Raw genomic sequence first — 144,179 nt, 5'->3', positions numbered from 1 at the left:
TACATCCTTTAAAATGTTGCGCATCAGAGATGGATGTTATTATAGCACCTCGACACACATTAGGGCATTTCTGCTTAGGGCATTTTATGCAAATGCCACTGGAGTTCATAAATCCTTTAAAACATATAATAAGACTTAGAAAAAAAAAATAGACAAAGACTGCTAAACGTACAACTGATTAGGAACAAACCTGCCGGACATTCTAATAAGCAAGAGTTTTCGTAAATTACTTTATCATTCACACATTTTGCCGGATTTGAACATCGCATAGTATCCAGAAAAACTAATCTAATGAAAACATCAGTACTTTTATTTTATAAAGAAGTTAATTTATTTATACATATCAGAAGTCGTCTACCTTTCTTACCTCTCCGGCGGGCATCTATCTACGCATATACTTCCATTGCGCAATGTTCTGCAGACATTGCACTGAGCAGGTCCTGGTCCAGTACAGGCTCCTAAACATTGTTCGTCACATTCGGGGTGGTAAACAGCAAATTTTTGGCATTTGCTGCAATTCAAAACTTGAATTTTTTTAAACGTTACATCGATCGGCAAATAATTTTTGGCAATAGAAAAAAGATATGAACAATACCACTTACTCTTTAGTCCAACAATTATTATTGGTGCAGCTATTACAATTTTCAATTAATGAACATTCATTAGGCAATTGATTGTTCAAGAAAAAGTTACTACCCGTTGCAGTAATGTTTTTCCATAAAATAGTATTGACATAGCAGAGCTTAGGATTTCGTTCAGCTCGGACTGCGCCATGCTGGATTGAATAAAGACCTGGTAGACCAATCTAAATGAGCAATTGAAAATATAAATTATTAAATATATAAAACTATATATTTGTTGAAAATTTAGCAGCAGAGATATTGTTTTTCGAAATGTTAAATTTATTTAATTCACTTTCTGAAGTAAAAGTTTATTATTATTTATTAAGAAAAGTGAAACATTTTTCGTTCACATTTGTACCAAAAATCATAAACCAATTTTGTAAATTTAAAAACTGCATTCAGTTGGTATTATTTGGTTAGGTTTTTCATAATTAATTGTTGATTTTTGAAGTAAAACTTCTTTAGAGGCGACTAGGGGGTAAATCTGTGAAAATGCAACGGAAGAGCGTTACGCTCGAGTCGAGTGCCAATGATTCGTCATTCGCTGTCGATGATATCATTTCTATACGGTCAATTGTGATTGGTCGTCGTGTCGCGTGAGTATGATTATGCTTTAATTGTCTGCTTGATTTGAAAAAAAAATGGCTGGATTGGAAGAATATTTTATCCCGTCTTCAGTAAACCATTATGGTGAAAATAATAAAGCAAATAAAAAATCTGACGTGTAAGATTTGACGTGACGTAAGTTTTTTTTTAATAATTTCTATATTATACGTAGTTTCTATAATTTTTTAAGTTATTAAAATGGAAAATATTTTTATAGGCAAAATAGATATCACAGCTGCTCAGAGAATGAGATCAGCGAAATAGTAAAAAAAAACATGAGTGAAATTCATGATAAGTGAGATTGTGAAAACAATATTTTTTTAGGCGTCGTTTAACATAATCCACTGCGTGAAAGAATATTATAGAATTCATTAATACTTCATTTCTCTAATAAAGGTTTAAGTCCTAAATGCAATTACTTCATTTCTCTAATGAAGGTTCAAGTCCTGAATGCTAATTACAATGACAAACCGACCATGTTATATTTGAAGTATGACTTTAATTTTAAAATTGTTTTCAAATACTATAAATATTTTTAATGCTATTATAAATATATAATTTATAATTTATTATTATATGTGTAACGGTTGACTAAATGTGTACGTCACGAGTGTTACCATATGTATTTATTTTTAACTTAAATGCCATCTTGTACAATAGCAAAAAAGTTTTACTTCAATCGCGTGTTAACCTTACGCGCATTCATTTTTTTTTATTTATCATGGTCTTCTCTTCTTTTATCTATGGTCTGAATAAACATTCTATTAACATGATAGGCTGAATCTGAAGTTTGTTGTAATAATAATAACAACATTGTAATAATGTTGTAATAATAGACATAATGCGTATAATATCAAAAAGAAATTGCAATGATTAGTTTTTAATATGTTTTATAAAAAGCGAGTACTTTATTTTTGAAATAAACGGTAAAAAAGTGCTAAATCACAATTCTTTTTGATTAGGTCGAATCTTTGCACATATCAAACTTCAAGTCTACCAATTTATTTAAATGCCCTGTCAAATTTTATTTGGAAATAGAAGCGTTGTGGACGTAGTTTGAACTTATCAAATTAAATATTTTTATATATCAAGTAAAATGTCTGAAAGTAAATCAAGGTACAATACATCACTCAGACAATTGGCTGTTCGTTTTGCTTCGTTATTACAAAATGCACAGGGTAGAGTTTTAGACTTAAAATTGGCCGCGGATGTATTAAAAGTTCGCAAGATGAGAAGAATATACGATATAACAAGTGTTTTAGAAGGAGTAGGTCTGATCGAAAAACTAACTAATTTTGTTATATGGAAAGGACCAGGCTCTGCATCTGCAGAGGCTGCAGAAAGGTCAAGTGAGTTAAAAAATGAAATTAGTCAACTTGAAGAACTTGAAAAACAACTCGATGCGCAAGTAAGATGGGCCATAGATAGTGTTATGAACATTTTGGAATGCAATGAAAATATACCATATATTTATGTCACTGCAAAAGACATACTACAATTGTTTGACGATTCAACGGTTATCGTGCTGCAGGGAGGTAATGACGCCATTGTTAATGCTCATTTTGCAGGTTATGTTGAACAAGGAGATGATAATATAGTACATGTATTAGCCGGAACCGAACCTGTTGCTGCACTGCTTTTGACTTCCGAAAAACTTATGGACGATGAAGCTTCAGAAAATGAAGTCTCTGCAGTACAACATAATGGAACCGCAATTAAAAGTGATGGTGTTAAAGCAGAGCAAACTGAAACAAAAATGGAGGCAGAAGTATTTTTCGTTGAGGACTCGGAATTTAATGCTGAGGAATTAATTATTGATACCGACGCGCCTTCTTTAATGAATTTGAGCCCACCACCCAACAGAAGTGACTACCTATTTTCTTTGGACAGCAACGAAGGTGTTTGCGATTTATTCGACATAGATGATGCATAAATTACGTACTAGTCAATAGAAACCTAAATATCATGAGAGAAATTATCACTTGTACTACATGTTAAAATGTAAATATTTTATTAAATAAAATTTTATGTATATTGGTATTGGTAATGTTGTATGCCACTTGCACCTTTACAAAACCTTTTTACTATAGTAGACAATATAGTTTACTATAGTAGACAATATATTAATATTAACAAATAGAAAATCGTCACAATATATTTGTCATAATACAGATTAATAATTTATAAATCAGATAAAAAAGTGCTTTTTAAAATTGAAAAAAATAGCGTTAAAAATCTGTTTTATGACAAATATATTGTGACGATTTTCTATTTGTTAATATTGATATTGTTTTAAGCGGTATTTTAAAAGATTTTTTATATAAAAACTATTTAATAATAAAATACTAAATAGCATAATTACTTCTAAAAATACCGCGTCTTATGCGTTTGCTTGTTTATGATAATTTTTATAATTGAATATTTTTTTAATAACGTTAATATTTATTATAGCCTTCACAGAGTTTATTAGCCATGTAGCAACTTCATAATTTTCTGGTTTTAAATATTTTATTTTATTGTTTTGTTTTTTTGATGTGGTTTAATATTTTGTTTTGTGTTTTTCCTGGTGTGATATATTTAAAAAACAGGTATTCCCCGTTTTACACGGAAGATAGATTCTATAAAAAACCGTGTAAGGGGGCGTCCATTATAATCACGTGAGGTTTTTAAGGGGAGGGGAGTTTGGCAAAAAATTACGAAATATCACGTGGATATTGAATTTTTTAAAAATCCAAACGTAAATGCAAAATTAATAAATAATAATTTCACGTAAATGCAAAATTAATAAATTTAGTGAAAAAAGATTATTTCCAAAAACCGTGTAAGATCGAAATCGTGCAAAACGGGGGATAGGTGTATGCTAAATGGTGACACAAGATACATAGTTCAATTATACCAGTTTACCTCTATAAGTTCTCTAATTCTCCTTATTTATTTATGCTTTATAAAAAAATTTAAGTTCAAATTGATTCTACGTTTTAGTTAGAAAACATTTGTATGTGAAAAAGAAAAGGGCTGTTCTTAGGGTTTTCCGGGCAATTATTCGATTTTTTCGCCGTAAGAACCATCCTTGGACTTCAACGAACATTTTAAAAAAAGAATTGGCCAAATTGGTCCAGGCGTTGTTGAGTTATGCGCTTACCAACACATTTTGCTATTCATTTTTATTTATAAGAAGATATATATATATATATATATATCTTATATATAAAATTCTTCTGTAACAATGTAAGTTTCATATTTCCTCCTAAACTATAATTCGGATTTTCATGAATCTTCCTGAAGTTTGTTCGGGAAATTTTTTAGAATGTTTTGATTCATAGAAATATAGTTAAATTGTAGAAATAAATAGAAAAAATTACAAAAAACCGCTTATCATTGTTTGCCCTTGAAAATATTTGAAGCTTAGTTTGACATTAAAAACAATTGAGGACTGTCATTTGCCAAACATTTCTATTCACTTATAGGCTAAGGCAATATTAGAATATAATAAATTCATAATTATGAATAAGGAAAATGTAATGTCCACATTATTAATGCCGAAAAGCAGCTGAGATGTGCCAAAAATTAAATTAATATAAGATGCAAATAATATAACATGCATTTGACAAGTGATGCAGTCTGCGCATGCGTCTGACGTGCGCGTGGTTTGCTTTTGCTTGCAATAATTTTGTTTGCGCACTTTGCGAACAGATTCGCCGTACGAATTCGCGCAAAGAAGCGAGCCATAAGTGATTGCGCTCAAACATATTCAATTTGCAGTCGTTTTGCCTTACTATACTAAGTCACAATACAAAAAAAATTATTTAGAAGTTTCATTGTGTCAAAAATTCATATGTTTGTCATTGGGTACGGAATATTTACTCAATGGAGCGTTTTGGGTCTGAAATTTTTACTATTTTCCAATTCGTTTGGAATGTTGGAACTAGGTTCATCTTACTCTTCAGAAGTGAAAACAATTTAGACTCCTTTACCACTTCTCGGGTGGATGACATTTCTTTTCAGTGGTGTAATTTTACTTTTTTCAAAATAACGTTGGGTATCGATAAAAGAACTAATTATACGAGAAAAATATTTAATAATGTTTTTCAAAAAAGGAAATACTTTTCAAGTTACTGACTACTGAATATTTGTTTCTTTTTTGCGTTTTTCATCATTTGTTGCTAACACCTTCAAAAATATACATTTTAACGAAAATTATGTAATGAACAGAATTATATCAATTAAAATCCTAATAAATCGTTATTTTATAGTGTTTTAGAAACATTATTAGGCTAGATATGAAAATGGGTTTTTATAGTGCTCAAAATAAGCTTTAAAATGAGTACTTCTGCGTGTAAAATGAGTGAGCTATCATGCAGATAAAGGACGCATGCAATGTTTTTTTTTTTCATTTAAATCAAATACTTTGAGTGCCATATCCACCAAAATTAAAAATAGTCATATTCAATCTAGAATTAACTTGGTTTAAGAGATCTTGATGGATTCTAGAAAATACCACAACTTTAGTGCAAATGATTTTTAAAAAAATCATGATTTCATGAAAAAAAAAACATTTTAAAAAAAAACAACCAATTTCTCATCATAATACCTCTGAAAGAATACGTATAAAAGTATATATATAAGAAAATTCGAGGTATTTTTCTGACTAATTATTATTGTTTATTATTTTTTCGTTACACAAATATTGATAGATGTATGATTAATTAAGGAGCTGTCCAACCAGAGGTCTTTCGAGCCCTTTAACCCTTCGCCGTTTTACAATAAGAGAAGTTACGGTAAAATTAATGATAGAGAAAGTTGTAGCTCATTTAATCACCTTTAAAATAGTGTATTACAAGTTCTGATAAAATCAGAATTAAAAGAGTAATAATCCAATTAATGCTGTGGATGGTGACGGAGTGCAAATTGTTAAAAACATTGAAATTAAGATAAAGATTAGCCTATTTCCAAAATATCAAGTAAATTGGAGCACAGTAAAAAAATTTACAGAGCAATAATTTTGTTGATCGTAAGTTGAATAGAGCACATGTGGACAGGATTTGACGAATTAATTCACTTCAAATATAAACTTAAGCAATAATGTATATTGATTTATTAGAGAAAAAAATGCAATTTAGATATTAAAATTACTTAAAGCCAGTTAAAATATGGTACAAAATTATAAAAATTATAGGCAACATTATTGAAGCAATTATTTTGGGTAGAAAAATAAAAGGTGATATTGCACCTTTGCCGCGAATGCTATATATTAATTCTTTCTGAATTTGTTGTACTTTTTAAAAGATTTCAATTGTCAACATGAGTATCTTATGCTATGACCATAAATCAAAAAGGCAGACGATCATTTTTAGTGTGATAAATTTGGAAAATCTATGTTTTAGTCGTGAATAAACAAAAAAATTTCATTATACATCCACATCTACAGGTATGGCTAAAAATACTATATAACCCTTAAATGCAATAAAATAAATTGAGCTATTGGAAATAAATTTGTTCTATAAATCGCAGTGTATAATTTTTAATATACAATTTTATTGAACAATTTTTAATATTTGTTAAATAAATAATTAAAGTGTTAACTGTGGGAATTGAGAATAATCATTTTATTTGAAACAGTTCTACATTCAACATCACTTATATATTGGTGTAAATAGTAATTCAAAAAACAGTAATTATTATTTTTAACTAAGCAGTAAATATTAGTATAAAATATTGAAAAATTGTAGACGTAGGTACAGAACAACGTCTGTCGGGTCAGCTAGTATATATATATATATATCCAGCAGTTTTCAAATCGATTACTCACAAGTGAGAATCAATTACGACTTTAATAACTCAATTGAACGGAGAACCTTTCGGCGATAAAATTAGATTAACTACTTCACTCTTATAATGATATCACTATTATGAAATTGCAAACGTTAATGTGCTGAGATTATTAATTAGCATGATTATTAGTTTTTTAACCACTCAAACGATTTCAAAATATTGATGAAATTATGTTAAGTAGTAAAATATTAAAACAACCTGATCATAAATGGTATGTGCGTTAAATTGTGCATTTATGTTTTGCAGAAGGTGTTAGATATAGTTATCAATTGTTATTAATTAGATAGGATTTTATCTTAAGATACCTCAATCATGTCGGGCATTTCGTAGATGATAAGAGCGTAGTTGGCAAGCAGCTTCTGGCCTCTGATCACCTGCAGGTTCGGAAACATCTCGGCAAGGCTGGTCAGGCCTTTAACTCGGTACAGCAGCACAAAATGAGTGACTTCCACCAGGTCTGGGTACACGTGATGTTTAAAGTCTGCAGAAGTCGCGTTGTCCATCAACACGATCTGAAGATACCCTAGGACGGCTGTACAATTTCTTAGAGCGAACAGACTGTTTGGCGTATTCCGCGCGTCGATGTTGTCGCACAAACGCTCGGAACGGACATCAATTACAATTATAATTATAAAGAAATGTATCACATAGTTAAACATTTTTTACATCGACTTTGATTAGTTTTATCTAGATGGCTAGGTGCATGTGCACGTAAGTCTGCAGCCCGTTGGTAAATGATTCGAGCCATCAATGAATCGGTTTTACAATGATGAACCCTGAGAACTCTGCAAGTGACACCAAAGCTGCGATGATTCAATTATATTTCAAAAATGTTACTTGAGGTCAATAAATTGATTCGATCGAGCGATTGGGTTTTAAGTGCGTCACCGCCTTTTCAAGCCGCGCAATGTCTTGATACGTCGTAAATTAGTTGAAACAGACCGAGCTCTGGCGAAACTAATATGGAAAACAGAAAACTATTTTCTTCTGTGAGATTAATATTTAGTTAAACAAACAGTCTATAGCTGGTTAGACACAATAAATAATTATAAGAAAATAGTTGAATTACATATTTAAAATGCAATGCAAATATTCATATTATGCAGATACAGAAAGATCATAGATAAACACTATGGAGAAAGATGTAAATGGGACAAGAAAATCTCATTTATTGTGATGTTTTTTCATGTGATATTAAAACAAAATACATTTGCTAAAAAATCTTCTATGAGAATACTTTATCATGCTGTTGCGCAAGTCTTTATCAAAATGAACAATTTCAATATATGAGTTACGTTTAAATAATTTTGTCGTTCATAATAATTTGTCATTTATAAAAATATGTCATATTTGTTGAATAATCAATGATAAGTCTCACTAATTTGGAGATCTTACATTTATTATTGCTTGTTATTATTACCTTTTAATTTATATTTTAACATATTGTTGAATTGCCAATTACGCAAATTGTTTTTATAGTATCTGAATTTTATGCAGTTGTATAGAATACATATTGTATCATAAACAATATACTATTATTTTATATTTTCATACATTTGATCATTATTTAGTCATTACTTTAAAATTTATAGTTTATATATTTGAAATTGGCGCTACTAACAGTGCTGCCACGCGGCCATATTGAAATTAACGGATGAAGGTTGTTTTAACGGATTATTCTTGGATATGGCAACACTTTATCTTACTGCTGTCACTTTTTAATATTAAAAAATTATATTTATGTAAGGTTATGTATTGTTAATAATAAAAAGTGAAGTATTAACAAATGTTTGTTCTGTGTATATAGTTTTATTAATCTTTGAACTTGCTGTAAGCGTAAATTTTATTAAGAACAGAAATAAAATTAACCTGTAAAGAATTGAGTTTATTTCTGATATTTTTAGGTTAGAAGCTGCTCTTAGAATTTAAAATAATGAATTTTATAAGACGAGGACTATCTTGCATTGCAAATATTAATGGGGCCCTCACACAAGGTAATTTTTTTTTATTAAATATCAGAATTCTAATGTTATACACATTTGCTGACAATTTTCGTCATTCCTATAAAACATACCAATGGATATTAAAGTTTTATCTGCAATGTGATAGACTATATTATTTATAACAATTCATGCTAAGAACTTATGCATCGGTACTTGAAATTTTCCTAGTATGCATTATGCATATTGCAATTTGCGCAATAATCCTTTGAGGGCTCCGATGGTTGTGGTTTCATATAATTGTTTCACGTATTTGTTGAATCTAAAATTTAAAATAGTTATCTAGAACAAATAATGATTAGATGGCATTATGCTTACTTGCATAGACTCACACATATTGTCATTTATAATACTTTAACTCTAACGGAATAAATTTACAATCATTGGAGTAGATGTGCAACCTTTGTAGTAGACACTAATGGCTGTAAAATTACATTCTTGGTTCTATAATAAAATTATTGTAGTAGATTTACAATCATTGAAGTGGATTTGCATTCATTGGAGTAGATTTACAATCATTGTACTAGCTTTACACATATTGTAGTAGATCTACAGTCATTCCAGTAGATTTACAATCATTGGAGTAGATTTACAATCATCAAAGTAGATTTACAATTATTGCAATACATTAGAGTCAATCATTAGAGTCACTTGCATTCATTAGAGTAAATTTACAATCATAGGAGTAGATTTAGAATCATCAGAATAGATTTACAATCATTGGAGTAACTTTACAATCATTGTACAAGTTTTACACTCATTGTAATAGATTGACACTCAATTGGGTAGATTTAGAATCATATGAGAAGATTTTTAATCATTAGAAAAGATTTACACTCTTTATAGTAAATCTACACTCATTTTGCAGGATTTACAATTATCAAAGTAGATTTACAATTATTGTAGTACATGTGCATTCATTAGAGTAGATTTACAATTATCGAAGTAGATTTACAATCATCGAAGTAGATTTAAAATCATTGCAGTTGATCTATACTTATTTTGGTAGATTTACAACCATCCGAGTAGATTTAGATTCATCAGAGTAGAATCAGTACATTACAATCATTGAAGTAATTTTACTATCATTGGGAGCAGATGAGTGTAAACTCATTGTAGATATTTAACACTCATTGTAATAGATTGACACTCAATTGGGCAGATTTAGAATCTTTGGAGTAGGTTTACAAGCATTGTAAAAGATTTACACTCAATGCAGTGAATTTACACTCATTTTGGAGGATTTACAATCATCAAAGTAGATTTACAATAATTGTAATACATTTGCATTCATTAGAGTAGATTCACAATTATCGAAGTAGATTTACAATCATCGAAGTAGATTCACAATTATCAAAGTAGATTTGCAATCATTGCAGTAGATTTACAATCATTGAGTAGATTTGCAATCACCGAAGTAGATTTACAGTTACTGTATATTTACAATTAGTCTATATTTACTGTAATCGGAGTATATTTACAATAATTTACAATAAATATTACACTGATTTACAATTATTGTATATTTACAATAATTGGAGTATATTTACAAATCACTGGAGTAGATTTACATTAATTGGAGAAAATTAACACAAACTGTAGTAAATTTACACTCATTTTGGAGGATTTATAATCATGGAATTATTGTAGTGCCTTTGCATTCATTAGAGTAGATTTACAATTATTGAAGTAGACTTATAGTCATCGAAGTAGATTTTCAATGATCTGCAGTCGATCTACACTCATTTTGGTAGATTTACAATCATCCGAGTAGATTTACTATTTTGGAAGTAGATTTACAATCATTATATATTTACAATCATTGGAGCAGATTTACACTCAATGTAGAAGTTTTACATTCATTGTAATACATTGACACTCAATTGGATGGATTTAGAATCATTGGAGTAGATTTACAATGATTGGAGAAGATTTATTTCTTTGTGGGAGATTACATATATTATTTACATTGTGTTTTAGAGTCTAATGTAATAGTTAATTAATTATTCGGAGAACTACATATTATATAAAAATATGATATAATTATTTTTAGTTTAACTCTGGAGGTATTATCTACAAAATTGAGTAGTAAAACATATTTCATTATAAGTTCCTAAGCCTTTTCTTTTGCAATGTTCTTTCAAAAAGGCACTCGAATATATGTATATATATATATATATATATATATATATTATAAACATATCCCAAATGACGCATCTAGCCCATAGCTAATATCCTTTCCCACAATACAATGAATACAAAATCTCGAAATTTACATCTTATTTATTTTTTTGCAAATCATGCGTGGCTTACGGTTTTCTAATGGCACCTGGTAGTTTACGAAAATATGAATTTAACTGTGATGTGAACTGTTATTTCTGTTCCATTGTTGGCCTTCGGAGTTATATAGGAAGTGTTCAACCCTTGCGGACTGGGCAGGTGCAGGTGTACCGTATCCCGGTATAATGCCGAGAGTGATGTCCGTTCCCATGCAAATAATAGTCTTCTGATTTGAATTTTCCGTGAAAGTTTTGAAGGCGGATATTCCGACAAGTTTGCTCTTCTAGGGACATAATAATTAATTATCAATTTAAGTGAAAATTAATTGTAAATATACAAGCGTTATCAGATTTGTTTCAACTTGATGAAAATTTGTTGTTTCGAATACTTACGACTTTTCAAACAGATATTTTATACTTATTCATCTATGGATATTACGTTTTATTCAAGTCGACAATTTTTTTATAAAATATAACATTTATGGTATAATATTTATTTATATATTTATATTTATATTTATACAACAGAATTATACAATTATAGATATTACTGGTACATAACTTAAATTAATATATAATTAAATTCTTTAAATATAATTCACATAATGCATAAGAAAAATAATTCACATAATGCATAAAATCACTATTTCGCTTACTTACCAAATATAAAATTAAATAATAAATTTTCAGTCTATAAATCAATTTTGCTAAATACAATATTTTTTCAATTTTTTTTATTTTTGCTTTTATTTCACAATATTAAAGGCAAATGAATCGATTTGAAAAGCATTTAATATATGAAACTGCATTTCCTGAACTTTCGTTTTCAATTTAATAGAGGATCAGTTCTAAAATTGAAAGATGTGAATAGTATTTATTAGCTATTATCACTCTGCTTCTCTTTTTTTTTTTTAAATTGGAACTGTGTAAACTCTAAACATAATGCTTACTCTATTTTCTGAAATAATAGTGTTATCTTAATTATAATTATATAAATTATATTATTAGGTAAAAGCATAAGCCGTTAAAAAAATAACTCGAACGGTGGTAGGTAAGGACGCGAATTTAAGGATATTCAGTTTATATCGATTTGTGTCTATCAATAATCAATAATTAATTTTTAATTAGATAGACTCTTTGTGTAAAAAATTGTACTATGATTGTCCGAGTATATGACATTATAGAATAATACAATGAACGTAAAAATTGCAAGAACTGCTTCAGACGTATTTACTAATATCTGCTTGTGTTCTCTTACAATCAGATCGTCTGCTTCAGACGTTCAAGTTAGAATCATACTTTCAAAAATATTTGTTCCAACCTTATGAGAAATATAACATCTATTTTGAACAAGATTGTGATCTGAATAGGAATATCATAATCTCTAGTAAATTTTTTGCATTATTTTTAATTCTAAGCAATATTATTTTTAAATATGAGAAAATAATATGAATTGTATAGTTTGTCTCCCTTAGACCACTTGAAAAATCCTCGAGTATTTTGGGCAAAAAGTCTAATATTTTTGTTTGCTGCATCCAATGATAGTATTATAAATGATATATATTTGATGATATATATTTAAAGTGAGTAAAAATTATACAAATTTAACTTTTAATTACAGCATCAGATTAAAGACATTATAAAAATTAAAGACATAGATTATATCACTTTATGTAGCTGTATGCTCAGTGCTCAAATTGGAATCGCACTTTAGGAATTGCTTTTTGTACACTATAGGAATTAAAATTTGTCTATTCTTGCATAAGCTTTCTTGTTATTTTGCTATAAAAAGAGAATAAAAGAGTCCAAGTAAAAATAGATCTTCCAGAGCATAGCGGCAATTTCTTACTTATTGAAATTTAAATTTATTTTTTAATTAAATAAAATGTAATTAATAATTATTTTTAAAATTATTACATTTGATCATTATTAATTATCAAATGTTAAATACATTTACTTTTTGGTTTGTCAGCGAAATAAAAAACTTCAAGCAGCTCATAGGGCTATTAAGTCTGATTCTTGTTTAAAAATGAGTATAAAATAATTTAAAAAATTAGGTATCTAATGTTTTTCGCAATTGCAGACCCTTGAAATATTTGTCGGCAGATTGATTTTCATGCATTTTCACTCAAGACTATTTATATGTGCCATTTTATGAAATCAAAGCAATTTATTTATTTTACTATAAGCAAAAAGTAAATCAAAATATAAATCTTATCCTAAATTGGCCCGTTATATTGAAAAAAAAAAATCCGAATAGGAATGTTAAAATTTTTGAGCGACGGTTTCAAATTAAATCTGAACAATGTTATTTTAAACATGAGAAAATAATTTGAATCGCGTATTTAGTCCAATATAAAGACCTCGCCGCCGCCGCGTATTTTTGGCAAAAGAGTTTAATATTTTTGTTTGCACGGTCCAGTAGTCCAGCGTCCGTCCGATTCATATACAATTCCTTCACAATGATCCCACGCAAATCCGCAGGTGAAAGAGGTGTGACATTCATAATGAGTTGTATACATTTCGGTCTAGCTATTATAAGGAAGTGTTTATTCCGTGGGATTATCGAGTTGACAAGTAAAGGAGTTGAAAAATTCTCATGAAACGACTCATTTCGAAGGTATTGATTGTGGGAGAACTTAAATAGGTTTTTTAGTAGAATTATTCGGAGGTGTTCTTGTGAGAAAATTGGTGCCTTTTGTTAGGAGTTATTAGTTTTTTTTAGATTCTTTGTCGATGTACTGAGAATTTTTCATACCCATGATTTGTACTTAAAATTTAAGTTCCGATTTGATATCACATTCTAGTTGGATTGTACTAGCAAATTTTATTAGATATTTCTAAAATTCCAAAAACTTAGAATCATTATATGAACTTATATTTTAATCCAATTCTTACGTTACTAGATTTTGTTAATTAATTGTTCGTTTGTTATCGTTTTAATAATTTTTTACTTATTTTTGAAAACAGTAGTTTTAAAAGCTAAAATCTCTTACTAAATTAAACAACATGATTCCCATGCCTATTGAGAAAATTAACTAAAGGGACAGAATTACTATTTCTCCAGTAATATGTAAAAGGATAGATATTTAATTATTGATTCTTCAGCGATTGATTTTTTGTATTAAGGTGACTATATTTTTTCAAGTCAAAACCGGGACGGTAAGACAGTCAAGAAGTTCATTTTTATAATTGTTGTTAATTTTCGTAAAATTGAAAATAAAAGAATAAATTATGAATGTGAGTGGCTAATTTAATCCGCCTTTTTCACATAAGCATACCCGTTGTACAAATATTTTTCAGATACTTGATGAGTAGTTGTAATTTTATTATGAAGTAAGAGCGAAGATTCAATTTAGACCTTTATTTTCGAAAATCCCGGGACAATTTGGGATAAAAGATCTAAATCCAGGACAAATATTGCTTTTACGAAAAACCGGGACACAAAGTGAAAATCCGGAACTGTCCCGGCCAATCCGAGACGTATGGTCACCGTATTTTTATATATACTCAATAGATACGATTTTCCAACTGATAAATAAGAATTATAAATAGTATTTTACAATCGATTTAGATTTTTGATGAAATAAAAGTCTTGAATGAAGATAGAGAATCATAGATATGTTTTCTCTACTTCATGTGCTATCTAATTCTAGCTGGTGGGTAAAAAGCTCAATTAATTCTCTCTAGTAAATTTTGTTAATCTTTTTGACATGGAAAACAAGAAGCAACTCATTGTCAAATTTTAATTGATGCTGTAGAAAAAATAAAATTTCTCTTCAAACCTAAAATAATTATCTGATTTCTTTAGAAGAATTGTGCTGATGGATAGTAATGCCAGTAAACTTCCGTAGAATATTGGTCTTTTAATTTTGATGTTGAGGATAAATTTTGAAGACTTTGTGGGACAGAATTACTATTGGTCAAGTAATATGTAATATGTTGTGAAATCCCTGAAAGGCATTAATTGATGCATTTCAAGAATAACAGCATGCTAAGTCAGTAAATTAATCAAATTCAACGTTTAGTATTGGTTAATCATAATCTCCAGTTAGCCAAAATTTCGTAGAAAACGAAGAAACCTAATACATTTTTCATGAAGTCGTTAAGATTAATTAGTGAATAATTTAATGAATATATAATAATTAATTCTCAGGTGCTCCTTGGTCATCTATACCTGTAACCAACAACTGGCTATCACGATCTATGGCTTCTTTAGCACAGATGCATCGTTCTGGTCCCCACAAGAAAACCAGGCCTCCTAGGCAGCCTTTGGATGGCAAACCATTCGCCAAGGGACTTATTCTTAAAACTTTAATAAAGAAACCTAAAAAACCTAATTCTGCTAACAGAAAATGTGTGCTAGTACGACTATCTACTGGAAAAGAAATGGTTGCTTATGTTCCGGGAATTGGACATAATTTGCAAGTAAGAAAAGAAATAATTTTGGGTAATTTTATCTTTTAACGAAATGGAAAGCAGTGCTATTGAATTTTTAAATATATAAGCGTCGAAAAGCATGCTTTTAAAAGATTATATAAATTAATCAACTATGTTTAGCAGAAGTATGTACTAAAAAATTTAAAAATATTAAACACTTGTTATTGAATTATCTTAACACAATTGTGAAGGCAATTTAAGAAAATCAGACATGTTGGCATAATTACTTTTTTGTTCTTCTGACAAAGTACTAAAAATTCTTTAAACAATAATGATACTTTTAAAGTATATGTACACTTAATATACATGTATGAATCATATAGATTAATTCTATTATTTGAAACAAAAAATATAAGTATTATTTAATCATAATATCCAAAAAATCTACTTACAGTATCTATATCTCTATTAAAGCGCCATTATCATATGGGTAAATTACTTAAGTGATTGATGATGATTTATAGAAACCTTTTATACTATTTTCAGTCTTTATATTTATATATTGAAGTCCTTTAAATCTTATAAAACCGCATCAGTATATCAACCCATATTGCTCATAATAATTAATAAAATTTATATGGTATATGATTTATTTTACCATTATGAATTTATGATCTATTCTGGTTAATTATTATTGAAGTTAATCTTATATAGTACTTTATTTTTAATCACCTCTTTCAAACTGGGTTAAAGTAAGTTTGAAAAAAAATTTAGTGTGCTTTTAATCATTTTAAAATTTCAATTTAAATTGATTACGAAAAAATGGGAATGAGATATGGTTCAAATAAGTATAAGATAAATTACAATAATTTTTTGGCAAATTCAAGGAGTTGAATGAGAAAATAGATGATGATCCTCATTAAGGCAATGCATGATAATGGCTAATGAAGGATAAATAATTCTTCTTTGTAAATATTTTTTTCGGATAGTTTTGCTGTTTTCTAATTTTGAAAAATTGTTATGTGGTAAGAAATTTATTTTGCGTTGCAGGAACACAACATCGTTTTATGTCGCGTTGGACGTTGCCAGGATTTGCCCGGTGTAAAAATAAAATGTGTACGTGGAAAATATGACTTACCTCATGTCATTAAAAAAGATACATCATGAGATGTATAGTGACAATTTGTATATATGGTGTTATATAGTTATGATAATTTATAGACAATTTGAATTAAAGAATAATAATTTTATTTGATATAGAAAAGAATATGTTTTGATTGCAGTTTTCAGCACCTTTTCCAGAACTTACGTCGATTTTTAACCTACTAACGCTTTAAAATTTTGTGTATTTTCGATGTTTCAAGTCATTCTGAATCAGATGAAACCAAATTAGAAAAACGCTCGTGTCATACCAGTCGTGTGTGTATGTGAGCCAATTAATGACCTTTAGTCGACGTTTTCTCAAAAATGGCTGAACCGATTTCAAAAATTTAAAAGCGATTTTATGAAATTTGAAGTAAGCTAACTTAGCTAATCTAAACTCGCTGAGACGTTTCTGATTCGATTTTTAAAATTCAAATACTATTCGAGAGACATTACTTAGTTTTGCTTGGGAATTGTACTTTGTTTTGGACTTGGTCAAATATTGACCAGGCCGTTTCTTCGTAATATATTGTTGAAGAAGCATTCTCGAATATTTTGATGATACTTGGTATTTGGCTATTGAGTATCCGGTCTTAAAGAACATACTGAAATATTATAGTCCTACTAAAAGTGGATATAAAACTTAATTAAAATTTGGATTAATAGGCCGCACTTTTAAGAAATACTCTATGTGTATTTTAGGCACGTATTCGATTTTCAATGATGTGTAATAAAAAAAAATGGCATAAAATTGAATAATCTGCAATAGTTTTTCACATTATGAGTCCTTACTGCAACTCGGCATACGCATAAATCACTAACAAATTAATATATTGAGTTGTTATTGATTAAGTCGATTATGTACATATGTCGGGAAGTTCATGTATCTTGCCTTAAGGCAAAATGCCACTTACAAGTAGTTACTTTTAGAATTCATAATCGACCTATTAGACGAGCCTATAATTGTTTTTTATATTCCTTTACATCTTCGGTAGTTTTTTCTAACAAAAGGAAATAACGTTCACAATATTTGTTCTATGAAACATACTTCAATGATAATTGAATATATAGATTAGTTTCGCACAGTTTTTTAAACATGCAAAAATAAATTAAAATTTAATTTGTTTAGCAAATTTTGTATTTTAGTGCAATAATAATGTAGTAAATAAAAAATGCATCATTTAACGATTTGCACAAAGCTATTTATATTACAAAATTATAAATTTGGCAATTTAGTAATTTTTATAGCTAAATAGAACTATCTATGCACATGAAGCTAATAAATTTGATTGATTTTATAGGTCTATATATTCATTAAGTAACAAACAAATAAATCGATATTTTTTAGTATAATGTTATATATTTGCTATAATATGAGCACTTATAGTCAGGTTTCGTCATTAATTTCACAAACAGAGCTTAATTTATTATCGTAAAAAAATATTTTACTAGTTTATATGAAACTTTCGATGCGAATACCATGTAAAACTTGCGAATACTCTCAAACTTATTTCTTCCAACCTCCTCCTTTGGAGATCATAAAAATTTTAGCGCTTCCAACCAATTTTTTTATACCTATATAATCTCTAAAAAAACATTTTTTTTTAAATTTTAATAATATAGTTATAGTATGCTGTATTAGTTGATGTAACCTTACATTCTAAATTAGAAAATTTTATTAGTGAGAGCAAATAAAACGCCACTTAAAACAACATGTAAAAAAAATTATTTAGAGGCTTCTCATCGCCACTCCTGGATATTACAATCGCACTTTGAGAAAGACTGATGTAAAATGTCGCTTAACAAATGAGTCTGGGCTCGCTCGTAGGTAAGCGGTTAAGAGCGACGGGACTTGTTTCAGAGAACCCGGGTTCGATACCCACTTCGAGACAACGATTTTCACTTGGAAATATAAATAGCAATATGTTTCCAAGTGAAAATAGCCCTCAGCCTGCATTGTTGCACCATACTTGCCCTATTACAGAGATTGTAATAAAAATTTATCATACAGAGATGTGACAACTGTTTGGGTTGCCATCTGTAATAAAACAAACGTAGTTTGTAAGATATTAATTACAACAGCTCATAGAACACATAAGTTCTGATCGCTGTTCAAATAAAATTATAAAAAAAAAACAAATGAGTCTGTATTTAAAACGCATGAGATTTGGTATCCATGCAACCACCTCTTTCCCGCGACAACTGATGAAAATACCACCTAACAACTGCAATTTCATTTTATAAATAACTAAATAAGAAATGACCAGCAAATAGTAGTACCATTGTGCTAGTGTTTACGTCCGATCGCCTCTAATAAATGTCCTTTATTATTGGCTCCATCAAATTTTCCTGTCGCTGTCCGGAAGGGTTGACACTTCGCACACCGGCACACCTACAACTTTGAAGATATTAGAAAATAAATACATTTGACAAAGCCAGGTGGCACGCGCTCCCAGCGGTTACTGTTTGGACGAGTCACTTGAACGCTGTACCGTTGGACCGTTGTTGGACTACCGATTCTATTGTTGGCTTGGGACGCATGTGGATAGCGGATATTTTAATAGTTGGAGGGCTTGTGAAGACTTTATTAACCGACATTAGATTGTTTTTTTTTACTTTATTTTTCATGATGCAACTAGTGAGGCGCATGGCATTGTGCCTTAAGGCAAATTGCTGGAACTTCTCCTATCAAAAATTTAATTTTTAAAAAATGATTAGGTATGTATGTTTTAAACTTTGACAAAATTAGATTTTTGAGAAACTATGAATTTTTGAAAAGAAACTTTTTTGGAAAAAAAACTTTTGGAAAAAAATCTTTTTTTTAGTTGTAATATTTTCGAAATTTTGAACTTTTTTTCGAAGCTATCGCACTGCTTTAGCTGCATAAAGACTCAATATCAAAGCGCGTAAGCACCGTGTCGCCATTTAACGTACAAAAGATGTTACGTAATCCATAGAAATGTAAACAAAATTGATACACATTATTAAAATCTCAATGAAATATCTGATAATTTGATGTACAAATATGTAATAATCATTTTTGACCTCAAAATGGCATTTTTTACTTTTTTTACTCCGAAACCGCTAGACCTGCCTTCGCAAAAATTTAATCAGTTCTTCATCTTGACAATACAGGTAAAATGTTTTTTGAATTCTTAAAATCGGACGCTCCGTTCTCTTAAAAACTGAGTTACCGTTTTTGGCACTTTTTGCCCCATATCTTTGAAACGGCTAGACCTGCATATGCCAAAAACTAATGAGCACGTCTCCTTATTAATAGGGATCGAATGTTTTTTGAATTATTGAATTCGGTTGAGTCGTGTTCCCGAAATCGTTGACGAAAATTGTGTGTGAAAAGTGTGTTTGTATCCGCACACAAACACACACATACATCAATTTTTTCTAAAGTATGCCAAAATGTTCAGAAACTTCTAAAACGTAAAGATATATAAAAATTTTCATTTTAGATTTTTTTGTGATTACTATAACTTGCCCTACGGAAAGTTAATTACAATATGTTTTTATAATACCAAAAACATTAGCAAATATTCAAAGTTTGTGATATCAGATTAACATTTTGATTGTTATCAACTTCAATTTCAATTCAATATTAATTAGCGTTCTGTAAAACTGTTTCTGAATTACATCTCACTCCCTGCAACACTACTATAGAAAGCATGAAAAGTCTATTTATTAACTAGCCGAGGAAGAAGTTTGTTTTTGTCAAAAAATTCGATTTGCTAATTTTATGTTTACTCGACGTTTCAAGCCATCCTGAATAGAATGAGACCAAGTTTGGAAAACAAGGTAGCGTTTTTTGATGTTTGTTAAAATTAGACCTTTCTTTTAAACGGTTGAGTCGACTTCAAAAATTTTAAAACCATTCGATGGAACTTGATGGTTAGATTAATGATACGATCGGCTGAGCCGTTTTTTTTTGTAATTAACAAAAAAGTGAAAAAAAAATCCTCCAGGTTTTATCCAAAAATTCCGAATCGATTTTAAACATTCGAAAGATATTATTTGGGAGTCATGATGGTTAGTTTTGGACAAAGATCGGCCGAGCCATTTCTTCGTAATTAACTGTTGAAAAAAAATCGTTGAAACTTTTCATGTGGATAGATATCAGATATCATATCATACTAAAATTTCACGACCGTGCTGCAAGTAGTTTAATTTGAAAACAATTATCAAAGTTTGACAAAATATAACCAAAGTTTGTGTCAAAAGTTGCTTTTGTGATGTGACGTGTTGAACATTGTCAATTCCTTTAAATTTGGTATAATAAGCTACAATTTTTTGACATATAAGCACGTGTCTGAGCAATATAATTAATATAATTACAGATAATTTAGGTTTGAAAAAATTCAATTGGAAATCGCAAAGTTCAGATTGAATTGAAAGTAAAAACTTTATTTTGTTGAAAATTTTATCCAAATATCTAAATCTCAATTTCAGTTGATTAAGTCAACTATTATACACTTTACATTACATTTCGAGAAGTTCATGCAACTTGCCTTAAGGCAAAATGCTATTTTCAACTAGTTGTCATTTTTTGTTCGGTAGAAATTCTACCTATGTTAAACAACTACATGCTTAATACAATTTTATTACCTTTATCTAGGTAGGATTAAATTATAATATCGGTAGAAGTCTTTTAATACAGAAAAATGTTAGAAAATGCCAATCTAGAAAAACGCCTAACATCTATTGTTTATATATAGAGAAATTCGTAGATTTTAAAATTTTGATTTTTGTATGATTATGAATATTTATATCTATCTTTCCTATAATTATAGGATTGAATTAAACAGAGTTTTTTTAGTCATCTTAACTTAGTTATATGAAAATAACTATCATAAATACTAAGCTTAACTTAGTATACATAAAAATCTTGTTGGAACTGAATAATTAACCACTATCAAACAATATTTACTATACATGAAAAATATAAAATACAATTTTTGAGTCTTTGAGTTCTGTACTGAATATTGTTTAGGATCTTATTGTTATTGTGGAGTACTAGTACGCCGTACAATCCAATAAAAATTAAAAATATATAAAAGTGGAAAAATTCAAAATTTTGGGAAAATATTTTTTCAAATGATACCATCTATTTAATGACGATATTTATTAATTGCAGAGAGTCAAGTAATAGATCGTACTTGATTTTCCTAGTGTAAAATGACATACGAAATCACGTTCGTAAATAAATATTGCTCTTTTTTCATAACTTATTTAAAGAATATTGAAAAAATATAGATGTGGTGTATTTTAACTATATATTTTTCGTTTATATAGAATATCTATAAAGGATTTATTATTAAAAATTCAATAATGAAAAATTGAGGTAATTAGCTATTGGTACCATAGTTAGTTTAGAGTTCAAAATTTAAAAATTAACTGTTTAAATTTTTACCTAATTAAATTATGCATTTGATCATTATTGATCAATAAACTACAATTCATACTCTGAAAATTTGTATTTCTAATGCGCAGCGTCGCTCCACCATTTTGTTATCGCTTTTAATGTTCACATTGTTAGAATGAATAATCGTGGTCTGTATCTTTCTCAATATTTTCTTGAATATGATATTATGATATATTTTATATTGATTAAAAACACTAATGGCAAATTATGAAAACTTATGATTTTATGACTTATAAAAATAAGAAAAATTATTTCGATGTTTTATAATAATAATTTAATATATTATAATTTTATAATATAGATAATTTTTTCCTTCAAAATTTTGGTTTCTTATTTGAAACAACATTTCATTTATTACAATGTTTGAATATTTAAAATATAATATATTTGAAAAAAAAAAACAGATCCACTTATAGAGCACATTGCAGAATTCTGCATGTAAAAATATGTTTAATAATATGCATTTACTGTGAAGTAATCATATTCAATAATAAAATAAATAATCAATCATTTCACTTCACAAAGTTTTACTGGGGCTCAACTGTGATTTAATTACATAATTTGCATATTGTAAATTAACAATATGAAATTTTGATTTTCGGAAGCATTAATATATATATAAGCAGATTATTTTTCAATTCCACTTATATTGCAATATGCTTATTTTACTTATATTGATATTTTATGCTTATTTTAAAGACAGCACTGATAATTGCAAATTAGTATTACAACACAACCCTAGTCAGATGACATAAGAGATATTAATTTATGAAATTGAAAATAATATACAATCAACTTCACCAAAAAAATTTTTAGTTACATTTATACGAATTTAAATAATGTAATTGTCAAATTATAATTCAATAAAAATTGTTTTATAAAAATATAGAGACAAACCTTCTTTGTAACGTTAATTCACTGAAGTACTTCACTTTTAAAATGTACACTAAAATCACTCACTGATTATTTATTGTAACATATATATTGTAATATATTCTAATAATTTCAATGAAGCTGTAGTTGGCTGTAGTATTAAGATTAATTTAAATGTATGATTATGGTGAACATTTGTTTTTATTTGATTTAAATGTTAGAAAGTCACAAAATATGCTAAGATAATAGTTGGAGATTAACAATCGCACCTTCAATTGAATAATTTTCCAAATCTTTTTAAATTATTATATTGTGAAGTTATTTTAAGAACTCTTTCAAATATTTCAAAGTAATTTTCTCGACATAATGCGCCTAACAACTTTTTAAAATAAAAATAGTATCGTTATTTTTTTTAATCATAGCATTTGATAATATTGAAAATAATATATTTATTATTAATATAAATAAGTTAGAAAAGTTACGATTTTATTTAACCAACACTGAAACAGAAATTGTCTACACCTCACATTATATACTTTATTTTTAAGTTATTGCTTTCTCAATTGTATGAGAAATTTACAAAAGTTGTGTTAGTAACAATATAGCATTTAAATTGCCCACTCAAACAAATTTTTCAATTTTTAGCACAAAAAACTTATACTGTTGTAGAAAAGAACGAAGAAATTATAGAAAAAAATTTTATACAACTCTATTTCGCGCGTGGTGACTTATTTTACTAGTCTTTTTTGTGGGTCTTGATTATGTAAAAGTTCCATTCGCGGGGTACCTGAAAAAATGGGTATGTTGTGAGTATGGAAAGTTTCCGCTAAATATTGACATGACGTCATTGGAGCAAAATTTTTAATCAATTGCAAGTTATCCAAGGAAAGTTCCTGGGGTTTGTGTTTCTTGATAATGGCTTAAGTATGAAAACAAACAATGGTTTTCTAGAATTTATATGAGTAACATTATTACAAAATTGAGGAAAAATATTTGCGTATTCGAGGGATTATACAACCTAATCCAATATTCGGTCTTTGCAATAAAATTAAGATTAAGATATAGTGGATTAAAATGTTTAAACATTTGAAGTTTAAATTTTAAACAGTAATAAAAGTACATAGTTATAGCAAATATAGATAAATGTTTCAACAGTGCGTATTGGAAAGACATCAACTAGATCATAACCATGTGTCATTGCTTTATAGTAGATTTTTTTTGCTCTTTTCAAGTTTATACTTTTCCTTTCACTTAAAATATTTTTTTTAAGTCATTACGAGTTATGATCTTAAAGCTTTGTTTGAAGAAATACTGAGCGAAAAATTTTTACCACAAAACAATGCTTTATTTTATTTGTTAAGTACGTTTTGAAAACAAAAATCATCATCTAAGAAGAATCTCGATATACCTTGTTAAGAAAGGTTCATCTGGGTTAATCAGAAAATATGAACAAATTGCTAAAATCATCAATTAAATACATTAACTTATATTTATTTTACTAAAATTATTCGAATATCGTACAATATTTGTAGAACACGAAGATTTATAATTTTGAAATATTGGTCATAGTAAATTATAACGCTATATAAGAGGCAGATTAAATGATTGAAGTTTTTTAAAAATTAATTAATTCTTAATAATATCCATTTTATCTTCTGACAGCTTATTTGATTCATCATTATAAGGGTTAAAAAAAACATTTGTTTGAATTTACATTTATTTTCAATTACTAGCTTATTTATCGAGTACTTCAGTTCTTTTTAGATATTACTTAAACTATCTAAGCCATATTGATATTAAGGTGGCGATTCTGCCGTAAAATAGACCAATGTTGTAGAAGGTTTCATACAAAATGTTACTAATAACTGTCAAAATTCTATGTGGTTGCTGTGCAGTCGGGCGTTTAGATAGTAAACCTAACCTAGAAAACACTCAAATGTCTAAAAAACAATCTTATCATAACTGGTTCTTTGAGATATGGCTTGATAACATATAAGTGAAGTTTCATTTATGTCTAAAACATCTGATCGCATAGCAAATACATGGATTTTTGATAGTATTTAGCAGTGGTATTGTGCTAATATTTTTTTTGCCGGAACGCTAAAATTAAAAAACCGGTTCAAAAATCGGTTCTTATGTTTGTTCCGGTTCCGTTCAAAAAGGACATAAACAAAAATCATTACAAAACCCATTTTGTGCATATGTATGAATGTTTATTACAATAATAGGAAGGTTTGATAAAAATTAGTTAAAATAAAAATTATATAATTCACGTATCAAATCATTTTCTGTATGTAGCGTTTTTTTTTTATTTTTTTGCCGGAACGCGTTCCGGTCCTAAAATGATTTGCTGGAACGACGGCGCGTTCCGGCTTGACTGGTATTTAGTATCATTTTGTATGAAAACTTGAACGTAACATAGTTTTGCCATAACATTGGTCTATTTTATTCCAGAATCGGCCCATTAGTAGAGTATCTTTTTATCTCTGAGATTTTTAAAACTTTGTTTCTTATGCTTAATTCTAGAAAATTTGCAAAAAATCATTTGGGAATTAATAGTAACACAATCAAATTCTGCAATAAAGTGCAACCTTTATTTCGGAAAGTCAACAGTGACAACGCGCAAATTATTTCATTTTTTTCCATAGATATGCAAATGCACCCAATTCCAAGCATCATTAGCATGCATATATTTTTCATGGTTATCCTTTTCTAATATACCTTTGAAATAATTTCGTCTATTATATCCTATTATTCAGATTATAACAAATGAGTTCGATTGTTCGCTAACGTGACGACGCAACCGTGCGCGCGTAATGCATTCCGCAAACGCAAACGCATATTTCCAAATTACCAAAAATATTTTTGCATCAAGTCATATTTAAAAATTCATTGTCCTCTAAGCATAGGAAGAATTAGAATCCTTTCACGAAAGAGTCGTGTCATAAGATTTTCTGAATCCTAATCTCCCAGATCTGAAAACTTAATCCGTTTCTCTGAAAGAGGAGACTTGTGCAAACAATGCGCTCGTCCGAAACCCTTTTCTAGTGTCCGTTCTGCAACGTTATGCATATGCCCAGTGCTCACCTCTTTTGTGGGCAGATGGTCACTCGACAATAGGAAACGATTTTTTTCTCTCAAAAAAATAAAAATACATATTCATATTTTAATACATTTCATGTAAAAATCTAAAATGGCATAAGTAGCATGATAATAATGGCGAAAAAATGCATGAATAACGAGTTATTTCTTATTTTTTTGTCACAACTCTTTCTTCGAATTTGCATTGTGCTTTGATTGACACAACAAAAAATTCGAGCTTTGAAGCATTTTTGTTTTTCATGCTAAGTTTTGAAGCATTAAATATAATATATATCTATATTTAATACATTTATCATACTGAGTAAGATTTTGAGAAACTAATCAGATATGCAAGTAATAGGTATAGTTAATACATAATTTATATGGAGTTGAATATTAATAATTTAAAAAAAATAGAATTTCAGTAAAATTAACAAAAATGATGAATTATCCATTTTTTCTAATATTTTGTAGATTCATTAAAGAATACTAGTGGTGTATGCAGTGCTGGATTTACAGTAGGGGCAATCGGGGCTACTGCCCAGGGCGGCAAATTTTGGGGGGCGGCAAAATTTGGATAGTGAAAAAAAAAATTCTATACAATATAATCAAATTTGTTTCTTATCAAACTGGTTAATAAGTTATCCATTTTGGCAATTTGGCTAATATAAAGGTCCGTAAACAAGCTGAAAGTTCAAGAAAAATACGTTCTTCAGTTCTCGAGCCCTCTTAAAATGGCGAATTTGTGCATTTCCAAGCTTATAGCGTCGAAAAAAATTTAAACTAGTGACTCATGGCATTGTGCCTTAAGACAAATTACTGAAACATCCCGTACTGAAAATAATATTTTATAAAGAGCTTTAAATTTTTTGAAAAATGCAAAAAAGACTTTTAAAACACATTTTTTGTATTTTGAAATATTTCGAAAACCATGAACTTTTTGCAAAGCAATCGCGCTGCGTAGCTGTTTCAGAGAAGAAATGTCGAATTTCAATCATTATTTTTAGTAATTGCCCGTGCCAAAAGATAATCAGCACGTCTCGCCATCAATACAAATCTAATATTTTTTAATGATTCAAGTCGATTTTGAGAACACGGATCAATCGATTTAAATGATTCAGTTCCTATTGATAAGGAGACGTGCTGATTAGTTATTGGCCATGGCAGGTCCAACTGTTTTGAAGATACGGGCCAAATTGCCAAAAATGATAATTCAGTTATTGAGAAAAAAGCGTCCAATATCATTCAAAAAAATTTACAGAATAAATAACTGCTTAAATTTGTGGGGGCAGGTTTAGCGGTTTCGATGATCCAATAAAAAAATTTGAAAAAGAAACATTTGGCGGACCAAAGTGATCATAAGGCATATGCACATTAAGTTATCAGATACTTTAAAGATATTGTAATAATAAGTATAAATTTTGTTTACATTTATATGAGTTCTGTAACATTGTTTATCCGTAGGACTGCGACGCGGCGCTTACGCGCTTCTATATTTTGTCCCTACGCAGCTGCAGCGCGATTGCTTTAAAAAAAAGTTCGAAATTTCGTAAAATTTCAGGGATGGGGCGGCATTTTTGTCAGTGCCCCAGGGCGCCAAATTTCTAAATCCGGCCCTGGGTGTATGGCATCATGCCCTATGGCAAATTGCTGGAAGTTACCGTACCTTAATGAAGTATTCGAGAAATATTAGATGTTTTAGAATAGATCATTATAAATAATGAAACTCTCATTATTCTTATTTTATAAAAAGTAAATAAACTTCATTTAAAATGAAGAACATAGTCTAATATTTCTAAATATTATATAAACTGAATTGCAAAGTTAAAATTATTTATTTGAAGTATATAAGTGATGTTTAGAACTTCAGCTAGAATTAGAATCAAAATCCGATTGATTTTTCGATATTCAAAATAATTTAAAAAAAAAATGAAAAAAGTAATTTTTTTCCCCCAAATGCAATCGTTTCGTCAACACAAGCAGTAAGTTTTTTAAATCATTCAAATTGTATGCTTAGTTTGCTGAAAAAATGCCATATTTGCACATTTAGCTCTATATCTCCAAAACGGCTGGACCTGCCTTTGCCAAAAAGAAATCACAACTTCCTATCATTACGAATCGAATGTTTTTAGATCATTCAAATCGATTGATCCGTTTTCTTAAAAACTGTCATTTTTATCACTTTTTGCTCCATATATCCAAAGCCGCTGAACCTGCCTTCGCCAAGAACAAATCAGCACGTCTCCCCATCAATATGAATCACACACACACATCCATTGTTTGAGGTATGCCAAAATGTTCAGAAACTTCTAAAACGTAAAGATATGCAAAAAAATTCATTTTTGATTTTTGGCCCATTACTATAACTTATCCTACGGAAAGTTAATAATAATATTATTTTATAGCATAACAATTGAGTACAAATATGCTTTATTAAATAAAAATTCAAAATAATAAATTGAAAGATAACCGAAAAATTGATCCATTTTAACAAAAAAATATTTTACTTCAAAATTCATTTTAATTTTTCCAATGTTTTGTAGATACCTTGAAATATTAGATTACTATATTATATTCAACACAACTAATACATAATTGTGTTTAATAAAATTGGAAAATAGCTATAAAGTTATGTATATTTTATAGCATATATAGATAAAATAGTAAATAATAATAATGATGTGGTTAACTCAAAGTCATTTTGTAACTCAGTTCTAAAAAATTAAATATATAAATTTATTTCGAAATTTTTTTCTAGCGTCATTTCCTAATCCTAATAATGCTTCTAGCCAAAACCTTGAGAATATTGTTATAGTTTCAAAATATTTATTTACATTTTTTAATTAACTAATAATTGAAATCTCGTCATTTTGATAACAAAAAGACAAAATTATTTATATTGAAGTCAACATATGTTGACTTTAAAATTGTTTATATACATACTACACGTCGAATATTAAAATATTATTTTAATTAGGTTCTGACAATTTAAACAAATCTAAAAAGATAAAGCAAGAATGAAAATTACGAGACTTCATGCATTAGTTAATTTGAAATTTTAAATAAATATTTCGAAACTTTAACAATTTTCTCAAGCTTTTGGCTCCTTGCATTCGGTTACCAGATACTTTAGGATGAATTAAATTTTTTAAAACAATACCACTTAGAGACAAATGTATTCGACTAACAAACTAAGCCCAAAAGCAAATCTTTTACCTCGGTTACGAAAGGGATAATTCAAATATGCACTAATCCCTTTTTAAAAACTAAAGGATTAAGAAAATCCTGTGCTCGTTTCCTGACATTTTTGGTTTTCAGGAACAGTCGACATGCGTCAAAATCGAAATGTGTTCCTTAAGAAAAGGTCTGCATAATAACTGATAACATTATTCAATAATATGAAAGTAAATAAGTTTCTTTAATCGTGTTGCGCAATCTACAGGTTCTTTGAAAAAAGGTTGGTTTATTTTTTAAAGACCGAATAGTATTTTTGGAAGCAAATACCATGGGACATTTAGATAGTTTTGGTAATGTATGTTGCTGAATGAGCAGTGGTGTGTACTTTTTCAGTTTGAAAAGAAAGATAGCATTTTTTTTAGTTTTATACAATTTCCTTCTTCAAGTAGTTAAAAATAATATTTGCACAAATAGCATTTTTTTATGTTATTACATATATTTCTATATAAGATGTCCATTTTTCGGATGAATTTTGTCTCATTAACTATAAATAATGTTGTTTTCTCGACGTTTCAAGTCGCTCTGAATCGTTTGAGACCAAATGTGAAATAAGTGCTGAATATGAGCCCATTTTTATTCTTTGTCGACGGTTTTTCAAAAACTGCTGCTCCAATTTCAAAAATTTAAAAGTCATACGTTCACGTTCTGTAGATATATTCTGAATCGATTTTGAAAATTCGAAAGTTCTTTGAAAAATATTATTTGGGAATTGCGTTGATTAGATTCTGGTAAAGATTGGTCTGATTGTTTCTTTCTTCTTAATTCATTTTAAAAACATTTGGCAAAGAAAAATGAACATTAGACATATGCACATCAAATTATCAGATATTTTATAGAGATTTTAACAATAAGTATAAATTTTGTTTACATTCCTATGGGTTCCCTACCAATGTTTATCCGTTAGACGGCGACGCGGCGCTTGCGCGCTGCAATATTTCGTCTCTAAGCAGTTAAAGCAGTACGATTGCTTTGAAAAAAGGTTCAAAATTTCCAAAATATTTCAAAATAGATTTTTCTTCAAAAAGTTTTTTTTTTTCAAAAAAAGTAAATTTTTGTAAAAAATTATAGGTTCTCAAAAATCTATTTTTTCCAGAGTAAGCTTGTTTCAAAAATGTTAATCTTTTTTTAAAAAAAATAATTTTTGGTACGGGAAGTTCCAGCAATTTGTAGTTTTTTTTATTTATTGGCTTTTGATATACATCATAAGGCCAGATGCCATTCATATAATTGTTTACTACAAATTCTTATTGAATAATTGCGTTTTTAGAAAATACTTTGTTTATTTATTAGGCGCAAGTTCGTATTCCAATAATATGTAACATTTAAACGATTTGGCTAACTAACTTGTTCTTTTTGGAAATGGTTAACTTTTTCTTTTTTGTTCACATATTATTTATACTGTTCTCTATTATAAAATGTATTACAAACATTGTAAGAGTATAAAACCCTTGCGCAATAAACTCATATATTTTAAATTATAATGTATGCAATGTATTTTCAAGTAGCAATTTTTTTTACAAACTAACTTGTTACAAACAATTGTTTGATAAATTTAGACAAATCTGCATCATCTGCAATACTTTCTCACATTATAACGCTGTACAGCAACTCAGTATACTTATAAATCATTCTACAAAAAAATATATTGCTCTCTTATTGATTATTCACACATTTCTTGAAGTTCATGCAACTTTCCTTAAGGTCAAATGCCACTTACTCTTAGATTTTTAATTATCGAATGTTTTTAAAAATCTTACTTACTATTCGTTCGGCTGAAAAAAAATTTGTTAAAATGTTTAGTAAAAATCCATTAACTTAAAGTTAGACAAATAATAAGCAAAGGAGTTTGATTTCAGAGCCTCTCTAGTCTCTACCCAAATTGTGGAATTATTAATGATATGAGTATTATGTTAAAAGTTGACCACCGGAAACGAATATCCTATTACTTTCTCTAAACGGATATTGAAAAAGTATTTAATGAAAATTTCTTTAACTCAGCAAGGAGGAACCGTTACCACCGAGATTTTATTTTCCAGTAATAACATGCAACTTCATACAACGGCATTGTGCTTCTTCATTGTCAATGATTAATAGTTTATTTCTACTAAAAGACGAAGATGATATTAATTCTTGATCCTGTTCTTTTTGTATGTAAAGTGTAAGGATATATCTCACTTTTAATCCAGACAGACGCTTAACAGGATAATTAGCAACGCAACGGGATACTTTCCAGATGATTTCAAGTTCCTTCTGTATAACTGTTCCTTTTAACTGACCAAATTGTGCAAAAGTACTAGTATACTTTATTTACTATTGGTTGTACTTATTGATTCAACTAAAAAAATAAAGCTAGAATTTTTTTGAAAAAAATGCAAATGTTTGTCAATTCATAACATTTTTTATAATCGATATATGTGGGTAATTAATATCATCATAATTCAAGGCTCAAATAACTTTATTTGTATGAGCTTCCAAAGTCATGTCTTTTCTATAATCAGCAATAGCATTTTTTCTATTCTCATTTTTCTATTATTGCAAAAAAATTATATGCAATATGCAACTTTAATGTGAAATGCAATTTTATGACCTATGATTATTATATATGTAAATTAGATAACTAGGGTATAAAAACTTGTACAAAAATGTACGATTTTTTTTTTTATTACAAATGATCGCAAACGAAAAATCAGCTAAAACTCATACCCTCTAAATGTATGTTTATTTGTTGCATGTCGAATAAATTGCTTCTATATTGTTTTTTTATTTTAATAGATATATAATAGTTAATTAATAATATAAAAATATTTTCAAGTCATAAAAGTATTTGACTAACAAGGAAAAGCCTTTGTAATTAAAATTATATGCTTAACTAGTAGTGTATAGCATCGTGCCTTGAGGCAAATTGCTGGAACCTCCGGTGCCGAAATAAAATTTTGAAAATCCGTGCGCCCGAAAACTTTGACGAAAAATTGTATCCATCTATACATACACACACATCTATTTTTTCTTAGTTAAGCCTTAAATTAATAATATGTTTGTGTGATGTGAATCGGAATTAAGCTAAACAAATTTAATAATTCGTTAATGTGATTTTTTTTATATTAAACCACTTATAAAGGCTTACAATATTTAAGGTGTTCGATTTGACTATCACCATGCGAAGTTTCATCAAAATCCTAGAAGAGTAAATCTGAGGTTCTCCTTGTAAGGTAAATTATATGTGAATCATAATTGTGAGTCCTATAATTTTTTCCTTAAAAGCCTCAAATTTCATTTTTAAAATAATTATGTAAATTACGTTTAAAATGATGTGTATATTAATATGAGTGTACATATAATTTTTTTCAGAATTTTTCAATTTAATCAAAAATATAGGAGTTGTACTTGCGAAGCGTTCATATCTCTGAAGTACTGATCAATATACGTATTGCGAAACAAAACTAAAGGTACTTAAAATTAAAACTGTACTTGAAAATTATAAGAAAAATTGAGCATTCTGAAACTGACAACATAATGTAGTTGGGCTTAGCCAGTAATTGTTTCTGATTCTGAGATGTAATATTCATCCTGAATATTATTCGATTATATCTCTATATTTGCGGTAAATCTTGCAGTATAGACCTCGTATAACGTGAATTTTGTTAACTGTGAATGATAACAGCATCGTCATCGGGCATAGCTTCCGCATTTCGGTATTTTCACCCTTTCTGGTGCAGATGTGCATAAATCCTCACACATTTGCAGAATAAATAAATTACAGGGACGGAAGAGATTTCCATACAAAGTTAATGACAATTTGAAACAAATTTCCTCAAACTTTAAAATTTATCAATTAATAATAATTTCAATTTTATCAATTCATATGCCTTAAATCTGAAGTGCATATAAATTTCGTATCCTAATTGCAGATACTTTTTTTTTTTAAATATTATTTAAAGATTTAATATTCTCAATATTAATTGTACTCACAGTTTGCTACTATGATTACAATTTTGATTGATTATTATTTTAACCATTATACTAATAGTTCAAGGGTAATTACTACTTCAAATAAATACTAACAATATAATTAATAACAATTTGATCAATAATAAAATTGTAGAAGATAAAAAAATTATGATTGAAATATATAATTGAATTCTGAAATGCAAATCTATCACAAAATTTAGTGCGAAATTTTCCAATTTACAACCGATTATACAGTTTCGCAAATTTTATATATTTCATTAATAAAAATTAAAAATATGCAAAATTACAAATTAATTTACTTGTAATTTAGGAACTAAAGAAAATTCGAAGAAACTATTAAATTTCATTGTTTCTATTGTTAGTATTGATTTAGATACTTGAGCCATTTCTTTATAACTAGATTTGTTAGAGCTTTAGGATTATTATTTAAGGGAACACTAAATACTTTAGTACATACAATGTTAAATATAATTTCTAAATTTTTGTTTTTGTATGCAAATACTTTTTCTCTCTTTTATTGGAATTTGTATTATAACGGCTAACTTCGGAATAAAATCCCAACAAATTAATTGTGTATTTAAAAATTATAAAAAAGCAAAGAAATCCATTGATATATAACATTATGTAATAGTAAAACTAGAAGATCTAAATAAATAAAAAAACTACATCAAAATAATAAATATAAGAAGTATAAGTTGGTATACAGTTCCAAAACTCCTGATGTGTTTAAAATAATGAATAGATTAAATGAAATATTTTATGAAAATATACTTTTAACTTCTCTATTTGGTTAAAATTAAAAAAAAAATGGGAATGAATGAATCGTTAAATGATCAAATCAAATCTAGGTTAATCGATCTGTTATTAATTGGCTGAAAAATTATGTTTGAAATAATCACGTAATATTACACTAATATTTATTATTTTTTTTATTTATTTATTTATTCATAAGCAAGCCGTAATCAATAATAATAGATATTATTTCAGGCTCTTGTCAAGAAATAAAGTACACAGTACATACTATAGTATAGTATAATACTATAGATCAGCGATCGGGGTACTTTTTGAATCATTACCCCAAATACAATGAACATCAATTAAAAATAATTACTTTTTACCCCCAAAAATTTCATTTTTACCACATTTGGGGTTATTTACCCCGGTTTTCCGACCACTGCTTTAGATGCTAAACCTTTGCTATAAACATGTTTATAGCAAAGTTTCTGCATTTTATACCATTGTTTATTCTATTCATAATGTTTAACTAATAAATGTTATTAACAACTTTCATTTTTAATTTTTTTTTACTGAAAACCTTGAACAAAACGGCTCTGCAAAGCTTCTCTACGGTTTGTTATAATTAACTAACTTTGCGTTTCCGCCATTTTGCGCGAAAATTGTACAAATATATATATATATATATATATATATATATATATATCCACCCCATGAATTGGGGCCCTCCGGCGGTCGTTGACCAATAACGCGTCTCGCAATAATAAGGGGGCGCTTATGGTGCAGAACTGTTATGCATTGTGCGACGATATTATAGAGATATCTCGCCCACACCCTTCCCGTCATTGTGTTATTGTATGCGCAATTGACGCGAGCTTTCTGCGGGAGTTTGGAGCTTTTAAGCTCTGACATGGCTTCCGTGATGAAGGGTTGATTTGTTCAATTTCACACATACTGTCCTTTGTCGAATTTTACTATTTATTGAATATTCTTTGTGGTTTGTTCCAATTTACATCTATTTTCTCACACTGTGCACTTTGCATCTGCTCGAGTTTCGGGAAATTAACGGTTCTTGGAGAAAAGGAGTTTTAGTTCAATGTAGAAGAAATGATCAAATCGGATTTAAAATATGCATAATTCTGAATTTTTATTAGAAACGTGGAAGAACATTAAATTAAATCACAGAGTGCAAGGACTTTGCGAAACTGATGTATCTTTTTACTTTTTAAGTATTTGAACACTAAGCTAATATAACAATATAAGATAACATTTACAAAAACTTGAGGATATCATTTGATTTTTTATTATATATCAATTTTCCGCATAACTAAATGTTTTAATTAAATTAGGTTCACTTTACTTATTAGAAAACACTCAATTTTAATATATAACGATTAGGAAACCTTGTAGCCACATAACTATTAATTCATTATTTAATTCTGCATTATTTAACTTCAAGTTTCAGAAAAAACATTTTTTATTAGTTTTACATTTTTATTACATAGATAACATTTAGGAAAGCAAGAGAATACTTTAAAACTTAATCATCTATTATTTAATTTTGCAAAAATTTGTTAATTTTTTAAAATAACAGATTATTTGATTAAATTAGATTACTTCGTTATTACTTCAATTTAAAATGTAGGCTAATATTTAGGAAAACTTATGTGATTACTTTAAATCTTAATTAACCATGTATTATTTATTTTTACATTTGTTTTCCGTTTTTCGCAAAGAGATGTACGATAATGTTTAAAAAATTTGATAAATTAGATTATATCCGTTTACTTTCAAAGTACAAAAATGTTGAAAATATATCAGAAAATATTTTGCAACTTTTCTTATAAAGGTACATCAAGGTATATGAAAGATATATATTCCAGGTCATTTAACGTTTATTACACAAATATTAAATAGTTTTAAATAAAATGTATTAAGTTGTTTTGTTTTAGCGGAAATACGAATTTATAATATAAATTAAATCAACTCTATTTTTTTATTGATGGGTGAACTCTATTTTCTTATGATGGATGAAAAAGAAAGACTGACTTAAAATAGACTATCACTTTATTCAGATTTTTCAAAGCTCTGAATTGAATACTATCTTATCATTTTTATATCAATGTTATATAAATTACTATTTTCTCTTTTATACTTTTATTATTACTTTTTATTAATTTTTGCATTTATGTTGTGTTAAGATATTTAAATCGTTTGGCTTGGCTGCAAAAAAGTATATCTTACAATACATTTTATTATTATTTATGATCATCAATGTTATCATTTAAAAAAAAAAAAATACATATATGCTTTCATGTTTTGTTCGATATAGTTTCAAGATTTTTTAAATTCCAAAACTACTCATTATATAACAATATTGCAACAACTATGCAATTTTCAATTAACTTTTATCATTAACGGACACAGTTGTTCTATAAACATCGTTCTATTATTTACTTGTTTATTGATTAACAGTTCATAACCGCTCGTGACGCTACACAATTCCAAATTAGATCAAAATATAGATATTTTTGTATATAAAACCATTGATAATTTTTGACACTTTCTATAGAAAGCGTCTTTCAGCCCTGGGCGAATGTTTCGATCGCGATTCAGATACAGAAATCGAAAGCGAAATTGTAACAGTTTGAACTAATGCAACTCACTTTTCAAAATGCTTTTGTAATAATTACATTTGACACAATTTTAAGTGACAATGCATAAGGTAGAACTAGTTACTGATTCAGTTTCGAAAAAAACCCTGATTAAAATATTTATATTTGCGGTTTAAAATGTTATAATCCCTTATTCATTCATTGAAATCCTACCGAGTCGGTAGGAAAATAACTTTAAAATTATTAGAAGTAAGTTGTATATTTACATGCATTTCTATTATGTAGTACACAATATTAAAAAAGGTTCAGGGCAATAAATGTCGCTTTTTTTAATTTTTGTTATTTATAAGATAGATAGAGTAAATTATCCATGCCAATCTTGAGGCAAAGAGATTTTTTTTTACATTATTATATATTATATATATATACATTAATATCGAACAAATTATTTTTGCTTGTATTTGCTATTGTTCATCGAAGAAAAATAGTGCAATCGGTTCTATTTAGCCTCAAATAACTGTTTTATCGATTAACCAACTTAGTACGGGCGAAATTTCAACTTTACCTTTAGCATTCTGAAATAAAATTCTTTTCTTGATTCGATATTAGTAATAATGTGCTTTTACACGATTGATATAAATAATTTTTTTAATTTCCCGTAGAGCAAGTTATAGTAATCGCAAAAAAATCGAAAATGAAATTTTTTATATATCTTTACATTTCAAAACCTTCTGAACATTTTGGCATACCTCAGAAAAAATTGATGTATCTCTGTGTCTGTGTGGGTGTGTGCGGATACAAATTTTCGTCGACGATTTTGGGAACACGGATCAACCGATTTGAATAACTCAAAGAACATTCGATTCGTATTGATAAGGAGACGTGCTGATTAGTTTTTGGCAAAGTCAGGTCTAGCCGTTCCGAAGATACGGGGCAAAATACTGATTAAATTTTTAGGAAGGCAGGTCTAGCGGTTATGGACTCTCAATAAAAATAAGTTAAAAAAACGCCTTTTGGCGGTCAAAAATGATCATTAGACATATGCACATCTAATTATCAGATATTTTATAGAGATTTTCATAATGTGTATACATTTTGTGTAAATTTTCTTAGGTTCCGTTCCATGATTTTTAATTCTGAAGTTTGTTTATATAGTTCAAACAAATTTTCTCAACATTTTCGACAGTATGGAATAACCGATTTGTATAATTTAAAAAACATTCGCTTTGTATTCATAAGGAGACGTGCTGATTAGTTCTTGACGGAGGCAGGTCTAGCCGTTCTAAAGATACGGGGCAAAAAATGCCAAAAACGGTAACTCAGAATTTAAGAGAACGGAGCGTCCGATTTTAATAATTTAAAAAACATTTTACTTGTACAAGATGAAGAACTGACTTTGGGAAGGCAGGTCTAGCGGTTATGGACTCTCAATATAATCAAATAAGTTAAAAAAATGTCATTTGGCGGTCAAAAATGTTTATTGGACTTATGCACATCAAATTATCAGATATTTTATAGAGATTTTCATAATGTGTACACATTTTGTGTAATTTTTTTGGGTTTCGTACAGAGATTTTTAATTATGGTACGGGAAGTTCTAGCAATTTGCTTTAAGTTAGTAATATACTATAATGTACTAGTTAATAATATACATCATGTACCTGATTTGTGGTTATTCCATTGGCAGTCCGTGATTTTGAAAGTTTTCAGCTTTAAAAAATTGTTTCTAAATTGTCTAGACAATTACTAAGCGAAATTGCAGATATGTAAGTAAATTTAGCAGATTAATATATAAATCAATATTTTAATTTTAACTATATTTCAATTAATTTTAGGGACAGATGATAAAACATAACCAAAATGAAATGGATGTTTTATTAGAGATTGGTTTAAAATTCAGAGGTAAGTGAAGTAGTTCATCTTTTTAGAATATTTGTTTTTATTAGATTAGATTAATTATTCTATTTGCGACAACATTTTACTTTTTGTAATATTCAACAAATTGGAACTGAATTCATCAATACTGACTAAATTTACTAAGAAATGGTAATTACAAAAAAAATCATTTTAGCTGAATGTCAATACTATATTTACACTAATCGTTTACACTAATAATTACTAAAGTTAGTAAATTTAGTCTCAAAACCTAAGCATCTGAACTTTTTTATTGCCTGATCTATGCTGATTATGCATTTTATTATTTAACGTCGTGATTTGCAACATTAACTAAGCAATGAACATGTGATAATGACAAGTCCATAAACTTTTAAATCTTGTGAAATTTGAGAGTAAGTGACTCAAATAGTATTACTAAGTGACTCAGATTTTATTACCAATAATAAACTTTAGGGGTAGTACAGTTTTTGACATTCTATGTAACTGTAAATTTATCAAGACTCAATCTGATAAAAACTATATTTGGAGATTTATTTTCTTCGAATTAATGCAAAAGTTACAAATTTATAAATTTTGAACGTCATATCTCCTTAAATAAATATGAGTTTGCTAATTAAATTGCAATCCATTTCTTGTAAACACTTAGAATTTCATTATTTGGTAGTAGTCAATAGCGTTCAAGTTGGCATTAAAATAGAATCCACATGGTATATTATCGTATATTAGTCGTAATCTTAACAAATATATTGCTCCTTAGCAATTGTGATTATTTACCAAACTCTGATAATATATGCCCGTTGGAATGATTTTGCTTCTTTCATGATAACCAGAATGTCCAACCAGATCTCGTTTCGCAGACCATTCCTTCTGAATTTTGGATCCAGAGCGCCAATGAGGCGCTGGTAAACCGTAGTTCAACAATCGTAAACAATAATTTTAGTAAAGATTGGCTTTTTCAGTATAATTCCATTAATTCTGATTAAGAGATTAGACTTAATACAATTGTGTTGTTATGTTTGGCCATGTCTCATTGTTCAATATTGACGGATTTTACAATATTTATATAAGTGGAACTGTGTGAATCACGATAAGAAAGGGCATTACGAAAATATTACATAAATTTTGATGGCACTAAAACTTGTGAGTCATGACATAATGATTAAAAATAGTTCGAGGGCACAAAATTACCAGAAATTCGAGCGTGGTGAAGTTTTGGACGACAGATCGTGTCAACCTTTTTCTATCCTGGAAAATTTTTGAACAATGGTATCTCGTTTGCATACAATACCTTGAGAATTGCAAAAACTTTCCTCTGGTCTATAAACAACCAGCGACCCTATATGACCCACGGAGAACCCTTTGGCTTCAATGTCCAAAACCCTAGATTTGTTTGAAATCTTAGGTACTTTTATGCAGCACATAAATGAACACAGATTTAAAATTTGAATTTTTAAAAGGAAAATAAAATTGAAATAAAATTTTCTAAAATAATAATCAACAGTAATTTGATTATTTCTGAAAACAACTGACAACTAGACTCAAATATGTTTTTGCTTTTATTGATTAGTATTGATGGCAATTGTTATGGTTTTAATTTTCTAATATATATTCTTTAAGTAAATTCCTAAAGCTTTTGTTGCAACTTTTATCCCATTTTCGCAAGAATGGATATCTGAAAACGATGTCTAATGAAAATACCAACATGCGTGAATTTTCTCAGCTATATTTTTGCTATAAAGCTATAATAAATCGGTTTCGCCAGAAGAACTCACTTCTTTTCTAAATTCTAAATGCAAATTTTTATGTTGCAAGAAATATTTTTTCTTTTCCTTTTCCCCAAGGGACGTTTAGCGGAAAACGGGCATCTAAAGATAATGTAATATGCGTAAATTTTCTTAAGAAATAATTTTACGTATATTTTTCGGTATTCCCCGAAGAATATAAATATGTGAACAGATGAAACAAACCAAAACAAACCCACCAAGACGACTTTTAGCTTTTGTGACAAACTGTCAAATTCTTACAAAAGGACAAAATGATGTACGAGATTTTCTTGGAGATAAAATTACATATACCTCTATTTTATTAAATTTTTCATTTCTGAAAGTTGATCATAAAATGATGATGTTCAACCCAATGAACGATGATGATGAACAAAGAGTATTGATAATTTTTTAAATTATAATTTAGTGGAGATATTATGGCACTTTTTTGAATTCTAAATATACAGTTGAATAAAGTAGATAAAAAAAAATACCCATTTTGCCAAGAGATTGCCCAATTTAGTGGAATAACACGTGAGAATTGTGTTGATTAATTTTTGGTAAAGTTTCAAGTTTCAAGACGTTTTCTCTGTAATTAACAGTTAAAAAAGTCATTATTCAATTATATTATTTAACTCAATAAGATCTAATTCTGTTGACCAACTTTCCACGATCATCTTCAGAAATCGAAAATTTTCTACAACTTACTTTAGGGCAAAGTGACATTCACATCAAGTTAGTTTCAATTAGATTTTTTTTAATATTGCGTATTTTCAATGTTAGTATTTCCAAAGCTCAATCGAAGTACATAGATTCGCTTTATCATGTTGCTTTTTGTATATTTCTGACTTTGGCCAAAATTTCTCGAAATTGATGTTCTGACAGACTCCGTTAATATCATACCTCCCCTCGAGCAAAATCGCCATTGCACATTACTTGTTGCGATAGAGGGTGAAATTGTGACTCATGTTTGCAACCCTTTTACGTACAGTTCCGGGGTGGTCTATCGGGAATGCGGAATATTCCGCATTGATATTAGGAATTCGGTGTTACTTCTGGTTATAATGTTATTCAAGATACAAAATAAACTAGTTAGTTTGTATATATTATTATCGATTACTAATTGAGTTAGTTAAAATTAATATATTAATTATTGGACATAAAAGTAGATGAGAAACGCATCTCGTCGATTTATTTTTTTATTTTACGTGCTGACACAGCATAGAAATGTTTGAAATTGAAATATGTTATTTTTTAATACAATAGTTTTGCTAGTAAAAATTAAATCCTATTATAGCATTCTTGAAAGATCTTTTTCTTGTTTTCTTTCATATGGTTACAATCTGCATAATATGGGTTTTAGTAATTTCAGTGAATGTTTAAATGTTAATTTAAACGTTTTGGTAACATTTATCCAAAATCTTAACTGATTTTGGATATTACATTAAAAATACATAAAATATTCAAATCAGGTTACATTAATTTAACTTTAGATCTAGAACTTTATAGAACATCTTAAACGATACCATTAAATTAGAAATTAAAAATCTTTTGCTTCATCTATATATGTTCTTACTATATAAATATATTTAAATCTTCGATAAATAAGTGTTTTGCTAGTAATATAACAATAAGAGCTAATTCTACGTTTTATTGATATTTTAATAAAATCATCTAATTGTATTCTTTTTGAAAGACAATAAGAATAATGTGAGTGCCATCGCATTTATTTCTTATATTTAAATAATTTTATATTCAAAAATAACACTTCACAATTTCACCTTTATAAATAAACTTATTACAGGAAGAAATATTAATAGAAATGTCTCTCTGTAGAAGCTCCTTTGCAATAAAAGAAGAGTTTCAAAAGATATTTTTGTAAAATTAATAATTAAACCGTTGTATACCATACATATAGTTATACATAATACAGAAAAGGATATATTTTTATATAGAATTTTTTGGAGTTTTTGTTTACCAAGACATACTATCACGTAATTTTTTAAATATACATATTTTTTTACTTTGCAATATATTTTTATATAGATTTTTGTTTTAACTGCAGATGCATATATAATGAATATATACATACTGCATTGAATTGCATTAAGGAAATGATATAAAACATGTCCAAACTGAATGAAAAAACAATCACATATCCAATGCAATGAATGATTAATAAAGTGTCATATAGAAATAATAAAATTAAATAGTTAATATACATCTATAACCATTAATTTTGAGGGGATCAAACAAATCAATTTCAAAGGCATATAAAAATTATTTTTTGGGAAATATCACGCACTAACATAATTTGTTATTTGAAGTAAACCCAAATTATTATACGTATTACTAAAACGAATTATAAATATCAATTTGAATGTTGACGAGAAATTATTCTATTAAACTAAATTGTTAATTCGGTTAAACCCAATATTTTTCCATTCTCATTATGTTATCAGAGTTATAAATTTTTCCTTTTAGATTACTATTTTAAATTATATCACATTTTCAATTGGCATAAATATTCTTTCGATTTTTTAATTTGAATAAATATAAAACAAACAAATTTACAGTATAGTCCGAATATTTACGTACCTACCCAGTCTAGCAACTTTAAGTATTATGAATGAATTGAATTTGAAGCTGTCGAAACGTTATCAAATGCTTCCTCAGACATTATTAATTGAAATAAATTTATAAGTATAATTTGCAATTAATCTTTCAACAAATACCAGCATAAATAATATATTAAAATTGTTTTTGTAATAATATAATATTTTGATTTCAATGGAAACTTGCACAAATAGTAGCGCGTGCGGGTTTTGCGATGATACCCATAGGGCGTAGGGTGTGTCCTATGAAAATAATTCGAAAGACCGGCCCATTGATAGAGTCGCAATATTGCAACTCTCAGGGCGTTGAATCTTTTGATATAAACTCACAGTAATAATAGTTATTGAAATATTTATCAAAATATTTATTTTATTATGATTTATGTGAATAAGATTTAATATTTAAAAACTAATACACGTGATATCTTACCATACCCCTCCCTCTTTGCATTGCATTGATTGAATAATATAGCTATTATTCTATAAAATTTCTTTAAAATTAAAAATAAAATTGTGGATCTATTTGGCGTCTGGCTGTTCTTTTTTGCTCCGCCTATGGGGTAAAAAGGACTAGGTGACTATGTTCTACGGAAAATAGCATAGTTCTACAAAGTTGAATTAGCTGGGAGTTTTACTAAACATAAATGGATAGTTGTTTATTTAAAATGTATTATTTGTTTTGATGTAGTTAGCTTGATTTTCATCAATTACATAAAGTCAAATAACATCTAGTTGGATCTTTGTGGCTCGTCCTACCCTATATATTTAAGCGCAAAATAAAAACAAATACAAATAATATGTATAATATAGCTATTATTCTATAAAATTTCTTTAAAATTAAAAATAAAATTGTGGATCTATTTGGCGTCTGGCTGTTCTTTTTTGCTCCGCCTATGGGGTAAAAAGGACTAGGTGACTATGTTCTACGGAAAATAGCATAGTTCTACAAAGTTGAATTAGCTGGGAGTTTTACTAAACATAAATGGATAGTTGTTTATTTAAAATGTATTATTTGTTTTGATGTAGTTAGCTTGATTTTCATCAATTACATAAAGTCAAATAACATCTAGTTGGATCTTTGTGGCTCGTCCTACCCTATATATTTAAGCGCAAAATAAAAACAAATACAAATAATATGTATAATATAGCTATTATTCTATAAAATTTCTTTAAAATTAAAATAAAACTGTGGATCTTTTGTTAGCTTCTGTCCTTTTTTTAATCCGCCTATGGGGTAAAAGGGTCCAGGTGATATAGTTCTACGAAAAATAACATAGTTCTACATAGTTAAATTAGCTAGAAATTTTACTAAACATAAATAGATAGTTGTTTATTTAATATGTGTTATTTATTTTCATGTAGTTTTTTTTTATTTAATTTATTCTGCAATCTGTTTTACATGCACATTAACATTAAGCAGATATTGCTAACAATAATTATTTTACAATATAAAGAAGATAGTAGCAACACCCAGTGGCGAGTCTACTAGGTATATTTTGATATAGTTGGCTTGATTTTCATCCATTGCATAAAGTCAAATTGGACCTTTGTGTCTCGTCCTACCCTATATATTTAAGCGCAAAATAAAAATAGATACGAATAATATGCAATTAACTATATTTTTATTTGAACTTTCTAAGCAAACCTTCGGCCCTTATCTATTGATTTACTAAAGTTCACAGAATTTGTCAACATAATTAAATAAATATATACAGTAGATAGCCCATATATGCTCAAAGTAAAAATCTATTAGCGCAGTTATTTCATTAAATCTAGATCAATCTATAATCTACGAAGCAATACATCAAATGTAAACATTTTTTTACAAAGCGTATAAAAGAAACAGCAACAATGTCATCAAAATGCATAACATCCGTTTTACAACGCAAGATCCTGTCGACTCTTAAAACATATTATGAATTTTTCTCTATACTTGCGCAGGTCAGTACCACAAGAGTGAATACTTATTGCAATCCGTCAAATAGCGTGTGTATGGAAATGCTTAAGTATTTTGAATGAATACAATAACAAATCTAATGTTATTACCGAAAAAAGCAAGAGACGAACGAAATCTCCCACTGCGCCCGCCCGCGTGCCTAATTCCAAAATTTACCCAAAATTCTTGCGTTGCAGTGTTGAGTTTAAGTTGTTTACCCTTTGCCAAAAATGCACCGTTGCGATTGGCTAGAAATTCGCACAGGGCCAAAACTTTTGACATATATAAAGATGGGCATTCGCCGTGCGAACGGTCAGTATGCAATTTGATGTTGGTGCGTGTTTGTGGTGCTAAGTTGTCTAGTTTTGCAACATTATAGACGCTGTTGATAATATTTGGTTCGCCGTCATCCTGTTGAGATACATTGGATTGGATTTTGAATTAGCTTTCATATCTGCGGTATGTTTTGTTTAATTTTCAAAAACTAATCTGTCTTTTTTAATTTTGTAGATACAATGTTTTAAAAATATTAATGATATAGTGGGATACGACATTTGATTTCGAGATTCCGTTGATGCATTAGTTGTCAGTGTAGTTAGAAGTGTGAAGTGTGCATGGGATGATTAAATTGGCGAATTAATTTTGATCTTATATTTTAACATTAAATCTAAAGTGTGTATAATAGCTTGTTTTGATATTATATAAGCACTCGATGTGAGATTTTTATATATTTATGTATAATTAATTATTTCTTGAATATTTGTTTTATTCTCATGTTTTGACATCAATCTGAAACTTTAGATGGTAACCCAATGGTTGATCCATCCATTTTTGATTATTTTATTATTGGAATTTATCGGGCTGACTAATTATTAACTTCCCGTAGGGTAAGTTATAGTAATCACAAAAAACTATAAAATGAAAATTTTTATATATCTCTACATTTCAAATGTTTCTAAACATTTTGGCATACTTTAAAAGAAATTGATGTATGTGTGTGTATGTGCGTATGCAATTTTTGACGACAATTTCGAGAACACGAATCAACCGATTTGAATGATTCAAAAAACATAAGATTCCTATTGACAAGGAGACGTGCTAATTAGTTTTAATATCTATAATTTAAAATCTATATTTCCAAGTCAAAATTGATATCTCTATTTTTTTTAACAATATCGATATTAGGTTGTTTTTTTTTAATAATATCTTGCTCTAGCAATAAATATATTTAACAAAAATTACTATAATTCGCAATTAAAAGCTTATCATAATCCATTCATAATTATTTAACCGCTTTCTTAATTTAAATTTAATTTTTTTTTTTAATCATAAATATTAAAATTAAGTTCAACAATGATATTATCATCATATCATATCTGTTTACTCAGAACTTCCGAAATTTTGTAATAAATACTAAATATTTTATAAATCCCGTTTGATCTAATACTAATCTGTGACTTAACTTAAGTTGATAATTAAATTTAATAGTCAAAAATTTAATTAAGTTTATAATTATAATGGACAGATTTGATGGACGTTTAAGATTATTATCATGCTTATTATTTTTGTTCTATATTAATTGAAAAAGTTAACAGAATTCATTTTCTTAATATATTGTTTATTTTTAGGTTCTTTATAATTTGCCATGTCGATGCACCCTTTGTACGGCATGTACCCTGATAAATATCGCTTTCTATATTATATTTTATGCCGATCCATTCATAATTATTTAATCGCTTTCTTAATTTAAATTTAATTTTTAATATTTTTTCTTTTTTAATCATAAATCTTAGAATTAAGTTCATCAAAGATATTATCGACATATTGTATCTGTTTACACAGAACTTCAAAAACTTTGTAATTAAAACTAAATATTTTATAGATCTCGTTTCATCTAACACAAATTCTCGACTTAACTATAGTTGAAAATTAAATTTAATAGTTAATTTTTTTTTATTTATTTATATATTATATTTATATCTCATTCAGACAGGTGTGTCTGGTATGAGAGATTATGAAATAATTTTCATATTTTATATATACATATCATTTGTCTATTTCATTATACAACAATATAATATTTATTATAAATAAAATATATTTAAATCTTCTATCTATAGATAGAATATTCATTATGCTAATAATTTAAATTAATTGAATATTCAAATTCTATTAATATTTCTATTCATTATTCTATTAATTTAAATTAATTAAATATTTAGATCTTCTATCTATAGATATATTTAATCTTCAATTTCTTTATAATATATTTAATTATATTTATAATTATAATTATAAAGATTAACATAAATATAATAATGGACATATTTGATGGAGTTTAACATTATTATCATGCTTGTCATTATTCTTTTATATTAATTTAAAAAATAACAGAATCCATTTTCTCAATATATTGTTTATTTTTAGGTCCTTTATAATTTGCCATGTCGATGCACCCTTTGTACGGCATGTACCCTGATGAATATCCGAGCGTTCTGGATCTGTCCAGGTCCAGGCGTGGCGATTCGGTCGAGACCAGGAAAACTCCATCACCGGCATATTCAGCCACGTCGTCCAGAGAAGCTGGATCTCCACAGACTTCACAAAGTTATATGAAATATAATGGGAATATGGATTTAGATTTGCGAAGAAGCGATAGTATTAAGACAGAAGACTATATGGCTAATAATTATAGGTAAGGTTTAACTTATTATAGATGTTTTGTGAAGTTTAATTGAAATAATAGTATTATACATTTACTAGAAATTTTGTTGATCGATTAGACTATACGATGGATAATTTTTCTAGCATTTACAGGGCATTTAGATTGATAATTGGTTATTTTATATTTTTGTGGATTACTTTTTTTATTATTGGATCATTGATAAAAAATATCTGTATTATTCGTATAACAAAATAATTAAAGTAAAACTGAATAATTAATAACTTAATTAACATAGTTTGAACAAATTATAAAACTAGTTGGTATTAGTATTTTGTCTTGAGACAAGTTACATGAACTTCCCGATATGTGTAAATAATCGACTTAATCAATAAAATATAAATTAATTTATGAATGATTAAAAGTATTCCGAGTGGATTTATAACACATAATTGAAAACGAACAAACTCGTTAATTTGGAGTATTTTCTGAAAGCAAATTTTCAAAAATCAATTATTTTTATAATTGAACCAGTTTCCATAGGACTTTAATGGTATAGTATGTTTATTAAGACCAAGCACTCTATCGTTATACCAAGTAAATTGTCTAATTTTAATTTCAACAAACATCAAAAAAACAACTCATTTTCTCAAACTTTGATGAATTTTTAAAATTAAATTACTTATCGTAAGGCCGCAATATTTCAGTAAGTTCTATAAGACCATGATTTATTTCTCCAAAAAAAGTTCTATAAAAATCGGCTTCATTTTTTTTCCAACAATTAATTACAAGAAAACGGCTCGGTGGATTTTTATCTAAAACTAATCACTATCTTTCCCATCTAATGTCTTTCAAACAGTTTTTGATTTTTCAAAATCGGTTCGGTAGTTTGAGGTTAAATGTGGACGAAAATTTTAACACTTTTTTTCAAATTACAAAGAAACGGTTTGGCAGATCGTATCACAAAACTGACAGACGATAGTCCTCATGGAGATACATCAAATGGCTTTTAAATTTCTGAAATCGGTTCAGGCGTTTTTGAGAAAACGTCGATCAAAAGTCTAATTTTGACAAATGCCAAAAAAACGATACTAATTTTTGCAAACTTTGAAGAATTTTCAAAATTAAACGGCTTGTCGTAGGGTCGTAATTTTTAGTATGATCTAGAAAACTATGGTATCTACCGTCAAAATAATAATAATAAAAATCGTCGATTTTTTTTTTAAAAAAACTTTATTACAAGAAAACGGCCCGGCCGATCTTTAACAAAAACTAATCAGCATGATTCCCAACCAATATCTATCGAATGGTTTTTGAATTTTCAAAATCGCTTCAGAATTGCGGCCTATAACGTGGACGAAATAATTTTCACTTTTCTGCAATTTACAAAGAAAGGCTTTGCCGATCGTCGCACAAACTTTTAAATATTTTTTTATACAAATTTCAATACCATACGTTATTATATATTAATTGATTTTTTTATTTGCAGAACTGAAATTAGAGAAGATAGTGTATCGCCATTCATGTTGAAAGCTGCGGCATATCAGCAACCACAGATTTTACTTACTCCAGCCCAACTAACGCCTTTGACATCCCCGGAGCTGAGAAGTCCAGAGCCCGTAAGCTTCGACAACAAGTCCGTTCGCCCATTCAAAGCATATCCTAGAGATCCATTAGCTTTAGCCGCTGGTTTCACAGCAACTGCAGACTCCACAATAGATATGAATTCTACTGAAAAATATTGCGCTTTTCGCGAAAGAATGTTACAACAGATCAGGGCATCAAATGGTGGTCGGGCCACAATTTCGAATCCTAAAATGAGACGTTGCCCTACAGTCACATCTAGTGCTGGTTCACCAAATCCTAACGAACAATCTGATTCCACGAAGGATTCAGCTTATTATGAACGCCGGAAAAAGAATAACGCCGCCGCTAAAAAGTCGAGGGATAGACGAAGAGTTAAAGAAGATGAAATAGCCATTCGTGCTGCGTTTTTGGAACGCGAAAATATTGAATTGAAATTTGAATTAGCTGCTATTAGAAAACAATTAGCCATGTCGGCATCGAAAGTGCAACATGTTCAATGCTGATGGAAACTTAGAAATTTAAATCTAATATCGGGCTGGGTCCTTACGAAGTGCTATAATATTAATTATACATATTTTCGTACTCAAATTTTTATAAAATATTTTATGCGCCATGTACGAAATTTATAGGAAATACATATATAATATATACCTATACAATATCATAATATATTATATATACACAGAAATAAAAATATTTCCGTTATTTTGTATAATTATTTACCTAAGTCCCATGATTCCATTCATCAGACTTTCATCTAATTATATATATTATAGCACTTTATATGGAAATACTCAAAAGCCAAACCAAATATTTAAAATTTTTGTATGATGCTTGCTGATATAGTTGCTGGTCCAAAAGATGAAATCAGTAAAGTAGTTTAGAGTAAAGTCCCTCGATAGTGTACTCAAATCGAAACATATATTTATTAATTAAATTATATAAACATAGTAATAATAGAGAATATAGAAAATATGTATAAATATATATTTTTTAACATTACTGGTATTATTCTTACATGAAAATATTCCATTGGATATCATTTCAAGAAATATATTTCAGGTTTAATGTCAAATTTTTAACATTGGCTTTTTGATTAATATATCGTATTCCATATTTTTATAGATATATTGAGCATATATTCAAACAAAATTCAATTTATAATTAATATTAATTAATGAAAAGTCAAAATACTATTATTTTTTTATGAAATTTATATTATCATTATATAATTTTTTTTCAGAAATATAATTCTACGTGCTGCCTTAAAATTTTCAGTTAAACTAAAATAATTCGTGTTTTTTTTAGTTCTCCTTGACGGCTTTGATCAGTGCATCTGTGGACATTGATTTTGGTCGTTCAATTGGCAAATTCATGGCGCGATCCCAAACCAAAGAGGCCAAAACACCAAGAGCACGTGATACTCCAAATAAGACGGTGTAGAAGTTCATTTCCTTCATGCCGTAATGCTAGAATGATAATAGTTTAGGACCTTAAATGAATAAATTTCGAGGTATCACATTCTTGTTAATAATATAAAAAACGAATCTCAAACCTAATAAACTTCTTTATCCTATAAAACTACTTTTTTATGGAGAAAACAAGCAGCCTTATGGACATTTACTTTGAATTCCAAAAATTGTCAATTTAAATGGAGTAAGTATAAAAAGTTTTCATAAAATATTTTTTATGATTTATTACATAAGTTTTTTTTATACCTGTAACAGAACACCACTATGAGCGTCCACATTTGGCCAAGGGTTCTTGACTTTCCCTAATTCTGTGAGAATAGGTGGTACCACTTTATACGCTGTAGATGTTAATTTAAATAGTGGATCATCCGGTAAATGTTTAAGAGCAAATTCCCTTTGGCATATATAACGCGGATCAGTCTTTCGGAGAACAGCATGCCCATAACCAGGTATAACCTAATTTATTACATTAATTTCAATATTTAAGTAATAAAATTACTTAAATATTATGACAATAATAAACCTGTCCGCTCTTGAGAGTTTTCCAAATAAATTCTTTCATTTTTTCTTCAGATACATCGTCTCCGAGTTCTTTCTGCATTTTCATAAACCAGACAAGGACTTCCTGGTTTGCGAGTCCATGCAGAGGTCCTGCTAATCCATTCAAACCTGCAGCGAGCGACAGGTACGGATCACTCAGAGCTGATCCAACCAGGTGGGTTGTGTGAGCAGACACATTGCCACCTTCGTGATCGCTTAAAAAATACAGGTAAGATTCATTTTTTGCATATAAAATTTATCTATATTACTGATAGTTTGGATGTTTTTCCTACCTATGAATAGTGAGGTATAACCGTATCAACTCTGTAAACTTTTCATCTTCGTAACCAAGCATTTTTGTGAAATTGGCAGACCAGTCCAGTTTTGTACAAATAGCGTCAATCCCTTTACCATCTCTGTAGGTGTTCCGGTAAATTGTAGCAGCTACTACCGGAAGTTTTGCTATTAAGTTCATGCTGTCTTCAAATACATACTATAAAAAATATGAAAAAGTCTATTTTTATTTTGCGTAGGTTATACATTTTTTTAATATAAATTATTTACGAAACATAGGTTTTTGTAAACATATATGAAGTTAATAAAACCCAATAAAAATGCATTATATTTTTTGCCATAAGTTTTGCCACTAACTATGAAATTTTGATAAAGCATATAATAAAAAATTAAACATTTCAAAATAATTAAATGAGGACGTGAAAAGATTTTTTACCATGAATATTTGTTATAATACTTGGTTATGTTATGTTATTATATTTAATATCATTGGCTATGGTATTTTATGAAACTTTTCTATGTTAGAGTTACAAAAAATACGCAAAAGGATGAGGATGAAGCAATAAAATTTCAACTCGCTATGAAATTAATCGACAGAAAAATTTTAGAGCAATTTTTCTCGCGAGTCTAATAGAAGCTATTTCCAGAATATTCCCTAATATTCAGCAAAGTTGCAATATAACAGATAGAGAATTAATTCCAATCCATGTTAAGATTATTTTTAGATTAATGCTGAAACGTATTTCTATGAAAAAGGGCATTTCGATAAATTTTGAATCACTTTTTTCTAGAATTTATAGACTTTAGTTTATAATTTGGATGTTTTTAAGTATGTATATAAATTGCCCATCGAATATCATATAATTTACCTCCCAATACTGGCTCTTTTTAACTCCTTGATTATACGCCTTCACAAATTTGCTCTCACTATTCAAAGCAGTAACTGCACATGAAAATTGTGACATTGGATGTTGTTTTCGAGGCATGTTGTTCAATAAACAAACAACATGGGCTGGTAACGTAGCCCGTTCTGCCCATTCCTTAGATAAAGCTTTGACTTGTTCCTCAGTCGGTACTTTACCAGTAATTAACAACCAAAAAAGACCTTCAGGTAAAGGCTCTTCACCATTTTCTGCTTTAGGTAAGAGCTTTTGGCATTCTGGTATAGATAAACCACGGAAACGAATACCCTCGTCGGGGTCCAAAACGGAAGTTTGGCAGACTAATCCTTTCATACCGCGCATACCACCGTATATCTTTAAGTAATTTGTAATAAATAAATAATAATATCTGATCTTTAATATACCGCAGAAGTAGTATAATCAATACCATGTCGACAGTAACGTCGCAGATTTTTTTATTTCCATGTGCCTTACGAAATTCTTGCACCTTGTTTTGTTCTATGGGAACTATTTTGGATAAAACTGTCTTAAGGTTTGTTGATTCAGCAATTCCATGGTTTAAAGATGTAGCTATAACTGGGGCAACTTTCTGTATGAAATTTAAAAAATTAACTTGAATTAATTAGTAAATTTTTTTGATAGCAGTAATGTTTATGTTGAGTTTTAATTTAATCTCTAATTCATTTGAAATATTTAGCCTTAGATGGGCCAAAACACCAACCAATCTATATAAAAAACTCATTTGAATCATAAAAACACTTAATTTTAAGGCTTTTTCATTTTGTTTAAGTATATTTGGGTGTGAAACTATTGTATTCTATAATAGCATGTAATCCTAACATCGTTAAACGATAACGAAGGTTTTATATTTTGCTCTCGCTAATTATGTACTAATATTTTTTTACTGTTTTCACGTTTTATAGAAATGAACATAGGTCATATAAAATATTTCAACGCTAATTACCTTATACTACTTACATGGCATGCCTCTGATAACTTATTTGCATTTAGCGGCATTATGATTGATTGTTAAAATTGTAAATATGAAATATATCTTGTTCAGATTACTAGATTATGTGGATTGACATCTATATCATACATTCAAAACATCAAAATAACAATATGTGCATTTGATACAAAATTTATATTTATTTTATATCATAGCGAGAGCGAATTGTTGACGTATTGATTTGTGAAATAAATATTAAAAAAAACGCATATAGAGGATGTTGTAAAAATCCCAGAGACAAGTTTATTGTCAGAATATTATAATAATGCACAAATTTACAAACATATATGTAATTATACAAACTATACAAGTGTGTTTAATGATACTTTTAAATACATATTTCACAATAAATATTAGCCTATATTCTATAACAATGGTAAATTTACATACATTACTAATTGCATAATTTCAAATTAAATATAATGGAAATATTTTAATAAAAAATGTAAGTTTTTTGACCATACTTAAAAAATGTTTTCACAGAAATAAAATAACTTTCTATTATTGTCTTATGCTTTAAGTGCTTTCATTAATCCATCTGTAGACATAGATTTCGGGCGTTCAATTGGTAAACCTAAGGCACGGTCCCAAACCAAAGAAGCCAAAACACCAAGAGCACGTGAAACTCCAAACAGAACTGTGTAGTAGTTCATTTCTTTCAAGCCGTAGTACTAAAATACAAAATCAGTTATAGATCTTGTGCATGATTTTTATTTTCAATGCAATTCAAATAATTTTACCTGTAATAAAACTCCACTGTGAGCATCTACATTTGGCCATGGGTTCTTTACTTTTCCTGTTTCTTGCAAAATGGATGGAACTACTTTGTATACAGTAGATACCAAGTGGAAGAGTGGGTCGTTCGGTAAATGTTTCAGAGCAAATTCTCTTTGGCATGTATATCTGGGGTCTGTCTTACGAAGTACAGCATGGCCATATCCGGGCACAACCTGGAAATAAAATAATAGTAATAATTAATCATTTTTAAATAATTTATTTAATAATCTTGCAATTTTAGGTATATGAATAAAACGTTTCAGTTGTGCCAACATTGGTTGCTAATGGCGAAAAAGAGGTTAGATATTGTGACCAACTAATGCAAGTTAATTAAATTGTTAAAGATTTTCTAAATGTGTACGAAGTCTCAATTCATTGACATTTATAACTTTCAAATCATAGATAAGGAAAATGTTTCAAATATTAATGTCCATTAATTTATTTTTTGCAGTTGGTATTATGAGAATCCTAACTTCACTAGAAAAGCATTTTAATAGTTTTGACAGCTTCAGTTTAAAAAAGGCAGTTGGTGTGTGTAGATGTGAAGAACTGTTGTCAAATTTTATTAAAAATAAAAATTGAAGAAGTGAGCTACAGTTTCAATTCCTTAAAAAACATGAATTTTATTAAACTATCTTAAAAAAGATTACTTTCGCATCTTTCAGTTTTGACAGGTTTCGTTTAAAAGTGTCAGTTGCTGTGTAGTGTTGTACAATTTTAGTTTTTGTTATAATTAAATTAAATGTTTGTGCAAGAATTATGCTGAATTTTGTTCTTACATAAGAACTAAAAAGGTAAGTTATAGTTTTAATTCCATACAGAATTTGATTTTTATGAATCTTCAACAAAAGTTATTACTTTATCCATATCAAAAGAGCTCATGAACCATATTTTTGGCAAATACTTTCTAAATTATTAGATTTTTGGTGGTTTTATCTATCTATCCATTGGCTATTATATTATTTACATTATGTCAATTAGTTTAACTTGTGTACTTATTATATTATCTACAAACCTGTCCACTCTTGAGCGTCTTCCAGATAAATTCTTTCATTTGTTCTTCAGTAACATTGTCACCAAGTTCTTTGCGCATCTTTTGCAGCCAAATAAGTACTTCTTGGTTAGCAAGACCGTGCAATGGGCCAGCTAAACCGTTCATACCTGCAGCAAATGAGAGGTAGGGATCGCTGAGGGCTGATCCTACTAAATGAACTGTATGCGCTGATACATTGCCACCTTCGTGATCACTAGAAGCATAAAAATGTCAGGTAAGATAACTTTATATTAAAATATTCATAGAATATCATTTCATTTCTAAAATTTTATTAATTAATAAATAATATCAAATGTAATGATGGAAAACCTGTTTCCAATTTTCTAAGTTATAACAAACTTGTTATAATTTACCTGTGAATGGTGAGGTATAGACGCATTAATTCAGTGAATTTTTCATCCTCATAACCCAACATTTTTGTGAAATTAGCAGACCAATCTTTGTTTGTATCAATGGCACTAATTCCTTTACTATCCCTGTATGTGTTGCGGTATATTGTTGCTGCTACTACAGGCAGTTTAGCAATTAAGTTCATACTGTCTTCAAATACATACTGGAAAAAATAATATTCGAATTAACACATTTATGCAGAAAAATATTTAAAACAAATTGATTTATAAAAGAAATTAGGTGCAGGCATTAAGTTTTACATAAGAAAACTAGTAACCTTTCAATTACCTCCCAGTATTTAGCTTTGTTGACTCCTTCACTGTAGGCTTTTGCAAATTTGCTCTCACTGTTTAATGCTGTGACGGCACATGATAACTGTGACATAGGGTGAAGGTTGCTAGGCATATTATTTAATAAACTGACTACATGAGCTGGTAATGTGGCACGGTTAGCCCATTCCTTTGACAGTGCTTTAACTTGAGCCTCGGTTGGTACTTCACCGGTGATTAATAACCAGAAAAGACCCTCAGGTAAAGGTTCTTCGCCACCTGGTGCTTTGGGTAAAACTTTTTGGCATTCTGGGATAGATAAGCCTCGGAAACGGATGCCCTCTTCAGGGTCTAATACTGAAGTTTCACAGACTAATCCCTTAATACCACGCATACCACCATACATCTGTGAAAGTATTGATACTTAAATTATAACTTTTTTTCATATTCGTTAGCATATAAAAATTGCTTTTGATTTAATTCAAAGAATGATTTGAAACAAATTGATTAAGGCCTTTTGAAGTCAATACATACCATATCAACGGTGACTTCTCCCACTTTGGTGGCTCCATGAGATTTACGGAATTCTTTGACTCTTTGTTGTTCTCTAGGTATAATTTTTTCTAAAACTGCTTTGAGATCAGTAGATTCTGCTGATAAGTGTCTAATAGCGGTGGCGATGATGGGGATCACTTTCTGAAATGGAAAATGAGATGGATGAGAACATTTATCATTCGATATATATATTTGTCATGATTTTGTATCTTTGTATTATGCAGGCATATTTCTCTTGAAATTAGGTGGTGTAAAATATGTATATTTCAAGTCAAATGTTTATAAATTCCTATAAAATTCTTAAAATGTAAATAACCAAGTTTCATTTACTAATATCTTTTATTTAACGTTATTGTAAGTATGATATACCTCTTATTTTATTGCAGTGGTATTTTTATAGCAATTTACATATATGATTGAAATAACGTGATTGATTTCTAGAAATACGTAATTAAATATAATCGTGTTAACATATTACTTCTCTGAAAACATGTCAATAAGCTAACTTTTCTCAGTTAAATGCCTATGAAATGCAAACAAAACATTGCATAATAAGATTATAGCATTGGTTCCACATGAGATGAGTTTCGGGACCTTGACGATAATAATAATAATAATAATGAGCTAACGATATGTATATATATATATATATATATATATATATGTATATATATATATATATATAGCAGAATATATAAGCACGCAATTATATACAAAATCGGCATTTTTCATCCAATATTCTATATTGAAAGTTTAGCAAGTCGAGTGAAGAAGTTTTAAGTCACGGTTACAGTCGTATATTATACATCAATTACTACCTCATTCTGGATTTTTTTGGTTTCAAATTTGCTAGAAAATATCATTTGAAAAAAAATTCTCAGTATATAAATGCACACGATGAAACACATGGAATGTTTTAACTAATTTTAGGCAGATCATAAAATAAGTAATAATTTATGACTACTTTAGTCTTCTGTCTCCACGTGGGCTTTATTGTAATAAGACTAATTTCGGTATATTCGCGTTAGATAATATATAGTAACTGGATGACAATTTAAAATTATTAAAGAGAGGACACGCAATTATTAGGAATGAGTTTCGGAAGCGCGTATTTTACACAAGAGAAATAAGAATGATCGCGTGCGCTTCTAAGGCCACTAAAACGATTAGAATAAAAAATATTTGTATTACGTATGTATTTTTCAGCTGTTTTTGTAATAGACTCCCAACTTGATAATTATCTAAGTTTATAGAATTTGTGCTAACTTCTGAAAATTATTTTATTTCTTTAAATACAAATAATTTTGGCAAAAATGGTTGAATTGGGTTGATGATCTGATGGTTGGCTCCCGTAGTCGATATGTCATACAAATATGTATGTAGTTGAAATAATTCAACTAAAGGTACTCTTTGAGTATTGACATTTGTGACTCTTATTTGTCACAATTAAATAAATAATTTCAATCTTCGATCTGTTTTCAAATGATTTGAATGGAACATTCTGTTTTTTTATCATCATATTAACAATAAGACGTGGCACTCAAAATTATGGCAAAAATAGTTTAACTAGGATGATCTGATGGCTCTCATAGTCAAAAAATATGTAGTTGAAATAATTCATGTAGTAAGGGCACTATTTGAGAAATTGCATTTCTCTAATTATAAATAATTTTATATTATTTGTCAGAATCGATAATAAATTTCTTAGGTTTATGAGTTCTGAGAAATATAATTGAAATAATTCATTTAAGGGCACTGTTTGAGTAATGACATTTCTCTAAATATATTTGATATTATTTGTCATAATTCAATAAATATTTTCAATCTTTAATCTGTTTCCAAATGAGTTGAATGGAACGTTCTATTTTTCTATCATGATACTAAGACTTGACACTAAAATTTTGTTAAAAATAATTCAATTATATTGATGATCTCATTGTCGAGAAATATGTAGTTGAAATAATTGATTTAAGAGCACTATCAGAACATTAAATTATGTATTTCAATAAATGGATTTCCCTGAATAATTATAATTTCAATCAAGAAATATGAAGTTGAAATAATTTATGTACGACACTGTTACAATAAAATTCTGTATTTCAGTGAACGGATTTCTTTGAATAATTATAAGTTCAATAAAAAAAAATGTAGTTGAAATAATTTGTTTAAAGCACTGTTGTAACAAATTGCTGTATTTTAGTAAACATATTTCATACATTATTATTATAATTTCTTTCAAGAAATATGTAGTTGAATTTTTGTGTAGTTAGGGCATTGTTAAAACAGATTTTGCATTTCAGTAAAGAGATTTCATTAATAATTGTGACTTCATTCGGTCTTATCTGTTGCTATGTGCGTCTGTCCAGGAATATTCTATTCGGTCGGTTAAAACAAAACCGAATGGATTCAAAAATAATAGGAACTGGTTTTGACTAATCGCTCACGTCAGCAATACTACATATGAGGTGACACTTCAAACCACGTGCGATGTGTATTGTACGGTTGCTCATTGTCAGTACATTCGAAATCAGGTGCTACGTAATCAATAATTATAAAATGTGATAAAATAGTATTTGTTGCTCTTTAATGGAAGATTTTGTAATTTTGACTTTGGAGAATTTGAAGATACATTAATAATAAAAAAAATGTTTATGTACAGAATCATATTTACATATGCATACAGTGTGTGTGTATGACTATTAATTATGATTATTTTATGAACGTGTATGTGTGCATATTCATATGCACCTTCTAAATATTTCTAATCTAATTGTAAGGAAAATGAGGTAAAATGATCTTTTATACTAATGTAACGAGTAGTTGACGCTAAAGCTGGAAATGATTGCGCAATATGTAGAATGTAATTAATTCTCTCGCTACTTATCTCGACAACTTCAATATTTCTACCTTTACTCACGTGCATTTAATAAGGGTAAGGACGAATTTTTGCGCAATAACATAAATACTCGGAAATCGCATTATATAAATGTATCTATAATCAATATTAATTTAATAACACTTAACGGATGGGCCACGTAGATTTACATGTTTTTTGCCTAGTACAACTTAACATGCTTTTAGGGCTTTCTTACATATACACAGTTTTATCTGTAATAACAACATTAGCAACCCATAAGTATAATCATAATTGTACAAGTATCAATGTATCATATATAACGTCAACAATTGTATAGCTAAATTATATAGGTATAACTGTATAGGTAATGGCCAAATGATGCAAATCAAGAGCCAAAAATACCAATATTTATATTATAATCTGTTTGTTATTATTGATTTATAAAGATTTATTGTAGTTGCGATACTTTAAATCCGCGTTCATCTAAATCGCCTGAAAAATGTCCAAAAATTAGGCTGGGCAAAACAGATTCGACCTGCCCGTTAAGTGTTAATGTTTTTTGTATTATAATTTAATAATTTAAATAAAATATTTCTCCTGAACCTTTCTTTCTTTGAGACTAAGGGGCCAATTCTCGGATAAAATAGAAATGTTATGGTAGTGCTATGTTACTGGTCTATATTTGTAGGAGTTAATAGTAACAGTTAATAGTAATTTGACAGTTATAACTGTCAAAAAGCTATGTATTTGCTCAAACATTTCATACATAAAACCTAACCTACAAAATGCACAAACATCAAATAACAATTGATAACACATACTTAAAGTTAGATTTTATGTGTAAAACACCTGCTCGCACAGCAAACACATGTGGCAGTTTGTTACTACGAACTCATACGAATATAGACCCATAACAGCATTACCACAACATTTCCATTTTATCTGAAATTAAGCTGTTTCATGAACTTCCGAGGCTTTTAAAAGATTCTCCAATTTGACTTTTTTATGTTCTTTCATGGAAATTCACATTGGCAATTTTTCTCTAATTATTAACTTCCCGTAGGGTAAGTTATAATAATCGCAAAAAATCGAAAATGAAAATGTGTAATATATCTTTATGTTTCAAAGATTTTTGAATATTTTGGCGTACCCTAGAAAAAATGGATGTATGTGTGTGTGTGTGTGCGGATACAAATTTTCGTCGACGATTTCGGTAACACCGACCAACCGATTTGAATAATTCGAAAAACATTCGATTCGTATTGATAATGAAACGTGCTGATTAGTTTTTGGCGAAGGCAGGTATAACCTTCCCGTTCCGAAGATACGGGGCAAAAAGTGCCAAAAACGGTAACTCAGTTTTTAAGAGCAAACAAAATTTTCCTTTCATGTTGTAGGGCTATCTTCGATTAATTTTCCGTTCTATTTGATCTTGAAACGTCGGTTATTTTTATAGATATATTAAATCAAACCGCATTTTTTCAATAACATGTGTGGCATCTTGACAAATATTGCTGAACAAGGTCTATATATTTTTATAAAACTGCTTGCGTAACTATTTATTTTAATCATTACTGAAAAAATCGACGCAAATTCAGCATTAACATTCATTTTCAAAGTAATTTAATTTATTTTCGCTTTGTAGTGTTTTGTTTGTGTATAACAAAATTTGTTGCTTGTCTTACATTAGAATGAAAGAAAAATACGTCTCAAATATATTATCATAACAGAAAAATTACCACAATATTGTTAATGAATGTGAATTTTGTTCAGTTTGTTTTAAAATAACAATATGACTTCTATGACGACATTCACTGAAACTAATTTGTATATTTGCAAACATAGACGTTTAATTTATAAGTATTAGAAAACGAAAGGCGAAATTGGAACATTGGCGGTCAAATGGTAGCATTAATTCAATGAAATAGACCTTGATTAAACAAGTAAGATTTTGAGGAAAACTGTTTAGAAGTACAATAAAATCAAATTTCCAGGCAAGTTTTTGGGAGAATGCTAATATGAACTCAATAGCGTATTCTAAAAATTTAGACTTCAAAATATTTATCAACAAATTTTGTTCTATAAAAATAGAAAACTTGGCTTGATATTCGGCACGGGATCTATTTTGATACTGACGAAGACTATTTTAGAACCCGATTGCTTGTAGCTTCGTTATCTGGCGCCCTCGCTAAAGGTCTTGTGATGCGCAATGAATGGAATTATTTATTATTTTGCGCTAAAATATAATCCACCAAACTCACGTGTGTATACATAAATATACACTAGTAATAATTCAACTTTGTCATTAACCTTTTCTTAAAAAATTTCCATAACTTTCAAAAAAATTTTCTATTATGTTTAATATCCTGTTCTGATAATCCACTCATTTATTTTTATCATTTTTATTTTGAACATATTATCATATTTCTGTACATTATTATATTTTTTACAATTTAATTCATTATTTAAGAAAAATCTATTTTCTTTTCCTAAACATATTGTTTGCTAAAATCTCATCAAGATCATGTTTCTTGACAGATGTCCTGAAGATGGAACGTACCTAGTTCCGAAACGTCGACAATAAACAAATAATTAAATAAAGAAATTGTTTTTTTTAAAAACTTTTCTTGTTTTTTATTTTGTATTATTTTTGGATTCTTGTTCGAAACTCTACAAAATAAATATACAGTTATATATTCGACTTGATAAATTCTACATGAACAACTCGCTTGAATTATGCAATATGGTTTCGAATGTGCAGATTTTTGACGTCAATGCTTTTATCCGAAAGACAACAATGAGTACATCGAAACCTATTTTTATACGAGCATTTCGGTATAAGTTCTTACAAAAATAAATGAAACAAGAATTATTAACTGGCTGAAAGAAAGTCAAGATTATCGTTTGACCACTTGGGAATTAAAATATTTTAATTCTCCTTATATCTGTTTACTTGTTCATAAGCAAGCAATAGTCAACGTTACTTCAGGCTCTTGTGATCAAGATGATTTATTTTCAAGTATTTTTGTTTCTAGGAAAAGTTCTCAAACCTATTAATACATTTAATATAATATAATTTAAAGCTTATTCTATCAAAGTCAGATATCACTTATGTCGAGGAGTGTTTTTGTCTCAATGACTTTATGATAAACATTTATTTATATGCTTGACCGACAATTTAAAAGGACTATTGATCACCCGGCATTAGTACCTTTATTGGAACCATCGGCTATGAGAAGATTTAAGAACCCTTTCGTACTAATGCATCTAATCCATCACGAATTCTAATAACCAGCACAATAGCTTATAGAATTTTTAACTTCCCGTAGGGCAAGTTATATGGTAATCGCAAAAAAATCGAAAATGAAAATTTTTATATTTTTTTACGTTTCAAAACCTTCTGATCATTTTGGCATACCTTAGAAAAAATAGATGTATGTGTTTGTGTGCGCGCGTTTATGTATGTGTGTGCGGATTCAAATTTCGGGAACATGGATGAAGCGATTTGAATAATTCAAAAATCGTTTGATTCATATTGATAAGGAGACGTGCTGATTAGTTTTTGGCGAAGGCAGGTCTAGCCGTTCCGAAGATATGGGGCAAAAAGTGCCAGAAACGGTAACTCAGTTTTTAAGAGAACGGAGCGTCCCATTTGAATAATTCAAAAAACATTCATCTTATTTTAACAAGATGAAGAACTGATCCAATTTTTATGAAGGCAGGTCTAGCGGTTTCGAAGATCTAGTAAAAAAAGTAAAAAAAATGCCGTCTGGCGATCAAAAATGACCATTATACATATGCACATCAAATTATCAGATATTTTATAGCGATTTTAACAATAAGTATAAATTTTGTTTACATTCCTATGGGTTCCGTACCAACGTTTATCCGTTATACGCGCTTCGATATTTCGCCTCTATTTAAAATCTTTCGTCTCTAGTTAAAGCAGTACGATTGCTTTGAAAAAAAGTTCAGAATTTCCAAAATATTTCTTCAAAAAGACTTTTATTCAAACAAAAGTAAATTTTTGTCAAAAATTTATAGTTTCTCAAAAATCTAATTTTTCAGAGTAATTTTTTTTCAAAAATGTTAAAAAAAAAATTTGGTGCGGGAAGTTCCAGCAATTTGCCTTAAGGCTCGATGCCATGCGCCCCACTAGTTTATTCTCTGATTGCCATGTAATTATTGATTTAACCCTAGAACAATATTGTGCTTAACAGTCTTTTGCCATCGTATACTTTGTGATATCATCAAATGTAATTTCAGAAAATATAAAACTCTGGTTTAGTAACAAATAGTCTATTTTTTCAAAATTTCCATAACAAAAGTACCATCACATCATTCTTTTCTGCATATGTACGCCTTGGAGGCGTGCAGATACTGTTGTTCTAAGGTTAAAAAAAGGTTCTATTGATATCTTAATGCATTATCCAAATTTGAGTCATATTTATATTTTGCATTATTTTTTTTCAAAGAAAGCTAAATTAACTATAAATATGAATATATAAAACGTGTTGATATCAGCAAATAGAGGATTCAGTGAAATAGAAATCAGAATTTTTCACAAATTTTAATGAAATAGAATCTCATTTAACAAAATGTGTTATGTATCACTGTCAAAGGAACAAAATTTCTCTCAGAGACACACCTGTTGAGAGCAATTGCATCGTGGGTGTGGTTCGTGGTTCCACGTATCGATAAACGTCCTAATTAGAAGACACGTCCGACCTCGGAATGCAGGCAAATTCGCAAGCAAATGCAAAACTTTTCGATGTTAAAGAAATCTTTGAATGCATATTATTTAACGGGATTCCCAACACATACTGGAAATTCAATATTCGAATGAAGTAACTCTTGTTACACCTGCACTGATTCGCTAATGATAAGATGTTTGTTTTTCGTTCTGTGTTAATAAATTGATCATAAATTGGTCAGAATTGATATTATTAGTGCGAAAGCAATCTCATACTAATTGATATTAGATCATATTTTAATTCAATTTCGTTGATTTTTCTAGCCTTATACTAAAAAAAAATACTCTCAGTGCTACTTCCTTGAATTATTCACAAGCATTCACATATGAAACAAAATAATTGCACTCGGAAAAATTGTATCAAATTTGCAGTACCTATATGCTAAGAGATAAATGTATGGTTGAAACCTTTGCATATTTTTTGAGGAATTGGGTAGAAATTATATTCTCTGAGTTCTAATAGTTGCCAATTACTCTGTCATGATACAAAATTATATTAAACATAACTCATCAAGTTCTTCATTTCATTATTCCATTCCATTTTTAAAACACCGGTTGTTATTCTAGTCATGGTGTATTCGGCTTTTGTACACGTGGGAAAAAATATAAACTGGATATTCAACTATTTAAGAAGTTCAGATATGAGAGACCAATGAACTATTTCTTGAATAAATTTGGAACTCGAGAAGTTTTGCGATAAGGTGACTCTTTTCTGTTAATTGGGAATCGCTATCAATAAGTTGACACAGTCACTAAAGATATAATACATTGCTCTTGGATGACAGAAAAGCACTCTAACTAATTTTTTTCACTAAAAGTTTATTTCGAAAATTTGAATGCACATCCGAATATATGTTATCTAATGCAGCACTGAAAAAAATACTCTTAAAAAATCTTAAATTTAAACAATCATATATATTAGTTTGAATAATTTCAAAATGGATTACACGAGTAAGTGATCATCAATATAGTAGAATATAACCAAGCTTTGTAAAACCGGTTATGAATTGCTGAGAAATCGTAATGCAAATGGTTTATTATAATTTCAATATCTTCATTAATAATAGAAATGAAAATTATAGATTTAACAGTGAGTATCTGTACAACTTTTTGCAAAAATATTCTCAAATATTAAAATACACAAATACTAAACACCCGAAAACTTGATAACAAATAGTAGCTAAATTGCAGCTCTATCACAATCGAGACAATGCGAATTTTATTTCAAGATGGTTGTAAGAAACTTTTTTTTTTATTTTTCTTTTAAAAATGATGAATCTGAATGTAGCAAATGTTGCACTTAAAGCCATGAAAAATGTGAAAAATCCGTTATATATAAATTTTGATCTAAATTTTAATCAAATTGGTCACGTTCAATTACATGTATTATTGGTTACGTAAATGATAACACCAGCACTTTAAGTAGGATCAATTAAGAAAGCGTTCCATCATTTGTTATCTTTATAAGTTTATTATCTCAATGACTCTAGACATCTTTATAATTTACCTTGAATAGCTCATAAAATTAAAATAAGTGCATTTGAAATAAAAATTTTGAACAGAAATATACACATGGAACGTATGGGATGATCAATCTTTTTTGAAGTAGTTTGTGATGCAAAATTTTCGTTCGAGATATGAGCAGAAATATGCTGCTTTTGAATATTGTTCTGAGCACTAAAATTCGGTACGCGAAAAAAACCTCATTAGTTATTCGAAGGGATATTTTAACCCTTTCCACCCGGCTGCCGCCACTCCGGCGGCAAAATTCATATGAATCTCGGAATTCGCGAGTGGAAAGGATTAAAATTTCTGTACCTTTGGAACAGATTTTTAACTATTATTAAAGTTATATAATTTTGAAAAATAATATCATTGTGGAACATGATTTTATTAAACATTTTTTTTGTTTGTTTTATATTTGTTTGATATTAAATAATCCGAAGTGGCTGCTTGACTCTGCAATTAAGTAATTATATAAAACGTAGTTATATATACCCTTGGTAAATACGAGCAAACATACTTCACCAAATATGTATGTATATATTAAATATATTCATTAATTTATGTGTGTCTGTACGCATGTTTAATCTGACAATTAGCGATAAAATTCTGTTATCAACGTATATTGAATTAATACGAGTTATTGTCCGCAATAGATAATTTGTTGTTCCAATTTTACTAGAAAAAAATGTTCAGCCTTATCGCAATTCGGTCTAATACGAAAATACAGCGGTTTCGACAGCCGCCGAAAAAAATTCGGAACACACTATCGTGATAAGCATCATTGTCAAGGTCAAGGATAGATATGAATATATTCTCGTTTTTGACTTCATAGTCGTCTATTACATAATTATTATTATAATAAGTGCAAAAAAAACTATCGAGTTTCCTATAAAAAATATCCAGTCACGTGATTGAACGACATTCACATATTGAATGAAATTGATTTGGATGCAAAAAATCAAGATTATTGCAAATTATTTAAGCATTTCAACCCATCATTAAAGAAACTTGTTTCATGATTCATAAATTAACGTGAACTTTATCTTACAAGTGGTATGAAAATTATGTACAACTATAAAATTTCATAATAGTATTAGTTATTGGAATCAAATGGCGTTTCTTTAATTTTAATATTTTTGCCCAGTTATTTATTACATTGTGCTCTATTAATCTAACACTGTAGTAAAATATTTTGCGATAATTAAAAATTTTAGAACTAATTATTATTTTGGTCACTGTAATAAAAATTAGATACTGTAATTTAAAAAAGCATTTTAACACGTTAATCGCCATATCAATCATATTAGTTTACGCTAAGAAGTTCTACATGAGCCATGTGAGACATATATGTCTGATTTGGTAGAATAATAGTCTTCTTCTTTTGAATAAGAAAAGTGTCAAAACAGGGCCATGTTAGTAATATATGTGTGACATAGAAAATGGTGTTTTTCCAGAAATTTAGACAAAAAAAATTCTTTGGCGCCTTAAGTTTCCTTGATACGTTTTCAACTAAATTATCTAGTAAAGTTATCATTATCGTGGCGATTAACGTGTTAAAAATCCTCAAAATTACTATAAAACATAATTGCTAATTATAAAATCAAAATTATTGAAACACTCAAGTGGTTCCTAATTTAATACCGAATTTAAATATTAAAATGCAAAAAATCAATTCAAACGATTATTATTTTTTAACTAATGCAGTCGTGCCATTTCCACCAAAATTAAAAATAATTGTATTCCATCTAGAATTAACTTAGTCCAAGAGATTTTGATGGATTCTAGAAAATACCACAACTTTAGTACAAACGATATTCAAAAAGCTCATGATTTCATGAAAAAAAATCTATTTAAAAATACAACCAATTTCTCATTATTATATCTCTGACAGAATAAAAGATATAAACGTACATAGATGAAAATTCAAGGTCTTCAGGATGAGGCTGTGATATGAGAAGCGTACTGTTACAAAATACTATTTTCAAAAATAAATCGAAATTTTGGAAAAAATAAAAAAATGAATGAAATGAGGCGCAACATTATAAGTAAGAATGGTGGCGCGCGGTGCGAATAGTTGAAAACCACTGCATCAACATGTCAATTTTCAAAATCTGACAATAGTCAGAATTTTATTATTTTTGAAGACATTTTTTAGCTTACAAGTTGTATATTTCAGGACAGGTGGAAAAATTACTATACGTATAATGAAATAAAAACTGTAATGATGCTTAGTTTTGTTGTTACAAGTATTCTTGTAATTTTGGCTCCATATGGACCCAGACTACAATATAAAATATTTTATTATAAAAAAAACTATTTTGTTCAAATTTCATTACCTTTTGTCAATCGAAAAAAAGGTTACTGAAGGTAATATCAATTTTATTGCTATGTAATCATCATTGGTTTCGTAAATGAATTTTAAATTATACGATAGCGATCGAAATCAAATTCTACGCAAACACATATGGACTTACGACTGACATATGACACCGATATCTTGCTTGATCAAATTATAATTTACTTAAATGCTCTAGTGGCTCTAGACTAAAGTTCCGCGATACGATGATGTTAATATTCGACTTATCTATGAAACGATTTATTGTTTCACAAATACCATGAACATGGACAGACATTTTGTGATATCTTATTATGAATCAATCAATTAGACTGCATATGTCTGGCGAAATGAAATTATTCGTAGAATGGATAAAAACGAGACAATTGTGAAACAATATGCTTGTGGTACAAAATCATGTATATAATAATGATCTTAAAAGATACAAATGAGTATGTAAGTTATTCAGGATATTTTAAGAAAATTTCCGTAACGTGTTGTATTTGGAAATTAATAAACTGGAAGACGTTTTATAGATAAGGTTATAAAATATTTAAAACCAGAAAGTGCGTTCTAAAGTATGACGAATTTCAGAAATTATTCAAATTATAAAATGCAACACACATATATGTATGTATGTAATAGAGCAGGCAAACATGTGCTAAATTGATAACAAAATAGTTCATTACAGCTTACTGAGTCACATTGTATATTACGCCTCTAAACAATTAACTGTGATACAGTAATAAATAATAAGTTCGGTCACCCGATCGTAAAATTCTTTAAAATAATTGCGTGTATACAATTATTTAAGATTTATTGATTTCGTTAGCCAATAAATTAATATATTTTATTGATATAGTAAATATAAATTTATTATAACAAAGCAAAGAAATAATTAAGAGGCTAGTCGAATTTGAGTAATCTAAAAGGAGGAGATTCCATATAAAAACTTATTTTCTGAAATAAAAATGTATTTTTAAAATAGAATATGATACAGTTTCCATCGTTTTATAGCCAAAGAAGAATAATTAAGATCTTTTTTATACATATTTATGATAAATATTCAAAGTCAAAGAATTGGACAAGAAGATTTGAATTACATTTATTTATTAGGAGCAAAGCTTCAATACATAGGCGAAAGATTCTCGGCATTTAAAAACAATAATTTTATAGTTTATAGGCGAAAGTAACATATTCAATATTTTTATGTTGAGTTAAAGATTACATTAGATTGTAGATAAATTTTATTTTTTGTATTAATTTTATATTTTTTAGATTATTTAAAAAAAGAATTATAGTACGCAACATAAAAATAGTACTATTTACTACGTAGCATCCAGCCTTTTCCAATTTATATTTATCACTCAAAACACTTGAAAATGTTTACTTTAAGAAGTATGAATCCATGTGAGGATATATTTCTCACGATAAGAACAACGCAAATGAAATATATACAGTTTTAAACTGAATTGTAAATTTAAAATTTATATTTGAAGTAAAAAATGATGTAAAACTCTACCGGATATATTTTATTTTCCCGGATTTTTTACTCTCAAATTTAATTGAATAATAAAGAGGTATGCATTTTCATAAAAATTTCATATCTTTCGAAATTATTTTAAAATTTTCAAGCTCCAAAATAGCATTATGATTAGCAATGGGATGGATGTGATAATAGATAGATATTAATTACTTAAAATCGGTCAGCCATGGGTTATATGTAATAGTAGAAACACTATAATAATTATAATATGAGCAATTTTAACATCGTTTTTATTGCAAGAAAAATTTTGCCCACAGTAAGTAAGGGGGCATCCATTAATCACGTGAGGTTTTTAGAGAGGGAGGGGGGGTTTGAAAAAAATTCACGAAACATCACGTGGGGGAGGGAGGGGTATAGCAAGATATCACGTGCATTTATTTTTTTTACTATTTTTTATAAAAAAGTTCAAACATTTAAAAAAAAATAAAAAAATACAGTTTTTTCACGTAACTAAAAATACACGTGATGTTTGGTGGAGGAGGGGGGGTAATTTTGAATATCACCAAGGGGGACGGGGGGTCTAAAAATCCTTAAAAACTCGCTCACGTGATCTAATGGACGCCCCCTAAAATTAAATTAAGAATTTTCCAAACATTTAACAAAAAGTTATTCCTAGTAGATAAGCCGTTAGATGTATCTAGTTACTAATTCTTAATCAATATTTATTCTCCATGTATATCTTGTTAGCAGTCTTTGCTTAATGTTTCGCAGAATAGGGTCAAACAAAAAAAAAGTATGTTTGGAAATGAATATATATGCAAATTTCGGATTGACTTATCGCCGTTGCTTTATTAATTCGAAAAGTACAAGAATTTAAACAATACAAAACATTAAACAAGGGTGACATAATTTAAAATATATGTTATTAACTTCCCGTAGGGCAAGTTATAGTAATCGCAAAAAAATTGAAAATGAAATTTTTTATATATCTTTACGTTTGAAAACCTTCTGAACATTTTGGCATACCTTAGAAAAAATGGATGTATGTGTGTGTATGTGTGTGAGCGGATACAAATTTTCGACGATTTTGGGAACACGGATGAAGCGATTTGAATAATTCAAAAAACATTCGATTCGTATTGATAAGGAGACATGCTGATTAGTTTTTGGCGAAAGCAGGTCTAGCCGTTCCGAAGATATGGGGCAAATATTGTTAAAAACGGTAACTCAGTTTTTAAGAGAACGGACCGTCCGATTTGAATAATTCAAAAAACATTTTAGTTGTATTAACAAGATGAAGAACTGATCAAATTTTCATGAAGGCAGGTCTAGCGGTTTCGGAGATCTAGAAAAAAAAGTAAAAAAAAATGCCATTTGGCGGTCAAAAATGATCATTAGGCATATGCACATCAAATTATCAGATATTTTATAGAGATGGATTCACATGATTTTATTCACATGGATTTAACAATAAGTATAAATTTTGTTTACATTCCTATGGGTTCCGTACCAATGTTTATGTGTTAGACGGCGGCGCGGCGCTTACGCGCTTCGATATTTCGTCTCTATGCAGTTAGAGCAGTACGATTGCTTTGAAAAAAAGTTCAAAATTTCCAAAATATTTCAATATACATTTTTCTTCAAGTCTTTTTTTCAAAAAAAAAAGTAAATTTTTGTCAAAAATTTATAGTTAAAAATCTATTTTTTTTTCAGAGTAATTTTTTTTTCAAAAATGTTAATCTATTTTTAAAAAAATAATTTTTGGTACGGGAAGTTCCAGCAATTTGCCTTAAGGCACGATGCCATGGGCCCCACTAGTTAAACCGTGAGATTACAGTGATTTATTGGACAATCCCTATCAACTTTAAATAAAACAATAATGATTAAGCGATATTAGGCTAAATCATGCCCACTACAAAAAAAACACAATACTCTAATCGTATTCGGAGAAGGCAAATCCACGTCGAAGGTCGATCGGCTGTCATATGACTGACGGTTACGTTGCTTCTGCCTCACGTCGACCGCGTGTGGGTAAACGCGAATAACCGGCGCTTTGTGCTTCCCATTTTAACTCACACAAATGATTTTACATGCAAATGTAATAAATGTGTGCCTTGCGTTACTGCCAGGAATAAAACAGTCAGGCAGGCAATGACGTCATGGAGTTAACAAAGTGCAGTAACATTTCCATGTGTTCCCATATTTTTTGTTACAGAATACAATTGCATTTGGATGCAAGTACACTTATAATCGCGCATGACGTTTTTATCTGAATGCATTGCCCAAAGCAATAAATTCACACGATTTCAGTGATCATTAACGCGTTCGCGGGCAGTAACAGTTTCAGCAAAGTACAATTTTTTTTTTTTTTTTTTTAAAAATAGTTTTGAACAGCAATCAGAACCTTACGTCCCATGAGCTGTTGGGCTGAAACTTCTTACTTCCAATTTTTTTTAAATGGTAACCCAATGGCTAATCCATCTATATTTGATGATTTTTGTTATTAGAATTAATCTAATAGGGCTGACATTTTATGGGTGCAGCAACGCCGGGCAAGGGCTATTTTCACTTGGAAACATATTGCTATCTATATTTTCAAGTGAAAATCTTTGTCACTGCTACCTGACAACAGGCTGCTCGAAGTGGGTATCGAACCCGGGACCTCTGATTCAGGTCCCGTCGCTCTTAACCGCTTACCTACGGGCAAGCCCAAGTACAAAAATTGAGTCATTTTTAAATTGGTTGTGATATGCAAAATTTGATTAAACTCGATTTATAAGTAAATTTTAATCGTTATATACGATGAATGCTATAACATCCACGTCAACATAACACGAAAACACCTGAAGAATCACATTGACAGGTATAATAATTACGAGAACATAAGGTTATATAAAATTAAATCCAAAATAATTTATTATAAAATCTTATTGCCACAGTATTCACGTCCACGACCGTGTTAAGTGAGTGATATTTTACAAATAACTTATAGAATATAATTTTAGACGTCTGCAGTTACTAGTAGTAATAATAAATTGATGAATTCTTGCTTAGATTCGATGGTAACCATAAAATACTCTAATTTCAAGAAAAAAAATAACTAGTGGGGTGTATGGCATCGGGCCTTAAGGCAAATTGCTCGAACTTCCCGTACCGTAACGAAATGTTCGAGGAATACTGAATGTTTTCAAATAGATTATTATTAATATTGTAACATTTTCTAATATTTATAAGAATTATATAAACTAAATTGCAAAGTTGAAATTATTCGTTTAAAGTATATTAGAACTATAGTCAGAATTAAAAATAAAATCTGAATTATTTTCGATAAAAAAAAAAAATTGAAAAAAAAGTTGAAACAAAATTTGTTTTCCAAAATCAATTATTTTGTTAAGACAAGCAGAAAGTTCTTTGAATCATTTAAATCGGACGCTTAGTTCTCTCAAAAACTGACATTTTTTGCACATTTAGCTCCGTATCTTCGAAATGGCTGGGCCTGCCTTTGCCAAAAACTAATAAACACTTCTTCCAATCATTACTAATTGAATGTTTTTTAGATCATTCAAATCGGATACACACATCCATTTTTTCTGAGGTATGCCGAAATGTTTAGAAACCTTCAAAACGTCGAGAATTGTAAAAATTTTCAATTTCGATTTTCGGCCCATTACAATAACTTACCCTACGGAAAGTTAATTAAGGGCGAGTCGTATTTACTTACAGCGGCATTAACAAGGAAGAGTTAAAAAACACCTAAATTTCTAGTTAAAGTAGAAAAGCACAAACCTTAACAATAAGTTTCATTATTATTCAATTATACTTAATAAATTAATAAAACGTTAATTTTCTTTAAATTCCTAAATTTTCTCGCGCATATAAACTCTAGTGGCAAATTTTTATCATATTGCTGGTTTTTAATTTATCACCTATATAAAATATGTAAAATAAAAATCAAATTCATTGACAAATATGATAACGTATCTTTAATCATTCCGATTCGTGATTTCTAGTTTGCCGAACGTTATATCTAGATCATTTTGTGAGTCGAACTATTATTTTAATAGCAGCACATATTATATATATGGTACATGATATCTTTGTTTTTGTGGTATGATAAAACAGGGGTATATAATACCTAACCGCAAATTATAATTTCAGCTTTCAAATTGTTCTGAACACCTGCTTCATTGATAGCTTTATATATTCGGGCCACTATTTGTTTCAAAAGGTTAAAATGCAAATTTTTCCAGGGCTAACTTTACACAATAGAATCAACAACGTTTCAATTGCTTTGTATCATAATTTTCTAGAAGTAAATTACTAGTTTGAAGTTTGAAATGACAATAACGTTTAATTATATAAAAATTATTAGTATTATAATAAAAAATAATTTAGTAGCTCTTGATATTTAGTATATACTATATACTATAAAGCTTATGAATGTAGTCGCATGATAGTTGTATAATTTTTAATTTAAAATTCATATTGGGCCCTCGATTATATACTATTTATATTGTTTTTTAAGCCTAGTGCATTCAATAAAAATTCTACTTAATTTTTTGTTCTTATATAAATTTATTAAATAATTTATTAATTTTAATGATTATCTCATGATGTAATTGATATGAAACCTCATAAACGCGTAAAGGCAAGAATTTATGATCCTTATCAATAAAATAAATTTTTCATTGTTACTAGGAAACGGCAATTGAATTCACATTGTGCCCTTTTTCTGCATATTCGTGAAATTAAAAGCATAAAAAAATTTAAAAATATTGGAATGCCAAAATTAGAGTGATTACATGAAATATTCGAAATAAAATATCCATTTCGCCTCTTTTCAAAATTTAGTTGCTCGGTTGCTTGACACGAGGAGAAAGTTACAGGTAAGCCGGCTGAAATTTTGATCACAAAAGAATACCTACAATGTTTATAGGGCGCCGCCGCTAAGGTTCAAATAACTATTTTTGACCTGTTTTATTTTCAAAGTAATTATGTTTGGAAAATTACAAATGCTTCAACGTATTAGTTTTCACTTTTAACAAGGAAAAATCAAGGAGGCTTGAATAAACAACTACTTTAGTTTATAAATCAGTATTTCAAGTTATTATCATTTCAAATATAATTGGATCATTGTACTCTTTAAACCTTATTCATATACTAAAATCGCTAAAATACACTGTATTTCTATTAGTGTGAAATTATACAAAAATCTTAATAAATAGCTTCCTAATAAATGGACATAAGCATACAAAACTCCATAATTATATAATTCAATATTTTTTCAATATCTTTTTATCTTGTTAACATACATATCATACTAAATATGCTAAAACGTGACCGTGTATGAATCACTCATAATGCGCGTGCTCAAATAAATTTTTCGCAACATAGCTAAAAAGTCTAATTAACGCAAATTGAATAGTTTTGAAAATGAAAGCTCTCAAATCTGTACAATGAACTAATAAGTAGCGAATATATCTTTGTAAACCGCAATCTCGTGATGTTAGATAATATTTTATACATATACAAAAAATGAAAAAAATCAATGAAGAGTCACGCTTGTAACATGGGCCTACTGTTACGTATGCGGCTGAGAAGATAGTAGACTATTTTAGTTGTTGAAACTTTTAATTCTAAGGTATTGTTAAATTTATCATTTATGATAAATATGATGGTGAATTAAATTTATGTGAAGAAAACGAATGGATCAAGCACCGAAGATTATTATTACTTGTTTTGCAAAATTAACCTTAAAAGGCATTTAAAATTATTAGGGGTAGCTTGACATGAAACAACCCTATGTACAACTACAGTTCACAAATTACTTACATGGTGTGACTCCGCCAACTTGTTCGCAGAAATACAACGCATCAATGCCATTTTGTGGATTTGTTTTTACTTAAAACAGTTTAATTATTAAATATTCCTAACAACCTAAATCACACGTATATTATGTACACGCACGGCAAACACCGGGCGACACTCAGCACGTACAAAACCAAACTGAAGGACCGATATACAGCTAGAAAGTTGCATAAAACGCGGGAGCCGGTCTTGCTTCGAAGCGATTTCAATCGACAAACTACAGGCGCTCTCTGTGGAAGAGCGTGCCCGAGCGAATTCTAAGATACTTGCTATAGTTTGTTTGAATATTCAAATCAAAGACATAACTGCGGCCTGAAAGAGCAACATTTTTTTTTTTTAATTTAATCTCCCTGGCATACTTTTCCATGGTAAAACTAGTGGTGCATGGCATCGTGCCTTAAGGCAAATTGCTGGTACTTCCCGTACTAAAAATTAAAAATTTTAATAAATTTTTTTTAGAACTTTGAAAAAAATCGATTTTTGAGATTTTCAAAATTTTTGATAAAAAATTGACCTTTTTGAAAAATTAGATTTTTTTTCATACTTTGAAATATTTTGTAAATTTTGTAAAATCTATAAAATATCTGTAAAACATGTAAATTTTTTTTTTTTTTGATTTATTTTTCATAGCAAGCTATACAAAGTACATTCAGCTACATTTGTTACAGTTATATATTAATGTAAAAATTTGATGTGCATATGTCTAATGATCATTTTTATCCGCCAAAGGACATTTTTTCTTCACTTTTTCCGGATCTTTGGAAACGATATACCTGTGTTCCCAAAAATTTCACCAGTTTTTTTATTTCGCCAATACAAATAAAACGTTTTTTGAATCATTAAAATCGGACGCTCCGTTCTAGCAAAAATTTAATTACCATTATTGGCACTTTTTGCCCCGTATCTCCGGAACGGCTGGAGCTGCTTTTACTAAAAACTAATCCTCACATCTACTTACCAATAGAAATCGAATGTTTCTTGAATCATTGGAATTGGTTGATATCCGCACATACACACGTAAACACACACACTCATGCATTCATTTTTCCTAAGGTATGCCAAAATGTTCAGAAAGCTTTGAAACATAAAGATATATAAAAATTTTCATTTTCGATTTTTTTGCGATTACTATATAACTTACTCTACAATTAACAAATAGAATATATTGTACAAATTAACAATTAACAAATAGAATATATTGTATATAATAGGTTAGACGAGGCACAAAGGTTCAATTTGATTTTGAGCAATTATATTGTAAAAACCAAACCAATTATATCACAACAAATAACACATATCAAATAAACAACTATTTGACTATGTTCAGTAAAACTCCTAGATGCAACATTGTAAAAATGTGTTTTTTGCTGTTTTTCAAAAAATTTTCATCTGGATCTTTTAAATTTTGCTGTTTTTTAATAATTTCTCCATAGACGTAGTAAATTGGGGTGGCCAGGGGTCCAATGTCTTATTTTAAATTTTGACGAAATTTTAGGAAAAAATAGCTAAAATGATTAACCAATGCAAAATATGAATTTCATGGGTACATTTTTTACAAAAATACACTGTATATTATCAGGTATTTTGTCAGTAATGTTAGCAGAGTTTGAATGATTTAATTTATCTCTTGTAAAATTGCTTTTTTGTTTACTATTTTTTATTGTTTACACCTTACACCAGTCAGAGTAAAGGTTCCGTTGTTCCCTTTATCCACCCACGTGTAAGCTTTTATAGACGTTATATAAAAAACTGTTGAATCTAACTTAAAATTAGCAGTACTTCTTATAAAACAATTAAATAACATATACTTAAAAATTATATTGAAGTCTCGTAAAGTAAATATCGGTGCACACCCCAAAAAAACTAACAACGAGGGAAAATACTTTAATTACTTACTTACTATTTTATTTACTTTATTTACGCTTTTTTTAAAAAAGTCATCGTTTTATGATTTTCTATGTCTCTATTTCAATAAATTGTTCTATCCCTGAATTATTACTACCTAGCTTCATTAGAAGGCATTTTTACGGACTTTTAAACGTCACGCGCTAAAGACTGTATGCCTCTACACTAACTTGGAAATATATATTTTAATATGCATATTGTGATTGTATATAGTGCGGAATCCGAACACAAAATGAAGTTGCAGGGCCGAGGTTCTTACCACTAAACTACGAAAATTTCCATTATTCAAAATGAATATGCAATTTTCAAATAACCTTCTTAGATACTTGTGTTTATGTATACCCAGTGGCGTCGAAACCGTGTGGGCTGAGCCCACCCATCAATCTCAAAATATGATATTGTCTCAAATGTCTACAAAGAAAAAACAAGCCCACACATAAAAAATTTGCTACCGACGCCACTGTGTATACCTATATAAATTTTCATAAATTATTCAAATTTCGGAATTAACAGTTAGTATGAAGATTTCATACAAAAATATTTCTTAACAATAATGAAACAAATCTTCTTAATATGAGACATTTATTATTAAAATACCTAATACAAAAAAATGTATTATTACAAGTTAAGTTCATAAAATTAATCATAAAAAAGAGAACTGTAAAATTCGATTAGATGTTCCAGAAGATCAGGATAAATATTCAATATTGTAGCAAAAACGAACAAGAAAATAAATATATATTTTGTTACTATCCATAATTTTCTTTCCCAATTATAGTCTTTAATATTTCGTAAGACGCCGATGCCGATGAGAAAACCTGTTAAAAATTTACAATAATCAAAATAAATAATGAATTCTTATTCATTAATAATATAATAAAACTTATGTATATGATTACCAGTTATTGCTCCAGATAAATGAGCTATCAAAGCTACATTTGCTATTTCTTTGTTCAATCCTTGAGTATTCATAAGGGGACAAACAGCACTACCGACATGAATTAAGGCTATCAGTATCAAAATACTTATGTGTACAAAAACTAAATCCATTTCCTTATAATTCTATAAAAATAAAATTTTCACATATTTTATATATGTTATTTTATGTTGATTAACTTATCAATAGCCCTGTATTAGTTCATATAAAATCAATTTGTGTTTGCTCATATCGTTGATATGACGTTGATGCTTCATTCTAATACGTTTTACTGAAAAATATATTCTATTTAAATCAGTTTTTCTGTTTCCTCAGTACTTCTTTAACATTTTTCATTGCGGACGACGAATATTTAAAAATGCAGCACATTTAGAACCGATATTCTTTTAATCGACTCGCAGACAACAACTCACAAGATGACGTTTGTAATTGAATATAGTAATTAAAAAATAAAATAATAATTGCATAAATATACTTACAATTATCACATTGGCCAAATGAGCAGTTATTATTGCAAATACTCCAGCGGATGCCCCAATCAAGTTATCATATGGATTAAATACAAAAGTACTCAAAGAAGCAAATATTACACCAAGCAAATAAATTTTTGTTATTCTTAACGAACCATGAACGCATTCTAGGGGTATACCCAGTAATATTTGAATGATCAAATTGCTAATAAAATGAAAATACCTACGAATAATCAAGAAATAATATTATAATACAATTCCATTATTATAATGTTATATTTTACATACCTACCGCTCATGTACGAGCATATATGTGGCATATCTCCAAACTTCAAGTCTTTCTTTTGGCTTAAACATTAATATTTCTGCAACATTACTATAATCCCTAATGGCAAAGACTGCAATTTGCATTAATGACAACATAATAATGCCATATGGCAGAGTACGGCACGAATATTTGTCTTCATAATCTGTACATATATTCAAGAAGATCATAATATTTTCCAAACAACTTAAGATATTACATTCAACAAGGAACTTATATAAATCGTTTAACTATTAAAGAAATAATTTGTTATTCATATTATTTATTTGAAATTAAACGATTTAATAAGATGTGATTTTAAAATGATTTCTAACATAGAACTTTTAATGATACTTTACCATTACCCGCTCTTGTATATTGAGTTTTAGGGATCAACTTCTTCACATAATTCTCATTTATAAAACGTTGGAACAAAACTCCAAATGTTGTTTTCGCTTTCGAATGTCGAAATAGTGCATAAAATTCATCGAAGTCCAAAAACCGGGAATGATTAGAGTCGCCCAAACTCATAAGATACTGAGTGGCAGATTCTGGAAACTCATTATTATATTCACTTCTCTCTACAATTCTTTGTAATTCTCTGACAGATATCAAGTTATCATTATCTGTGTCATACTTTCAAAATACAATGAATTATTGTTAACGTGCATACATAAACTTTGATTTATTATAATTTTACCTTCCCGAATAGGTATCTGATATATTGATCAGTTTCCCTCAACGGTATATTATATTCCATCTCTAATTGTGATATCCTTCTCTGAGTACACATTTTATTAACTAGAAAATATAATAATCACTATTTATAAATTATTACACTATTATTTAATTAAATTAAAAATACATTTCTTGAAACAACAACTTTGAATTTTTATCATAAGGTACTGCTTCTGAAAAAGTAATTGTGCATACAAAATCGAAACATAATGATTATAGTGAATCAGATATATATCAACACATGCAGAGTTTTTGCAGAATTAGCCCGGGAATATTTTTTTAAAATTTATTCAATTGTCAGAGAATATTTGATGAAACTATTTTGAGAAATAAAAATTGAAATTTTGCGCAACTCCGCGAAGTGCAAATATTCACATAAACATAAAATTAATGGCGCTAACATTAATTTTAATTAATGTTAGCGCCATATTTTTATTTATGTATCATCTGTTATCAAACACCTTCAGACATTGATATTTGATTATATCGTATAATATATGATAATTCTAATCAATGCTATCATAATATATTATTATCACAAATACCTTTCTCGATTAAATTGTAGAGTTTAAATGATTTGCACATTAATTAAGAAATTGCACCGAAGCATTTATTGTCGAAGTTAATATTAATCTATATTTTAGAATAAACAAGCAAATATTATAACTTTACTTATTGACGATAACATTTTTTTATTTCACCACATAAAGTATGATTTAGAGTCAGTACGAACTTAAACCATAATCTGATCTGTAATTATTTTTATTTTAATTTAAAACACACTTTGTTTTGCTTACTGATGCTAAAGAAAAACATTCGATTAGGAAACCAATTGCAATGACTTCTTGTTATCATAATTTAAAAAATATAAAATTAGTCACGCACAAAAGTTGCTGAATGCGCGAAAATTAAAGACAATAAATAATATATGAGAATTGAGCATGGTTGTACAACCTATCGAAGTAATCGTTCTTCTTGATATATAAAAACACATTTCACTTATGATTTCTTAGATATTTTTTATGGAAATTAATAATATTAGTATTTAAAACTAAGCTATTTTTACGAATGATCTTTTAAAATTTAAAATGGTATATGTTTTTTTATAAACATACTTAGTAGAGTATGCTACATTTTTGCATTAAGGTGTTCTTGAACAATGAATACATAAAAAATGGAATATAACTGCCATTTTTTTTTAACTTCCCGTAGGGTAGTCATAGTAATGGGCCGAAAATCGAAAATGAAGTTTTTTGCATTTCTCGACGTTTTGAAGGTTTCAGAAAAAATGGATGTTTGTGTGTGTGTGTCCGCATTTTTTTGTTCATGTTTTCGGGCGCACGGATCAACCGATTTGAATGGTTCAAAAAACATTCGATTCCTATTGATAGGGAGATGTAGGCAAAGGCAGGTCCAGCCGATATGAAGATAAAAAGCAAAGAGCGCAAAAAATAGGAATCGAGTTTTTGAGAGTAATGATTGAGAGAAATGGCTATTAGTTTTTGGCAAAGACAGGCCCAGCCATTTCGAAGATACAGAGCTAAATATACAAAAAATGGCAGTTTTTGAGAGATAAGCATCCAAATTGAATTATTCAAAAAACTTTCTGCTTGTGTTGACAAAACAATTGCTTTTGGAAAAAAAAAAATTTCATTTTTTTTTGTATATCGAAAATAATTCAGATTGCAATTTTAATTCTGGCTAAAGTTTCAAAGCTCACTTTGAATAAATATTTTTGACTTCGTGATTCAGTTTATATAATTCTTATAAATGTATACAATGTTACAGAATATTTATAATGATCTATTTGAAAACATTCAATATTTCTCGAATATTTCATTACGGTACGGGAAGTTCCGACAATTTGCCTTAAGGCACGATGCCATACACCACTAGTTTAAATTTCGATTAGAAATGTATGACAAATCGAACAACGTGTAATGGAAAAAAATGCGATGAAACGGTTCTACCGAATTTCACTTAAAGCCCGTGAATGTTAATAAAATTTGAAATCAATCGAGGGGCTTTTATTATTTCTACAGAAAAAAATTACTAGTTAATTACGAAAATGGTGATTTTGTATAGCAAGTAAATCATGCAATGTTATTAAACGATCTCTATCAAATATTTTCTGATTCCTTGAAATATTAAAAAAAAGGTACATTAATCTGCACAATTCCTAATTAGTTTTACAAAATAAGGAATGAAAAAAAAATCATTTAATTTAGTATGCTTATTACAAAAAAACTATTTGAGAAATGGTTAATTTTGCACTTAGAATACTTTTCTTAATATTGGAATCTATATAATTTAAAACCCTGAGAAAGCAAATATATTAAATCCGAAACACCAAACAAACGTTCAAAATGTATATATCATCAAATATAATGATACCACTACTATGTTTCAGTATTTATTTCAATAGTACAAAAACAATATAGAAATACTCTGTCAAGCAATTATTTATTAATGCAGACTAGATAACTTAAAATAATATAAAATAAAAGTTAAAAAAGTTTAATTTTATTTAAATAAATGACTTGGAAATTGCTCAGCATAGTAATATCTTTTATTTTGAGGTCTTGTACTTTCTGCGGATTCTTTCGAGTCTCTGTAAAATGCAAACATATATTACACAAGTTTTCAAGAATGCAAGTGCTGATAATATTACTTACTCTTTGGATTCAGTAATTGTAATATTAATTGCATCATATGTAATCTCGATTGGTCTAACGCTTCCAAAAAAGTCTGTAATTGGAACTTTACTAACATCTCTTTTAAATAAATCTTTTCGGACACCAACTGTTGAAATGCAAACACTTTTTGGACACACCTTCAACTGTAATAAATCATAATTTATTATTTATTTCTTGTATGAACATCACTTGTATCAAATTATTTGATCTCTACTTACAAAATCAGCCATACTTCTAGTACTGCTTTGATGAACTTTTTCTAGGAAATCTAATGCATAGTATGTATATCTATCTATTATATACACACCAATGGCAGGATCCACATGATGCTGAAAATGAAATTTATGATTTTTATGTTCATTTGTACATTTTGTATTTGAATGTATATAGCATACAAACCGATAATGAATCTTCTCCAAGTAAACTACTTGCAACAGCTAAAATATTTGGCGAGTAAAACTTTTCATACATGGAAGCTGCTTGACATGTATCGATCATGAAGAATAGTTCATTGTATCTAAAATCATATAAATTAATTAGTTTGGCTTTGTTATTTGGCAGTGTTAAAGATTTGATAATACCTTCGTTTCTGCCACATTTGCTGTAATGCATCAGCTAATTCTTGACTAGTAACCTCTTCTGAATCTTGGAATTTTAAAAATCCATCACCTCCATGCCCTATGATATAATAAATTTCAAGTTATAAATTCATTTACAATTTCTGTTACTATTGAAAAAGTAATTATAGCAAATCATTTAATTAATATGTTAAGATCATGCATAACCAAATGTATTGAAGTAAATATAAGATTTGTGATTAAAGTTATAAACTCTTCGCACAAACAACTCCAACCAAAACAAAGTTAAATCAAATATTATATGTAATTAATTTTATAACATTTTTTTTCAATTATTCAGAATTACATTTATTTGGAAAGAAAGGTACCTGTTAAGTAAATTAAAATATTGCTCCCTTCATCACTTAACAACTGTTTTGATCTCGGTGTTTCAGGGGGCAATCTTCCAGTTAATAAACGGATGAAATTTTCTACTGTTACCTATATTGCAATTGACATAGCAAAATATTAAAATAAAAATCAGTTCTTCATTTTGCATCAAACATTGATTGAATGAATTGTAGTTATCATATTAAGACTTTTATAATTAAAAGTGAAGCGCTACATAAGAATAAATTCGTATTAGTATCAATTTTGTATATAAACCTCATATCCTCTATAATCTACTTCGACATCATCTCCATATACATTAATATGTTGATTTGCATTATTGAAAACAGTCGCAGGTCTGGGATTTCTTGGATTACAAGCCATGTCATCAGCTATCATTAAAATAATTTGACTATCTGGTATGCCAAGACGTTTAACACTTCGATAGATAGATAAAACATTGGCTACATGTCTATAATTAAACCAAAACCGAGATGTATCTACGAGCACTGCCCAATTGTTGGTGTGTGTAGATTTCACGAAATCTTCAGGAATCTAGAAATCATAAAATATAAATAAAAATATTTTAACTTGGTTTGAAATTAACCTAAAACTAAAACATACATTTGGAATGGCATGTATACTCCAAAAACAAAGGTTATTAATACTAGTCTCAACATGATTCTAAATTGCATTAACTATTATCACAGTGGGTTTTCTATATATTTAAGGAAAATAACATTATTTATTATATTATTATTTGTAACTATTGTTTACAATCAAATCCGAATGACATTTTATTAAATGATATTGATAAACTTGAATAAAATAGTACTGCCCTCTAAGATAGACCTTATTCATGATAATCACCAAAAATCTCATATGAAATAATTTTGATATACATACATAGATGATAGTTTTTTTTTTTAACGTTTCGAAGGAGAAGTTAATGTTTTTGCCAGAAAATCCGATTTGTTAATTTTATATATTCTCGACGTTTTATACAAAAATTTGAAAAAGCATGTATGGGTACGTGTATTTTGAAAATAAACGGTTCAGTTCATTATCGAGAAGTTCAGGCAATTGCTTTGGCAAAATGCCACCTACACCTAGTGATATTTGTATTCAAAGGATGGATTTGTTTAATAATCTGACAGAATATATTAAATTGATCAGAATGGCTTCTATCAAACAATTTGTTTATATTTAATCATTTTTTGCAAAATTTTATAAATCAGTTTTTTATTTAACTACATTAAACCCTATATTGCTATATTATTTGGGTAATAACTATTTTGGGAAATATTTAATTATGTTAAAAACTTTACTAAAACATGTAAGTGCGGGTAAATTCCTCAAATAGTCACAAATGATTGAGTTTTGAATGATATACCTTATTGTTAATAATTAAATAACCAATATTAATCAAAGCAATATTAATAACTAAATTTTGAATATGTTTTGTCCTATATGTAATAATATCATGGGCCTATATGTGACCCAATACTACAAGCAAAGTTTTTAAAGTATCTTTCAGACTTAACTTTATTTTTGAATACATTTAAAATAATTTTAAATTAAGAAAAAACATTTATATAGGATATATTTTTGTCATATATTTTTTAATTCTTGCAACAATATAAGGATTTAAATTTGTCAATGATTTTAACATTGTATAATAATAGTTATTCTATAATATTTATTTCTTTTAATTTTTTTCAAATTTTATAATCCATATCAATTTTGAGAACCTTGAATAAGGCCCCTTTACATTATGCGTTACTATTAATAATATTTTAATAATAACTAAACAAACTAATAATGAGGACACAATTTTAATATACCATGTAACTTCTATTTGTATAGTTTACAATATTTATAAATATAAAGCATTTAATTTATATTTAATTCATATCACATTATATTTTTTTAATAAGTTGTTTCTATGAACTATGTGTCATTTTTCTAATGCTAAAGTATGTTTTCAAGCTACTCTATTCCTGAACTTAATTTATTTCGTGATTTATTAATTAGGTTAATTCGACTTTAAAGTTTCTGGAGAAAAGCTTACCGATTTGGTATCGGCATATATGGTTTGAGTAAACTACTGAATAATTAATACATATAAAATTCAAAGTTATAAATGGTCCGCATTAATTGCCATATTTTAATTTATTGCATAAATTGGAATACCATGTATAAATAATTTAAAAATAAAAAAAAAATGAGATAAAACATGGGTTTCCATTTTGTTCATGGTTTACTCTGAATAGTGAAATAGTGTACTGTACATATAATAATTGCTTAGCCTAGTACGAGTTCTGCACATTTCTTATAAAGTGGCTCTTTTGATTAGAATCGAATTACAAGTCTACTCTGGGATCAAAAAATATAATATATTATATTAATAAACTCCATGTATAAAATATGCCACCTACTACACTTTTTTAAAAACTTGTATTTACTTTATTTTTACCTTATATTTACTACAAATGGTGTTAAATATTTGGTATGGCTTGAGGTCCAGAATTTATTAGCTGACTGAATTGAATCTTCTTCAGCTCCTACAAAAAATTGATTAAAACTTTTCCGAAAAATATTATCAATAAATGAAATTATTCGTTAAACAATATAAGCAGTTTCGACTAATATGTGGAAAATGACAAGAAATACGTATCATTTACAACAGCCTTTTTCCTGAAAACAATCAACATTCCACTATAAATAGAAAATCTATCTAGGTTCTTGCCAGAGGGGCCTATATTTGTGGTGGTGTGTCATTACTGGAAAACTTTATAATTTATTCTGTAGCGTTCAACATAAATTTCCATAATCGATTTGGTCCAATTTCTGCCACATACATGGCACTTCCATCTGGGTTCACGGCTAGCCCATGCGGGTTGGCAAAGGCATGTGATGTGGGTGCCCAATGGTCTATGACGGTCTCCGTTCGGGGGTCTATCGTGAAACCTTGTATGGGTATCATAGGCGACGTGGGGCCGTTAACAGCATACACAAGATCTCCTGAAGAAAAATAATTTTATTAGAAATCAGTCATATGTATCTGATGATACACGACTGACGTTTGCGATTTGGTAGAAGGTTACGTCAATCACAGATGCCCGACGCAAACGATACATTTGCACTATGTTTCGAAAGCTTGATACATACTGGATTCAGGTATTGTCAAAATTATTTTGTTCTACAAAAATATAATAGTGCAGTAAACGGAGAGAAAAAAGGATATAACCTCTGAATTTTTTTTACTGTGCTCCGAATTGAATGAAATTTTGGAATTAGGTTCATCTTACCCTCAAGTTCAAAAGTAAAAACAATTCGGGTTGCGCCATCACTCCCCGGGGAATGACACCCCTTCTCAATTGTGTAATTACATTTTTTCAAATTAACGTCGGAAATCGATAGAAGAACTAATTATAAGTAAAAAATGTCTTTTATAGTTTTTCAAAAAAACTAATACTTTTCAAGTTTCTGGCCACTAAAGATTCATATATTTTTGTCGTTTTTCTTTGTTTTTTTGCAAATATCTCCTAAAATATACATTTTAACGAAAATCATGTACTGAACAAAATAATGCCAATAAAAATCGTAATAAATCGGTATTACATAAAGTGTTCTAGGAAAAATATTAAGCAAGATTTGAAAGAGCAAAGTCGTTTTTTATTGCGTTCAAAATTTAATTGTTGTATTTAAAGCCATCTAGTGTCGAGGTTTTACATTTTATGCATTTCGGTGCAATTGGGTTTTATAGTGCTCAACATAAGCTTTAAAATGAGTGCTGTTACAAGTTTTTTGCGTGTAAAATGAGTGAGCTATCATGCAAATAAAAATCATATACGAAGTTTTTTTCTTTTAAATCATATGGTTTAATGAGCGCCATTTTCACCAGAATTAAAGTAATTCACAATCCATCTAGAATTCACTTCATTATAGACATCTTGATGGATTTTAGCAGATTCACTGCTTTAGTACAAACTATTTTCAGAAAACTGACGATTTTATAAAATTTTGAAAAAATATAATTACACAATTGAGAAGGAGTGTCATCCCTCCGGGGGGTGATAGCGCAACCCGAATTGTTTTCACTTTTGAACTTGAGGGTAAGATGAACTAATTCCAAAATTTCATCCAATTCGGAGCACAGTAAAAAAAATTCAGACCTAAAACGCTCCGTTTACTGCACTATCAGGCGTCAAACTATAAATCTATAGACAAATTAGAAAAAACTTTAACTATAGATACACCCATTGGAGAATCTACTGGAAATTTGACATAAAATAAAAGAAAAATAATACAATAGCAAAGAAAAAAAGTAAATAAGGCCAGTGAGTAATTTGAAGCGTTAATATATATATATATATATATATATATATATATATATATATATATTATTAATTAATAATATATATATATTTATTTCGTACCATAAGAAGCAACGGCAAACACTCTTCCCAGGTCAGGTTGGTGTATCGTATAGGCTGGTGCTGATCTGGTCACTAAATCCACTTCGCGCAAACCAGCTCGAGGGCAGGCTATACGCATATTTTCTCGATCAGCAACGCAAATCATGTCTAAAGACTCCACCAGAGCTAAGGAATGAGGCACTTGCAATGATAGAAACTCTGAAAGAGAAATTATTTTATTTGAATAGACAATCAGATGATGTTATATTTGGCGTTTAGTGTTCTCCTCCAATGAGGAGATTCTTTGCTAGAAAAAATCTATAGCTGTCTGTATAGGATTTACACTTGTAGGTACTTTGGCCATTTTTTATTGAGTCTTGAAATAGAAATAAAAGTCATAAAATTTAGAAGAAGACTATTAATTTAAATCAAATATGGCTTGAATTCTAATATAAATATTTAGAATTAAAACAAATAAATTAAAAAAAAAATTATTATCATATGACATAGATGAACACGTCATCATAGACGTTTGCTCCAATATGAATTCACTATTATATTACATACAAAATTCACTTAACGCCGCTTCTATGTTCATGATTTTATTTATGAAATCGTTTTATATGAAATACTATTTGAAGTTATGTCGGAACTTTGAAAGACTTATATAAATTTTTAATTGAAACCTGCTCCTTTGATTAAAATGATAATTCAAATATAGTTAATTACCTGGTGGTTGGGGAATAACCCTAATCAATTCGCCGTGCTTTGTATATTGAAGCAGGCGATTGTTACAGTAGCCATCAGCAACAAATATTTGTTCTTCTCTTGTCCTGGAAATGGCTACTGAGGTGGGTTGGCACAAATGTGGCAAACGCGTACCGGGCTGGAAACGCACTCCGAGAGTAAGGGTGGGAAATTCTACATTTGGGGTAAACTAAAAGTAAATGATTAGTTAGGTATAACATAGAAGAAACCAATATAATTTTATGTAGTTTAACTTACCTTAAATACTTGATGTAGAGCTACATCGGTAACCCACACGTTATCATATTGGTCCACAGTGAGTCCGTGGGGCATATAAAACATTCCACCTCCCCATGATGATAACACAGCACCTGTGTTTTCATCTAGTGTAAACACGGTGTCTTCGGCTATTGGCCCTTGTTGTGCACGTTGATAATTATACGTCGTGTTGAATGATCTACAAATAGAAACCATAACAATCGAAACATTAGTAGCGAAAATGTATGAAGTTGTAAAGTCAACTTGTTCAGTAAAATACCCTTCGTCCCATACGACAGTTCCTCTGTGGAAGATAACAGGTTGTCCTTTAGAATTGATCGAGACCGCAGTTATTTGGCCGACTGCCAGTTCCGTTTTGGGCCAGCCCGGAACTTCCACAGGTCTTGGAGGTTTTTGAGTCACTTCTCTTGGTTGTTCATTATAAAATAATTCACTAGCTCTTGTCTCAGCCTGTAATTAAAATATTCGTTTACGGAAAACTAACTAAAATAAAGTTTTGTTTTCAGGGTTAGTTTGCGGAAAGTTCCGATTTTTATGTTATAGTTGCTTTAAATCAGACTTATTTTACTTTTTTTTTATTTATTGCTATGTGCAATTCTTCATACTTTGCAAATCAGTATTATCGAATATTGCATATACAATTTGAAATTTATCTTCGAATGAACAACAAATTAAATCATCGCAACAGGATATATTCTGGATGACTTTTCAAATATGTCTGTTATAACTATTCATTAAAAGATTCCAACATGCATTTTATTAAAACAAATCATACGCTGGATTAATGCTAGTATAATAAAAGAGAGCAGTTGCGTTATTATTTGTAATAAAATAATATGTACCAAGTTGAAATCGAGTAATGAAAATTAAGGCATCAGTGGATTTTATTACTTTAGCAACAACCGTTTTCTATGTAGTTACTATATATATAACGACATGTAATTTGCAAATAAAATTTATTTTATTGTCAGAGCTGTCTGTAGTACAGATCTAGACTTCATTATCTCTTTTATCCTTTCTCGTAAACTCTAGTTGTTTGCCCTACTGCTATATTGAATTTATTGAACATAATATATAATATGTGCGAGAACAACATTTCGTCATACATATTAGGAAAACCATATTTAACTTCCCGCAGGGCAAGTTATAGTAATCGCAAAAAAATCGAAAATGAATTTTTTTATATATCTTTACGTTTCAAAACCTTCTGAACATTTTGGCATATCTTAGAAAAATGGATGTATGTGTGTGTACGTGTATGTATGTGTGTGCGGATACAAATTTTCGTCGACGATTTCGGGAACACGGATGAAGCGATTTGAATAACTCAAAAAACATTCGATTCGTATTGATAAGGAGACGTGCTGATTAGTTTTTGACGAAGGCAGGTCTAGCCATTTTAAAGATACGGGGCAAAAAGTGCCAAAAATGGTACTCGGTTTTTAAGGAAGAGCTTGTATTGACAAGATGAAGAATTGATCAAATTTTCATGAAGGCAGGTCTAGCGGTTTTGGAGATCTAGTGAAAAAAGTAAAAAAAATTGTCATTTGGCGGTTAAAAATGATCATTAGAGATATGCACATCAAATTATCAGATATTTTACAGAGATTTTAATAATGAGTATGAATTTTGTTTACATTCCTATGGGTTCCGTACCAATGTTTATTCGTTAGACGACGACGCGGCGCTTACGCGCTTTGACATTTTGTCTCTATGCAGTTAAAGCAGTACGATTGCTTTGAAAATAAGTTCAGAATTTCTAAAATATGTCAAAATAAAGAAAATTTTAATAATAAATAATAATAAAATAATTTTTTTTCAAAAAAAAGTAATTTTTGTCAAATTTATAGTTTCTCAGAAATCTAATTTGTTCGAAGTAATTTCTTTTCAACAATATTAATCTTTTTAAAAAAAATAAGGCACGATGCCATGCGCTCCTCTAATTTTGTCCAAAAATGACAATTTTTAAAGAATGAGAAAGACTTTGTAAGTTGTTGCATGCCTTTTGAGGCATGCAAAAATTTGTTGTTATTTTATTAATATTGTAACGTTATGTTTCATTATATTTGTCAAAATATCGAATATCAAGATTTAGGATTTTTTTGCAGCTAAGATATTACTATTTGCGGAGCAGTACAATATACAATAGAATCCAATGAAAACATGCAATGTTCGTAAGTGGATGAGCATTTTCATCCGAGTCGAATATAAATCACAAACTATACTATTAACAAGATGTATCAACTTATAATATGCTGATTCAGCTGAAAAATTATTAGGAACCAGCTTTTTTATACTATTCATTTTTATAAATGCTTAGGACTGTTGTAATTTTATATACTAACAAAAACAATATAAAATATTTTATGTATTAACATTTCTAGAAAAAATATCTTCTTCGTGGTATATGAATATTTCAAATATAAAATACTAATTATTTTCTAATATATTTAAATTAGTTATTGGATTCATTTTTGTTGCTATCATTGATTTTATTTACTAATTATTAATATAAGAATTTGTTTCTCATAAATTTGTTTAACATATCTTAATCTATAATTATATGTACCGATGATCTCCGCTGTTTATCATATGCAGAATCCAGCAATTGTTTGACTTCTTTATAGAAATCACGGTTAAGGTCGTCGTTGAGATTAAGATCACCTGGTCTGCCGTCGACGAAACTCGAAACTGCCAATAATACTACCGCGAAACCGACGAACACTGTAGCTGATATTAAATTCATATTGAATTCTTGTTTAGAAATACGCGAACACTTTGAATCACTACTTAAATTCGGAAAAGGTAAAATTATTGTCGAATTTGGTTTGACGAAGTTATTTACACTTGTAGCATTTTGCCAATCTGATTTTGTGGAGTCGCGGAATATGTTTTCGAGTAGCGCCTACGCTTCACGTTTTGCTCACGCTGACGATATCGCACGTCACACTCGGCGGATCAATAACGGGAGTACTACAATAATATTATACAGGGTATATGCTACCAGTGAGGATTTAATAGTCAAAGAGCCAATGAAAAGATTTCAAACACATGGAAAATATTTTGGGAAAGGGGAATGGGAAATTTGTGTTTTTATGTTGTGAATTTTTATGCTTCAATTATCTTGTAAACGATTTAAAATATAAACAAAAAACACAGTTCTTTAGAACTGTTCTATAGAATACTTCAGTTACAAATATTAGAATTTTCTCAATCTTCATCAGGTACTTGGAACAGTAGTTATCATGATTAAAAACGTAAATAAAGGAATCTTCTCCAATTTGTTGAGTATTGAGTAATTGACTAGAAATCAATTCAATTTTCAGTCAAACGTTATTAATTTTTTTCTGTTTCGGATCGTTATTAGTCAAACGTTGTTAATCAAGTGATATTGGCCAACATTGAATTATATAGAGATCATGTTGAGGTTGTTTCGCGTCAACATTGGCATGTTCTATAAAACTGTTCTATAAACTATTTTAGAATTTTTTTTTTAGTTAGTTTTTGCATTTATAAAACTTTAGACTTTTCTCAATTTGCATCAAGCACTATACTGGAAAATATGTTTCCAGTATAGTGCCAAATTTCCAAGATAATATATATCTTGGAAAAGTAGTTATCACACTTAAGACACGTAAATAAAGAAATCTTCTCTTATCTGTAGTTAAGTAATTGACTGAAAATCAATCAACTTTCCGAAAATTATTTTGCTTTGGACCATCACTCAAATGGCCAAATTATTGTTATTGGTCAAAAGATATTGGCCCAACATTGAATTATATAGAGGTCATGTTGAGGTAGTATTGGGTCAAAATTGGCACGTTCTATAGACTACTATTAGTAGACTACTTTAAAAAATTTTTTTTAGTTTATTTATTGCATTTATAAAACTTTAGTCTTTCTTCAATTTGCATCAAGCACTATACTGGAAAATATGTTTCCAGTATAGTGCCAAATTTCCAAGATAATATATATCTTGGAAAAGTAGTTATCACACTTAAGACACGTAAATAAAGAAATCTTCTCTCATCTGTAGTTAAGTAATTGACTGAAAATCAATCAATTTCTCAAAAATTGTTTTGCTTTGGACTAATGGTCCTATTGGAGCTATTGGTCAAATGATATTGGCCCAACATTGAATTATATAGAGATAATGTTGAGGTAGTATTGCGTCAACACTGAAACGTTCTACAGAATACTTTAGTAGGTTACTTTAGACGATATTTTTAGTTCATTTTTCGCATTTATAAAACTTTAGCCTTTTCTCAATATGATGCAAAATCTTGGAAAAGTAGTTATTTCGCTTAAGAAACGTAAATAAAGAAATATTCCCAAACTGTAGTTAAGTAATTGACTGAAAATCAATCAACTTCCTGAATTTTTTTTTGCTTTGGACCACCACTCAAATGGTCAAATTATTGTTATTGGTCAAAAGATATTGGCCCAACATTGAATTATATAGAGATAATGTTGAGGTAGTATTGCGTCAAAATTGGCATGTTCTATAGACTACTTTAGTAGACTACTATAGATTTTTTTTAGTTCATTTTTTGCATTTATAAAACTTTAGATTTTCCTCAATTATAAGTAGTTATCACGCTTAAGAAATGTAATTAAAGAAATCTTCTCCATCTGTAAGTATTAGACTGAAAATCAATCAATTTCCCGTAAATTGGTCAAATGATATTGGCTCAACATTGAATTATATAGAGATAATGTTGAGGTAGTATTGCGTCACAATTAGTACGTTCTAAAGACTGCTTTCGAATTTTTTTTTAAGTTCATTTTTTGCATTTATAAAACTTTAGACTTTCCTCAATTTGCATGAAGCACTATACTGCATAATCTTGGAAAAGTAGTCGCTTAAGAAACGTAAATAAAAAAATCTTCTCCAACTGTAGTTAAGAAATTGACTGCAAATCAATCAATTTCTCGAAAATTGTTTTGGGCCACCACTGTATGATTACGAGGGTTAACGTAATTGGTCAAATGATATTGGCCCTACATTGAATTATATTGAGATAATGTTGAGGTAGTATTGCGTCAACATTGGCACGTGAAAGTCAATTTTAGCAAATACATTGTTTGATTATCATGTCAAAAATAATCGAAGGTGAGCATTTTAATATATCTAATTACCACACATATTTTAAATACTATATACTGAAATAAGTTCATGTTTGTTAAAAATGAAATAAAAAACATTATACGAGAAACTAAAAAACTCAATAAATTTTTGAAATCTATTCATTCATCATCATTTGTGGACAACTTGCAACATCAACATTTTATTTGAACTCTTCCTATTAACATATAATTCATTTCTGTGATTTTAACAAAATATTTTATGTTATATACTGAAATATTCTAAACAAAATATTTTGCTTAGAATATTTCAGTTCAGATGAATCATTTTGAGGAATTGAACTTTGCATTATTTTACTTACAAATGCTAAAGATTTATTATATTATAATAATAATAAGGTTCATTGAAAAATTTAGCTAAAAATCTTATTAAAATAATTTGTTGGATTAATATAATGATTGAAGTAATAATTTTTTTGGCACAAAGCAAATTTACCACTAGCACTTCTGATTGAAGGATTATCTGTAGTCAGTAATACCATGAACATTAATTTAGAAATTTTATTTTTAGCTAAGAAATCAATACCGGAATTATTTAGAATAGTTTATTAAAAAAATGAATATTATAATAATTTCTTGCACTATATTTCAAACATGAGAACATAAATTCATGATAAAAATAAATAAATAAATAAATATATATATATATATATATATATATATATATAGTTAGATTTCGAAATTATTGTAAAAAAATATTATTAATTATTATGTATACGTAAATTAATTAATGGCTCTTTGATCCTCCTACTAAAACTGTCTCTGCCATTAATAAATCTGTCAATCGCGTTAAATATCGATTGGCAATAAAACTCGTATTTATTGCATACTATAATTAATGAATTAATATATTTTATTATATCTGTGCTTTATTTATTAGTTTTTTTTTATTATTTGGCGAAATGACGAAATATTAACGACCAAGTTCCTGAATGCATAAAATGTTTTGCACACATCTTAACATTATCAAAACTCTATACCCATATGAATTCATACATAATTTGACACAACCGTTTTTGACGTATATTATAATCATATTTAAATTACGGATAGCACCCTTCAACTTAGGTTTCTATTTTGGAATAGATTATTTTTAGAGCAATTTAATAGTCTTACCATAATATCGCTTTATTTAAATAAGTAACATACACATTAATACTTGCTTTAATGCATCTGTTAAGCTTTTTTTGTTTTTCTAATTCTTTTCGTTGTTAAAAATATATAATTTATTTATATACTAATATATACTAAATAAAACAAACAACGTTCAATGATATCTGTATTTATATTCACATCACAAGAATTTATCACTATAAATCACAAGTAGATTTAGCACCTAATTTATTTAGAAAAAAAGACACATCAATATCGATTGCTAAACTCTTGCTATTAAATTTCTATTGGAATAAAGAAATTTATATTTACGTATTATTCGAGTCTTGATAAATATAAATATAAAGCAATAACGTTTTAGATGTTATGTTAAATACATCATTCATCATACTATTATTATTAGTATTAAATAACAATATTTAATATTGGCAAAGTATGTTTTTAAAGAGCATATAATTGGTAAAGTACTTAATATATTTTATTTCTGAACTTCCACATAAAGATTTATTCAAAGTGTTACTATGTTAACATCTGATTTTTATTAAATGGCAGTGGAAATTATAAATTAAGAACTCTCTATATTCTGCAGAAAATAAATTAAAATTTCAATGTGTACCTAATATTTGGATTTTTTTTATAAATTGGCAGTGCAAATTATAATTGAGAACACTATATATTGTTTAAAATAATATAGGTAGTAGACTGGGGTCAATAGACATTTACGGAGCTTTTAATAATTATGAGACCGGATTCACACAGTTGCTGTCCAAATGGTCGGATTTTTCTTTGATTTATTAACGTTGGCTGTGGTATTCAAATGCCTGTTATTTGCAATGACTTTTAACTTGAAGGTAATATTGGAGACCCATGGGTCACCATGTTTCACTACGTCGTTCTGACTATCAGATATTCCTTTACCAATTTCTTGAATAGCACTACTATTTCTGGGATTATTTTTTACATTATCGCCCTGAAAATAAGGGAAATAACATTTAAAAAAATACATATGTTAAATATAACATTAAGCATTGAAACTCACTTATTATTTCAACACTTTAAATTGTGCCTACATATTTTTTGCGAAAAAAATTAATTTTACGATACTGTTGTGCAAAAATATTATGCATATAAGAATAAAACTTGACTCAATCACTTTTTACTGACCTTTACAATAACTGGCACTTTCTTTGTAGTATTATCAACGGGTGTTACAACAGTGGTGGTTGTTATACGAGTAGGTAGGGCATGTGTTGTAGTTGATGGCCTATCAAAAGTCTGAACAATTGAATGTTTTGTTGATGATTCTTCAGTTTTTGGAACGGCAGAAGTTTGATATAATTTGTTTTGGGGTAGTTGGCCGCCTTCGGTGCGACCCCCCAGCCGCCACTATGTGGCAACTTCTGCACCTTCCCAATTATGTTCTGGTTGAGTCCAGATGTATCTGCAAAATTGAAACTTTTTTACTTTTACTTACTTTTTTTTGAAAATAAGGCATATTTACAACAGTTAAAACCCTGTATGCTGTATGTAACATTCAAGTATACGGTTTTTACTAAAGTTTACAGATTTATTTATTATAAAAATTTTGTTTTTGTTGAACAGAAATGAGAACTAGGTGTTCCATTTTCATTAGGGTGTACGTATCGCGGGATTTGAATTTTAAAAAACTTATCGTTGAAGTTATGGCTTATGGCTCTAAACCATTTGCGCCACGTGCTTCCTATTATTATGAAAGAAAATTAGTAAAAATAATGGATATTAACATTTGTTATAAAATAATCGTGTATATTATTTTGTATTAATAAGATAGCAATTTAAACATAGACAAATACGTTCGCAAATATTATAATTTTTCAATATGATTATAGAGCTCACAAATGAGCTCATACAGTTGCAACTATTTTAAAACTTTGGAATTTCAAATCGTTTGAATGGTAGAAAGTAATGATAGATTTGAATGATCAGAAATCTCATATTAGTATTGTTATATCTCATATTAACTCAAAAATTTATCAAATCATTTAAATTATTGAAAACTTTGGGGAAGCAACTATACCGTTTGTTACATTAAAGGTAATAGAAAGGTAATAGAAATAGAAAGGTAATAGAAAAATATTTTCTAATATAATTTAATATGATTTCTTCTATGATTCTAACTCCATCAAAATTTGATTAGAAATTGTACAAAAGATAACATATTATAAATCTTTATCAAATAAGGGCCGCGTGTGATTAATATGACTGAATTCTCGGTATGGTTTCTCTGATCATTGTATAGGGTTGAACTTAAGTAGATATTGACAGTGATAAATGGATATTGCGCTATTAAACACTGCTCGCAACGGTTCACATTAAGGCAATCACAATAAACCTCAAAATTTAACACTATACCTAACCGAGTGAAGATAATTTGACTACACAATATCCGAGGTAGAATGAAGTATAGTCAGATTAAAATATACATCAAAATTTTAATGATTTGAGATGATAAATATCAAAATGAGAATAAAATCAAAATTTGGTATAAAATACAAAAGGAATGATAAAAACCCAATTTTTACTTAAAACCAGTTAATAACAGTGATATATTAATTATCTGGCAAAAATATGAAGTGATCAATTTTTGGGAGCTTGTATCAATATATTATAGGGGCATTATTGAGCTATGATGAAAAATTGATTTACTCGTTATAAATGAAACGTTTTATCCTATAACAATGTTGAAGGTTTAAATTAGTCTTCCAGTGAGCTGTTGTACGTTAAATTTTGTATTGGCTTACTATATTACATTATGCATTGATGAAATGTAAATTGATGGTTAATTAAGTATTTTAATTGCTTTTTTTATAGTTTTACCCGGTTTGTGTCATGCTGCAGAAAGCGTTATAATATCGTCCAGGGCTTCTGCAATAGCTCCAACCAGGACAACGACATCGGAAGAGCGTTTGGAACTCCTCCTTGCAAACTTCGTTCCACCAGCAAGTACGCTTGAAATGTTTAAGTGACCCATCAAGGTAATTTTAATTTAAATTAATATATTATTTATAATATACAATAACTTAGTTTATTGGGATGATTTTATGAACTGCAATATTTGATTATTATACAGTTTGCTTATCATAGTTTACGGCCAGTTAAATTTCATCAATTGCGAAAAAGATATCTTTGAATTAGTTGAAAGTTTGAATTTACAATCATAAATTGAAGTCGGTTATATTTATTTATTAATAGTTATTAAAATTTGGGCTCTCCATTATTCACGTGATCGATTTTTAGGCAGTTTGAACCCATCCCTCCCCCTGGTGATATTTAAATTTAGCTCTATCACCCAACATCACGCGAATATTTAGTATGAACCTGGAAAAAACCGTAGCATTTTTTTTTTGAAAAATTTGGGATTACCCTTTCTCGACGTCATATTTCGTGATTAATGAATGCTTCCTTATTACTATATGTAACGTCTGTTTTAAAAAGTAAAAATTAAATATTTATAGTTTGAACAACTCTAAGTTTTTCAAATACAGACGCAATAAAATAGAACAATATAATTTTAATTTCTATATTTGGAAAAATCAAGCCCAGGTCATTTGACCATCAAATACTTAAAATTAATTTTATGTAATTGAAAATTAATTTTATTTATAACATACATTCAATATTATTCAATCATTTATAAATGAAGTTGATCAAATAAGAATATGAATTAAATAATAAAATTTCATAAAAGTTTGACATATAAAATTAATGTAACATTAATATTTTATCTGTGATTTTCAATAACACTTTAGTATGCTTTATAATACCCTACTATTCATAATATCTCTATAACCTACAATTTTATCTCTGTGAAAAATGTATGTTTTGCTTACTATTTATAAAACAATTTGCTTACTATTTGAAACAAATTGTTTAAGAAAATCGCCAATTATAAAATTTTAAGCCGTCGCGTACAAAATTAATTTATTTATTGCTATATGACAATAGCCATGTATTAAATTTTTTTCACAATATTATCTAAGTTAATTTATTGATTTTTTTCTTGAAATCAAAATGAATATTTTCTGATACCCTTTTCCATGATTTATTTTGCATTAATTGCCCAAATACTTACGTCAGTCAAGTATCCCTTCACAGATTCATCCGAGTAACTCCTCTTGACTAAAAAACGCGTATGAATGGGGAAAAACAGTGACGCAAGTAGACATAACTGGAAAGTCATTAACACAAATAGTTCATTGGTTATCAAAATCAGTTTAATTCACGTAAACTAACCTTAATCATTTTGCTTGTGGTGCTTTGATTTCGTTATATTTACAGTAGGAATTGCGCATTTGACATAAGTCTATATTTTCGCAATTGAGATGTGGAGCATGCGCTTTCCGTTTTGTTGGAGATCCTATTGTGTGCAATTTTTGAATATAGGCAAAGAAACTTTCATTTGAAAAATAAAAATAAGATTATTTGTTTAATTCTTTTAACTTTTTTAATACAACGATATGAAAAATCTTATTAGAGTCGAACGTTCGCTTATCTGTCCGACTGCCACAATCTTTCATTCTAATATTAACTTTAGTGAATCTTGGATAGTAATCGCAATATGTAGTGCCATTTAATTCCTCTTAAAAGTAAAAAAAATAATTTAAACGGTCAGTTATGTTGATTAAAATTTAAAGCTTGTAAGAATTTTGTTTGAAAAAGATTAAATTTAAAAAATCGAATATTTCGAAGAAAAAGAAAACAGTGTGATTAGTTTTTGATCTCTGGTTTAAACCTGTTGCTTCGGCACTTCTGCTAAGAATTTCTCGTTATTTACAAGAAGCTTTAATTGCAGCAGTTTGCTAGTACTAATTGTATTAGCAATGATATTTTTTAAGATAATAATTTATAATAACTTTTTAAATTCGATTTGTGAAATTGTTATTAGCACGACAAATTTCTCTACTTCAATCTATACTCAATTTTAAACTAGGGTTCACATTTTATTATTTTAAAGTAAAAATTTTTGTTTATTATATTATATACTAAAATTGATCTAATAAATAAAAATACCAATCATTAGAAATATCCTATTATATTAAATTATTTGTATCTATAACAATATATCATAATGTTATAATTAACTCTAAAAATAAAGCAAAATAAATAATGTTCATATTATTTCACCCATGATAATGATAACAGTAGTTATTAAAAATTATTTCGAGCATGATTTTGAGTTTTTAAAAATTAAAACGGAGCAGGTATAATATATTGAGTTAGTGATGCTATTTTATTAACTTTATTTATTTTGTCAATTATTTATATTTATATTATAAGGGGCGTAACAGTTTTGCACTATCAACTATGATATATACTGTATATATATACATATATACTATATTTTTATCAAAAACTATATTTCAATTATTATACACAACAAGATAACACTAAATTCTAAGTATTATAACTTGGCACTGATATAAATACTACCCATAAAAACATTTAATAAATAACTGGTATAAATTAATTATTTTTACAAAGACTTAACACAGCAGTCAATCATCCATCATGCAATCTACAATTAACATGTAACCTGACTAATAATGACTAAATCGCTTCTAATTGAGAAAAGTCATCAAAGTGTTTTAAATATAATATGCTGCAATAAACATAAGCTTAAAATTTTAACTTCAAAGTGATTCTACATCATAAAGGCCCTATTATTAGAACAAAAATGATTCTTACTGATAAATAGAAACATTATAATTGTAATATTGTTTAAACAGCCTAGCTTTGAACTATATTACTTCAAATCATATTGACCTCTTTGAAACAGTTTTCCTAGCGCCGATATTCTATCATTGCGGGCGCATTTTAATCTATTCAATTATCTTATTAATCTATTTAGTTATTTAGGTACTCAAATACCAAATTTTTGAATAAAAATACTACATCTCTATTTATTTTACATATAACTATTACTGGGTTTTCTTTTGTGGTTTATAGAACTTGATCTTTTCTCCATAGTTCCAATATTGGGTATCACATTTCTTCTATGTTCAAATCGTCATCATTATGATTTTTTTCATCCTTCTCTTGTCTGTGAATTAGATGCAATTTAATTTATATAACTATAAATAACATCTTTATATTACAAATAAATTGAATTAAGATATTTTCGATATTTTATCGAATATGATATTTTTCGATATTTTAATAATTACTTTAGCATATTCAATTATACTTTATGACATTACATTATCTCACTTACGTATATTTATTTGAAGACCAGAATAAACTCTTTGGACAAGCTTTATAATAAGGCCAACATTCAGTTTGGCCCTGATTTCCGGCGCCTGTACTTTCTGCCTCCACATATTCTTGAAGGTAGTCAGAATATGGTGATTTACTTGCACTGAAATAATAATTCAGTATTGTTTGTCAATATTTACGAAACATATGTTTGAGCATAAAAGTAATTTCTATTTGATTTCGTTAATTCAAACGTAAAATTTTAAAGGTGGCAAATTACAGTAGGTCAATAAACAACTATGGCGGCAAAGAAAAAGAAAACTTACGAATGCAAAACACAATACAATTTCTGCGTGCGTACATGAGCGACATGTAATTAAGAGTACTAAGGTAAAAAAAATGATTCAGTAGGCAAATGGTACAAACATCTCATAATTACCTACATACTTTACGCACTTGTCGCGTGATTTAATTACAAAATCGTTTCAGGCAAAGAAGTGTCACGAATATCAATAGTCGAAAGTGTTACACATAGTAATCAAACACATCGGGATTATTGAATAATGTGAAAATTGTCTATATAGAGCGTGACACGCGATTATCCTTACAATGGAGGTTCACGTTCTAGGAAAACGTTAATGAACGTTAATATGTTAAAACTTTGTTTGTTGGATTTTTCCAAGAATATTCCTATATTGGTCACTGCTCCAGTTTAAGACAATTGGTCGAAATATGTAAATAAAATTTTAGTTATATTATCTCTCACCTTAAAAATAATCGGAGCATCTCTCCTATCAATCCAAGCCTCTTCATAGGTCTAGCATGGACCTCACAAATCGCCCTGAGTAAGCAGGCTTTACCGTCCATGCCAAACGAACTCAATAGATCTTCCAAGGCCGCGTAAAGTATTACTCTACAAATACATTTGATTTAGAGAACATTTTATTGCGGACATTTATTTTTTCCCTAAAGTATTGAAAATTATTTACCTTTCACCTCCGTGAAACGCATGTCGAATTTCTTCAGGCAGACTAGGTGGAGATCGCCGACTGCGCCTGTGGGTAATGTACCTTCCAACGTAGTCTGCTAGCATACTACCTGCTGCTCGGCCCATTGAACGGGCTAGAACTGGTGGAAGAACACCGTAGGGATTTTCGTTGTCTGTCAAGCCAAGTTTGTCGAAATCGACTAAAATGGTAGATTTATGCTTCAGAAAAAATGCCCTTAGCGGGGATAATGGACCGTATTGAACTATTTTTGACGAACTGATAATAATATCGATAGTTAGAATTTATCATTATAGGTCATTATACTGCTTGTGAGGTATCGAAGAATTCAATGTCAAGCCAAAACGGGGTGATAGTATTGATTGTAACCGTCTTGAAAAAAATAGAACTAGTGGGGCGCATGGCGTCGTACCTTAAGGCAAATTGCTGAAACTTCCCGTACCAAATTTTTTTTTTAAAAAGATTAACATTTTTGAAAAAAAATTACTCTGAAAAAATTAGATTTTTGAGACACTTTAAATTTTTGACAAAAATTTACCTTTTTTTTAAAAAAAAAAGACTTTTTGAAGAAAAATTTATTTTGAAATATTTTGGAAATTCTGAACTTTTTTTCAAAGCAATCGTACTGCTTTAACTACAAAGAGACGAAATATCAAAGCGCGTAAGCGCCGCGTCGCCGTCTAAAGGATAAACATTGGTACGGAACCCATAGCAATCTGATAATTTGATATGCATATGTCTAATGATCATTTTTGACCTCCAAATGGCTTTTTTTACTTTTTTTGAATACAATTAAAATGTTTTTTGAATTATTCAAATCGGACGCTTCGTTCTCTTAAAAACTGAGTTACCGTTTTTGGCACTTTTTGACCCATATCTTCAGAACGGCTAGACCTGCCTTCGCCAAAAACTAATCAGCACGTCGCTTTATCAATACGAATCGAATGTTTTTTGAATTATTGAAATCGCTTCATTAGTGTTCTCGAAGCATCGACAAAAATTTGTATCCGCACACACACATACACGCACATACACACACATACGCACACACACACATACATCAATTTTTTCTAAGGTATGCCAAAATGTTCAGAAACCTTTGAAACGTAAAGATATATAAAAATTTTCATTTTCGATTTTTTGCGATTACTACGGGAAGTTAATAAAAAATTATTCCATGTAGCTTGAAAATTATGAGCTTTTAAGTGCAGTTTGGAGCTTTCATCAATTGTCATCATTTTTCCATATTGTGGTTAATTTTCATTATTTTTGTTCTTTTAAACTTTGAAACCGTATCCATGATTAACGTTAGTAGGACCACAAATAAAAATAAACACATACTTGCTTCTGGTTTTTAAGAATTTTACAATTCTGATTAAATGCGCCAACTTTTGATGGAAAACTATAGCACATTTTTAAAAAGAGGACCTTGAAATGTCGACTAATTATGAAAATTTTGAATTTGTAATCTAACAAAAGTATTAATTCTTGAAAACTTGTGGCAAGTGTGTAATTATTTTTACCTTGGTCCTAGGAATGTTATTTACGTATACGGTTCCAAGCTTAAAGGAACCAAAATAATGAAAAGTAATTACAATAACCGAAAAATGATCGTAGTTTGGCCAAAACACTGGGTTGTTTAAAGGCTCATAATTTAAAACTGTGAGATTTTTTTTCTAAGTTTTATCCTGATAGTTACGAAGTTACGATCGACTTTGTCATTTCGTTACGGTTGGACATTGAGTTCTGGGGCACCCTGTACATGGCTATAACTCAGCCGAACCAAAGTTAATATAATGGCAAAAGAGGAGTTGACGGGTCATGATACTAACCAAAAGTTCAAATCTATTATTTGTGGACAAATTCATGCACTTAGAAAAGCAAAAAAAAATTAAAAACACAGAAAAGTATTGATGTTATTTCATTTTAATTATTATTTCAATAATATCTTACACTAATAAAATTATTATTGATAACTATAACACTTACTTGTGAATGGCAAACTGATTGACAAATTGGAATGAAACCCATCCGGCGGTATCGCACGAACGGCAACCCAACGAGGGTGTGATCACCAGCGCCGTGCCCGGCGGCAGCGCTAGTCTCCGTCTTCGGTAACCCACAACAGCCTTTTGACGATGGTGCGACTCCGTACGCTGCTCGGCCTGGGCAGGACACGTCCGGGGCAGACATAGTACCACCAGTGACAGAAGCAATATGGAAAGCTTGATACACATCTGACACCTAAATCACCGGAGAAACGTTGATAGTTAGAAATATTTCAAGCATAATAGTAGTCCAGTCATTTGGTGCAAAAAAGGCTGTTGCCGGTACAGTACTCCGGGAATTCTGAAAATTGGTAATCTTATAGATTTTAATGTGCTCTTTACGAAAATCAACTTTGCCACCTCAAATTTAAACGGTAAGTTGCCGCCATGTTGGAAAAATGGCGTCAAACAACAGCTTTTTTAAAATATCTCCTTTCTGGCTTATTCTACAATAAAAGTATTTATGTACGAATTAAACTAGATAAAATTTCCTACAATTCCTCAGAAAACCGTTTTTTGTAAAATTGATAGTTTGAGAGTACGGCCGCCTAAAAGTCTTTGCTGCTCTCGCCGTAGTATCAAATCTCTCCATATATGACAGCACTTCGAACTTGACCATATTCTCTCTAATAATTAATATTTTCAATGTTAAATTAAGCGAATAAGATCTAGAAATAAAATAATTCAAATATTTTTCGTTTTTTTTTGCTGATTTTTTAACACTTCAATGGCAAAGTAGCTATAAGTAAGTAGCTTGAAGTGTTAAAAAAACAGCAAAAAAGCAGAAAAATATTTGAATTATTTTATTTCTAGATCTTATTCGCTTAATTTAACATTGAAAATATTTATTTATTAGAAGGAATGTAGTCAAGTTCAAAGTGCTGTCATATATGGAGAGATTTGATACTACGGCGAGAGCAGCAAAGACTTTGAGGCGGCCGTACTCTCAAACTATCAATTTTACAAAAAAACGGTTTTCTAAGGAACTGTAGGAAATTTTATCTAGTTTAATTCGTACATAGATACTTTTATCGTAGAATCAGCCAGAAAGGAGATATTTTAAAAAAGCTGTTGTTTGACGCCATTTTTCCAATATGGCGGCAACTTGCCGTTCAAATTTGAGATGGCAAAGTTGATTTTGGTAAAGAGCTCCTCGAAATCTATAAGATTACCAATTTTCAGAATTCCCGGAGTACTGTACCGGCAAAACGACCAAATGACTGGACTATAGAATGGATTCATGATATAGGAATCTAAGTAATCATTAATGTTTAACTTTTTCTAATAATGCCTTTACAAAGCAAAATTAATAGCGATGTACTGCAATCATTTAGAGATTCATCTATTGTTACAACTTCTTCGTTGAATTTTAATATATAATTATAAGATACTATATTTACAAAAACACTTTCTCTTACAAATAAGAATTGACTAATACATCATATGAGATACTTTCGATTGTTCTTGTTCACAACTAAGTAACCACCTTAATTACCGTCGTAATGTTTGCTGCGTTCAGTCATAATTCTTATTATTACAGACGTAATATGTAATTTAAAAGAGCTTGGATAACTAATTTTACGGCCTACTGATTTCACGACTTTGTGTGAGAATCCTGAGAATAATAAGAGTAGTAGGTGTAATGTTTTAGTTTTTTAAGGGGGTATTCTAATGTAGAGACATGAATTTTAGGTCATTTTTGAATTGTCGTAAAAAGAGCAATTCAATATTTTACTTTTATTTTTTTATAATTTATTTATCAATATTTCAAGATTACAGAAAAAAGTAAAAAAAATAACAATTTTAAGAGTTAGCAGTTGTTGAAGTGTGGGGCGCCTCAAAAAATTACTACATGACCATGCAACCCCCCGAGTAATCTAAATTGTAAAAAAAAGAAATTACTAGAATGTTGTCGCTATGGTTATATACTACGAACAAGTTTTTTTTGGAAAGGCCTCTGTTTGAAAAAAAGACCGCTTTGTTACCACTTTTTTGAGTTTCTCAGATTTTTATAAATAGTAAACTTTGAAATTTGGGGATGAGTCTAGTATATACCAGAAAGGAGTCTATAAAGAAGATTTTCTGAAAATTTTAAATTTCAATTTTATATATACGAGAAATCGTAGTCTTTGAGACAAACGCATTTAAAGTTTTGCAAAAGGAAAGAAACAGAAGAAGATTATCATGGTCAAACAGCTGTATCTCCGAAAATAATTAAAATTTTTAAAAATCCTATTGTACGCTTATTCTTAAATAGCAAAGAAAAAAAAATTTTTTTTTGAATTCAGACTCGAGAATACCCTCTTAAACAGGGGAGTCCTCATTCAAAGGCCGAAACATATCGCAATTATGACACCGTATTTTAATGAATGCACTTTATAAAGCAAACGGAACATTAGCATCAGATATTAATGACGTCCTGTGCATTCGCCCAGAAATGGACTCCTAAAAAATTCAAAAATGTATAACTTTGCTGATACAAATTCTCTGCAGAGCTTTCAGCTAACAGCTCATTTAATATGGTCTGATTAACATATCAAATTCTTTACCTAACGACATAAAGACCTAAACACTTGTTCAAAAATTGAAACAACGTGTTGTAAATCTTATCTCTACAAGGTATTCGCTCTATTTATTTAGTACCCATTAACAAGGTGTCGGAATGATGTATGCTTCAATGCAAGCGATCTATTAAAATTTAATGTGTTCGGTGATATAATTTCGTTTCTGAACCAGTTTGTCGCTAACGGGTTGATGTGCGACATATGTAAAACGATCGAGTTAAAATAAAAAAGGCCGAAAAATACTAAAGCAAAAGTTGAATATATATCGAACATACATTATTCATGCAACTGTTATTAAATGCCAATTACAAGTGTAATGATCATGTTAATTATCAATCAGCTGTGTGCATAAGATATCGTCATTAATTAACGTACATTTTTTATAATCCTGAATCTGTAACTAAAAGAATTAATTTGTTTATTTAATATATCAGATTTGAACAGGGATTTCAAACCGATCGGTTTCAATAAGATTCGATTTTTTTTTCATTATATGACGTGATGAACGAATAATCAAAAATTTCAATAAATATTATTATTGTTTTTTTTATTCTCTCTTATATTTACAACTGTCCAATTAAGGACATTTAATAAATTTGTGGAATTTACAATTGTCGGCCGTGAAGGGACATTGTATACTAAAGGGGCATGTTGGAAAAACAACTCCATAGTTGTTCTCCCATTCGATATAATATTCACAATATTTTATTGATGATTATATAATTTTAACTATTTACTTATAAAATAATTTCTTATAAATAATGACTAAGTTATTTCAAATTTTTTATCAGGAGAGTTGATGACTTAAATCCAGTGAAAAAATAATTTTTTTTCAAAAGCAAATTCCTAATTGTTTCTAATTGGAATTGGCGCTTTTAATTTTGCTGTCATTAGTCTAAACGCCTTTATGAGGAATTCAAACTTATCGGTAAAGAGTTCTTTTACTAAAATCAATTGTATGGAATGATATAATAACGTATGTTTCATTTTATTGATGCAATTTATATCAACACAATAAGTGCACACTGAGGTTAAGATTTAATTGAGATGGCTCCCACCAACCAGATATTTTTACTACTACTGCAAATTTTGAAAACTTATATAACGAATATGATAATAATTCCTAGATATAATCAATACCATTGTATCAATACCATACCTACTAAGTAAAATAGCTGTTGAAACTGATTACATGTCTGTATGTAATTCTATATATTGGACATTTACATCTAATATGAAGCGCTTCTCGATATATAGCCTCAAGATAGAGAACGATGCATATTATTGCTTATTGCACCAATAATACATATATCAAGGTAATACTTAATTATTAATGATAGAAAACATGTATTATTAAATAGAATTAACTGTTTTAATCTTGTATCGTTGTTTAATGTTGCATTAGGATCCCAATAAATATAGACAGAACTAGTGGGGTGCATGGCATCGTGCCTTAAGGCAAATTGCTGGAACTTCCTGTACCGTAATTAAAAATCTTGGTACGAAACCCAAAAAAAATTACACAGAATGTGTACATATTATTAAAATCTCTATAAAATATCTGATAATCTGATGTACATAAGTCCAATAAACATTTTTGACCGCCAAATGACATTTTTTAACTTATTTTTATTGAGAGTCCATAACCGCTGGATCTGCCTTCCAAAAAATTAATCAGTTCTTCATTTTGTCAATACGAGTAAAATGTTCTTTGAATTATTAAAATCGGACACTCTGTTCTCTTAAATACTGAGTTACCGTTTTGGCACTTTTTGCTTCGTATCTTCGGAACGGCTACACCTACACCGAACGGATACAAATTTTTGTCGACGATTTTGGGAACACCGATCAACCGATTTAAATAAATAAAAAAACATTTGATTCGTATTGATAAGGAGACGTGCTGATTAGTTGCCTGTCTGCGCCAAAAACTAATCAGCACGTCTCCTTATCAATACGAATCGAATGTTTTTTGAATTGTTCAAATCGGTTGATCGGTGTTCTCGAAATTGTCGACAAAATTTGTATCCGCACACACACACACACATATACATCCATTTTTTCTAAGGTATACCAAAATATTTAGAAAACTTTGAAACGTAAAGATATATAAAAATTTTCATTTTCGATTACTATAACTTATCCTACGGAAAATTAACAAGAGATTCGACTTGTTATCTGAAGTAATTTGAAAGTCAAAGTTTTAGTAAGTAAAGTGATCCGAGGAGTATGTCAGTTTTTGGTAAATAAAAATTATTAAAGTTTGTGTTTGTTTTAGTTTCACTAAAATTTATTTTAGTAAGAAAGCAAATGTTAATACTATTTACCGATAAGTTAAAATTTACTTTTGGCGGTATTTATGTAATAAAGTGCAGTTCAGTTATAATGCTTTTAGTGCAGTTTTGCAAGTTCAAATTTACATGCAGTAAAATATGCAAATGATTTTGTGTTATGCTAAACCTCATATGGAGCAATGTCATCTATTAGTTCGCGCTTATCGTTATGTCAGACTCAAAGACATGAATAAATCTAAAAGTCAATATTCAAATTATTCTAAGCAATCATTGGACGAGAATTCCGACCGTCAATTGGTCTAATTTCTCACTAATAAACACAGATTTTTATGATATTAATCAAGTTTTAAGTAGTGGCCATGCCTTAGATTGCATTCCGAATGACTGCATCCACGTGCGTCGCGTCCGTTAGTTAGGCTAGCACAGTGATCTAGTTCAAATTAACATCGGTACAACACTTGGGGAAACGGGGAAGAGATCCGTTGTTGTCCCTTGGAAACACATCCGCACCACTCGCGTCACGTTATGTAAGCTCAGAGAAAATGGTATAGGTAACTATTAACACGAGTACTGGATGAGGTTTCAGTGAATTAAAAAATGCAAGTAGTGATGAAATACGAGCAGAAGGCGGATAGATGGTTATCAGATTTCATTGTCTAGCAAAACCCTTTTAATACTATTTTATTGAATATATTTCTCGCTATTAATAAAGGGCTCACTCGTGGGCAAGCGGCAAGAGCCACTGGTCCTGAACCAGAGGTCCTGGATTCGATCCCGCTTTGAGGAGTCTCGGTTTATACTTAAAAATATAGATTGCAATATGTTTTCATGTGAAAATAGCCCTCATCCGGCATTGTGTAAGCGTAAAAATGGTATAGGTAACTATTAACACGAGTACTGGATGAGGTTTCAGTGAATTAAAAAATGCAAGTAGTGATGAAATACGAGCATAAGGCGGATAGATGGTCATCACATTACACTGACTAGCAAAAAAAAAATTCAATACTAATTTATTAAAAATATTTCTCGTTATTAATAAAAGACTCACTTGTGGGTAAGTGGCAAGAGCCACTGGTCCTAAACCAGAGGTCTTGGGTTCAATCCCGCTTTGAGGAGTCTCGGTTTATACTTAAAAATATAGATTGCAATATGTTTTCATGTGAAAATAGCCCTCATCCGGCATTGTGTAAGCGTAAAAATGGTATAGGTAACTATTAACACGAGTACTGGATGAGGTTTCAGTGAATTAAAAAATGCAAGTAGTGATGAAATACGAGCATAAGGCGGATAGATGGTCATCACATTTCACTGACTATCTAATTGAAAATATTTTTCACTATTAATAAAGGGCTCACTCGTGGGTAAGTGGCAAGGGCCACTTTTGGAAATTCGTACCAGAGGTCCTGGATTCGATCCTGCTTTGAGGGTATAATAAAATTTACACACACACAGATAAGGCAACTGTTTGGGTTCCCATCTGTAGGACAAAGTTGCTGTCTAAAATAATAATTAGTGGTGCATGGCATTGTGCTTTAAGGCAAATTGCTGCAACTGAAAACTAAAGTTTTTACTTTTGCTTTTGCAACCTTATCAGTAGGAATCGATTGTTTTTTGAATCATTCAAATTGGTTGATCCATGTTCTCGAAATCGTCGACGAAAAGCACACACATATATCCATTTTTTTAAGGTATGCCAGAAATCTTCGAAACGTAAAGATATATAAAAATTTTCATTTTCGATTTTTTTTTTAGGGCTCGCCCATAGGTAAACGGATAAGAGCGACGGGACTTGTTTCAGAGGTCCCGGGTTCGATACCCACTTCGAGCAGCCTGTTGTCAGACAGCAGTGACAACGATTTTCACTTGGAAATATAGATAGCAATATGTTTCCAAGTGAAAATAGCCATTGCCCGGCATTGCTGAACCAATAAAAAGTCAGCCCTATTAGAATAATTCTAATAACAAAAAATCATCAAATATGGATGGATTAACCATTGGGTTACGATTTAAAAATACGATGTAAGGAGAAGTTTCAGCCCAATAGCTCACAGGACGTAAGGTTCTGATTGCTGTTAAAAATATATATTTAAAAAAAATCGTTTTTTTTGCGATTACTATAACTTACCCTACTGAAAGTTAATAACCTAATAAAATTAAATGATCGAAAATTGATTATTATAATCTTTCTGGTGGGAGATAATTCTACTGATCTGATCTGTTTAATAAAAAATTCAGATGTACATACTAATTTTTAAACTAAAAGTTTATTTCTTATTTTACCTTTAAATTTTGAATTAACTTTCTAGAAAAAATATGACTTCTTCTACTGCAATGAATAATAATTTTACTAATGATTGTTGTATTTAGCGTTTTTAAAATGTATCTATTTTCCATTTGATTTGGATTAGCTATTGATACGTAACCAAAACGCTGGTATGAAAAATACTTATTTAACATATGCAACCTTATATAACTTCGAATCCAATCTGTGTTTTTGGGGCAACTGATTACATGTTACGGCGATAAAAGTCGTCAACAGCAGCAATGCAGGCGTCTCGGCTATAAAGTTCCGTTTTTATCTCTTGAAAACCGGAGGATAAAATTTAAATGCGATTTATCTCAAAACTTTCATTTAATATTGTATCCGTTCTATTTATTTCGAAATGCTTGAGAAGATTCCTGTGAAATAAAGGTAAAATTTTGGAAACGCTGGGTGTGAAAATTTTTTCTTCGTAATTTTTAGTAGCCTAGTAATATAAATGGAATTAAAACTGCATATTTTTCCGTCCGCGTTTGTAGAATAACAATTGCCAATATGTAGAGTACGAAGTTACCGACCTAGCTGAATTTCTACTGATACGACTTAGTTTAAAATGGAGTTTTGAATGGAAAGTGAAAAAGAAAAACTTTAATTGAGGTAGTTGAAATTTTAGAATGATATTTTTAACGTAGTCAGGAAGTGAACTATAAAATCTGGCTATAGTAGAGCAACCATGATCAACTGCCACACCACCTCAATAAGATTAACCGCTCTCGTATCCTCAGCCGTGAACAGACCAATGTCTCGATTTGAATTTTGAAATTCTTGAAATCTACAATGCGACATTGCGACACCATACATTTTTAAAGGCAGAAAAATATTAAAGGTCTGAAAAATGTTTAGGGCCCTAGGTTACATATCACAAGTAGACCCTTCGAACTAAAGTTCACAGTTGGGACAACCCGGACATTTGAGTATAAGCGTTTCAAATTTGGCTCTAAAGGTGGCGTTGGGGTCCAAGACCCCCAGATGTACGAGAAGGGTTAATAAAACTTATGCGTATGATATGCATCCAGTTAAATTATGCAACTAATCATAATTTAAGCCAAACAAGGTAAAGCTAAAGTGTTGGGAATTTACAGATTATTAGAAACTGATGTACAAACACTCATTTCTAGAAATTCTAATCAATACCCGGATGGCTTTGAAGCTGGTGAGCTCTTGGGCGCTGATATGTCTAGTTAATTATCGATTTCTTATAGAAATCTTTACCGTAGAGAACTTATTTTTTACAGATCCTTCTTAATCCAAGCAATTCACTAATCGAATCGTTGTATTATTTAATTTGATTTTTCTTACTAAATTCTTTAAGGGGACGTTCATTAATCACGTGAGGTTTTTACGGGAAGGGGAGGTCTGACAAAAAGTCACAAAATATCACGTGGGGGGGGGGGTATAGTAGATATCACGTGTATTTTTTGTAAACGATTTTTTTATGAAAAATCAAACATTTTCAAAAAAAATTAAAAATTATACAGTTTTATCACATACCTAAAAAACACGAGATGTTCGGTGAAGGAGGGGGGGGGTAATTATGAATATCACCATGTATCACCCTGAGGAAGGGGGATCCAAAAATCCTTAAAAACTCGCTCACGTGATTAATGGACGCCCCCTAATTAGTGCAACGGAGATTTCAGGTCAGCAACCCTTACTACAATCACAAGTCGGACTTTCGCTTGAATAATCTAAAGTTTCAATCTAGTGCCTTGCATTAAATGTCATGTTTCAATCTAGTGCTACGTTTTCAGTAACTTGCAAACCTCTTTAAAATTGATTTGATTTTGATTTTGTACTATTAACACTTGTTGTTGCTTTGATATATTACCATTCGTTGATATATAATTTAAAATAAATCCTTCACTTTTTTATAATTCCAATCACGGAGACCTTCGCCAAAAACTCTTTTTTGCTTTCGTTCATGATTATATTACAAGTGGAGTGCATCGCAAAAGCACAACTCTTCATATGTTGTCCGGTCACATTGTTAGTTACCATACGAAGTAGTGCAAACAGTTCGTGTCATTATAATGGCATTACCCATCATTAAACATGACAGATGAATGTCGGGCGATTTAAGAACTGGATTATCTTGTTAGAGTTACGTAATGGTTTTTAGATTCCTTATTAGTGGGTTTGTTTAAATATCGAAACGATCGAATTACACCATGGTATTACATGCTCCAATCCAATCGTGATACACGCTTCTAAACAAAATCCTTCTATGAATTTAAATATTTCCATTTGAACGATTTTAAAATTGTTCGCATTTATTTGTAATGAGCAGATAATTTTAAGTGTATCAATAAATTCCGAAGTCTACTAAATTTTGTAATACTACACCCATATCGCCTATCAAAAGAACAATAATAAAAATTATAGAAATAATAATTGAAAATTTTTATTATTTTATATAACGGTATGATTTTGTCAATACAATACTTTGTCATTAAAATTATGACAAGTTGGCAAAGAAATTCCATAGTATTATGGATGCTTATCAAAACACATGCAAATTATAATACTAAAATGAATAAAACTGAAACAGATATTGTGTATAATATAAATTATGTTTTTTTTTAATTTGTAATTTTACTTGAAATTCCTCTACGGATAACTTAATATAAAGAAGTAGTGATATTTATTTTGACTCAAAAATATAGATTTATGTGGAAAAAACATTTCCTGAGGACTGCAGTATTAAAATTAAAAATATATTATCAATATTAGATAAATTCTAGTATTCTTGTAAATCGTTAGGTTGCCTTCTAAAAAGCGGCGCAAAAGAGAAGTTTCAAAACAATTAATTAATTAATATTGCATGTAAATTATATAATTTTAAAAGTAATATAACTAATATAGCATGAATTTCTTTAAGTGCCAATGCATTTATTACATCAATCAAAACTCTAATTTTATCATGTCACTCGGTTAATCCATTACTTCTGGAATAATTGCTAATACACTCCAATATGGTAAATTTTCATTACTAGATATACATACATATATATATACACCTAAGTCTGTTTTTACACGAGATTGGTTCCAGAAGAAGCCGTGTAAAAAAAAAACCGTGTAAAAAAAGACATTGATCTTATACAAAAATGGGTGATTTGTCCTACTCTCTAAAACCTATTAAAATTAGTGAAAAACAAGAATTTTCAAGAACAAGAATTCATGTTTATTTTAATAATAATTCCCCTAAATTAGTGCTATTCACATTTGCTTTGACCAGTAAAAATTGTTTGTACGCACTAAAGGGAAATTTACTTAAAGCTAGTGTTCGCAAACTATCGATACTATCGATGGTTTCAGACTTTTTTCTTTCATAAGTACTTTTTTGTGATATGAACATACATCGCAAAAATTAAATTTGACAAAAAAATTTAAGTACATAAAATTTCAAATCGTGCTAAATGGAATAAAATCGTGTAAAAAAATTAAAAATATTCAATTTTCAAACCGTGTTATATCAAAACCGTGTACAAAAAGACCGTGTAAAAACAGACTTAGGTGTATATATATATATATATATATATATATATATATATATATTAATATTGCGGGCCTATGGCATATATTCAATATAACAAATAAATGATTGGTTAACACCTCATAAAACTTGATCTGATGAGCTTCTGGTTAATGCGAAACTAATAAATAAACTGGTTTTCTAGCAAGTATTATAAGAAAAACACAAGCCACCTATAATAAAATCAGCACGTTTATCAATTGATATATATTACATATAGGCACGAGTTGCAATAAATCACTTTCGCCTTTTAACATGCTAATTGAATCGCATTATGTAAATAAATAATAAACTTACATTTTTTTAATAAGGTGTTTCAAGAGATTGATTTATAGCACGACTATTAAAATAATTATATAAGTAAATGAAAAATCATATATTTGTAGTAGATCATATATGATCTATTGACTATATAATTGATAGCTGTCTATTCGAATCAAAATAATATATGTAAGTGTTCTTTCTGAGGTGGTTTTTAAATTCAATAATTTCTAATATTTATTTAGCTACATTGGATTAGCATCTACAGTGTGGTTTGCTACAAATTTTCTCAATGTAATTTATGAGAATCTATTTCTTATATCAAGAGCATTTCTGTTTGCATGTCAACTTTCATGAGTAAAATCTACTGGTGCTCAATTACATACTGGGCGATCGTCTAAATTTGATTAAAAAATTCCAATTATTTTGATTAACATAGCTCTATTACTCTATTACTCAAATAGTCGAATAAATTTAGAAAATTCTCGTACGCAAAGATATTTGTTACACATTTAGAATTTAGTCTAAATATTTTGTACCGTCGATCGATGAACAACATGCATAATTTAAATTTGTCAGGTATGTTTGTATACGATCATGTGGATCATTATTGTTCTCAATTTTGGTATTCCAAATGACATTGTTTCGACGTCTGACGTGATTGAAATGTGAATAAGCTGAGTTTAAATGAACAGCTCCAGTTAAATCGGGCGACTCATGTGCAGAATCGTAATATATTGACATGTCGTATCCGGAATTGACGTGCAACTAGTAAGGATATTTGCACGTAAATCACTGGATTTGTTACAGAAATAATAAAATCTCACTAAAGTTTATATATCTTTTCAATGAGAACCTCTGATGGTTTACTTGTCTGGACTTTTGATAAAACTTTGCATGGCCTATATAATATTTCAAGGGGTTTGTTTTTACTATCACAATGTGAAGTTTCATCAAAATTCTACACGATTAAACCTGAGTTTTTTCTGTTGGTTATAAGTAGGTGGTTATAAATACGAGCAAAATGGCATATATGGACAAAATAACACATCACCTTATTTAAAACTTGGCTAGTTTTAGTAATGGTTCTATTTTTGTATAACGTGACGAAGGCATAATCATGATCCTGTCAGATGTTGGGCAGTTCAAACATTTATTGTATCAGCAAAAGAGTATTTTGAGGGTGGTTTTAAGTTTTTTGAGTACTTATTTATTGTTATTTATAATTATTTCTATTGAAATCATTAAAATATGCTAGTACTAGTAAATTCGATTAATTTTATTGCAATTATACTTATAAAATAGACAAAATTACTATCTCACAAAAACTACAGGGTACTTCACTCGAGGCCAAGAAAAAAGTAAACTGAAATCTGTCAAAATTCTAAGATAGGCTTTTACCTTCTACTCTAACAATTTCCAAAAACTGACCAATCGGTAAAAAGCTGAGCATTTATTTCAAATGCCTTTTTTCCTGTTCTGGGCCCGACAAAAGTTAGTTACGAAGTTTCCTTTTGGGCTCATGCTTTATGTATCGATTTCCCAAAAAGAACCAGGATTTATTTGTGAACTGTCTTCTTAAACATTAGTATCTCAGTATGTTCTTAACTTATATGTCATTTTTTGTTTAATATCTGGGTAAAATGGATTTCATAACTAGTTGCATTTCTCATTAATAAATATGTTATAATTCCTACTTAATTAAAAATTTATGTTACTGGCAGCCGATGAGTCTAAAATAAGTAAAAATGATTAAGACTGATAAAAATATCTTTAATAAAATAAATATCATAAAAAACGAAATACCATATCATTTTGTCCGTACTTTCCCTACTAATTGGATTAGATTGTCGCGCCAAAGACGCAAGTTTCAAGGTGTTAATCATAGGTGGCCCTAGTGTACTTCTTTCGCAGTTTCTGCACACTGTCTGTGAAATACAGACCCTAAATTGTTTGTCGACACCTGGTCTACCTTATCGTCACTCTGGTTTCCCTTCAGAGCGAATAAATCTTTCGCCTTTTACTAAAGATTTCCGTGGAGGGGAGCACTCAAATGAGTATATATCTCAATTTTTTGTGTGCCCGGTATTTATTTGCTGGGCCAATAAGGTTATTATAAATTTAAATTTATTAGAGGTTGTGTTAGCATATAGCTAATCGTACATTTTAAATCGAAATCTTAACATGCGGCCGCTTTTCGTTGCTCTTCATCATCAAAAGTATAAAATAAATGTTTAACAATTTAGTTTTTGGACATACACAAAAATTGATATAAATCAAAATGCACTTTTCCAGAATATAAATATAATTTAATATAACCTCAGAGAACTAAGGTTACTTATTAACTTCCCGTAGGATAAGTTATTGTAATGGGCCGAAAATCGAAATTGAAAATTTTTACATTTCTCGACGTTTTGAAGGTTTCTGAACATTTTGGCATACCTGTGTATATGTATCTATGGTGTGCGTGTGTATGTATCTATGGATACAATTTTCCAGTCACGTTTTCGAGCGCACGGATCAACCGATTTGAATGGTTCAAAAAACATTCGATTCCTATTGATAGGGAGATGTGCTGATTAGTTTTCGGCAAAGGCAGGTCTAGCAATTACGGAGATAAAGAGCAAAGAGTGCAGAAAATAGTAATCGAGGTTTTGAGAGAACGGAGTATTCAATTTGAATGATCTAAAAAACATTCAATTTGTAATGATTGGGAGAAGTGTTTATTAGTTTTCGGCAAAGGCAGGTCCAGCCAATTCGAAGATACGGAGCTAAAAGTTCAAAAAATGGCAGTTTTTGAGAGAATTAAGCGTCCGATTTAAATGATTCAATGATTTCTGCTTGTCCTAACAAAATAATTGATTTTGGAAAAAAAAAATTTGTTTCAACTTTTTTTTAAAAAAAAAATTTGTTTGTATATCGAACATAACTCAGATTTTATTTTTAATTCTGACTATAGTTTTAATATACTTAAAACAAATAATTTCAACTTTGCAATTCAGTTTATATAATTCTTATAAATATTAGACAATGTTACAATATTTATTTATAATAATCTATTAGAAAACATTCAAAATTCCTCGAATATTTCGTTACGGTACGGGAAGTTCCAGCCATACACCCCACTAGTTTTCGATTTTATTCATGCCTTTTTGACATTTGAAATGCTATATAAAACATTTTTCTATTAAATTTTCTAACTTTTTCAGGGACGGTTTAACTTAAATTTTATTCCATAGTGTTTTCATACTAAATTATTTTATGAAAAAATATGCATATTTTTGAAATAAATACTTAAACATAAACTTCACCTTCGGGAATTCACCTTAATTTCAGAAATCTTATTTATAATTTGTAGGCATTGTAAAGTAGTCAGATAGTAGTTTGTAATCGATTATATACAATTTCTAAACTTGAGATTATTAAATAATTAATTTGACTTGGCTTTTAGTGAAAAATATGTCTAAATCCTAAGATAACTATATTCACTTTTGAAAAAAAGTAATTGAATATAAATGAATTATTTGAACAAATAATAAAATAAAAATGTACTTTTTATAGTGTAGCATTTTCAAATAAGGCAAAGTTTAAGATATGTCATGACAGATTTATTTCCAATAATTCTAAAGATTCATAACAATGTATTTAAAATTCAAATATAAAAACGTTTCATGCCAAAACTCAGACGTGCTAAACAAAGAAGCAAAATATAATGAATAAAAACTACTGACGTTAGTTTTATGAAGTCATGATCTGACGATCATTCATAATTTGCAATTGAGTTTTTTTTAATTTGATCTAACGTGGACTAATTTCTAAAATAGAACAAAGAATATTTGTCCTGCTTTATACCCTAGATATTTGACATTGAATTATTGAAGTTTTTTTGTTGAAATTTGATGAAAAATGATTGATGTGCAAAAAATTTATATAAATGTATAAGTTCTAAGTCATTAAAGATAATTGATCTAGATAATTACATTCAAATATGTTAATTGTATTCTGAAAGATTTATTCTTGAACGTATAACATTGCATAAAAAATGCTTTAAACAAAGTTTACAGTTTTCATTACAAATATCAGTATATTTTGCTCTATTGATATGACTACTATCTACTACTGTCTATTGAAATTGTAATATGGAAATAATTTATGTATAAGATTGAATTGTTTGCGATTAATTTGCAGTTGGCTAGAACTATTAATCTATGTTTTTAAGATGCGTACAAACCAATTTTTTGTACCAAAACAAATGGTATTAATTTTTTGTTGATTAATTTGTGATTGACATACAAGAAATTGAATTTCCGATAGCCTCAGTTATAAAAACTGTGTATTTAGTAGATTTGCTAAATGACTGTTTTATCTTCTGTAACCGATTTAAATACAATTTCAAAAATCTTAATTATTCTCTTGTAATAAATATTATAATTATTTCGTACCTTTCTTACAAAATATAAAATAGGGGGTAAAAGAAAAACGTAATTATATTTATAATATAAGGTTTTCATAATATATTACCTATTAACTAAAATAAATAAATGATTCCTAGTTCTGTGCTCTTTCATGAATTTTAAGCACAAAATCTCTCATAATTTCTTTTATAACACTGGTATTTTGTTATTTTGATATGACTTTGCAAAATTTCTTTACTAATAATTTACGCTACAGTTAGAATTATGAATCAAATTATGTTTCAAAAGTATGTCATATTTTCCATATCGTACCGAATATTATACTTTAAGACGTTAAATAACAAATTTTTAGACACTGATGCTATTTTATTGCTTATAAATTGGAAAGTAATTGTATTTTCAATATTGTAAATTGACGTTTTGTAAGAAGTATAAGCAGTTTATAGTTTATTAGAGATGTTCAATGTTGACAAAATTGGATGTTATTATAGAAATTCAGGTAATGGAAAATTTCTGAATCCGAGAATTGTAAAAATGAAATTATTTTCAATACGTTTTCAAGCGGAAATATATTTATTCTTGGAATCAATTGCCTTGAAATTGACATACATTTTAAGTAATTTGATAATATTCTACTAAATAGTAATTTTACCAAGTTTTGTAATTGTATAAATAGTCATTCATGTCGGGGTCAAGCAGGTATCTTAAAACTGCACACCGAGATAAACGAAGTTAAATAGTATTATAACCAGCGGGGTGCATGGCATCGTGCCTTAAGGCAAATTGCTAGAACTTCCCAAAAAAAATACATAAAATGTGTGCATATTATTAAAATGTGCACACATTATTAAAATCTCTATAAAATATCTGATAATTTGATTTGAATATGCTCAATAAACATTTTTGACCGCCAAATGACATTTTTTTAACTTATTTTTATTGAGAGTCCATAACCGCTAGACCTGCCTTCTCAAAAATTTAATCAGTTTTTCATCTTGTCAATACAAGTAAAATGTTTTTTGAATTATTAAAATTGAATGCTCTGTTCTCTTAAAAACTGAGCTATCGTTTTTGGCACTTTTTGCCCTGTATCTTCGGAACGGCTAGACTGCCTTCGCCAAAAACTAATATAGATATATAAAAATTTTCGTTTTCGTTTTTTTGCGATTACTATAACTTACCCTACGGGAAGTTAATAAATATGTTAAGGTTATATACTAACAATAAGTAGTTTTTGAGACCTATTAATAATGTCGTCGTTTGTAATCAACAGCATCGGTTGATATAAAACTTTTCTATTGTCTATTGTCAGCAATGTGATTACAGTTAGTTAACGATTCGCCGATGAAATTGTTATTAGAAAAGTATCAATCTGAACACGTTGATCAATTTATAAGTCATAAATATTATTTGCATATAAATTCTGATATGGGAGAGGTGTGCTCAACTTATCATACTTATGTAGGTATCATACCCACAAAAATTATATTAACTTTAATAAGAAGAATTTGGGTAATAGTTCTAAATTAATTTTATTATTTTTCAATATCGAAATTATTAGATATTTATTATAAGGCAATCATTTTTTACAATTTTGTTTCGATTGACGGTATAAAAAGCTCGTTGGCTGTTGGTTGTGCACCGCAGATTTTCTGAACATAAATTCAATGTGGTCACAACACGTTTCGGAAGTTAATATTATAATGATTGTTTATTACACATTAACGTTGGATTAAAATGGTGTTCGATATTTTTATTAAAATAATTATTATGTTTATTTAATTAATATTCTACGACTGCTACATGCTAGCACTATTAATAATAATAAAATACTATGGAAATTCGAGTTTATACTCTTTTTTCATTATATAATAGATTAGGCCATAGATGGCCCTAACGTACTCCTTTCGCAGTTTCTGCACACTACCTGTAAAATACAGTCCCTAAATTATTAGTCAACACCTGGTCTACCTTGTCGTCACTCTGGTTTCCCTTCAGAGCGAATAAATCTTTCGCCTTTTACTAAAGATTTCCGTGGAGGGGAGCACCCAAATGAGTTTATACTCAATTTTTTGTGTGCCCAGCATTTAAATTTTGCTGGGCCGATAAATTTATAACATACAAATGCTTATGAATTAAATATAATTCTGTTCGAAAACCAATTTTTTTACATCACATTCAATGAGGTAAGACGCTTTATAAAATGATTCGTGATAATTTATTTAAATGATGGATGCTTCTATAATTAATCATACTTTTGTAGTTTTATGTTTAATATATTCTATTCGGTATTAAAGGTTTTTTTCAATAATCTACTTTCAATTTGTTATTATTCTAAATATTTTGAATAAAAAGATACTGATTAAAATAAAAAACTAGCCTAAATATTGTAAAAAATATATATGTATTCTATTTTACAATTGTTTAGTGTAAATTCTATAATGTATAATAGCTGTTTTAGAGTCATATTTAATTTTTGCCTGAAAAATTTTTGCGCCCTTGGTTTATATTTTGGTTATTTAAATGGGCTTGTAGTAAACATACAAAAAATGACCGAGTTCCCGAATTTAATGTTATACAATAATGAACAGAATTTTTTATTTGTGATTGGAAATTTTATAAGTTTTTTTTTTTTAATTTATTTTTATTGGTCTCACTGCTTATTAACATTTAGCTACCTACAACATTACATTTTTATATTCTATATTTTCTCTGATTTCTTCACTCTTCTTTTCTAAATCTGTTTTTTTTTTTTCGAATTCTAAACTTGCGTTTCATCTTATTTCCAATTTTTTAAATTCTAATTCTGCTGAACAAATCAAAATCTATTTAATTTAAAATTAACTATATTTTTAAATTCGAAGGATTCGAAGATTCCTGTCGTGTGAGTCGGACGCGCTACAGAGTGAGCTATGCCCGCCACAATTTTATTTGTTATTTATGGTATAAATAAATTTAAAAACCAGCATAGAAATTCAGGGTTACCTGGATAAATGGTACACCTAATTTTGCCATTTTTTGCAAGTTCAAAAAGATATATTTCAATATATAAAATGTATACTACATAAATGTAGATTAGTACATAAGTTGTACCAGGATTTTGTTCTATAGACGATCATTAGATGAATAAAAAAATGAAAATATTTACATTTTTATTAAAAATGTTATGAAACTGATAAAATGGTAGTTTAGGTTGTACCATAGAGGTTGTACTACCTTTTTCAAAATTTTAGGTGCGTGTATAATTATAACAATTCTCACAATTTTCACGGATAAAATATTATACATAAACAATAATAAAATCTAGGACCTTCCGAATATTCGTTTCTCCGTCATGTCAAAGTATGTTATAATAAAAATGCTTTTATTTACTACAAGTAAATTGTAATATTACATTGAGTAATTCCTAAAAAGCACTAAACTACTTTTGATTTTTACGAATCCTTTTTAAGCATTACAAATTAATAATAAATTAATTTCTTTTAATATAATACCGGAAGACTCAATAAATATTTCCTTTAAATACCATTTGCATTCCAATATTACATTGCGCAACGCACCTTTGCAAAAACTGTGCCAAATATTACATGATAAAAAAAATAAAATCCGTAAGATCGCCCGAGGCATCGCAATTCACTGTACTTGAAATTGCGATGACCAAACTGACAGCCGGATAAACCTGCCATTTCTAAACCAACATGATTAATAACTTCATGATTTATATCAATGAATAGATTCTTAGATGTTGAATAAAAATTTTGGGAACCAGGATAATTATTTATGGATAACTTTTATAATAATTTTAATATTTTGCTATAATTTTTTTTAAATTTTTACTATTAACTTCCCGTAGGGTAAGTTATTGTAATCGTTCAAAAATCGAAATTGTAAGTTTTTGCATCTCTCGATGTTTTGAAGGTTTCTGAACATTTTGGCTTACCTCAGAAAAAATGGATATGTGTGTGTATGTATGTATGGATACAATTTTTCGTCCACGTTTTCGGGCGCAAGGATCAACCGATTTGAATGGTTCAAAAAACATTCGATTCCTATTGATAGGGAGATGTGCTGATTAGTTTTTGGCAAAGGCAGGTTCAGCAGTTACGGAGATAAAGAGCAAAGAGTGCAGAATATACAAACCGAGTTTTTGAGAGAATGGAGCATCCGATTTGAATGATCTAAAAAACATTCAATTAGTTAATTGGGAGAAGTGGTTGTTAGTTTTTAGCAATAAAGGCCCAGCCATTTCGAAGATACATAGCTAAATGTGAAAAAAATGCCATTTTTTGAGAGAACTATGCGTCAGATTTAAATGATTCAAAGAACTTTCTGCTTGTTTTAACAAAATAATTGATTTTGGAAAAAAATATTTTTTATGAATTATTATGCTATATGTATTAATTTAAAAGTAGTAAATAAAATAAATGTTCAAAATTTTCTTGAAATTTGACATCAGCCAATTGAGTAAAGGGCAAGGCTCTATCTTTTCTATAGATGAATAATCATCTGAAATACATAGATTCAATTTTTTTCATCTGAAATACGTAGATTAAAATTTTAAATATTGTCTTGTAGTTTATCCAAAGATCTGGAACGTGTATCAAAATTTATCAAAAGAAATTTTGTTTCAGTGTCAGTGGTGTTACAAATTAGTTTGGTTATTTTTTATGTTCGAGAATAAGATCTCAAACATAAAAAATATAAGAAATAAAATAAAATAGAAATTCCTTATTTTATTTAGGAATTACTGATTAGTTTAACGTAATAAATGTTTATAACGATAGATTGTAATTCATAAAACTAAATAAAAAAAAAATATTTAAGATAATTTGGATGTAGAAAATATGATGATTTTTTTTTTATTTTGAAAGCGTGATTGGTATTGCAATCTTGTATTTTAAGTTAATATATTTGTTTTGTTTATTTTTTAAAATACAGATCGCATATTTATACCATAAATTAACTTATAGTTAATATATGGTATAATATAAGTTATAAATGATAACGCAAAACATTTTTACAAACTTTAAATCCCTATTATATTTTTACTTCTACAATTTTCACGGTCATCTTAACTTAAACGTAATTGCAAAAACATAAATTTAATATTTTTAAATAGTAAATTATAATTAATAAAGATTAGGAATTTGTTTCACGAAGATTCATTGTTCTTTTGCAAAAATTCTTTACATATACCTATAGTTGTTATAGCTACTAGCACTTACAGCTATTAAAGTTATATTCTATATATTAATAAAAAATATAGGAACTTAAAGTTGATACATATATCACAAGATATCTGATCTCTAGGAGGACTCTATCAATTCGATTTGCCAATTTTCTACACACTTTCTTATATTTTTGCATTTCATATTCACAGATATGTGAATAAAACCACTATTTAGTTTGTGATATATATTGAACTTCAATCTGCAATTTTTTTCTCTCGTTACTTTTGCTAGTCTATATTATTATTATAAGTTACAGGTTTTTATACTCATATAATTATATCCCCTACCCCGAAGGGTCCCGGGTTAAATAGAAAAAGCCCTGGACAAATCTTGACCAATTTTATTTGAATTTAAAATAAAAGGGCGTTCGTAACATCTTCAACATCTTTTAATATAGAAAAATATTATGAAGTAATAATCTTAGTACGAATAATCTCAGTACAAAAATTTATATAACTCAACGATAGAACACCGACCGACCGACCGATTTCCGACTTCGTAGAAATATTTTTTTATACATGCATTTATTTGGTTTCGTGTCCAGCATGCAATTGATAGTTTTTCTCATAGATGGAAATTATGGAAATAGGTAAAGAGTTCGAATATCATACGGATCACGCTCATCCAAAGGAAATTGCAATGATCCCGCTGAAAAGTATCACTCACCGTTAAGCTTTGCGTTATTAAGGTTTTCAAATTCTCTTTTTATAATCCAATTTGACACGTGCGAGTCCACCACATAGTCGCAGATAAATAAAATAAACTTGATCAAAAAATACACATCACGGTAGAAAGAAACACATGTGCACTAACTTAAAAATCAATTGGTCTTTTAAAATAAAAATGATTATTTTTTTGTTAGGTATTCTTTATTCAAATTCGAAGAAAGATGCGTCGAGCGTGGCGTCCAGACGGATACTATGCCGGTAAGACAAGTGCTTCTGATTATGACCACGGGTCAGGCTCGAAATGAAACGAATGTTGTAGCGTTTTTTTATTCTTTGTTGTGTTCCTCTTTCACTAACTGAAGAGCTGGAAGATTATTTCAAATTAGTAGTTAGGATGATAAATGATTTGTTTTGTCAAAGTCCATCACATATTTCTCACATCTTATAAGCTTTTAAACTTCCCGTAGGGCAAGTTATAGTAATCGCAAAAAAATCGAAAATGAAAATTTTTATATGTCTTTACGATTCAAAACCTTCTGAACATTTTGGCATACCTTAGAACAAATGGATGTATGTGTGTGTGTGCGTGTATGTATGTGTGTGCGGATACAAATTTTCGTCGACAATTTTGGGAACACGCATGAAGGGATTTGAATAATTCAAAAAACATTCGATTCGTATTGATAAGGAGACGTGCTGTTTTTGGCGAAGGCAGGTCTAACCATTTCGAAGACACGGGGAAAAAAGTGCCAAAAATGGTAACTCGGTATTTAAGAGCGGAGCGTCCGATTTTTTAATTCAAAAATATTTTACTTGTATTGACAAGAAGAAGAATTGATCAAATTTTCATGAAGACGGGTCTAGTGGTTTCGGAGATCTAGTGAAACAAGTAAAAAAAATGCCATTTGGCGGTCAAAAATGATCATTAGACATATGCACATCAAATTATCAGATATTTTACAGAGATTTTAATAATAAGTTTAAATTTTGTTTACGTTTTTATGGGTTCCGTACCAATGTTTATCCGTTTGACGGCGACGCGGCGCTTACGCGCTTTGACATTTTGTCTCTATGCAGGTAAAGCAGCACGATTGCTTTGAAAAAAAGTTCAGAATTTCCAAAATATGTCAAAATAAAGAAAACATTTTTTGTCAAATTTATAGTTTCTCAAATATCTAATTTGTTCTAAATATTTTTTTTTTTCAAAAATGTTAATCGTTTTTAAAAAAATAATATTTTTTGGCACGGGAAGTTCCAGCAATTTGCCTTAAGGCACGATGCCATGCGCCCCACTAGTTCTCGGGTTATTTTATGCTTCACCATTTCTTGAGTAATTATTTAACTTATGTAGAGTAAGGTATAATAATTGCAACAAAATTGAAAATGAATTTTTTTGCATATCTTGATGCATATTACGTTTCAAAGATTTCTGAACGTTTTGCTATACCTTAGAAAAAAATTGATGAATGTGTGTGTGACGGCGTGTGGATGTATCTAGTATGTATGTAGGTAAGGTTTGAATACAATTTTTTGTCTTTGATTTCGAGAGCACAGATTAACTTACAGATCAACACCGACTTGAATTATTCAAAAAGCATTTCTACTGATGAGGATATGTGCTGATTAATTTTTGGTAAAGGCAGGACCAGCAGTGTTGAAGATACGGGGCAAAAAGTGCAAAATGGCAATTCAGTTTTTGAGAGAACGAAGCGTCTAGGGAATGCAATACCGGTTGACCGGTATACCGAAATACCGGTAAACCGCGCGATTTTTCGGCGGTAATAATGCCGGTATTTACCCTAAAAATACCGGTATTTTCGGTATTTTTACACAAGCGCTTTTTGATACATGTTACATTCAAATTTAAATTTTTCGGAAAAAAATTATATTTAAATTCCATAATTGCATACACATCTGTGCCAAAATATTACAGATTACCACTGCGTAATCTTTATTTTGTTACTATATGCATATTATTCATAATAATTACTAAATTTTATTATAACAAATTAACAATTATAAAACATTATTTTACTTAAAACGTATCGCAGTTTGAAAATAAAACAGGACCATTATATTGTTTTAAATAAAAATACTCTACAATTATAGTATGTTATTATTTATCTTCATAAAGTATCAGAACTTAAATTAGTAGAAAAAATACTTTTTTAAAATCTTTAAAATATTGGAAATTATGCTAATTTAACACATTGTATACAGACAATACAGTTTATTATAATAATGTAATTTGATCTTTTATAAGTTATAAAAGTTTTTGGTCTTTCTTACTCATACGTTTAGGTAAAAAGTACTTAATATACTCGATAATGATTATGAGTTAATTAAATTGGATATAATTTTGTTAAAGTATTATTGAAAATCCTCTACCTCTGTTTATGATAATAAAAATATCGGTATTTTACCGGTATTCAGTTTTAAAATGAAAAATTACCAAAATACCGGTAATAAAATTTTTCATCGGTATTGCATTCCCTAGAAGCGTCCGATTTGAATGATTCGAAAAACATTTTACTTGTATTGACGGTGAAGAATTGTTTAAATTTTTGGGTAGGCAGGTTCAATGGTTTCGGAGGTCTAATAAAAAAAAGTAAAAAATAGTCATTTGGCGGTCAAAAATGACCGCTGCACATATGCACATCAAAGTTTCAGATATTTTATATCGATCCTAATAATAAGTAATAATTTTGTTTACTTTCTCTGGGTTCCGTACTAAAACTTGTAATGCTTAACCATAAGACTCTTCAACGCAGCGCATATGCGATCCGATAATTCGTCTCTAAAACAGCTACGCAGCGCGATTGCTTTGAAAAATATTCAAAATTTTCAAAAAGTTTCAAAAATGTTAAAAAAGCTACGGTGCGGGAAATTATCAATTTGCCCCAAAAGGCACGTAAATACTTTTGCATGGTAAGGCACGATACCATGTACCACTAGTTAAAAAATTATTTTATGGAGAAAATATAATTTCAAATTCTATTTTTTAAGTAGCAATTATATATACAAACCATTTTCCTTATTTTATTAAAATTGGATGTTTGTATGAGGATCGTATTGGAATTTGATCGTATTAAAAAAAAACTTTTTTCTAACGGCATTCTAGAAGTGTTAAATCATTATACATACTTCATTGATTTTTATTAAAATATATTACATTAATAGGTATTTTATCGCGTACTTTTTTAATTCTATGCCTTAATTGCTAGCTCCTTAAGAGAAGATTAAAAGAGGTTCCTACGGTTGATGAAGGACAAATATGCTTCTGAGGACGGTATTAAATATTTAATAAATGTCTCGATTTAATTTATTTTAATAGACTATATATCGCAATTCATTGTGAAATTAAAAACAAACTTGTTTACTAAATTTTTTTTGTTTTAAATCGATCTTTATCATTATGTGCAATGTACTAGGCTTGGGTTTTAGAACATTCGTGGTTAACAAATCAGTGGCAAGTCCTGAATTTTATTAAAATTTGCTCATTATTCTATATTAATAATAATTATTATTATATTCTATATTAATAGTAATTATTGATATGATTGTATATATTCAAGAAAATATTCAATGATAATGATTATTGCAATGATGCAACGTTTAACCTTGTGAATTATTTGTTTACTTAAAATTGAGTTAAAAAATGAAGAAACAAAATTTTTACTCCATCATCTCCAACTTGTGCCAAATTTCTTAGATTGAGACACGTACTTTTAATACACAATAAAAACTTCAGTGCAAAATAATTTTAATACGGTAATTTGGACAATGTTTTAAACATTTATTTAGAAGTAATATGTCATGTATATAAGTGAAGAAGATATTTTATTAATTGAAGATTTAAATCCACTTTTAAAAATTAAAACAATGATGTTATGTAATATAATTATTATTAATGCGCCAGAATAGCCATAGAAAAAGCAATTTACATTTAGTATTCAAATAAATTAACATACGACGTGGTGTATGATTTTTATAATACTCTATTTTAACGTATTGTTCCATGAAATAATTTTTGTTGATATAAGTAATAATATAATTTTCAATGTAGTTTATTACGCAATTCGTTTGTTATGATTTTATTTGATTACAATAAAATCAGACCAATTATATGTACTAATAATAATTTGTTAAGCTATGAAAAGGAAATGTTTAATGTTTGCGTTAACACAAATATTTTTACTGATTTATTTGTGTATTGTTAATAGAATGAATTAAATATACATAATACCAAAAATGAGACTATTAAATAGTTTAAAGAACAAATAACTTTTAAGTCAACGACAATGATAATTACCAAATTACCATTGAATTATTAATAATTCACTCTGATAAATAATTTATTTACCATTAATTTTTGAATATATATATAAATTAATTAATTGAGACAGGAAGCTTTTAAAAGCGCAAATAGGCCTGATTTTGTACGAATTTGTTTCTACTAAAATAAATACTAGGCAATGTTTCATTAAATTATTCATTTCGTGCTAAATCTTCGTGAAATAGTGAAGCTAAAAAGTGAAAAAACAGTTATATTCTGAGGAGCTGTAAACGGATATCCAAATATTCTATCAGATCCTTTAGGAGCTTTTGGAGAATTTTATTAGGACCTTTTAAAGACAGTATAAGGACCCTAAAAAAATTTATCATATATAATTATCGACTGTTTGAACATTCCTATGTGCAGGCTTGTGATAATCGTGATTTATTGGGGCTAATTAAGGTTTTAACAATCGTCACTGTAATGGAATACTCTTGTCATTTTTGTGGTGAAAAAAGCTGATAAAATTATACATTTGTCTCAAATGTGATAAGCTTTAACGTATATAAATGTATACCTCGATAAAAATAAATATTTTACAATAAATCTGTAATAAAGTAATAGAATGTTAAATTTTTTCTTATTATAATTTATATGACCATTATAATTATAATGGCCATATAAATGCATGCTTAAGTTATAAAATATAATAAATAAATCATTTGATATTAGAGCCCGTCGTGTTATAACAATTAAGAACCTGTTTGCACAAACTTGCAACCCCGGCCAACTCGATACCAAACAGTATGATATTAGATATTTACTCGAGGCTATAATCTGGCTACAAAACATAAACGCCTTATTATTAGATAAGCTTATCTGATATACATATGGTTCACACTGGTTGACCATTGGGCTTCCCCCTCAAGAAAAATATTATTAAAATATAAAACATTTAATTGTGGTTGCTGTTAGAAAATTAGAACTCGTTAAACTTGCATAATATCCTTGGTACTAAACTTAATTTTAAGAAAGCTTCTACAAGTAGTCAAATTGTATCAATTTTCTTCATGTACAAAGTGCCACTTTACCTACGTTTGTTCATTTATTAATACAACTTTAATTAATTAAAATGATGCATTATAATGCATCATGCAGATGCATTAATGCAGATAAATAACACTTGCCTTAAATTTATAATGAAGGTATTTAAAAACGTTTGGGTCTATTTTGTATAGTTTATTGATATTAATTACGCGACTTGGAAACCAAATATGTAGAAACGTAGATTTATCTTCTTCATTAGCCATAATAAGCATATAAATGGCAACGAATAATTACAACTCGTGTCCTCTTTACATGTATTTTATTTAAAATTAGATTAAGATATATTTAAGCTAACTTAATTTACAGTTCGTTAAAGAAAATTTAAATAAATTATGATTTATTAGAAAATATAATAGAACTACCTCAGTTCTATTATCAATACAAAGATCTTAAATTAATATTACTTAAATCATTTCTAAATAGTCTTTGTGTTTTATTTTGGTTAAGTATGTCTATATGAGTTCGTTCATACATATAATACCAATTTCTCAAATTTTTCCAGAAAGCGTAAATTTAGGTGTTCTATAAGTTTTTCGAATTAAATTATGTTTTTACCAATTTAATAATAGAAGGCAACCCAATGGCATTCTGTCTAATTTTGTGATATACTTAAAGGGTATTCTTTTAATTGTGGTCATATTTTGAATTCGTTGCAGCTTGGAAAGCTATTTTTTTATTTTCATTGATGCAGCAACGGCAAATACTTGATGTTCGAAATTCGAATATTTTAAATAATAATAGTCGTTAACTATAGTAATAACTATATATAAGGGCGCATCCACGTCTTTTTTTAAATATTTGGTAATTATTACAAAATATTTCCGTAATCCATATTACGTAAAATATGCGAAATCGTTACATATTTCTTACATTAATCCTACGTAAAAATGACCTAAACATTTACCTTTACATAAAAATTCCGTAAATATAACGGATTTTGGTTTAGTGGGTAATTTTAAGTCATACCAAAACTATAAATGCTTGTAAAATTTTTGGATTCGGAAACGTATAATATAAAAATGCTATAAACAATAACAATTATTATTATATTTACGCATTTGGTAAATTTAATTTATTAAATAACAATAACCCTGAAAGAAATGAATAATCACATAAATTAAAAGAAAAAGCAGTACACCGTACCGTAAGATCTAAAATATAATAAAATGAAACAATAAACGATTGGTTTTATGTAAAAAGAAGCATTTATTGAAAAATCAAAATATTTATTAATACAATATCATTATGAGGTAATCAAATTGTTTCGAGATTTATTAATAACTGAAGAAATTTATAACGGACCACCAAATTAATAAATAATTAATAATATTAGAAAAATTATAATATATATATAATTATTAAAAAGTTCTTGAATCAATACTCAATTCAATACTCACTGTTTTTATACAGCCTGTAAATATTAATTGAAGTACTTTTGTAAATATAAATTATATTCTTCAAGCTTTTATATTTTATACTGAACTCTGTTTAAAATACATTCTATTCTTGTCTATTGTTTTGTTAAAGTACCAAAACCTACTCATGCTAAAAATCAATGGATTATATTATAATAAATACGTTGTCAATTAAAAAAAATAAAATGGCCCCCCAACAATTTTACAGTACTACAATTTGAGCATTAAAATATTTTTTTATGATTTTTATCTAATTATTAATAGTTTGGGGTAAAAGAAATCCATCACTTTTTTATTGACTGCTAAATATTTATCAAAAGATTTCTCTTTTATTAATTTGAACTTTCTGAACAAGCCAGCAAGTCGCCAAAGTAATTGATATAGATCATATTTTAAGGTTTTCCCATAATTTGTTTTGAAAATAAAAATTTCATTACTTTAAAACTAAATACTGCAATAGCAAACCACTAATCCCAATAAGTAAAGTCAAGGTGGATGTCGCCTTTAGGCGACGCTTGTAACAAAACGGTTAAAATATTCAACAAAGATAATATTAATAAGTGTTGTATTACATATTTTTTTATAAGAAATGCAAAGATGAGATTATTATTCAAGGGCCATTCATGAAATATACAAAAATACGTACAAATATGTATTTGTCATTATAGTCAAATTTTAGGCCTCGCTGAAAAAATCATGTAAAGGATTTATGGATCAGATGGATTTCTTTACCCGCAACATATTATTGAGCTCGTTATAGACATTTTATTGTTTTCTAGAATCGTGCAGTAACCTTTAATCTAAAGAAAAACATATTTCAATAAATATAATACGTGGATACAAAAAAATAATCGCTACACTTAAAAAATCTTTTTATAAATTTTCGTCAGTGCAAAGTATTAGATGATTTTAAAATTAGTGCTAATAACTATTCGTACAAATCACACATTAATAACTATATATTTATAATGAAAATCTAACAAGATGAAAATATTCTTTTCACTAACAAATTTCTAAACTGCTTGTTAACGTGGCATTATTTTTTTTAATTATTCAGATTATAAATAAAAATTATTATTATATCACTACAACAAATTTGATTCATAGTTATTATTTATATTATTTTATTTTTAATAACAAATTATTATTGATGAGATTCATAAAAATATTTGAATATCGATAGAAATATAGTGGCATGTGGAATATGCACAATAATCACCCAGCAATTTTATATATATATATATATATATATATATAACAATTATTTGTATATGAACCAATTACATTAATATTGCACTTGAATAAATATTAATAGTACCTATATTAAATTATTAACATTCAGATTTAGAATATCGCGTCTTCCAAATTCCAAAGCTACGTTTTGAATAGTATTTATGAGATTCAATCGTTTAAATCTATACCTGGCTAAGATAAATTTTATGAGTGTATATTCCCTCACTTGTCTTTTTTGATCTCATGTGCATATTCAGCAAAAGTAATCAAATTATGGAAATAAACATTCAAACAAAATATTGTATTAGAGCTAAATTTTCTAACACAAAACATATGGTTTTCAGTTCTAAAACCAATCATATAATCAGTAAATATTACTGAAACTCTAAATGAAAATAGTTATATAATGAAAAAACGTTACGACTTCTTTGGAAATAATGTTTTGTGAAGTAGGTATATAATATAATTGGTAAAATGAATTTAATGACAAATACTCTGTGGTAATTTCAATAATGAAAGTACGAGAGCATAATGTTTAATAATTTATATGATGATAGTTGAAGTCGCCTTCTTAAAAACAATGTCTTTCAAAATTTTCATTATATGACTATTTAAAAAATAATTTTATCTTACCAATATCAGATCAACTCTATAATTCATAACAGTTTTTTCAGAACTTCTATAATATTAAAAGTTTCTATGCTAAAACTTATTCTATGTATGTTTGCATGTGTATATAATATATATATATATATATATATATATATATATATATAAATCTTGTGTGTAAGTGCTTCCATACAAAAACGTGCATATGTAATTTCTTACAAACTAATAAATAAACAATAGAAATAACTATTTGTATAATCACAATATTAGCATAAGTTCTACATTCAAAAACATGTCTTTGCCATAAAATTTAAAATACAATGAAATTTCTAATAATACCTATCTATAAAGGTATATATCTATATTGAAATTTATGTTTTAATATTAGGGCAGTTGTTCCTACATGCGGTTAATATTTCATCTAGGGAATCAGTTTTGTGTTTTCATTGTTTCATACAATTACATTAATATGAGTATATTTATTATTAAATATCATGATTGGTTAAAAATATTTATCAAACCAGGTTTTCTTGTTATCAATTATATAAAAATGAACATATAAGTATAAATTTATTATAGACTTTGAAGGTCAATTTGGTGGATGTAGATATATACAAATGCTTTGGCAAGATTTATGTACGTGAATTTTGATAAATATTAAGTTATATGAATTTAAATATAAAAATTGTTAACAAGAACACTTTGAAATTATTGCCTTACCTTCGCTTAATGTTATTCCACCACTTGATTCTTCAGCTTGATTACTGTTATCATGTCGTCTCTGTAAAGAATGAATTCAGAAAGAAATTAGACACAAATCAAATAATATGTATATACAATTACTTGTTAAACAAAATATTTCTTACTTTCAGCTCTGTTGCCAAGCACATAAAAGCGTCTTCAATATTACTATTTTCTTTAGCTGATGCTTCCATAACTACTAAAATTTCAGGAGCATAATCACAAAGTGCTTCAGCTTCTGAGAATTCTACTTCTCTTATACTTGATAAATCACTTTTATTGCCTACCAAAACAAGTAACACATTTGATGCTGTATATCGGCGAACTTCTTCCATCCAACGTTGTATACTTAAAAATGACGATCTTTTGGTAATATCATATACTAAAATGGAGAAAAACATTGAATATATATATATATATATATATATATATATATGTATATATATATATATATATATATATATATATATATATATTATATATATATATATATATATATATATGTGTGTATATATTATAGAATTTTGTGATATGAGTGGAACAAATATTAAATGTTAAATATGAACAATACAACACTCAGATTTTTACACACACATTATTTAATAATTACAGACGTTTCGAGACCAAGGTATGCTTCATCTTCAGTGTAATTTCAAAACAGTTAATTATATACTAACACATTATTTAATACTTTATTTAAATTACATTTAATTTTTGAAACACAAAAAACACCAACTATCTCTTACAAAGCTTGCCACAGTACTAAACATGTGAATATATACAGAAATATTTAAAACAAATCTTAAGAATCGATAAACATCATAAATAATTCATAATTTTTTTTCATTTATCTTATTCTAATAAATTAATCTGTTTTCATATTTGTTGATTTTAGTATGTGATCTCGCACTTCATTTGTTCACATTATAATAATATCCATCTTGTCCCTTCATCTCGATATTTAAGATTTGTTTACAATATTTCTGTTCTATTCACATGTTTTAGTATTGTGTCAAGCTCTGTAAGTGATAGTTGATGTTTTTTGTATTTTCAAAAATTAAATGTAATGTATATAATTAACTGTTTTGAAATTACACTGGAGATGAGGCATACCATGCTCTCGAAACGTATGTAATTATTAAATAAACTGTGTGTTAAAAATCTAAGTGTTGAATATTTAACATTTAATATATACCTATATATATATATATATATATATATATATATATATATATGATACAGTTTTGCAGCCACAAGTCGAAAAATAAAACCAGAACGTAAATATAAATCTTTTTAATACGTTTTGAGCTATTCTGCTAGCTCATCATTCAGCTAAAAAACAAACAGAGTAATAAAACAAAGTAACATTTTGTTCAATATATAAAATAACTGGATTGTTTAGGTCAAATGTGTGTTTTTATATATTGAACAAAATGTTGACCTGAGAAGGTTTGCTGAATCTGTTTTCATTTTTTTAAATTCTGAATGTGTTAATAAGAGAACTTCTTCTTCCTTACTTTTTGACAGCTATCAAAATTTAATTAATATATGTAAATCTGATTTATTTTAATATTTGAACAATTTTTTACCACTTGATATTTTCTTTTATTTTCTTTTATCTTTCAGAATTCGATATATTTCGATTACTTGATTTCATTTTTCAAAATTTTATATATATATATACATATTTTTTTGTTTTTAGAACAAAATATTCATGTTTGTCAAATTTTACATAAAATAATTTTTTGAATGTTTAATAACTTGCAAAACTGGTTTGGTATGTATAATTTTAATTCTGTTTTATTTTATTTTGTTACTTTGTTTTATTACTCTGTTTTTGATGAGCTAGCAGAATAGCTCGAAACGTATTAAAAAGATTTATATTTACGTTCTGGTTTTATTTTTCGACTTGTGGCTGCAAAACTGTATCATATAATGTTTCAAAGTCGAAACAAACAATATCAAGATATATATATATATATATATATATATAGGTATATATTAAATGTTATATATATATAACACCAAGTAAAAAAAAACTAAAGTAGTTTTCAAATACTTAATTTATCCATACGTTTCGGTCTTCATCGAGACCGTCATTCAGTGGAAAAACTAAAAGATTTTATATGATGGAGGAGGAAAATAATATAAAGTTATAGAACTTATATATAAATACTTACAGAAAATTAATTATACAAAAATACACTACACTATTACACTGTGATAAACCAAGCTATTAATAATTGGAACATTTAAACTAATTATTTTTTGACAATTTTTGGTTACATTCTAGTGTGTACAGACTAACTAACGTCTAAATACTGAATGAATTGTTTACAAATTTTGCGAAAGTGTAAAAAGACTGGCAAACATATGTTTTTAGTAAAATAATAAAATAATAAAATACACAATCATTCAGATATGGTGGTGTTTTGAAAATGGTCAAGGATTATTTTATAGTCATTGCAAAGCGAATTGTTGTCAGTTCTTATATTTATGGCCGTCTCATTGTGTAAAGATATTAGGCATCCTTCGCTAAATCTTCTTTTAAATAAATTATTTTTGAAATGTAGAATCATGGGATTGGTAAAATCAATGTTATGTTTGAGCTGATTAATGTTAGTTGTGTTTTATTCTGGTTTTTATTTTTAGAGTTGTTTTTATGTTGTGATGTTCTTTTGTACAAGTTTTGACTGGTTTCACCTATGTAGACGCAATTACAATCTAGGCAATTAAGTTTATAAACTAAATTACTTAGGATTCTTGGGTTAAATTTCGATTTTAATTTTGTAAAAAGAGTTGAAAGAGTGTTTATGGAACTACAAACTACTCTAATATTATTTTTACTGAAAAGTTTACTTATAGTTCCGACATAGTTTTCAAGGTTTGGATTTTCAATTGAATTATTGTGACGGTTTTGGAGATATAGGATTCTATTTTTTGTTATGGATTGGATGAGGTGTTGTGGGTATGGATAAATAAAGTATTTCAAAACTACTTCAGTTTTTTTAACTTGGTGTTACTGCCCGATTCTAAATAACTCATCAAAATATATATATTGAAAATATTGTTTGAAGATTCGTTTTAACTTCAATATATTTATATGATAGTCAACAAAATAACTTTTGTTATGTTTTACAATGGCTTCATTTTCATGAGATATGCTTGAATCTATTAATAGAGATATTTTTACTAAGAAAATACCAATTATAACTCCATTAGCTGATCTGTAGTAGCTCTGAGTTATAGTTCTGAAACGTTCTTGACCAGCTGTATCCCATATCTGTAACTAATTTTAGGATTAAACATAACCTTACATTCGATTCAATTTACATGAATAAGTTATAAATTATTAGTACTTTAACTTTCTTGCCGTCAACAGTTACTGTTTTCATCGAAAAATCGACTCCAATCGTATTTCCATGTCTTTCGACAAAATTTCCTGATTTGAACCTTTGAACTACACAAGTTTTGCCCGTTCCACAATCGCCTATGAGGACGATTTTAAACAAAAAATCAAATGAATCGTCATTAGAGACACTCATTAAAGTCGTAGGATTTCTATTTGCCATTGTATGTGAATATAAATCTATAAAAAATCATATGACAAACTTTCGTTGAGTTCATACACTATTACTCATATAAATGTCAAACAAACGTCAAAACATTGGATGGGATAACATCGGAAGTACATATACGTGTTTTAAATGTTAAAGATCATAGATGTCGGAGTAATTATATTTAGTATTTTTTAAAACATTAATCAAAAAATTATTTTTAACTTCGAAAATGAAAAATTTCGCATATCTTCACGTTTTGAAGGTTTCTGAACATTTTGGCATACCTCAAAAAAAATCGATGTGTGTGTGCGTGTGTTTTGTGTGTCCGCATATTTTCGTCCACGTTTTCGGGCGCACGGATCAACCGATTTGAATGGTTCAAAAAACATTCGATTCCTATTGATAGGGAAAAGGGCTGATTAGTTTTTGGCAAAGGCAGGTCCAGCCGTTTACGGAGATACGGAGCAAAGAGTGCAGAAAATACAAATCGCATTTTTGAGAGAACGGAGTATCCGATTTAAATGATCTAAAAAACATTCAATTTGTAATGATTGAGAGAAGAGGTGATTAGTTATTGGCAAAGGCAGGTCCAGCCATTTCGAAGATAGAGAGCTAAATGTGCAAAAAGTTGCAGTTTTTGAGAGAACTAAGCGTCCGATTTGAATGATTCAAAGAACTTTCTGCTTGTCTTAACAAAATAATTGCTTTTGCAAAAAAATAATTCAGATTTTAATTTTGATTCTGACTAAAGTTCTAATATACTTTAAACAAATAATTTCAACTTTGCAATTCAGTTTATATAATTCTTATAAATATTGTTACATTATATGTTACAGTATTTATTATAATAGTCTATTTGAAAGCATTTAATATTCTTCGAACATTTCGTTACGGTTCGGAAAGTTCCAGCAATTGGCCTTGAGGCATTTGTTTTATTTTTATATTATTTTCATATCTTAGTTAGACAAGGGTGCCTCGTATAATGTTATTTGTATTTGTAATTTTTATTATTAACTTCCCGTAGGGTAAACTATAGTAATGGGTTAAAAATCGATAATGAACATTTTTGCATATCTTCACGTTTCAGACGTTTCTGAACATTTTGGCGTACCTCAGAAAAAATGGATATATGTACGGGAGACTATTTTTTGTCGACGATTTCGGGCGTACGGATCAACTGATTTGAACGGTTCAAAAAACATTTGATTCCAATTAATAAAGAGATGTGCTGATTAGTTTTTTTCAAAGGTAGGTCCAGACGATACGGAGATAAAGAGCAAAGAGTGCAGAAAATAGAATCGAGATTTTGAGAGAACGGAGCATCCGATTTGAATGATCTAAAAATTCAATTAGTAATGATTGGGAAAAATGGCTATTAGTTTTTGGCAAAGGCAGGCCCAGCCATTTCGAAGATACAGTGTTAAATATACAAACAATGGCGTTTTTGAGAGAAATAAGCATCCGAATTGAATGATTTAAAAAACTTTCCGCTTGTGTTGACAAAACAATTGCTTTTGAAAAAAACTGACTTTGTGATTCAGTTTATACAATTCTTATAAATATTATACAATGTTACAGTATTTAAAATAATCTATTTGAAAACATTTAATACTCCTCGAACATTTCGTTACGGTACGGGAAGTTCCAGCAATTTGCCTTAAGGCTCGATGCCACACACCACTAGTTAGAATTTACTTTACATTGTTCTATACACTTGTATATCAAAATTTTGAATAATTTGTGGTTGAAATGCGGATAAGTATGAATATGTGGAGTTAGAACATTTTTTTACATTTTGTCAAATAACTTGGAAATTTTGTTCTAGACATTCAGAATTTTTTATATCAGTCTAAACTAGTTACAATTTACTCAAATTTAATATAAATTGTAATATGCACTTGGATATTAAAGTTTACAATGAAACTAGTAGAAACGCAGACTTTAATATTTTTCTAATTTTCAATATTTGGTTGTAGGACATTTTTCACATTATGTCAAATATTTTGAAAATTTTATTTCGGACACATAAACTAGATTAAATTTGCTAGAATTTAGTATAAAATTGTTCAAAATTTTGATAGCCATTGCAGTTCGAACCTGCGACCCAGTTAGTTGGATCGCAGATTCGAGGTTTGATAATTAGCAATATGTAGATTTGAGACATTTTTCTACATTTAGTTGAATATCTTGGAAGTTTTGTTCCGTGCACTTAAATTTATTTACATTAGTAAAAACTAGACTAGATAAAAATTGAGTTTAATAATTGGCTATAGGTGGATTTTGGACGTTTTTTTATATTTTGTCAAACAACATTAAAATTTTGTTCTAGGCATTTTAATTTATTCATATTAGTGAAAAAAAGATAAAATTTAGATTTATAAATCATAAACCATATTAAAACCATAGACTGCTATTCACGATTTTTTTAAACTACTATTTATGGACTCAAGTTATTAGATTAGTATAAATGATCTATTATTCGGCTGCACTTACACATATTTAATGTTACTAGACTAGTATTAAGAAACATTTAATACTATTTTAGATGTATGGCCTTGAAATAAATTTTTATTTTTATCACAGGTGGTATGACTTATAAGAATGCCTCAAGATAAACTTTACAACCTCAACAACTAATTGGACAAAGTCTTTTTGATGAAAAGGACGAAATTATCCTGTTTGATGACTTTTCAGGGTACCATTGCAAAACAACGAAATCTTTGGTTGCAACATCGGAATTTTATCAAAAAAATTGATTTATTTTTGCAATTTTTGAAATATTTTGACTGATTCTAAATGATTTTAAAACGCCGATTTCAAAAATGCTATCCGTTTTTGGATAAATCCACATACACCCCGCGAAAAATCGAAATCTTTGGTTGCAAAGTCGTTTTTTTTTTAAATCGAGTTTTTTCGCGATTTTCGAAATGTTTTGATTGGTTTTGATAGACTTGGAGTCGATGAATTTGAAAATGTTATTCGTTTTTAGATAAATTTGCATACCTCTGCAAAAAATGAAAATTTTTGGTTGCAAAATCAAAATTTTACTAATGAAATAAACATTTTTTTTCGCGATTTTTAAAATATTTTGTTGTTTACTACTACTGTAATACCAGAATAATGATTTTTTTTTACGTAAACTTTATTTACCGATTTGCCGTAAAAGTTTAAAATGTTTAAATTTTGTTGCCTGAAATGTTTCTGATTTTGAATAATATTAAACACAATTGTACAAAATTGGAGTTGTTTCGGAGTACTTTCTGCGATAAACATCTAGTTTTATTATTATTATATATAACTATATAATCTTAATTTAAATGTATATTTATAGAATACATTTTTGTTCTCATTGCAGGTGCTTATAACTTATAAGGATGTATTACAAAGAACATTAAATCCTGTTTTTTTCCTATAGTCAAGTCCCCTGTGATCAAGAACTCATTGGACAAAGTCTTTTTAACGAAAGGACGGAATTATCACAATTGGTGAGCTTTCAGGGTTGTCGTATCACTGCAAAACAACGAATTTTGTTAAAAAATCGATTTGTTCTTGCGATTTTTAAAATGTTTTGACTGATTTTAATGGATTTTGGACGCTGATTTCAAAAATGCTATCTGTTTTTGGATAAATCTACACATACCCCGCGAAAAATCGAAATCTTTGGTTGCCAAATCGATTTTTCTTTAAAAAAATCGGCTTTCTTCGCGATTTTCAAAATGTTTTGATTGGTTTCGATTGATTTTGGGACGCTGATTTCGAAAATATTATCCGTTTTTGGATAAATCCATATACAACCCCGAAAAATCAAAATCTTTGGTTGCAAAATCAAAATTTTACTAATGAAATGAAAACTTTTTTTCGCGATTTTCAAAATATTTTGACCGATTCTGATAGTTTTCGAGGCGCTGATTTTGAATATGAAATCAGTTTTTGGAAAAAAAAATTCTTCTGCCCTTGGTACCAATTTGAAGTTTGAAAAATCGCCAACTTTGAAGCTGATTTTAACTATGAAGACGATGATAAATTTGTAATTTTTTTGGTTTGGTATAAAGATTGTACTTTAGTCTACACAAAGCATTAATTAAAATTATTACTTTCATTCATTAAGGGCCTCAAAATTGCATTTGAAAATCACGATTTTGGCCAATTTTGGCTGCCCCTGATAGACTGTCTTTTTAACGAAAAAAAATAAGATTTTTAAATTACACCAAAGTAGGTTTGGTTTACTGCTAACCAGGCGTGAATATGAGTTTATTCAAAATTATCCTCCTCCTACTATTTCTTATCTTTATATATATATATATATATATATATATATATATATATATATATATACATATACATGCGTATATATATATATATATATATATATACATTTATATTTATATATATGCACATATATATTATGTCGATTTTTGTAATGCTGACACTCAATAAATTTAATTATTTATCTATATGTCTTATTTATTTACAGAGTTAGAAAAATTATTGAATATAAATTTTTTTCAGATAAATGGGGTTCGATCTGTCGATCCTCGAATTGCTATTCTGGCCTAAACCGTATCTTTACGACCTCGGCCATTTGCACATTTGACACAGAACATTTTTAGGAAACTTATATCTTTCAGTTTGGAAATAACACTTTATATTTTTACAAAAGACTACGATTTTTTAAAACCAATTGGCCGAGATCGTTAAGTGACCACTACGGTTGCTCAGCGTGTCTCGGTTTGATTCCAGAAGAGGCACAAAAAATCGAATGTATAGTTTTTCATAATTATCAAATATTAGTTCAAAATATTAAATTCAGGTGTCGCATTTCGACCTTGACACTTAGAATATTTCTGAAAAACAAAAAACTCAAGTTTCGCACTTGACTGTAAGGGAGATACATAAAGAGAAAAAAAAAGAAAAAAAAAAGAGGAAGCACTGGGGAAAGAGAGAGGGTAGAGGCAGATGATGAATAAGAGAGATGGTGTATGATACATATTCTTTATTAAAATTCAATATTAATACAATATGAGAATGAAAACAACTTTTATGATCAATAACACAAATAGCCGAGTGGTTTAAGGGACCGCATACTCGGTGAAATAACTCTGGAGGCACAAGGTGAGCAGGATCGAATCCGGCCTAAGGCGACGACAAGGAACTCTGAAGCAGAAAAAATGGAGCAGTGCTGGTGGCTGGCTGTTGGCGAGCGCAAAGGGTCCTGAAATGAACACACCAAGTGATGGTCAACCAGAGGTCCATGATGCGAGAGGTTACACGCAGAGAGACACATTGCGGAAGATACATGCCGAGCCCAAAATCTACCCAAAAACCACAACATGCAAAAAAAAACACCAAAAAAGGAAAAAAAATATGAAAAAAAGCGGAAAAAAAAGGGTGAGAGAAGGAGGAGGAGGAGGGAGGGGAGGAAGCAAAAAAAAAAACCCCTAAGTCCCAGATCAATTTTTCTCTTTTCTGTTCAGCGTTGAAACTTTTTTATGTTTTTTAGTGTTCCCTCACACCAATTCCCAAAGCCAACACTCGAATGAAATCAAGTCCACGTTGAAATTTTCACAACGAGAAAAAATTACTGGGACTTTAAAATATTTAACTTGCCCCAATAAAATTTTCTCGTTGTGAAATA

The 144,179-nt window shown here is 28.8% G+C and overlaps 10 protein-coding genes, 2 non-coding genes and 1 pseudogene across 12 annotated transcripts in view; 4 read left to right on the top strand and 9 right to left on the bottom strand.

Moving 5' to 3' along the window:
• LOC113385736 (insulin-like receptor) overlaps positions 1-7,720 on the bottom strand; it is a 9,866-nt gene extending 2,146 nt beyond the window's left edge. The window contains exons 1-5 of the mRNA XM_026623579.1: positions 7,367-7,720; positions 603-805; positions 368-511; positions 191-288; positions 1-114 (exon numbers count right to left, since the gene is read on the bottom strand). The exon at positions 1-114 is cut by the window's left edge and continues 23 nt beyond it. Coding sequence (XP_026479364.1) covers positions 1-114; positions 191-288; positions 368-511; positions 603-805; positions 7,367-7,720 — 913 coding nt within the window. The remainder of the gene's footprint in view (positions 115-190; positions 289-367; positions 512-602; positions 806-7,366) is intronic.
• Positions 7,721-8,786: 1,066 nt separating this feature from the next.
• On the top strand, positions 8,787-16,901 carry LOC113363590 (40S ribosomal protein S12, mitochondrial-like). Its single transcript, XM_026606081.1, has 4 exons — positions 8,787-8,891; positions 8,966-9,055; positions 15,497-15,768; positions 16,771-16,901. Exons 2-4 carry the CDS (start codon positions 8,995-8,997, stop codon positions 16,885-16,887), a joined length of 450 nt encoding a protein of 149 aa, XP_026461866.1. The 5' UTR covers positions 8,787-8,891; positions 8,966-8,994; the 3' UTR covers positions 16,888-16,901.
• A 30,557-nt stretch (positions 16,902-47,458) lies between these two features.
• On the top strand, positions 47,459-49,766 carry LOC113385725 (protein giant-like). Its single transcript, XM_026623567.1, has 2 exons — positions 47,459-47,709; positions 49,166-49,766. Exons 1-2 carry the CDS (start codon positions 47,459-47,461, stop codon positions 49,764-49,766), a joined length of 852 nt encoding a protein of 283 aa, XP_026479352.1.
• Positions 49,767-50,567: 801 nt separating this feature from the next.
• LOC113385715 (probable citrate synthase 2, mitochondrial) lies at positions 50,568-53,488 on the bottom strand. The gene is made up of 7 exons (XM_026623557.1): positions 53,450-53,488; positions 52,899-53,060; positions 52,439-52,825; positions 51,569-51,768; positions 51,259-51,490; positions 50,982-51,191; positions 50,568-50,732 (listed from the first exon to the last, which is right to left on the bottom strand). The coding sequence occupies exons 1-7, from the start codon at positions 53,486-53,488 to the stop codon at positions 50,568-50,570; spliced, it is 1,395 nt and encodes a 464-aa protein (XP_026479342.1).
• Positions 53,489-53,825: 337 nt separating this feature from the next.
• On the bottom strand, positions 53,826-75,495 carry LOC113364121 (probable citrate synthase 2, mitochondrial). The gene is made up of 7 exons (XM_026606592.1): positions 75,295-75,495; positions 56,505-56,666; positions 55,990-56,376; positions 55,665-55,864; positions 55,273-55,504; positions 54,221-54,430; positions 53,826-54,151 (listed from the first exon to the last, which is right to left on the bottom strand). Exons 1-7 carry the CDS (start codon positions 75,343-75,345, stop codon positions 53,990-53,992), a joined length of 1,404 nt encoding a protein of 467 aa, XP_026462377.1. The 5' UTR covers positions 75,346-75,495; the 3' UTR covers positions 53,826-53,989.
• Positions 75,496-77,823: 2,328 nt separating this feature from the next.
• On the bottom strand, positions 77,824-79,733 carry LOC113385704 (protein rhomboid-like). Its single transcript, XM_026623546.1, has 6 exons — positions 79,306-79,733; positions 78,935-79,112; positions 78,652-78,865; positions 78,135-78,297; positions 77,986-78,053; positions 77,824-77,832 (listed from the first exon to the last, which is right to left on the bottom strand). The coding sequence occupies exons 1-6, from the start codon at positions 79,475-79,477 to the stop codon at positions 77,824-77,826; spliced, it is 804 nt and encodes a 267-aa protein (XP_026479331.1). The 5' UTR covers positions 79,478-79,733.
• Positions 79,734-82,161: 2,428 nt separating this feature from the next.
• Positions 82,162-84,007, bottom strand: LOC113385692 (putative GPI-anchor transamidase). Its single transcript, XM_026623538.1, has 8 exons — positions 83,996-84,007; positions 83,604-83,882; positions 83,327-83,438; positions 82,962-83,058; positions 82,780-82,897; positions 82,599-82,709; positions 82,360-82,523; positions 82,162-82,295 (listed from the first exon to the last, which is right to left on the bottom strand). The coding sequence occupies exons 1-8, from the start codon at positions 84,005-84,007 to the stop codon at positions 82,208-82,210; spliced, it is 981 nt and encodes a 326-aa protein (XP_026479323.1). The 3' UTR covers positions 82,162-82,207.
• Positions 84,008-86,105: 2,098 nt separating this feature from the next.
• On the bottom strand, positions 86,106-91,520 carry LOC113385684 (peptidyl-alpha-hydroxyglycine alpha-amidating lyase 2-like). Its single transcript, XM_026623529.1, has 6 exons — positions 91,344-91,520; positions 89,034-89,224; positions 88,754-88,952; positions 88,478-88,685; positions 87,770-87,967; positions 86,106-86,351 (listed from the first exon to the last, which is right to left on the bottom strand). Exons 1-6 carry the CDS (start codon positions 91,518-91,520, stop codon positions 86,128-86,130), a joined length of 1,197 nt encoding a protein of 398 aa, XP_026479314.1. The 3' UTR covers positions 86,106-86,127.
• A 4,841-nt stretch (positions 91,521-96,361) lies between these two features.
• Positions 96,362-99,313, bottom strand: LOC113385674. The gene is made up of 4 exons (XM_026623521.1): positions 99,305-99,313; positions 99,144-99,239; positions 97,889-98,019; positions 96,362-96,473 (listed from the first exon to the last, which is right to left on the bottom strand). The coding sequence occupies exons 1-4, from the start codon at positions 99,311-99,313 to the stop codon at positions 96,419-96,421; spliced, it is 291 nt and encodes a 96-aa protein (XP_026479306.1). The 3' UTR covers positions 96,362-96,418.
• A 1,740-nt stretch (positions 99,314-101,053) lies between these two features.
• On the bottom strand, positions 101,054-105,841 carry LOC113385663 (annotated as a pseudogene).
• Positions 105,842-117,268: 11,427 nt separating this feature from the next.
• On the top strand, positions 117,269-117,392 carry LOC113364338. The gene has a single exon (XR_003366043.1). It is a non-coding gene; the product is annotated as a U5 spliceosomal RNA (small nuclear RNA).
• A 4,290-nt stretch (positions 117,393-121,682) lies between these two features.
• On the top strand, positions 121,683-121,806 carry LOC113364348. Its single transcript, XR_003366053.1, has one exon. It is a non-coding gene; the product is annotated as a U5 spliceosomal RNA (small nuclear RNA).
• Positions 121,807-134,446: 12,640 nt separating this feature from the next.
• On the bottom strand, positions 134,447-138,606 carry LOC113375769 (ras-related protein Rab-43). The gene is made up of 4 exons (XM_026615718.1): positions 138,344-138,606; positions 138,189-138,273; positions 135,110-135,366; positions 134,447-135,024 (listed from the first exon to the last, which is right to left on the bottom strand). The coding sequence occupies exons 1-4, from the start codon at positions 138,554-138,556 to the stop codon at positions 134,932-134,934; spliced, it is 648 nt and encodes a 215-aa protein (XP_026471503.1). The 5' UTR covers positions 138,557-138,606; the 3' UTR covers positions 134,447-134,931.
• Between the last annotated feature and the right edge of the window lie 5,573 nt (positions 138,607-144,179).

Source organism: Ctenocephalides felis, unplaced genomic scaffold, assembly GCF_003426905.1.
Source record: "Ctenocephalides felis isolate EL2017-DRISC unplaced genomic scaffold, ASM342690v1 CF-g0.4_SCAFFOLD_00845, whole genome shotgun sequence".
Lineage (NCBI taxonomy): Eukaryota > Metazoa > Arthropoda > Insecta > Siphonaptera > Pulicidae > Ctenocephalides > Ctenocephalides felis.
The sequence above is the reverse complement of the archived record's forward strand: the minus strand, read 5'-3'. Positions and strand labels throughout refer to the sequence as shown.

Coding starts and splice junctions, on each gene's coding strand:
- LOC113364121 (XM_026606592.1), bottom strand. CDS start 75,345: ATGGCATTGATGCGTTGTATTTCTGCGAACAAGTTGGCGGAGTCACAC. Junction 56,667..75,294: donor AGTTGGCGGAGTCACACCAT/GTAAGTAATTTG, acceptor TTTCCATTTCAG/AAAGTGATCCCCATCATCGC. Junction 54,152..54,220: donor ACAGTGGAGTTTTATTACAG/GTAAAATTATTT, acceptor TTTGTATTTTAG/TACTACGGCTTGAAAGAAAT.
- LOC113363590 (XM_026606081.1), top strand. CDS start 8,995: ATGAATTTTATAAGACGAGGACTATCTTGCATTGCAAATATTAATGGG. Junction 9,056..15,496: donor TAATGGGGCCCTCACACAAG/GTAATTTTTTTT, acceptor ATTAATTCTCAG/GTGCTCCTTGGTCATCTATA. Junction 15,769..16,770: donor GAATTGGACATAATTTGCAA/GTAAGAAAAGAA, acceptor TTTGCGTTGCAG/GAACACAACATCGTTTTATG.
- LOC113385715 (XM_026623557.1), bottom strand. CDS start 53,488: ATGCCGCTAAATGCAAATAAGTTATCAGAGGCATGCCAT. Junction 53,061..53,449: donor AGTTATCAGAGGCATGCCAT/GTAAGTAGTATA, acceptor AATTTCATACAG/AAAGTTGCCCCAGTTATAGC. Junction 52,826..52,898: donor GCGACGTTACTGTCGACATG/GTATTGATTATA, acceptor AATTACTTAAAG/ATATACGGTGGTATGCGCGG.
- LOC113385704 (XM_026623546.1), bottom strand. CDS start 79,477: ATGAGTTTGGGCGACTCTAATCATTCCCGGTTTTTGGACTTCGATGAA. Junction 78,866..78,934: donor TATATGCTCGTACATGAGCG/GTAGGTATGTAA, acceptor GATTATTCGTAG/GTATTTTCATTTTATTAGCA. Junction 78,054..78,134: donor TTTATCTGGAGCAATAACTG/GTAATCATATAC, acceptor AATTTTTAACAG/GTTTTCTCATCGGCATCGGC.
- LOC113385725 (XM_026623567.1), top strand. CDS start 47,459: ATGTCGATGCACCCTTTGTACGGCATGTACCCTGATGAATATCCGAGC. Junction 47,710..49,165: donor TATATGGCTAATAATTATAG/GTAAGGTTTAAC, acceptor TTTTATTTGCAG/AACTGAAATTAGAGAAGATA.
- LOC113375769 (XM_026615718.1), bottom strand. CDS start 138,556: ATGGCAAATAGAAATCCTACGACTTTAATGAGTGTCTCTAATGACGAT. Junction 138,274..138,343: donor TTGACGGCAAGAAAGTTAAA/GTACTAATAATT, acceptor TCCTAAAATTAG/TTACAGATATGGGATACAGC. Junction 135,367..138,188: donor AGCTAATGGAGTTATAATTG/GTATTTTCTTAG, acceptor TCTCCATTTTAG/TATATGATATTACCAAAAGA.
- LOC113385692 (XM_026623538.1), bottom strand. Junction 82,898..82,961: donor CAAATGTGGCAGAAACGAAG/GTATTATCAAAT, acceptor ATATGATTTTAG/ATACAATGAACTATTCTTCA. Junction 82,710..82,779: donor TTGGAGAAGATTCATTATCG/GTTTGTATGCTA, acceptor TTTCATTTTCAG/CATCATGTGGATCCTGCCAT.
- LOC113385674 (XM_026623521.1), bottom strand. Junction 98,020..99,143: donor TGAAGGGATACTTGACTGAC/GTAAGTATTTGG, acceptor AAACATTTCAAG/CGTACTTGCTGGTGGAACGA. Junction 96,474..97,888: donor TGCAGCATGACACAAACCGG/GTAAAACTATAA, acceptor TCAATTTTGCAG/ATACATCTGGACTCAACCAG.
- LOC113385684 (XM_026623529.1), bottom strand. CDS start 91,520: ATGAATTTAATATCAGCTACAGTGTTCGTCGGTTTCGCGGTAGTATTA. Junction 88,686..88,753: donor CTCTACATCAAGTATTTAAG/GTAAGTTAAACT, acceptor ATTTACTTTTAG/TTTACCCCAAATGTAGAATT. Junction 87,968..88,477: donor GGTTATTCCCCAACCACCAG/GTAATTAACTAT, acceptor TTTCTCTTTCAG/AGTTTCTATCATTGCAAGTG.